Source organism: Oncorhynchus kisutch, linkage group LG5 (genome assembly GCF_002021735.2).
Source record: "Oncorhynchus kisutch isolate 150728-3 linkage group LG5, Okis_V2, whole genome shotgun sequence".
NCBI lineage: Eukaryota > Metazoa > Chordata > Actinopteri > Salmoniformes > Salmonidae > Oncorhynchus > Oncorhynchus kisutch.
The window spans coordinates 54,497,886-54,604,202 of NC_034178.2; the positions used below are offsets into that span (position 1 = coordinate 54,497,886).

General features: G+C 42.4%; 5 protein-coding genes across 14 annotated transcripts; 3 read left to right on the forward strand and 2 right to left on the reverse strand.

The window, feature by feature from the left end:
* Positions 1-1,047: 1,047 nt before the first annotated feature.
* sfi1 (SFI1 centrin binding protein) lies at positions 1,048-18,063 on the reverse strand. Of its 3 annotated transcripts, none has more exons than XM_020483670.2 (29): positions 17,597-18,063; positions 16,630-16,701; positions 16,152-16,262; positions 12,979-13,073; positions 12,725-12,842; positions 12,403-12,505; positions 11,457-11,613; positions 11,049-11,210; positions 10,820-10,890; positions 10,410-10,502; positions 10,174-10,271; positions 9,962-10,028; positions 9,748-9,878; positions 6,841-6,922; positions 6,546-6,724; positions 5,964-6,039; positions 5,756-5,851; positions 5,478-5,554; positions 5,261-5,363; positions 5,055-5,151; positions 4,737-4,897; positions 4,548-4,622; positions 4,191-4,265; positions 3,594-3,770; positions 3,251-3,477; positions 2,733-3,033; positions 2,440-2,645; positions 2,248-2,350; positions 1,048-1,643 (listed from the first exon to the last, which is right to left on the reverse strand). In XM_020483670.2, the coding sequence occupies exons 1-29, from the start codon at positions 17,728-17,730 to the stop codon at positions 1,458-1,460; spliced, it is 3,633 nt and encodes a 1,210-aa protein (XP_020339259.1). In that variant the 5' UTR covers positions 17,731-18,063; the 3' UTR covers positions 1,048-1,457. The 3 variants fall into 3 exon arrangements, with proteins under 3 accessions (XP_020339259.1, XP_020339260.1, XP_020339261.1); XM_020483671.2 differs by having other exon boundaries at positions 9,748-9,827; positions 17,597-18,052; XM_020483672.2 differs by having other exon boundaries at positions 2,440-2,567; positions 17,597-18,052.
* A 2,428-nt stretch (positions 18,064-20,491) lies between these two features.
* On the forward strand, positions 20,492-40,238 carry eif4enif1 (eukaryotic translation initiation factor 4E nuclear import factor 1). 5 transcript variants are annotated; one of them, XM_020483674.2, is made up of 19 exons: positions 20,492-20,782; positions 21,764-21,915; positions 22,005-22,078; positions 22,200-22,327; positions 22,550-22,815; positions 23,084-23,276; positions 23,567-23,733; positions 24,299-24,437; positions 24,814-24,993; positions 25,196-25,521; positions 28,468-28,548; positions 28,709-28,904; positions 29,077-29,183; positions 36,761-36,900; positions 37,079-37,160; positions 37,479-37,605; positions 37,873-38,214; positions 38,653-38,829; positions 39,028-40,238. In XM_020483674.2, the coding sequence occupies exons 2-19, from the start codon at positions 21,823-21,825 to the stop codon at positions 39,255-39,257; spliced, it is 3,048 nt and encodes a 1,015-aa protein (XP_020339263.1). In that variant the 5' UTR covers positions 20,492-20,782; positions 21,764-21,822; the 3' UTR covers positions 39,258-40,238. The 5 variants fall into 5 exon arrangements, with proteins under 5 accessions (XP_020339263.1, XP_020339266.1, XP_020339265.1 ...); XM_020483677.2 differs by having other exon boundaries at positions 25,196-25,470; positions 39,028-40,229; XM_020483676.2 differs by having other exon boundaries at positions 23,570-23,733; positions 39,028-40,229.
* Positions 40,239-41,069: 831 nt separating this feature from the next.
* patz1 (POZ/BTB and AT hook containing zinc finger 1) lies at positions 41,070-54,405 on the forward strand. Of its 2 annotated transcripts, none has more exons than XM_031825424.1 (4): positions 41,070-42,705; positions 42,864-42,927; positions 43,169-43,340; positions 45,598-47,503. In XM_031825424.1, exons 1-4 carry the CDS (start codon positions 41,462-41,464, stop codon positions 45,933-45,935), a joined length of 1,818 nt encoding a protein of 605 aa, XP_031681284.1. In that variant the 5' UTR covers positions 41,070-41,461; the 3' UTR covers positions 45,936-47,503. The 2 variants fall into 2 exon arrangements, with proteins under 2 accessions (XP_031681284.1, XP_020339268.2); XM_020483679.2 differs by lacking the exon at positions 45,598-47,503 and adding an exon at positions 49,182-54,405 and having other exon boundaries at positions 41,076-42,705.
* A 69-nt stretch (positions 54,406-54,474) lies between these two features.
* On the reverse strand, positions 54,475-68,222 carry LOC109890255 (solute carrier family 2, facilitated glucose transporter member 11). 3 transcript variants are annotated; one of them, XM_020482243.2, is made up of 12 exons: positions 67,897-68,222; positions 67,486-67,584; positions 61,259-61,419; positions 60,956-61,080; positions 60,542-60,671; positions 57,027-57,175; positions 56,597-56,784; positions 56,224-56,334; positions 56,003-56,104; positions 55,858-55,933; positions 55,595-55,722; positions 54,475-55,441 (listed from the first exon to the last, which is right to left on the reverse strand). In XM_020482243.2, the coding sequence occupies exons 1-12, from the start codon at positions 67,918-67,920 to the stop codon at positions 55,247-55,249; spliced, it is 1,488 nt and encodes a 495-aa protein (XP_020337832.1). In that variant the 5' UTR covers positions 67,921-68,222; the 3' UTR covers positions 54,475-55,246. The 3 variants fall into 3 exon arrangements, with proteins under 3 accessions (XP_020337832.1, XP_020337831.1, XP_020337833.1); XM_020482242.2 differs by having other exon boundaries at positions 55,143-55,441; positions 60,500-60,671; positions 67,897-68,215; XM_020482244.2 differs by having other exon boundaries at positions 55,325-55,441; positions 55,858-55,863; positions 60,500-60,671; positions 67,897-68,217.
* Positions 68,223-88,909: 20,687 nt separating this feature from the next.
* Positions 88,910-99,028, forward strand: LOC109891268 (protransforming growth factor alpha). The gene is made up of 6 exons (XM_020483680.2): positions 88,910-89,407; positions 91,592-91,756; positions 93,553-93,667; positions 96,630-96,779; positions 97,156-97,265; positions 98,449-99,028. Exons 1-6 carry the CDS (start codon positions 89,365-89,367, stop codon positions 98,454-98,456), a joined length of 591 nt encoding a protein of 196 aa, XP_020339269.1. The 5' UTR covers positions 88,910-89,364; the 3' UTR covers positions 98,457-99,028.
* The last annotated feature ends 7,289 nt before the right edge of the window (positions 99,029-106,317 follow it).

Sequence of the window (106,317 nt, forward strand, 5' to 3'; positions counted from 1 at the left end):
CTTCTGAACTCAGTTGCCGGAGAGGAAGAAAACTGCTCAGGGAATTCACCGTGAGACGAATGGTGACTTTAAAATAATTCCAGAGTTTAATGGTTGTGATAGGGGAAAACTGAGGATGGATCAACATTGTAGTTACTCCGCAATACTAGCCTAATTGATAGAGTGAAAAGGAAGCTTGAACAGAATAAAAAAATATTCCAAAACATGCATCCTGTTTGCATCAAGGCACTAAAGTAATACTACAAAAAATGTGAAAAAGCAATTCACTTTTTGTCCTGAATACAAAGTGTTATGTTTAAGTCTATGCTAGGTAAAGCTCCGCCTTACCTCAGCTCAGTGGTCACAATAACAACACCCACCCGTAGCACGTGCTCCAGCAGGTATATCTCACTGGTCATCCCCAAAGCCAACACCTCCTTCGGCCACCTTTCCTTCCAGTTCTCTGCTGCCAATGACTGGAACGAATTGCAAAAATCGCTGAAGCTGGAGATTTATATTTGCCTCACTAACTTTAAACATTAGCTATCTGAGCAGCTAACTAATCGCTGCAGCTGTACATAGCCCATCTGTAAAAAGACCACCCAATCTACCTACCTCATCCCATACTGTTTTTATTTATTTTTCTGCTCTTTTGCACACCAGTATTTCTACTTGCACATCATCATCTGCTCATCTATCACTCCAGTGTTAATTTGCTAAATTGTAATTACTTCGCTACTATGACCTATTTATTGCCTTACCTCCTCACGCCATTTGCACACACTGTGTATAGACTTTCTTTTGTTTCTATTGTGTTATTGACTGTACACTTGTTCATTTCACGTGCAACTCTGTTGTTGTTTGTGTCGCACTGCTTTGCTTTATCTTGGCCAGGTTGCAGTTGTAAATGAGAACTTGTTCTCAACTAGCCTACCTGGTTAAATAAAGGTGAAAGAAAATGTTAAAATCATGGGAAGATGTTAGAGACGTACCCAGAAAGACTCACAGCTGTAATCGCTGCAAAAATCCCACTTTGTAACGCAACAAAATGTGGAAAAAGTCAAGGGGTGTGAATACTTTCTGAAGGCAGTATTTTATTAAATAATCTAAAAACACACTAACATATGATGTAATTTACAGTATACAGTCAAATAAAGGCAATTACAACATAGTCAAGTCAAACATAAATCTTACACAGCTGTCTTGCCATGCCATTCTTTCTGTTTTAGTCAAACCGATTTTCACCAAGATTAGGATAATAAATTCAAAAGCTACAATTGAAGAATTTCCATAAATCTTAAATCTATTTAGAATAATTCTGTTCTTATGGTTTTATACTATAAAAACAACCAGTAGAGAATGACATGTCAAAAATATGGACAGGTATAGTCTCATCAGAAGTCCTTGTGCTCCTTTATATAGGTCTATGGTTCTCCTCCTCCTGACCCATGGCACTGGGACGGCCCTGGTCCTGTCACCTAGTGTGGAGTGATGAGCAGTAGCTCTGGAGGCCTACTGAGAATGGCCTGTTCTAGACCCTGTCCTGTGGCTGTGCTGCTTTGGAGGAGAACACTCTCTATCCTGTGGATCCTGGCAGCGTGGAGGATCATCACAGGCTTCTGCTCTGCCAGCTCAGCTGACAGTCTGCCAATACGCTCCTCCAGCTGTAAATGACAACACAAAGAGCATGAAATTAATCTGGAATGACTACAAAATAACAGGAAGAATTGATGCATGACATGGCATGGTTATTATGTGCTTGACCTGTTGTAACTTTTGAATGTTATTGTTTTCATAGCTGAAGATTTATGGCTCAAATGAAATGATACCTCCAGAGGAATGCGTGCTAAATCAAAGCCATCCATTTAGTTATTCATCAAAAAGTGGATAGGAAACATGTTAATAAAATATTGCTTCTTGTTTTCTTCAAGGACTGGTGAACAGCCAGTAAAACGACAATTATTTTTGTTTATAAATCCTTATTTGCTCTGCCATTGTGGACTGGTCATCACTAGTTACCACAGCCACAAAGTAATGAACCCAGCCTATTTCTAAAATGTATCTTCTTAAAATGTGATTTTAAACCTAACCTTAATACCACTGCTAACCATATGACTAACCTTAAGTTAAGACCAAAAAGCACATTTTTTTAAATGATTTTTTACAATATAGCCAATTTTTACATTGTGGCTGTGGTAACTAGTGGAAAACTTGTGGCCCTTGCATATACTGTACCAATGACCGCAGCGTCTTCCCTTCAAGTCTTACCTGCTCCAACTCTTTGCAGATAGTGTTACTCTCCTCAGTTTCTCCCTCACTTCCACTCGTCTGCAGCCAGCTTCTCAACACTTCTTCAAGTCTTCGCCACGTCCTACACATACACACACACACACATAAATCCATCAGAATGTATAAATGAGATCTATCAGAAATGTTCATCACAGAGCTGGGAGTCCTTACTGAAGTAGCTTGCGGTCCTGTTGGAAGCGCTGCATGTCCAGACGGATGTTGAGCAGCTCTCTGGTCCAGGCTAAAGTGGGATCCACATTCTCCTCCTCAGTTAACACATCTTCTCCATCAGACTCTGGCTGTTGATGGAGGGTGGAGAACTCATTGGGGGGCAGTAGTGAGGAGTCACTTTCCCATGAGCCACTAGGCTGCCTCACCTAAAAAACAGATATTCTATAAAGAAATCTCATTGAAAACACACAGTAAAATAACTTTACATGTGTTTTTGGAATACAGTAACTTACCTTAGTTTGAGTGTGGGTGGCCATGAATGAGGAAGGGGGCAGGAGTAAGTCCTGGCCTAGTGATCCATGATGTGGGGCCATTGGGAAACTGAGATGGGGAGCTGGGTGTGCGCGTATGGGAGAGATGGGGAGGGAGGCTGTAGTAGGGTAAAGGTTCGCTGTCACTGGGACCTTGGTTTGATGTGGAAGAGGACTGGGTTTTTTATGTAGAGGAGCTGTAGTTGGGAGCAGCTCTTTGACCGGGGAGTCAAGCAGATCTCTAGGCCGCCGTGGCTGCAGTCTAGAAGCACGCACCACCACCCTGCACACAGTTATAGAGCTGCTGTAAGACTGAGCATAAGAATTAGAGACATAGTTTCCCAGGCACACATTAAGCCTTGTTCTGGACAAAAAAAAGTGATTCGTATGGGGATTCTCCATTGAGCATTCTTTTTAGTCCAGGACTCTTAATTGGTATCTGGAAAACCCTCCCATAATGTTTAGGGCCTGGTGTTTGCATAGTAACTGTGCCCACTTACAGGTGGTTGAGGATGCCGTCTCCTGCTCTCTGCTCCACTATGTCACTCTGGGTCTGTGTACGGCTGTGAGTGCGGCACACTGGGTCAGGGCTGGGTAAACAGAAGGTCACACTCTTGGGGGGCACTGCTATCGCTCTAGGCGGTCTCGCCCTGTGTGGTCCACTCAGGGCCCGCTGTTTCCACTGCATGGCACAACGCAGCACCACCCTCTGGAGACGCCGCAGGCTCTGTAGGTCGCAGACAAGACGGGCTTGATCCAGTGCCACACAGAGACACACAGACATTCAGGCAGGCAGGCAGACATACGATCAGATAATCAAACACAGCAAGTGCTCACACACACCTGCTCCTGGCTGTGCAGTGCTATGTTGGTGCTGAAGCTGCCCATGTGAGCCGCGTGTGTGAGGACGTGGGCCACTCCTTCCCTCAGCAGCTGATCTCTATAGAACTGGGCAGCCTGGGCCAGCCTTTCCTGCTTTCTGTCCTGCTCTGTGACCCACAGCCTCCAGGCCTCCAGCACCTAGATCAGAACACACCAAGGGATCAGACGTCTCATTCAGTATGTCTGATGAGTCTTCACTCTTCTATATGTTTCCACTATTCACCGGGGGGTGTCTCATTCATTATGCCTATAGAGTCTACTGTATGTTTTCACTTCAATTTCCTTTATTCTAGCTGTGGTCTGGATATCATCAATGAGGACTTTACACGCGCCAGCCTGGTCACAGATCTGATTGTGCGGTCTTGCTAACTCCAATGGTCATTGGCAAGACAGCACAAAAAGATCGGGACCCAGGCTATACATCCACAGGGTCAACAGTAGTCATGCAGGAGACAGAATTCCTCCACTACAGACAAACAGAGAGAGGGATAATATCTCCTGTGTTTTAAGTTGGGCTGAAGGCCAGCTGCCAGTGAAGTATGTGTGTCCAGGTATTACCTTGGCCTGCAGACTGAGGGACCAATGCCAGAGGGCCAGTTCTGTCTGCTCAGCCTCTGTCCTTCTGTGCTGCAGCTGTGCAGGCCAGGACCAGAGGAGAACAGCACACTTAGATAACAGCCAGGAGTTCACCAAGACAATCAGAGGCTTACAGACCTACCATTGAATGTTTATATAATATAATAATCTGGCCTTTCTTTAAGACAGTAAACATCAGAAAATACTTTTTTTCAATTCCATCAATGTATTTAAAAGTGACTTGAACAAAAGTTCATGCAAATCTTGTCAAGGAGGCCTTTAATATTTGAAATAAGCATGTTAAAACAGGAATTCATGTTAAAACAGCAATAAGTTCACCACAATTTTCCAGTGTGCAAAGAAGAGCTGGCATGTCTTCTGTCTCAGCAGCAAGTGGCCTCTCCCTTTCATCACCTAGAGAAGGACCACATAAACAACACAATACTAACACAAACCTACCTAGGATCAGAATGTATCAAATAGCACACTGCAGACTCAAACACAGGACCAAATGCAGTATCCATCTACCTTGTAGCTCTGCTGATGCTGCTGGTACATAGTCCATGATCTGAATGTTCTGCAGAGAAGCAAGTGGTGGTGGAGCCTTATGGCTTTCTCCATGCCTATACTGTCCTCCACAACCTCTCTGCTTCGCTCCCTCCATCTCCTGAAAGTCGCCTCCTGCCGCACTGAGACATAAAAAATGATGGCAATAGACTTCACATGTCAACGGAGGCTTTATTCAATGTGCCGGGAGAGTGATCTAACAGAAAATAGCATTAAATAAGGAACAATGTCTCCATCTGCTTCACTAAGAATTGGAGCCATAGCAAAGTATTTCTCTACCTTTATCCATGTGAGTCTGAGCCTTGCTCACTGCCTCTCTCTGCTGGTGACGGTTTGACACTGCACAAGATGTGGCTTTCCTCCATCCCAACAGCATCTGTAGGAAAATAAATTAGGCACATTTGTGGGTGAGCAGTAGTTATAGCCACGGAATCAGTCTTGGTAACATATGAAGCAGTAGATAGGTCTTACAGCAGCTCCAATACCTTAACCTGAACGCAGTGCTGGTAGTGGTTCTCTGCTCTCTTCTCTCTGCTGCTGGCTGCTGCCAACAGGGCTACATTCTCCTTCCACACACGCAGAATCCTCCTGGGAACACATAATACAAGTGTCAGTTAGAAATATTGCAAAATCAAAATTACAAGTAAGAGATCGTGGATAAAGAGGTATAGATAGAGACTGTGACTCTATTTAGGTTGATACCTGAGGAAGTGTTTCTGATGTTGACTGTAGCGCTCCTCTACATGCTCATAGACCTGCTGTCTTCGGAGGTGATGCTCCTACGGGTGATAGGCAAAGAGATTACAGCACGTACCACAGGACACACACAAACCAACAAAGTGGAGCCCATTCCGTGTGCACCAAGCAGGTCAGAAGATGCATGATGACCAAATTAAATGTTGCTGTGCCAGTTTACAAAGCACACCAATATAAGTGTAGACTTGTGTAATTTATTACAGTTAATGTGAGGTCTGGTGTACCTTCCAGGTCTGTAAAGTGTGTTTGAGAAGTCTGTGTTCATAGTATCTGTCCATCTGATCCAGCCTGCTGTTCTTCTCTGTTCTGTGCTGGACATACTGACACATCAGACAGACAGAGACAGACAGACACAATGTGGGATAATTACTCTGGACAAACCAAACATTACAGCATGGAAAATGGTAGATTATGTATGGCAAAATACTGTACCTCACTCCAGCCACTCAGGGCGCGTCTCACACAACGCACATCACCATGTCGACCTGCCTGCGCCTCTCGTTTTTGCCTTATGAGATGCATACGAAAAAACACAAATATACAAACCAAACACACATATACATGAAGGATTAAGGCAAAATCTCAAAGGGTATTCATTTGTCAATCAAATCCAGTTAAGAATAATCTCCTGTTAAGAATCTGTAATAGTTAGGACTGAAAACATCCTATATCATGTATACCGTATATGTCGGAGTACCTTTAATTGTGTATATCAAACGATATTTCTGTAGTGTAATTCTGTGTATAAAAGTACCATGCATGTAAAATATATGAATAATGTATATGTAAAAAAAAAGAGCTGTAAAAAAAAAAAAAAGACCGTTGTCCTCCGGAGAGGGGGGTGGGGGATGGGCCCACAAAAAAAAGAAAAAAGAAGAATAACCTCACACTTCTTTCTGAACAGGTTGGTCCCAAACAGTCAGCATCAGGTCATTAAAGTAAAATACAATAAAAGTTGTAAGATATCATCGTGATCCTCACTGATATTTCAGTGAACTGCCAGTGGTATAGTACCTGTCCCGGATCACAGTGACATTGTCCTTCCACTGGCTGAGTGTGTTGTGGACTAGAGTACGGCGGTACAGTGTGTCAGAAGCTCTCTGCTTCTCCCTCTCCTCCTGTTGTTGCCCCGCCCTCCGCTGCCAGTGGTCCCAGGCTCTCATCAAACACGACCTCTCCTCATGCAGCAAGGCCTAAAGGGCAAGACAGGTGGGCCCTCTTCGGTTATTTGTCTGTACCATGACGGTGTGTTGTATGTATATCTTTTAGTGGTATTTTTGTGTGCGTGTATTGTGACTGTGTATTTTACCATCCTCTCAGCCAGTCTCTGCTCCTTCCGCTCCTCTGAACGTCCCCACCAGGTATAGAAGGCCCAAGTGTACTGGTGCTGCCTACAGAGGGTTAGAGTGGGTCACACACTAACACAAACGTCATCCTCACAAGGCTAACTGTATGTTGTTCATAATTATAAACTGGGTGGTTCGAGCCCTGAACGCTGATTGGCTGACAGACCGTATACCATGGGTATGACAAAACATGTATTTTTACTGCTCTAATTACATTGGTAACCAGTTTATAATAGCAATAAGGCACATTGGGGGTGTGGTACTCCAGGCACTCCGCTTTGCATCGTGCATTAGGACAGCCCTTACCCGTGGTATATTGGCCATATACCACACCCCCTCAGGCCTTATTGCTTAAATGTAGCCCAGGGACCTTAGTCACATTGGAGGAATTCAGACCTGAGTTACACTTAATTCTCTCTACAAGTATTCTGACCTTAGAAAGCGCTGTCCATTTATTTTTGTTAGGCTTTGAAACAATATCCCCCACAACCATGTTTTACACTGTTTCAACCTGCTGTTGAACTTCTTTCTTCAATTTGATCATCACAGTGAGGTGAGTTTTAAAAGTACTATAGGCCTACTGTTCTGATGTGTTTGATGTGATTTCCAAAGGCATTGATGTCAGAGTGGTTAGAGGGACAATAGAGCCATGAGTACCAGTCCATTAGAACCTGATGTAGGGACAATAGAGCCCTGAGTATCAGGCCATTAGGACCTGGTGGAGCGATAATAGAACCCTGAGTACCAGGCCATTAGGACCTGATGGAGGGACAATAGAGCCCTGAGTACCAGTCCATTAGGACCTGATGGAGGGACAATAGAGCCCTGAGTATCAGGCCATTAGGACCTGATGGAGCGATAATAGAACCCTGAGTAGCAGGCCATTAGGACCTGATGGAGGGACAATAGAGCCCTGAGTACCAGGCCATTAGGACCTGATGGAGGGACAATAGAGCCCTGAGTACCAGGCCATTAGGACCTGATGGAGGGACAATAGAGCCCTGAGTACCAGGCCATTAGGACCTCGTGGTAGTTAGCAAGTTGGGTACTACCAAAGCATGTCCAGAGTGCATTAAAGGAGATTACTGTGACACAGTGGTCACATGGAATTTTACTGCGGCCATGACTCACTGCCTGTGTGGTGGTAATATGGTCACCGCAACAGCCCCTTGTCGAGCGAACCTGTCGGTTCCAAGTGGAAAAACATCTAGGCCTACATTCCTTTGTCAGATAGAAATAACAGAATTCTCCATGCACTGTAATTTATGAATTAATAAGAGCTATTGATACGTAGGTGCCCATAGAATATGTATGCCTATTTTCACAATTCTATATGTATTGTGATTTGATACTGCAATTTTATTGCGAGTTGATGCTCCAAACATATTGCTCTGTATGTTTCTGCAGAGGCACAAGAGAGAGCATAAAAAAATGAGTTATCATCAGTCATGGGAATAAAGGTGCTGAAAACATGTTGGCTCAATATTTAAAAAGAAGATGGAGAACAAGCTATTGGATGGAAAATACCAGAGTTTTAGAGCTGGTACAGCTAATTAGCACTAGCTACAGCAACCACCAACAAAAAAATGAATATATATCAAGATATATAACTGTTTAAATTTTTTCCCCCATCACTATTGATAAGAGCTAGGTAAATTAGTAATATGTTTGGGAAGGGGATTGTATGTACAAATAGCAATTGTTTAAGGATTTTTCCTTCTGATAGCTGGAGACTAATGTGAAACCAGTCATGGAAGCAAACTGAAAAGTATAATAACATGACAGGCATTTCCGCCCCTTTCCCACAGTGAAGTATAAAATGCTGTGACTTTATGCACAATTTCAATAGTATGGCCTAAGCATTGCACAATGACAGTCGCACTCTCTAATGTTTTAATTATATGCCCCAACGTTCTATTTCCTACTGTTCTATCATGTTAAATATTAGCCACTATCAGTATCGACCGTCAGTTGGCCACACATATTGAACTGCCGATTTACTGTTAGTTCCCTTCAGTTGGTACAGTTTGTATCATTACATTTCATTACATTGTTTCATTTACCTTATTTGCTTCCTCTGTAAACACTGCCACGTCCGTGTGGTTGTTGCTGACGAACACTAATAATAGTTGATCATATTTAAAGTAAAAAAAATGTTGGCTAATTAAATCATTATGGAGCACAGACCAAGCCATAACAGTTTGAACCTGACGCATGGTGCAATGCTTGGCCGTGTCATCACACAGTTCCATGGTCAGCGCGGGCAACAGGCCAGGGTATACTACTACTGTACACTGTTCTCCCTATTATAATTCTATGTACATTCATCTTCCAACATTACCATGGGTTGAAGAACTGAATGTGGCATTTTTTTCTTTCGTGCCTGAAGGCTTTCCAAACCCTATTTTTCCATTAAGTAGCCTAGAAACCTCCTTAATCATACATATTGTGTCCTAAAACTGAGATAAATATGCACATGTTCTTATAACTATCTTTCATTGATCTCCCTTCTGAATGCATCCTAATGTTGTGCCAATCAAATTCAAATGAAAGTTACCAGCATAAAAAGGGATTGCTTTAGAGAAATGAACAGAAAAACCAATTGAAGAAACACTCCCTAATCAAATTGGTATGCCACCCAGTGTGAGTTTAGGGTTGATTTAAATGTATTTAATGCGTGCCAGAGAGCAACACCCACAAACCTTGTAACACATGTGCATAAGTATGAATACCAAAATGTGTAAAAAGGCATACATTTCCTAAGTCTAAATCGTCCACAAAGCATCTTATAGTAGTAGTGCTGATCTAGGATCAGACAAGTGACACCTTATCCTAGATCACCACTAGGTCAGAAACAGGATGGAACTCACTTATTATGGAGTTGTGCAATCTCTGTCCTCTCCCTATGCTGTCTCCTCTGGCAGGTAAACTCAACCCATGAGTCAAGACACTGTGGAAAGATGTGGTCAGCAAACCAGGCCTCAGCACGACGCTCCAGCCCCTAAAACCACACACAGTCCACACAATGCCAATGAGTGGAATGTAAGAGTGTGTGTGTGTGCACATGTTTACGGGTGGGTGTACCTGCATGTGTCTGTGTTCAACAAGCTGCTCTCTCCAGTGGCACAAGCAATTGCTCTGCAGTGAAGTGCTGTCAAAAGATGGCATTAATGAGATCAGAAAAACATGTATCATAGAAATAGCATTACTAATATGAGAAAGTGTATCATCAATTCATAAACGTGTGTATGTGTGTGTGTGTGTATGTATGTCTGTGTGTATGTGTGTCTGTGTACCTGTGGTGGGTCAGTGCCATCTGCATCTGCATCTGAAGTCCCTGATCTTCAGCTTCCTCAAGACGTTGCTGCCAGAGTCTCCAATATCTGCATGTTACCTACAGAAAACACACGCAGAAATGTTGTTTGAAAAACATGAATTGGGTGTCATACTTACTCTGTACTGTTAGAACAATTGTAATGATACTAATGCTGGGTGGCTTCATGGATATTAGCTACAGTATAATAACAGTTACAGTGTGATGATGATGCTGGACAGCAATGTTCTTGTTGAGACGATAAGTTTTGCTCCGAGTGACATTGAGGGTCAGACTTCTCAATCCAGTGTCCTGTAGTAGACAGAACAAGTTGGAGTGAGAGAATTAAGGAATACTCTATGGCAGTGGTTCCCAACTCCAGTTCTCAAGTACCCCCAACAGTACATCTTTTTATTGTAGCCCTGGACATGCACATCTGATTCAACTTGTCAACTAATCATCAAGCCCTCAATGAGTTGAACGAGGTGTGTTTGTATAGGGCTACAATGAAACTGTGTACTGTTGGGAGTACTGGAGGACCAGGGTTGGGAAACACTGCTTTATGGTACAGTAACCAGTCTCTATGGATGTCCATAAACATTAATCAGATCAGTGCTCCTCCATCTTACCAGTAGATGGCGGTGTTGGTGTTGACTTGCAGCCTGGTCTCTTTCAGACTCCTGCATGCACATCCTCCTGTCTGCACAGGAGCTCAGGAAATGTTCAAATAAATTCAGAGAAGTATGATGTTGCAGTAGATGAGAAAAGTTGAGAATTGCCTTATGCTGTTCTTGCAGTAGTGTGTGACTCCACACTAGGCCCTGGTGTTTTACAATGAGTGTGTGTGTAGTAGGATACAGTGTCTCCAGTGCTCCAGCGCCCTGCGCTGTGTGCTGCGTTGTGCCAGTCTATAAGAAGCCTGCCCTCTGTCCACCTCTCTCTGTCTGCTCTGTAGTCCACTTTTCCACACAAACCAATACCTCCTGACCAACTGGAGTTGCCAGGCTCGCACCGCAACATCTGAAACACAGGAGGTAAACAATTATATAAGAAGGATAATGACAACAGAAGTAGTGTTTTTCACTGGAAGTTCTAGAGGATTTGCGAGTTTGGTGTTTGTTTTTGAGACCATCTAAAATGATCAAAAATTGTCAATATACAGTATGTTTCTGAAAAAATTTGAGTTTAATCCTAGACCAAAATGTCCAATGATTGTGACAGAAGACCAACAGTACATATGATAAACAGATTAACAGAAGATGGGACCTTGTGGTTTCCTCTTAGTTTGGCGGAGGTGAACATAGCTGATCCAGCCACAGAGCGCCTTTCTTTGCATCCCATGTATGTAGTGCAGTGAAGCCTTGGACTCCCTCTCTCTCCAACTACAGGCGAGCATGTACACTTCTCTCCACTGAAGCCATGCCTAAGACACAACAAACATACATGTTCAAATCCTTAAGTCTGTTGACGCACCCATGCGTCAATCTAAGTAATTTAATTGAAAAAATCCCCATCAAAATCCGTCAGTTTAAACTAGAGATGTACGTTTTTTTGCATGGGCTGCATCTCAATCCTCAAGGCCTCTGTCGGCCTTCCGCATCTGTGTTGGAAGGTGGCCGAGCTACGGCGGTGTTTGTCAGACCATGAGACATCCTGAAAATCGGTCTTCTCACGAAAATAGTTTGGCCAAGAAACTAATTGGACCACTCTATGGAAAGCAGAGACTCTAACGATGGCGTTCTCCATTTTGCTCTACGACCTCCATGTGACTTGTCTGAAGGTAACCCATACAAATGAGTTTTGTGCCAACAAAAATAAATGGTTAAATATGTATAAAAAAAAACAAATATTGCCTTAGCTTTCTTATATCGCCTAGATATAGGATGGACACTTCAAAACCTTGTTTCTTATTATTTAATTTTTGACTGTCTTTGCCAATTATCAATGTGTTATTCAATGCGTTTCTATGGGCTATAGTTATAAAGGCCAAATTTGATCTTTTATCAAATAATTTAACATATTCTTTTGATACCTAAAGGGGTCCTACAATTCCAAATGAAATAGCTAAACGATCTATGGTATGACCATCTTAAAATAATTCCCCCCCACCCCCGGCTTAGATGTTAGTCCAATAAAATGTAACATTTTAATTCACCAACACCTAGGGAATGGTACGGATATGTGTGGGATGTACAAGATGTGCTCTACTCACTCTGCCCTGTAGCGTCAGAGCCCAGTGCTGCAATGCTTGGTCCTCCATAACACAGGCATCATATCTCCTCTGCAGCCCAGTCTGCCACACAGTCCACATCCAACTGTATTGGGGGAAATACACATAAGCATTAACACAGGTTGCCCCCTCCCCTTTCACTTACATTTAATCAAATGGTCAATCATATATAAATCAGTCACGCAATGACTGTGTATGCCGGAAGTTCACTAACCTCCGAGTGACTTAGTCAGTGTATTGTTCTTGATTCAAAGTAATCCAAAATAAATAAACAAAATTGCATTTATCAGTCATAATGCCTCACCGTAGAGCTGTGAGTTTCCGGAACTGAAGAGCAGATTCTTGCATCCTGTGTTTCATCCTCCTCATCTCGATGTACACTTCCCAGCTGTCCCAGGCCACACGCTGACACCACCTCTCAGCTGGCATACAGGAGAAACTCTAATTACTGCTGTGACTCCTAACATGCCCTGCCAGCCACTACTGCTGGGGTCCATCATTTTCCAGAGGGAGACATTCACCTAGATTAATACCAAAACCACACAAGCCAGTCCATACCAAAACATGTTGCTTTTTGGAATATCCTCCTTTCCTCCTTCTGTAAAGACACAAACCTCTGCCAGCCATGGAACACCTGGTTATACAGATAATACCTACAACACAGGAAAGACAGCATCATCAGTTTCCACATTGGCCAAACTATTGTTGGCTGCCATACAGCGCCTTCGGAAAGTAGTCATACCCCTTGACTAGGGAGGTTGCAGTCCCACACAGGCAGTCATGACATCAGTAAAATTCCATGTGACTATTGAGTCAAGGTAAGCTCTTTTTATGTACTCTGGACTTGCTTTGGTACTACCCAACTTGCTAACGACCATCAGGTCCTATTGGCCTGGTACTCAGGGCTCTATTGTCCCTCTAACAAAAATCACATCAAACACTTCTCATCAAAACAGTAGACCTATCATACTTTTAAAACTCACCACACTATGATGATCAATTTGAAGAAAGAAATTCAACAACAGGTTGAAACAGTGTAAAACATGGTTGTTTTGGATGTTGTTTCAAAGCCTAACAAAAAGAAATGGACCGTGCTTTCTAAGGTAATGATTAATTCAAAACACCCATAGGCATATCAGAGCTTTTGCATATGCATAGGCTTATGTGCCCGAAAAAAAACGGAATAAAAATTATGATTGTTTCATTATACAATACATAGCCTACCACATATTACACATGGCAGAAAAACATAAAACAAAACTGATTTAAGATGTCTTTGGTACATAATTGGTCTAGCCTTTGAGTGTGGACTATATTATTATGCATACTGGATGGACTGGTTACCTTATGCTACGCTCCAACATTTCTATCCATGAGTCTGGGAGAGAACGTATAGCCCTAGGCAATGCTGTTGGGTCATTGATTGTGCAGGGCGACTTACAGTTAGCCTACAATTAGTGAATTTGTATTTTGAATAGCCTAATAATAGGGTTTTTATTATATTTTCATAATTAATTGGGTGACACATTACCTTTAGCTATACAGAATATAGAATCCTCTCTCCTTTATTCCTTTCTCGAGCGTAGAGACAGGATGTCAACAGTTTAGTGAAATATGTTTTGTTGCATAAACATGTTACTAATGATGTTCCCAAACAGATTTCACTTGGTTTCCCAAATTAAGCACTGAGTAGCTGCAGGAACAAGGTTGAAGAGCCCATGGCAAACAGAGTTTGGGCGGAGTATCACCTGTGAGGCAGCGAGAGCATGCTCCTCAAACAGTGGTTGATACATGGAGTGAAATAAGTGTTCTTATATTTCTCAGCTGCTCATATTAAGCACATGCTCCCGCTATTAAACCGAAGTAGCCTACAAAACGGACAGGTGGGAAAGCGCGCGGCTTCCACTCGCTATTCGAGTGCATTCCAATTATATACATTTTTTCCCTGCCCCTTTGATAATGGGCAATTCTAAATCAGAACAAATTTCATGACTGCCACAGCCCTACCCTTTTCCACATTGTGTCATGTTACAGCCTGAATTCAAATGGATAAAAAAAACTCACCCATACACACACAATTCCCCATAATGACCAAGTGAAAACATGTTTATAGAAATGTTTGCTAATTTATTGAAAATTAAATACAGAAATGTCTCATTTACATAAGTATTCACACCCCTTTTCTATGACATACCAAATTGAGCTCAGTGCATCCAATTTCCTTTGATCATCCTTGAGATATACGGGTGAAGGAGTCAACCTGTGGCCAATTCAATTGTTTGGACATGATTTAGAAAGAAACACACATGTACTATATAAGGTACCACAGTTGTCAGAACAGAAACTATACCATGAAGTCCAAGGAACTGTCCATAGATCTCAGAGAAAGAATTGTGATGAGGCATATCTGGTGACAGGTATAAAACATTTTGAGTGTTGAAAGTTTACAATCGCACAGTGGTTTCCATCGTTAGGGAATTTAAAAAAATATGGAACTACCTAGACTCTGCCTAGAGCTGGCTGTAAAACCAAACTGAGCAACCGGGCAAGAAGGACCTTGGACAGGGAGGTGACTAAGAACCCAATGACATAACTACAGAGTTCCTTGGCTGAGATGGGAGAACCTGCCAGAAGGACAACAGCCTCTACAGCACTTCACCAATCTGGGCTTTATGGGAGCGTGGCCAGACGGGAGCCACTCCTGAGGAAAAGGGAAGGGCTTGCCCGCCTGTAGTTTGCAAAAAGGCATGTGAAAGACTCAGATCATAAGGCAAAATATTCTGTGGTCTGATGAGACAAAAATTGAACTATTTGGCCTGAATGCAAAGTGGTATGTCTGGAGAAAACCAGCTACAGCCCATCACCCGTCTAACATCATTCCTACTGTTAAGCACGGTGGTGGCAGCATCATGCTATGGGGATACTTTTCAGTGGCAGGGACTGTGAGACTAAATATAGAGGAAACAATGAATACCAAATACAGGCACATCCTTGATGAGAAACTGCTGAAGAGTACAAATGACCTTAGACTGGGGTAAAGATTTACATTTCAACAGGACAATGACCCCAAGCATGCAGCCAAAGCAACGCTGGAATGGCTTCACAACCAGAATGTTAAAGTCCCTGAGTGGCCCAGAATTGAATTGCATTGAAAATCTGTGGAAAGACATGACGATTGCTGTTCACCGCCGCACTCCATCTACCTTAACAGAACTTGAGAATCTGCAAGGAAGACTGGGATAAAATCCCCAAATCCAGATGTGCAAAGCTGACACATACCCAAGACGACTCAAAGCTGTAATCACTGCCAAAGGTGCTTCTACACAGTATTGACTTGTGGTGTGAATATTTATGTAAATGAGTTCAGAATTTAATTTTCAAAAAAAATTCTAAAAGCATATTTTTAAGGTTGTCATTATGAGGTATTGTGTGTAGATGTGTGAGAATTGTTTGTTTTTAAAAAATCCATTTTGAATTCTGTCTAGCGCAACAAAATGTGGAATAACTCAAGGGGTATGAATACTTTCCGAACACACGGTACATCCTAGCAGGCAAAGCTGGTTGCAATGACATCATTACAACCAAATTTTAAGGTTGTAATAATGTAATTTCAACCAACAGACTTTGTCCGTAAGTACTGATGGGCATGTATCGTCACCCCACAACTGAGCAGCAGCGGTTAGAAAATGTAAAAAATACAAAAAAAAGTAACAAACAGTATAGACACTGACCTGTAATGGCACTCTGCCCTCACTGTGAGACTCCACTCCCTCCTGGCTGTCCACCACTCATCCTTCCAGCCCCCCTGAGCCCGCTGTAGCACCACTCTGCGATGGTGAGACCTAGAGATTGGAGAAGGTAATAATCTTCCAGTTAGAGAACTCAGGCTACACACAGTGGATATATTCACAGCATCAGTACTTGACTTGGGCAGGAGCTCACCAGAGCTGAGTACCAACACCTTAAATGCTCTACTGCTTAAGATCCTCTTCCTCTTATAGAATATTAGCTAAAAAGTATTTTGGTGCTCCTGCACCAAACAGTACATCCACCCAAAATGAGTACCAACAACTATTTCAGTCCAAGTCAAGTACTGCATAGCATCAAGAGCTTTGCCAATTTTATTTTCCCACTATCTGACATTGTAATCCATTAATTTCAAGCAGTGATGTAATCTGGCTATTTCTCCACAGGACTGAGAAAGTGCACCTGGCTTTGTAAGGATGAACACGTCCAAAGGTCTTCTGCATCCATAGTTTGAGAAACTTCCGTGCAAGGTGCCTAGAAGACAAGAGTTTAATCTCAGGGATGGACAACTCGAGTCATGGAAGGGCGTTGTGTGTGCAGGCTTTTATTCCAGCCCAGCACTAAACATACCTTAAATATACTTTACAAAAATATAAACTTACGGTGCAAAAATGTCAACGATTTTAGTGAGTTACAGTTCATATAAGAAAATCAGTCAATTTAAATTAATTCTTTAGGCCCTAATTTATGGATTTCACATTTACGGGCAGGGGCACAACCATTGATGGGCCTGGGCGGGCATAGGCCCACCCACTTGGAGGCCAGGCCCAGTCAGACAGAAATACTCCTCAGTTTTATCAGCTGCCCAGGAGACTGGTCTCAGAAAATCCTGCAGGTGAAGACACCGGATGTGGAGGTCCTGAGCTGGTGTGGTTACACATGGTCTGCGATTGTGAGGCCGGTTGTTCGTGCAGTCAACATGCCAATTGCACGCTCTCTCAAAACATCTGTGGCATTGTGTTGTGTAACAAAACTGCACATTTTAGAGTGGCCTTTTATTGTCTCCAACACAAGGTGTGTAATGATCATGCCATTTTAACAGATTCCTGTCAGGTGGATGGATTATCTTGGCAAATGAAAAATATTCACTAAAAGGGATGTAAACAAACTTGTGCACAACATTTTTGAGAAATAAGCATTTTGTGTGTATGAAAAATTTCTGGAAACTTTTATTTCAGCTCATGAAACATGGGGCCAACCCTTTACATTTTGCGTTTATATTTTTGTTCAGTATAGTATAATCAGGTGTGTTAGTGCTGGGATTAAACAAAAGTCAACACAGACTAACGTTACAGCCTTCAAGTTCTAGTCATGGTCGATTGAATAATTACATCTGGCCAGTTGGTTTATTTGAGGGGCTACTTCTCACCTTATTCTCAACTCCTTGAGTCTTCCACCTCGGTTCCAGGTGTATCCGACTTTATAACAAGATATAACATTGCGTGAAGTAATTTTTGCACCAGTTATATTTGACTTTTGCGTTCCTCTACCTCTAGAAGTCATTGCCACAACAGTTGTTGAGTTAACCACCTGAGAAAGCTAGCTACTACCACTGACCGTCAATCAGAAGATTGGAAACTTCTTCAACTTCGTTAGCTGAACACACATTGCCGAACAGAAATCCCCCTAGCATTCTCTTCATTATGAATAACGTACCATGCATGACATTTTCTTCATTCCCTAACCAGTTTCAAGTCGACAACGCAAATTGAACCGTTACAACCGCCATAGAAAACGCAAACAGTGTTTTGTTCAGTCAGGTATATGAACGGTTTTGTTTGTTAAATCCAAATGTCGCGCATACATTTTACCGCTGTGAATAGGAAGAAAATAACTAAGTACTTCCGGGTAACGGATCTGTTAAAATCGTGCAGAATAGCAGTCGCGTCCTCTATACGTAGTAAATTAATAATTAGGTCACTTTTGCAAAATTATAGTTATCATACAAAGAATAATGAAAAGTATTTCTATAAGACATTATGTTGTTTTTAATGGTAAACTCTGTTTATTGTGTGCGTAGTCCTATCATTTATTGCACCGTACACAATTTTCTGTATGTTGTATCGCGGTAAAAGGCGGGCCCATTCTACTTAGGAGCACTTTTTATTATTATTATTTTTTATTAACAACAAATCAATACAGGAGGTACATGTGGGAACACAAGTATATATAAATGATATACAATGGACTATTGGGATAGGGAGTACAATATCACATTACACAATGACCTTAAGGGACATACATACACTCATTATTCTAACAGCTTTTTTGTTAGTATTAAATTGTCTTAAAATACAGTTCAATTTCTTTTTGTAAGGTAAGAAAATGTGTTTTTTTTGTTTGTAAATTTACATTTGTGACTATGAAATTTGCCCAAAATTGACTCAGGAGCACTTGAAGCTTCCAAATCCAAATATTTACACCCAGAGGAGCGTTACTGCACATGTTGCACCCCTTAGAAGTTAGCTTCTCACCTAATCACCTGCTAATAGTAGAAATGTGGCATTCCATTATAAGGCAAGCCAAGAGTTGGTGGTGAATCGTGCACATCATGCTTTGGGGATGTTTTCTCAGGGACTGAGAGACTAGTTAGGGTTGAGGGAAAGATGAACGGATCAAATTACAGAGAGATCCTTGATGAAGACTTGCTCCAGAGCACTCAGGACCTCAGAACGGGGTGAAGGTTCACCTTCCAACAGGACAATAACCCTACGCACATAGCCAAGACAATGCAGGAGTGGCTTCGGGACAAGTCTCTGAATGTCCCGCAGTGGCCCAGCCAGAGCCCGGACATCTCTGTAGAGACTTGAAAAAATGTACAGTGACGCTCCCCATCCAACCTGACAGAGTTTGAGAGGATCTGCAGAGAAGAATGGGAGAAACTCCCCAAATACAGGGGTGCCAAGCTTGTAGCGTCATACCCAAGAATACTAGAGGCTGTAATCAATGTCAAATGTGCTTCAACAATGTACGGAATAAAGGGTCGACATACTTATGTAAATGTGATATTTCAGTTTTAAATGTTTTATGCATTTGCAAAAATGTAAAAAAACAAAAACCGTTTTTGCTTTGTCATTATGGGTTATTGTGTGTAGATTGATGGGGTGAAACAATTTAATCCATTTAGAGTAAGGCTGTAACGTAACAAAATGTGGAAAAAGTGAAGAGCTCTGAATGCATTGTAATACCAATATGAAAAACACTATTGAATTAAGCTGATTGGCCACTTTAAGTACCGCAAAATGAGAAGCGACACTCATTGGGGTGTAAAACTGTGGATTTGGAAACTCGAAATGCTCCTGAGTGGAATGGACGCCCCGCCCCCCTTTACTGCGACACGACGTTCAGGCAATTATGTCTGTCCAAATGAAAGAACATACTTCATTCAAGCTAATTTACCCTTTTTTGATATTGTTAAAATTCTAAGTCTGCTAACATTTCCTAATAACATTTGACCATTTCTATTATTATTTTGTACCATATTCATTGCGAGACTTTTGTTTTGAAGGGGACTCAGAGGTGTATATTTTGCAATTGCACCATGCACACCATTTGATCAGTTGAGAGGCTCATTGTCCGTCCAATCATGAAGTTTCTTCTTCCTTAGAGGTGAAGTTGAAACCAGCGGGTTGAGCGAGTTTTACAGACATCATGTTGAAGTAGGCCAGCTTTGTGCGATCAAGTTATTTTATTTTTAACAAAACGTTTGGTGCTTCTGTCATACCCTTTAAAATAAATAAAGATACTGATCTTTATGGTGGCACTCTTGCTATTAAGTGACCGCGTGCTGTTTTACAAACTTACTCTGTGAGAACCAACAGACCACATACACAAAACACGTACATTCAGTTAAGGGTGCTTTAAAACACAGATAATCTTGCCCTAACATGACAGGGCACTGGTATAATTTACTAAGAAATAAAAATGTGGATGTGTTGAGTACCCTTTGGTTGGCCAGGCCTACATGTCAAATTAGCAATCAAGGAAAGGGCTAGTTGTTTTTTAAAGCATTGAAAGTGTGAAAATTATCAGCATTCATCGCTCTGCTTTGGAATGATAACAATTAGCTGACCATACAGAATGCCTGATATGAAATGACTCACTCATAAAAGACAAGCAGCCGTTTATATTTTATCTAAATACATATACATTATTTTCATAGCCAAAAGAGACATTGTCAAATACAGTAATGGTTTTAAGAAATTATTTATTATATTTCGAAATAGTTTAGCAAGGCATTAGTGATGGGCACTATATAATCAAGCCTACGAAGAACTCGTTCCGAACTAAGCGGTGATGAACGCAAATTCGCTGCTGCGACGAAACATATACAAGTCTACTTCGACAATATAAGACGCCAGTATAGTTTTGGATTTGTGTTCGTAGAAATATCACGGGCGTTGGCTCTTTGTTGAAAAAACGACCCTAGTTAATTGTAAGAAAAACGTGCACTTATTGGAAGGCTTTATCCCCAGCTAGCTAGCTGGCTAACTAGCCGTAGAGCTAGGTTAGCTAGCTAACATCTTTTGGCTTCAAACGTTTTCTGAACAGAATTGTAAGTGACTGGGTACCTTTTTACATATAAGTATCTGCAACTTTAAGAGTGATTTATGTTGGTGGGTTTGTTAACGTTACTTGACTGCTCGGCATTTATTAATTGCATTTGTGGCTAACGCGTTAGTTGGGTAACTTGGCTATCAAATTATCCCACAACAAGTCGGCGTCCAGGCTAGCTTGCTCAACTAAACAAAGTTTTGGCCTCTAAGTATGCTAACTAGTTGGCCAACTACATAACGTTAGTTAACTACCAAGTAAACCAAACACGACGCCAATGGTCGTAACTTCAAACTAGATAGGTAGATTGCTAATTGTTAGCCATTCATTGAATATTTGACGCCGGTTGTCTTAGTATCAGCGTATTCATGTCATCTGCCAGTACACCTTCTTTCAATTAGCTAGCTAACGGTAGTTACACATTTTATTGATTCAGCTTGACCCGTAGTAATTTAGATGGCTACTTCCAGTTGATTGACTGCGTGTCAGCTTTCAATTGTTTAGCTTGCTAACTAATGATCGCCAATTTCCTAGCATGCGAACGTTAGTTGGCTACCTAATTGCCATCATTAGCTAACTTGGTGACGTTAATCGCCACTTCGCTATGCCGCTCAGGTATGGATGGCTGACTTGTTGCCAGACCAGTTTAGTTTTTCAATTTCGTCTTGTCTGCTTTTAACTCCAGGCCACGTCGGAGACCTCGCGTTAATGTGCTAAGAAAGGCAATGTATTTCTCGGATGTAGCTAGTAGTGATATAGGCTTGATCTTTGCGTGTTGATATTTACTATTTTCTTGTAATTACTACGCAACCTTCTTTTAAAATAATGCCAGAATGATGTTTGAATATCCAGTCTTTATTCAACTTTTCAGTGTCTTCCTCACCAATGTAGAATACACTTTCAGGGTTTTGATTTTTTTACTTTTGGTAGATATAGTAGGCCTGTATGGGTTATTTCATAACAGTATGTCATTCTTTAACAGGTATACTACTAAGATCTTAAAACAGAAGTTATATATTGGTTTGGCCCCCTGACAGAGTCATGGAAAGGGATGCTTGTGTAGAGGTGCAGGAGAATGGTGACATCGAGGTGGTCAAGGAATCAACTGGACCATCCCCTTACAGATATACCAAGGTATTTTGGCGATGCATGGCTAATATAAATAGATGGCTGCGCACCTAGCAGCACAACTTTGTGGGTTAACATAATTTGTCTTCTTACAGGAGGAGCTTTTGGAGATAAAATATTTCCCAATCTCTAATGAAAGGCCAGACTGTCTTTTGGAAAAATTTGACAGGTGAGTGTCTTTTAGATTGTCACACTTTGGACTAATTTGACCCAAACACTTGTAGTTCTATGCCAACTCTTGAGTTGTTCCCTCTGGTTTAACTGTTGTTTTTTTGGGGTGGTGTGTCCAGTGATGGTGTGTGGGACCCTGAGAAGTGGCATGCTTCGCTGTACCCCACCTCGGAGTGCAGCTCTCCTGTGGATGGATATAAGAAGGACTTTGTGGATGATAGGATCCCTCTGAAACGTAGAATTGCAGGTAAATGAGTAATGTAGTATCATTTTCCTAGCTGATATTCAAATGACTGGCGGCATACACATTTAAAACATACTCCATAAGGTTGAGGGCTTTTGAGCTCAAATTTGTACAGCTGTCCTTAGACACGCCACCTTGCTTACTCTTACTATTCTTTGTAGAATAAGCTATGACGCATTAGTGTGAATGATGGATGTTAACTGTTTTTTGTGACACTGTTCTCAGATCCCCGTGAGCGACTAAAGGAGGATGACCTGGATGTGGTGCTCAGCCCACAGCGTCGTAGCTTCGGAGGGGGGTGCGTTGGCAATGCTTTGCCTGCACCCACCCGGCGTCCTGTCAGCCCCCTGGAGAATAAGGAGAATGAGAGTCTCCGGCTGGGTGTGGCGCGGCGCATCGGCAGTGGGCGCATCATGGCGGCCCGAGGGTTCGAAAGGGAGAGGGAACCCCGCGTGGAGAAGGAGCGAGACTTCAAGGATAAGAGGTTCAGGGTTAGTGTCTGTCTGCTGCTTCCTGAGCTGCATTCAATTCAAACAGAATGACCCTAAAGGGACAAATAGTTATCTGTATGTAACTACACACAAAATGGTTATTTTTTTGTGCCTCAATGGGAGGCCTACTTCCTGCAGTAATAAATCTAAATGACAATTGTTAGGAGCTGTGTACACATTCCTCTCTTTGCTCTCTTTATATATTTCCCATGGTATTTAGCAGCCTGTTAGATTTGGCGTATACCAGTTCTTCTTCCCTTTCCTGCAGCGTGACTTTGGGGACAAGCGTGTGTTCAGTGAGAGGAGAAGGAATGACCTGGAGGAAGAGCCGGAGTGGTTCTCAGGGGGCCCGACCAGCCAATCAGAGACCATTGAGCTCATTGGCTTTGATGACAAGATCCTGGAGGAGGACAAGCGCAGACCCAAACGCTCCAGGAAGAGGACAGACTCTGTGAGAGAAGGCAAGTCATGCTGCATCATATCACCATTGGAGATCATGGGAGTTCCCCAAAAAGGTTGTCTGGTGGCTGGGTCCAATCTGGTGTGTGCGTGGTTTGAGTAAAAAATAATACTTTAAAATGAGTCCCGGTGGTGACGGTATCTGATGCAACGTCAGATTCAATATTGTAGCTTCCATCAATGTAATTGTCTAACTTCAGTAGCCATTCAGCGATCAGTTTATCTTAAACCAGCAAGCTACCCCGATGGTCTGTTATGTGTTTATTTATTGTCGTGTTTGCATTGTGTTCAGCAGTGGAATGTAACGGTGGGCTAGCAGAGGAGCGTGTAGTGAGAGATTCTCACTCTACAGCAGACCAGGAGGTCCCTCACCCAGAGGTCCTACCAGAGCAGACATCCGGAGACTTTGACTTCAATGAATTCTTCAACCTGGAGAAGACCATGCCAGGACTGGCCTCTGTAAGTCCTGGGCAGCACTGCATGTTTACGGTGTGTGTTTGGGGGCTATAAGGTGTGCACTGTGTTATACATAAACTTTAAATATACCATGCATTGGTCTGTAGTTGGCTACACATGGTATTCTCATACACTGGAGGTTAGTTTCATAGTGTTATCACTTGGGACTTTTCTTTGTCTATTTGGATGAATAAGGTGGTATTGTCACCCTGTCAAGGACATTGTACTTTCTAAAATATTTAGAATATTTAGAAACCGGACCCAACCGGTTTCTCCTCCAGTGTGGTGGTTTTGTTAGTGTTCAGTCTAATGCAAATGTATGCCCATTGTGTTCCAGTTTATTACCTCACTTATTAGAATACCTTGCAAATTATTAGCAAAGGAAGCTCATTTCCCTATTTTATAGACATGGGATAGGGAAATAAAGCACAGATTCAATGAATGAAGGGTACACTACTGACAAAAAGCCTGAGTGTGCACATGGACAGAGCCCTAAATGTAAGTGTCACACCCACCCTTTAGCAGTCTACCAGCTTACCTCTGACCGGCCTCTGTCCCTATGTTGCAGATGATAGAGGATGTTCTGGGTGAGGGCCCTGTGTCGGCCAGCCGTTTCAGCCGGTGGTTCTCCAGTAACCTGAGTCCTTCAGGCAGCCGCTCCTCCAGCCTGCGCTCCACCCCCCACGAGGAGCTGGAGAGACTGGCCGGTAAGGAAGGGGCACACTTCTAGCCTGGTCCCAGATCTGTTTGCGGTCTTGCCAACTCCTGTGGTCATTAGCATGACAATGACATAGGAGTTGGCAAGACTGCACAAACTGCTGGGACCAGGCTAGAATTCTTGAATTCATCCCTGGGGAGGTGGGGGACTTCATGGCCTCCTTAGTTATGCCTTCTGTTTAATTTTATTATAGAAGCATAATTGAATAACAACATGAAATGCAATGCTTTTTTTACATTGAGGACTAACACATTTGTTATGGCTACAGATTAAGCCTAATCCTGAAATAAACACAAACTTGTCTAGGCAACTGCACCCTATTGTCTAAATTTGGGAAATGATTGGTTTACCCCTCCCTCCCTCAGGGCTGGACCCCCGCTGTACGTCCCCTAGCCAAGGGGGCCCTGTCCCCTACTTCACCCCCATCCAGTCAGTGGAGTGTAGGGATAAGGTGGACATCCTGGAGCTGTTACACAAGGCCAAGATAGACTTGAAACCCCTCCTCTCCAGCCTCAATGTTAACAAGCAACGGCTACAGCAGAGCAGTGAGTCATCCTTTACATAACCAGTACCTAAATTCCACCATGTCAACTACATCAGCTGCAAGACTACTACAACATTTGTCTTGTATAAAAATGGTTAGGTCTTGTGGCTAGTTCAGCATTTAAGACTAGAGTAATGGTTCGTAGGTTTTGGTGCATTGGTATGATGTGCATGTTTACATTGCCCTTCTGCCTTGTCCCCCAGCTCACTCGGGCGTAGTTCTCTCTTTGGAGGAGGTAGAGGGGGGCCTGAAGGAGCTGAAAGTGGGCTCGGAACTGCACCATCAGATGCCACGAAAGGCCTACCAGCAGCAGCGAAGCATCGGTGGCGGAGGCAGCACCAGCAGTGGCACACCCTTCATGGCTGAGCACCTGGAGCGGGCTCTAACAGGCGGTGTAGGCCCCAGTGCAGGGCCCCCGTGTTCACGGGCCAGAGACCCTGACATGTCAGCCTTTAACAAGTTGGTCAGCAGCATGAAGGCAAGTGGAACACTGCCCAGCCACCCCAAAGAAAACCAAGTGAACAGCAACGTAAGTGTGCCGCTCTCGGCTAATCTTTAAAAAGCACTGACTGTCCTGTTGGTATGCTTCCTCTCGGGTCCAGCTGGATGTTTAAGCCGTAACTGCTTTGAGCTGCTTCAGGTAACCTAGAGTCTGGTAAACTGACCCACATATATTTTGCTGTGAGTGTGGCAAATGATGCATGAAAGCTAACATCCTAACCATTAAATCAAAACACCAAAGTCAGTACGTCTGGAAAAGTGATAGGTATAAATTTGTAAAGGAAAGTTCGAAGACTTCCTCTTTCGAGGAGTGTTCTGGATTCACCTGAACCTCGATGCAGTAACATGACAATCAAAGGATTGCATACAGATTTTCTTTACATTAACCCTTAACATTATACTTCATATCAAATTCTACTGGATTATCACTGTCCTGTTAGTTTTGTACCCTGGCGAATGTCTGTCACTTTGATCTATGGACATGGCGGTATATCTACATTCAGGACTTTCATTGCCTCTGGCTGAGACAAACTTTGCTCTTCTCCATCCCAGTGGGAAAATGTTCAGATCGGACGATCAATTGTTGCTTTTTGTAACAAATTGGTCACGACAGATTAACCTATCTTAGCATTGTTATGTCAAATGTTATAGGGTGGGTTGCACCAACATGGAATATCTATTAAACTGGGTTAAAACAAGTTTTAGCTATTCATCTTGTTGCACCATATTTTAAATTAAATCATTCCTATAATCTAAGTTTAATTTTCACTTTAAACGTATACATTTTAGGCCTGTTGGTCAATGAATAAAAAAAAAAATATCTCTTAGATTGGAGATTATTTCTCAACTGCCACTTGGTGGTTTAACTGATAAAATGGCAGCATATCTACTGTGGAGAGACTAAAATGAGTTCCTCAGAGAATAGACCAGTTAAATCCCGTTGCGTTTTAGGATAATTAACTAATTATTCAGTGGGCTATTTACGTGCCCATTTTGTACAATTGGGCTTTATGATATTCCCAGCCTTGGTACGAATGATGTTATGCAACATGCTGTAACGGGCCTGATAACGCTAACATATTAGTGAAGTAGCATTAACGTTAGTTTTAATGTGCGTTATTTATGCTTACTAAATATTGGGTCAAATTGTCCATCATAGGTGTTATGGCGGCAGGTTAGCCTAGTGGTTAGAGCATTGGACTAGTAACCGGAAGGCTGCAAGTTCAAACCCCCGAGCTGACAAGGTACAAATCTGTTGTTCTGCCCCTGAACAGGCTGTTAACCCACTGTTCCTAGGCAGTCATTGAAAATAAGAATTTGTTCTTAACTGACTTGCCTAGTTAAACGAAGGTTTAAAAAAAAAAAAATGGAGGGGGGGTGGTGCAACACATCTCTAATCATAAACCTAGATTAGTTCTAATCCTAGATGAATTTTAACCATGTTGGTGCAACCCACCCATAATGTCTTATACGTAACAATCTATGTTTTCCATTGGATGACCTCAGTCATTTCTAGTATTTTGATGTTAAAATGGGATGTGTAACACAAACTAACCAAAGCATATGTTGTCTTCTCAAATGAGTGCCTCGCCTGGTTCACCAACTACTTCTCAGAGTTCAGTGTGTCAAATCGGAGGCCCTGTTGTCCGGACCTCTGGCAGTCTCTATGGGGGTGCCACAGGGTTCAATTCTCGGACCAACTTTCTTCTCTGTATATATCAACAATGTCTCTTGCTGCTGGTGTTTCTCTGATCCACATCTATGCAGACGACACCATTCTGTATACATCTGGCCCCTCTTTGGACACTGTTAACCAAGCTTCAAAGCCATAACACTCCTTGCGTCTCCTCCAAGTGAAACTAAATGCATGCTCTTCACCTGATCGCTGCCCGCACCCTCCCTCACAGCATCACTACTCTGGATGGTTCTGACTTAGAATATGTGGAAATCTATAAATACCTAGTTGTCTGGCTAGACTGTAAACGCTCCTTCCAGACTCACATTAAGCATCTCCAATCCAAAATTAAATCTAGAATCGGATTTCTGTTTCGCAACAAAGCCTCCTTCACTCATGCTGCCTAACAAACCCTCGTAAAACTGACTCTCCTACCGATCCTTGACTTCAGCGACGTCATTTACAAAATAGCCTCCAACTACTCAGACTGCATCCAATTTGTTATCACAGTGCCATCAGTTTTGCCACCAAAGCCCCATATACTACCCACCACTGCGACCTGTGTGCTCTCGTTGGCTGGCCCTCACTACATATCCGTCACCAAACCCACTGGCTCCAGTTCATCTATAAGTCTTTGCTAAGTAAAGCCCTGCCTTATCTCAGCTCACTGGTCACCATAGCAGCACCCACCTGTAGCATGCGTTCCAGCAGGTATATTGCACTGGTCATCCCCAAAGCCAACACTTCCTCTGCCTTTCCTTCCAGTTCTCTGCTGCCAATGACAAACAAATCACTGAAGCTGGAGACTGATTTCTCCCTCTAACTTTAAGCATCAGCTGTCAGAGCAGCTTAGATCACTCTACCTGTACACAGCCAATTTGTAAATTGCACACCTGACTACCTCATCCCCATATTATTACTTAAGCTCTTGCTCTTTTGCACCCCAGTATCTACTTGCACATCTATCACTCCAGTATTAATGCTATATTGTAGTGCCTCTAGTGCCAACTTCTTGCAGACCTCTACTCTTCTACATTTGCACACAATGTACATAGAATAATCTATTTTTATTTTCTTTTGTGTTATTGACTATTGTTTGTTTAACTGTTTTTGTCACTTTGATTTATCTTGGCCAGGTCAATTGTAAATGACAACTTGTTCTGAACTGTCCTACCTGGTTAAATAAAGGTCAAATAAATACAATAAAAGTATGCATCAGAAAATGCCCAGTGGGATGGATTAAGTGTGTCCACTACCAAGACGGCTGTCTGATTACACCACCTTCCACCCCATTTACAGCTCAATCAGCCCTCGAACCCTGCTGTAGTGCCCCTGCCTGAAGCCACAGTGCCTGCCCAACAGCACAAGAACATATTCCAGGTGTGTGGTTTGGGACTAGCTTGCATGTGGGATTTTGATAGTAAGCTGTAGCATGAAAGGATGGGATTATTTTGTTTGTTTAGGAATGGAGGACTCCCTGATTAGTGCTTATTTTATGTCTGTGTTGGTCCTGTCTGAGCATTGTGTAAAATTGTTACAGGAGCTTCTGGGTGCACAGGGACCTCCCTGTAGAGGCTCCCCTTCACTCCTCCACAGCCTGCTGGGCAGCCCCAATGCCCCTCCACACCCTGGTCCTCAACACAGCCTGCTACAGCACAGGGGGCCCTCGCCTCCACTCTTCACACAGAGGGCTCCCTCTCCTGACTACTTCCATGGACGCATGCATCCTCCCGCCGGTAGAGATTACTCTGTGGAAGCTAAGACTAGGTTGTGTTCATTAGGGCACACCGTAGAAAACAAATGTTCAGAGTCTCTATCCTGCCCCTGTTTCAGGGCAATTTTCTTCCATTTGGTGCCTAATAACTACAGTGTAATTGAGTGACTGCTTTTGTCTTGTGACCTTTTCAGGTTACCCTGTTGGTCCACAGCCCATGATTGGGGAGCAGTTCCCAGAGATCCATAGATCCTTCAGCCCTGGTCCTGGACATGGACCCACCCTACAACAGCAACAACAGGTCAGAGATACTCTTGTCTATCAAATTGCCCAATGATGGGTCGGGCCAGGACGATACCAGTATCTCGAAACGCGGTTTGATACTAATGAGTTAACTTCTTTAGGAAAACAACCCTAATATTTGTAACACTATCATCCATTTTATTTTCAAAGCTATAGGACACTATTTTACATACAACAGGTTTTAAAGGACCTGCTTTGTGTTTTCCTTTTTGTCATGGAAAAATTGTGACACTGGTATCATCCCGGCCCTAATTTTGGGACAGTAACACTTTTCTGAAGTAGGGCTGGGCGACATATCGATTTGTTTTAGTGAAAATTCCAAATGCCTGTATCGCAAGAATCAAAGTTGTTATGAAAGTTTATGTCCACTTGTTCTCATGGCTTGTCTCCTTGTGTACTGTGTCCCTTTCCACACATACACTAAGCCCCTCTCTGCCACTCACAACAACAAATATTAAAGATTACTACTTCCTCACTGACAACAAGTAGTTTCAACTTGCAATATGAGGTTTGGTCAAACAGACTTATAGACACCGAAACAACATTGAGCCATTTATTTTACTGTAATCTATATTTTTATGTCTCAACTGAGAGCATACCCTACTAAAACTGGAGTATTAATGAAAAGGGTTTCTAGAAAATTAATGCTGTAACTATTCACCGCTACGCATCGGATCCCGATGCCAATGTTTAAGATTGGACTGCATCGGTGCGCATACTCCAAACTGATCTAAATGTAGCAAGCATCGATCAGAAAATCCGTTCAAACATTGGGAATCGCCAATTCACTTTTTTTTTTCAAAAAAAAAAAAGTTGCTCAAATTACTTTTTCTATCTGAAAGTGATAGTGTTGTGGCTAGCTTAGGGGCCTACAGTACAGACTGCTCCTCCAGCTCATGAGCACCAGCAGCAGATTTTTATATAGAAAATGAAATTAACGTGTTTATGCAACATCTTAGTATATTGAAACCTATCACTTCGATTTGTTCTCGAATCGCACTGAATCCTTTCAGACTAAAATGTACCGTTCCTGTATCGGAGCCCTTGTATCTAGATCAGCGGAGGCTGGTGGGTGGAGTTGTAGGAGGATGAGCTCTTTGTAATGAATGGAATCAAATGTGGCTTCTGTATGTTTGACACAGTTCCATTAGAATGAGCCTGTCCTATCTCCTCCCACCAGCCTTTCCTGCTCTAGATGCATATCGAAAAATGGAAAGATTCACATCCCTATCAGTTTGACTCGAGCAGCATTTTCCACGTACTGTTACGTGCTAGCTGTAGTCTGTTTTTATAAATGTGCATTGAGTAGGGCTGGTGACCGTATTATCGGCAGTCATGAGTCGGGACCGCAGTAAAATTCTACGTGACCATTGAGTCACAGTAATCTCTTATGCACTCTGGACATACATTGGTAGTTCCCAACTCTCTAATGACCTGCTACTCGGGGCTGTATAGACCATCTGACATGTATACAATTGAAAACCGCATGAAACCCTTATCAAAGCAATATGTATGTTTAGAACGCCCCTCATTGTGATCAATTTGAACAAAGAAATTTAACAGCAGGTTGAAACTTTGGAAAACATGGTCGTTGGATGTTTCGAAGCCTAACATTACGAAATGGACCGTGCGTTCTATGATTCATTCTAAACAATCATAAGCGTACTAGTTTATGCACATGCGTAGGCCTGTGAGCCCAAGCCCCACCAAAAAGACTGAATTAAAGTGATTGTGCCATTATACAATAGCCTACCGCAAATTACACATGGCAGAAAAACATAAAATGTATTTTTAAGATTTCATTGTTACATTGGTCTAGCATATATCCTAATTTGTTCAATATGCGTTTTCTCCTTTGACTGCTTACTGGATGGACTGCTTACCTAATGCTACGCTCTGAACTTTCTATCCATGAGTCTAGAGAACTTCTTGGCCTAGGCGATGCTGTTGGTTCATTTCTTGTTCAGGGCAGCTAAGCCTACAATTAGAGTGAATTTATACTCTCAATTAATAGGCTGACTAACTTTTGCTATAGAATATTTAACAACTGTGCCTTTTAGGGATGCATGATATATCGGTAAGCATATCGGAATTGGCCGATATTGGCTAAAAATGCTGGCCTCAGCCCGATGTCTAGTTTAACGCCGCCGTGCAGAACTGATGTCAAAGCTGCCGTGCGTACCTACAGTGGAAGTCGGATGTTTACATAGACCTTAGCCAAATACATTTCAACTCAGTTTTTCACAATTCCTGACATTTAATCCTAGTAAAATTTTCCTGTCTTTGATCAGTTAGGGTCAACACTTTATTTTAAGAATGTGAAATGTCAGAATAATAGTGATTTCTTTCTTTCATCACATTCTCAGTGAGTAAGAAGTTTACATACACTCACTTGGTAGCATTGCCTTTTTTAAATTGTCTAATTTGGGTCAAATGTTTTGGGTAGCCTTCCACAAGCTTCCCACAATAAGTTGGGTGAATTTTGGCCCATTCCTCCTGACAGAGCTGGTGTAACTGAATAAGGTTTGTAGGCCTCCTTGATGGCACAACTTTGGAAGTATGCTTGGGGTCATTGTCCATTTGGAAGACACACTTCCTGACTGATGTCTTGATGTTGCTTCAATAGATCCACATTTTCCATCATGATGCCATCTATTTTGTGAAGTGCAGCAGAGCACCCCTACAACATGATGCTGCCACCCCCGTGCTTCACGTTTGGGATGGTGTTGTTCGACTTGCAAACTTCCCTTTTTCTGCCAAACATAATGGTCATTATGGCCAGACAGTTCTATTTTTGTTTCATCAGACCAGAGGACATTTCTCCAAAAAGTACGATATTTGTCCCCATGTGCAGTTGCAAACCGTAGTCTGGCTTTTCTATGACTGTTTTGGAGCAGTGGCTTCTTCCTTGCTGTGCAGACTTTCTGGTTATGTCGAAATAGGACTCATTTTACTGTGGATAGATACTTTAACCATTTTCCTCCATCTTCACAAGGTCTTTTGTTGATTTGCACTTTGCACCAAAGTACTTTAATCTCTAGGAAACAGAACACGTCTCCTTCCTGCGCGGTATGACTGCTCCGTGGTGTTTATACTTGCGTACTATTGTTTGTACAGATGAATGTGGTACCTTCAGGCGTTTGCTCCCAAGAATGAACCAGACTTCTGGAGGTATATACTTTCTTTTTCTGAGGTCTTGGCTGATTTCTTTAGATTTTTCCATGATGTCAAGCAAAGAGTTTGAAGTTAGGCCTTGAAATACATCTACAGGTACACCTCCAATAGGCTAATTGACATCATTTGAGTCAATCAGAAGCTTCTAAAGCCATTACATTTTCTGGAATTTTCCAATCTGTTTAAAGGCACAGTCAACTTACTGTATGTAAACTTCTGACCAACTGGAATTGATACAGTGAAATAATCTGTAAACAATTGTTGGAAAAATGACTTGTCATGCACCAAGTACATGTCCTAACCGACTTGCCAAAACTATAGTTAACAAGACATTTGTGGAGTGGTTGAAAAACGAGTTTCAATGACACACTTCGGTTGAATGTGAACTGCCGACTTCAACTGTATATAACGTAGGTAGATGACAATGACGGCACAAAAATATAGCGATACATGTGCAACACAGCATTCCTAACCTAGCCCACAATGTCTGCTGTGTGGATCGAGTGGTCATTTGAAGGAGTAAAAGCATTTCAGTGAGATGGCGAAATCTATTAATGCAGAGATAATGGAGTTCCTTGCCCTTGACAAGCAAACCGCCTGTCGTGGTTGACGTTCGCTTTCGTTGACTGGTCGCGCACGGGTAGATGCTATTTTTCAAATGTTGCCCTACCGGAGATGCATAGTATTGTTGAAACGCACATCCATGAGCTACTTGCTATGGGCGTCACTGCTATTAGCTTCACGACTGGCATTAGGACCAGCGATGTCTGCCCCATGAGCATGCCGAGTCCGACAGCACAGTGGGTCGACAAGGATTTGGTAGTGAAGAAAGCCGTATTGCTTTCTCAATGTGCTGGTTCTCTTGCTGCTGAGGATGTTTGAAACATGAATGCGCTCCATTCAAACAATTGACTCGCGAAATTAATTAATTAAACTGCGTCTGCTGCAGACGTAATGGCATTAACGCTGGCTCAACAAAACCTGACCGTCTGTGTTGGCATAACTTGGAAAGGTTCTCGCTGAGCCGCTGTGTCGCCACCATGCTCAACGCTAGGTACAAGAACCACTACTTCGATGCAGACAAACAGGGTTTACATGAAAAATTAGATGCAGGTGGAAATGGACAGTGCGCACAGAGAGAGAGGCCACGGATAGACTGAGCTGAAACTTCACTGCTTGATATGTATGATGAAATCCTGGTTGAGACTGAACAAATTAACCATGAAACAGCACAGCAAGTGAAATGTTTTACTGGTAATGGGGACATGCGTAAATGCTTACAAAATAGCTTGTTGGTGTGTCAACTATTTAACTACTAGAATGCTTAAGGCTGCAAAAAAAAAAATTGGCAAGGATTATTGCTTACGGTCAAATTTCATATCGGTGCATCTCCATCTTTCTTTCCTTCCTCCAGCACGCAGAGAGGGGGCCTGTCAACAGTTTAATCAAATGTTTTGTTGTGAGAACCATGTTACTATCAATGTTCGCAAACAGATTTCACATGGTTTCCCAAATTAAGCACTAGGTAAATGCAGGAACCAGGTTGGAGATCCAATGGCATGCAGAATATCACCTGTAGCGCAGCGAGAGTCTGCATGCGCCTCAAACGGTTGATGCTGTGGAGTGAAATAACCAGAGTAGCCTGAAACTAACCCGCAGGAAAGCGGCTTCCATTTATTATTGGAGTGCGTGTTTATTTAAAGAGTTTTCCCTATTCCTTCCCACTTTATAATGGGCCATTCTAAATCTAAACTTATTTTAGTAAATACAAGATTAACATTTAGAATGGTGAAAATGTTTACTTGATGAAACAGCTGTGCAGTCTGAGGCAAAGCTTTTTTTTGCTACTTTCTCAAATCTATAGCCTATCATGCAGCCTAAAGATTCTTATACATTCTAAGTATTGTGTTTTAAATTTTTATGTCACAACTAAAGTAGCCAACTAACTCTAAATCTAGCTTATAGGCCCTGTTTCAAATGATCACTTTTACACTCAACCTAGCCACTTCATATGCACACGTGCTGGAAGGGGGGGAAATGTATCCTTCATATTTTATTCAGGTAGGTTGAATTATATTTTCCTTTGTATTAAATAATGGCATGAGACTTGTGTGTATCTTGTCTGCTAAATGAACAAGCATATGGCATATAACATTCTGTTCTTCTGAAATTAATGTTCGTGTTTCTTTAGACATGCCTAAAATAAATAATGGATTTATTCTGACTGTGTATATGAAATCGATTTTTAAAGTAATATTCCCAAGGCGCGCATCAGGGCTTCTATGCATGGCGGCCTGGAGATGCTAAGTGTGTTTAATAATGGTCAATTTCGGTGAGACGGGCAGTCTTTTGTATGACAATACCCGGCTGACAATTTCATGACAGCCCTAGCAATGAGCATAAAAATAACCATTTGTATAAGGAATTGCCAACTAATTTTGAGAAACAAGCATCTTTTCCAGGTAGGTTACTTGATTTCAATATCTAAAAGTGGACAGGCTAGCATGCTGTTCAGTTGGAAACGTACAGGACACTTTAAACGGTACTACCTAGGGATGTTAACGGTTTGTCGCTGAAAATTGTGCATTTAGTGTTCAGACCCCTTGATTTTTCCACATTTTGTTATTTCTTTATTCTAAAATGGATTCAATTATTTTTGTCAAGTCTACACACAATACCCCATAATAACAGAGCAAAAACATTTTTTATTTGTTTGTATATTAAACTCGTAATTGCGCTCCGGTGCGTCCTGTTTCCATTGAACATCCTTGATGTTTCTACAACTTTATTGGCATCCACCTGTGGTATATTCAATTGATTGGACATGATTTGGAAAGGCACATGTCTATATACGGTCCCACAGTTGACAGTGCATGTCAGAGCAAAAGCCAAGTCATGAAGTCGCAGGAATTGTCTGTTGCTCTGACAGGATTATGTTGAGGCCCAGATCTGGGGAATGGTACCAAAACATTTCTGCAGCATTGAAGGTCCCCAAGAACACAGTGGCCTCCATAATTCTTAAATAGAAGTTTAGATCCTCCTAGAGCTGGTCGCACGTCCAAACTGAGCAATCGGGGGCGAAGGGCCTTGGTCAGGGAGGTGCCCAAGAACCTGATGGTCAAACTGACAGAGCTCCAGAGTTCTTCTGTGACGATGGGAGAACCTTTCAGAAGGACAACCATCTCTGCAGCACTCCACCAATCAGGCCTTTATGGTGGAGTTGCCAGACAGAGTCCAGTCCTCAGAAGGCACATGACAGCCTGCATCAAGATTCTCAGGTCTGATGAAACCAAGATTGAAATATTTGTTTGCCTGAATGCAAAGTGTCCTCTCTAGAGGAAACCTGGCACCATCCCTATGGTGAAGTGTAGTGGCAGCATCATGCTGTGGGGATGTTTTTCAGTGGCAGGCACTGGGAGAAGTTGCTTCGTGGCAGTTTGGAGCTCTTTAGTGAGCATTGCAGCCAAGGACAGACAACTTTTACACGCTTCAGCACTCGGTGGTCCCGTTCTGTGAGCCGTTATTGCTCCTAGATATTTCTACTTCACAATAACAGCACTTACAGTTGACCGAGGCAGCTTGAGCAGGCCAGAGATTTGACGAACGGACTAGTTGTAAAGGTGGTATCCTATGACTGCCACTTTGATAGTCACTAAGCTCTTCAGTAAGGCTGTTCTATTGCCAGTGTTTGTCTATGGAGATTGCATGGCTGTGCTCGATTTTATATTTATTTATTTTTTACACCCAACAGCGAGTGGCTGAATCCACTCATTTGAAGGGGTGTCCACTTGTGTACGTATTTGGATTTACATGTGTGGTTCTCCCACTATGACTCGGGAAAACATGGAGTTTATTAGGCTACAGATTTAAATGTTTTGATGAACCTCACAAGTTGGTGAAAGTGCACAGTGAGTGATGATCCTTCGTGATAAGTGTTGAGGGTCTTATTCTGGTGACATGATTGATCCATGGCTGCCGTTTAGACAAATGATTGCACCTACACAAACTCATGTAGGCTAGTCTACCTGCACTAGATCTGCAAGCTGTTGGGTGGCGTGTACATGCCAAGACCAGAGTGGGCACATTTGCTATTTAACGCAAAAAAAAAATTGTGCCCACTATCGGGAGTTGAAAATGCGATGGAAACATATTGAACTTACTTGTTAAGTACCTTTTTTTGGGGGGGGGGGGCACTGTCATCACGCATGGCTTTTTATCCACAAGTCAGTATGGTGGAACCACTGGTGGGGAAAAATGTTTGTTTTACAGATTTCATAATTTTCATATCTGTCACAAATTGTATGGAAACCTAGCTATTGTCAATGACGATATGCCAACTGCAACCTTTTTAGATGAGTGTAAAAACTGATGGTAGATGAATGCTTTCTTCTCTGGCTCCAGATGAGGGTGCTGTCCATGGCTGTTGACCAGGCTGACCGTCAGGCGCTGATCATCCAGCAAGACCTGGCTCTCCATGCCCACCATGCCTTCCAGACAGGTTACAACAAACCACCTCCGAACAAGGCCTACCAACACAACAGGTGACTTTCACTTGTAGCTTTTAAGCAGGGATTGAATTATACAATGACTTGGTGCCCAACATTCATCTTTTGTAATTATGGGGGGGGCCTTTTATTTTTATTTTATAGGGGTTTCGATCCCTCCTGTAATTCCAAACTTGGTTTCAGGTATCAATTGTGTACTGTGTGTGTTCTCCAGACAAACCAGGATGAACCGATCCCCTGGTCCAGGCCCTCATCCTGCAGGCAGAAACTCCCCTGGCAACACTGTCACCAGCATGGTATGTTGAAAGGTTGTCTGGGTCATATTCATTAGGCACAAAACAGACGGGTAGGGGACTACCTCTGTGCTAATGAATGTGACCCTGTTCAATCACTCTGCTGAATCAAACGACATAGTGGTTTCAGGAAATAAGTGCTTTTTTTGTTGAACTGTCCAACTCTTCCCTTCCTATGCACAGTATATTAAATATATAACTTGAAGTATTGTAACTACAACTACATTTTTGACCAACTGTCTGGTTTGTTGCGTGTTAACTTTTTTAATGCCCTCATATAACTCAAAGTAATGTAACTACTGGTTCTTGTCTGTTGTACAGCTTTCGCCATCTTTCGTGCCCACGTCTGTGATCCGTAAGATGTACGAGACAAAAGAGAAGAGTCGAGATGAGCCAGGTAGTCGTCCAGACAGCAAGGAGGGTCACTTCCAAGGCCACTCTCAAGAGGGTATGTTCACATACTGCTGTTTCATGTATGTTTTTAAAATGTTTTGTCAATTTAGGTTTGCATGTCCGTAATGACATTGTTTGGAGAAGGTGTTCTCGGTTAACTAGTCTCGTGTATTTTGGCCTTGTCATTTTTGCACAATAAATCAAATTAGAAAACACGTGGTAGTGAACTAGTACTCTAGTCAGGTGGATGAATACCCTTGTTGCCGCACTTAACTTGTCTGTTCCTGTCTTGTCAAATGTAGTGTTTGTTCCTGTTTTACAGACAGTAGCTCTCCCAGCTCCTTCCTGGATGGGATGAATGGTAGTGGTTCTCAGTCTGGAGGGGTAAAGGTCTGCTCCACCCCCCTGTCCTCCCACTCCCAGGCTCGCCAGCACGCCCAGGAGCGTCCTAGGCCAGGCTCCGCTGGGCACCACACCCCCACCCTGGTGTCCCCCAGGTCTGTCTCTCCCTTCCCCCGTCCAATCTACCCAGTACCGCTGCTATCCCATGGACATGTGCCCATGGTGCGCCCTGCTCTGCCCCAGCTCCACCCCAGCGTGCTGCAGAGGATGCTGGCCCAGGGCATCCAGCCACAGCAGCTTGGCCCGGCTCTGATGCAGGCAGGTTAGTACAAGTCCACTCTTGATTACATTGTATTTGTTTCAAACTGATCTACAAATCACAGTTCGAGATTAGTAATTATGTGCGCAAACACGCTAATTGCCTTTGTTAAGCCAGGGGTTCTCGGTGTGGTCCTACCGGGGTTTTGTGGACAGATCTCCAAAATACAATTTAAAGTGTTTTATTAAAATTGTATGAATAAATTATTAAACAAATTGGCTAAGGGATCTGAGAAATAAATTGAGGGGGTAATACAATTTCAGATTAGTAATCTATATTTTATGTTCTTAACCCTAGGCAACATGGGTCTGGGAAGGTCACATATTGGTATCCACAGTACTCAAGCGATTATACATTTTTCAACCTATTACTACTTGTACTCTGAAGTGGATGGAAATGACTGATTGCTGAGGTGCTCATTGAAATCTTTCTTCATCCTAGGCATATTTCCACAACATGTTGACCTCTCACAGCTTCAGGGGTTGCCCTCTACCCTACTCGGACAACCCCTCTACCCCCTAGGAGCAACGGGACATCCCCTCTTACTTCCCAGAGCCAGCAATCCCATGCAACTAGCGCTCATGCAGCAGCAACTCCAGCAGCAACAACAGAGACAGAGTGAGTGGCATTTTCAGTTCAGTCTGTCATTGTTATTATTCAACAAGTTCAACAACCCCATCTTTAACCTATTTTGCATATGTTGTACTAATGTTCATGCAGTCTAAAAGATGCAGGGACATGAGGGTACTTAATGGATCTAGCTTTATGACATGGGTCTGCCAATGTTCCTCACTGACAAATTTTGTTTTCTCTCAGTGCATCCAACAGTCCCAGGCCACCAGTCACAGAACCACGGCCCTCATCGGACAAACCACTCCCAGCAACGTGTGGGTAGCCCTCCTGGTGTGGGGGGAGCTGGCCTAGCCAAGTGGTTTGGCTCAGACGTGCTGCAGCAGCCCCTTCCTTCCATGCCTGCTAAAGTCATAAGTGTAGACGAACTCGAGTTTGGGCCCTCAGGCGTTTCATACAACCAGAATTCTGGATAAAGCAAGACTTAAATTTCCCCCTCCCTTCACCTCCCTGTTAGTGAAAATGTGGTCTTTAATTTCTAAGACTAACAGATCCTGGAGAACGAACAATACGTGTCCATGTTTTGTCTTAAACCTTGAAGTCACTGGTAGAGTATCGAGGACTAAACTCAAAGAAAGGGAAGGATGAGTTGTGGAAGATTTCTTTTCTGCAGCTTATTTGTTTTTGGTTATTTTTTTGCAATAAAGATGAAGTAACATGAGCCCAAAACTGTACAGACTGTGGGAATAGATATTCTTCTTCCTGTACATATTTTTTTTCTTGTTAAGGGGAAGGTTGTATCCTGCTGTTTTTAAGTGAAAACTGCCACAGATGGAGTAGCTACCAAGCGAAGCAAGGATTGTCATATCCTGGTAGTTTTATTTCTCCCACCTTCCCCATGGATTTGAACTGCACTGAGAAAGGGGCTAATGCAAGTTCAATACCCATGTTTGATTGTGGCGTTGATCTTGAGTGTTCCCTTCAAAAGATGTCCTCCCTATGGCTGGGTCAGTCGGTGTCCCTGCCTGCCCTCTGTCTGGAGAGGTGGCTGGCGCTTACAGGAAGCCCCCAGGGGGAGCAGCAAGTGCTGGTTGTGCCTTTCGCTCTCTGATTCTCAGTTGTTCTTTCTGTGATTCCTTGCATCCTATCCAGTTGCTCGTCTAAGATCCCTCTCCTCTGACATTCTTCTCCAATGTGCTTTGAAAAGGTAGAGGATCTAAGGAAAGATGTCTAAAAGAGCCCCCAGCCTATTTGTTTTTTTTACTGCAACCCTCTTGACCCCCCCCCCCCCCCCCCTTTCAGTCACTGGAAATGAACCACTGCTCTGAATCATGATATATATATATTTTTTTTTTTCTTTGTGGGGTTGGTAAGGATTCAGTTTATGGTAATGTGCTATTAAGTTAAAAGCACAAATAGAATGAATAAATAATGTTCAATAAAGAATTCATAACTTGCTTTGTTTATTTGTAAGAATTTAACTAAGAGTGACTACTTAACCTGTGCCTTTTTGAAAATGGAAGATAATGTGCTGTGTATTTGGAATAATGAGTTGCAAAGACTGGGTATCTTGGCGGGTCCGCTTTAACAAATCAGGCACAACTAAAGACTGGTATTTTCCCCAGTCTTAATGAATGTCCTTCATGGTTTGTTTACATTTTTGTATTTGGGCTGATCTACAAATCACAGTTCGAGATTAATGAACATGGATTTTTAGATCTTACCAAATTGGCTTTCGGTTCTCACTTTCTTTCCCTTACTCAGAACATGACACGGCTATTATTTGCATATGCAGATGGTTGTGCAATTCTCCAAAGGCATCTGAACTTTGCACAGTAGGCTTCCATTTTTCTTTTTTGGTCCACTAAAATGGAATGGGTTATAAAAATAATTCAACTGTGGTTGGGTTCAACCGCTACAAAGCATGTTTTGCCATTTATTCTAACACATGTACTGTTCTGCACGCAGGACACTCGGTAGCCTTTGGTGCCAGACATTGCATGCCTCACCCAATGGTTGCGCGTAAAGTCATTGACTGACCGCTTACTAAAACACTGGTCGTCAACAGATGCTGGCTCAAGGGTGTTTTAATTTTTTCACGGTTTAGTCAAACCTTTCAGGGGTTCCCACACACAAGTCATGCTCGCGTCTCAATGTAATCAAGGTGTGAAATTATGCATCTTCAAATACAATATTTGTGTGGTCAATTTGCAGCGTAAAAATTATAATCGGACGCGCGGTTGAATCTGCCACTATCCAGGCGTTGAAAGATCTGTCATGCCTGGGCAGAGGAACGAACCCCATCTCTACCTTGCCTGTGGCTGGGGGAGGGGGCTTGTGTGGGAGAAACCAGGAAGAGAAATGGTATGAATGTATTTGACAACTTCAACCTCATGTAGCCTGAATAGCTAGTGTCTATTTGACGAATACATTTTACTCGACACAACGGAGACCCACTTGCTTTATGTAAAAGTGAAATACAAATTTAGATAACCCCAGCTTTGAAACGAAAAAGGTTAAAGTTCACAGGAAGCTGGGGGGCTACCATTTTTCACTGCTGCTTACATTTTAGATGCTAGAGAGGGAGGGGTGGTCGTCGTGGTTTTATTTAATTTCTCCAGACTATTGAGCTGTACACGTTTTTTTTGTTTGTTTCGCCACCCCTACTCACTAACAATTGATGTTGAATGAATTCGGCATGGAGAGAATAGCGGAGCAGTCGTGGAATTCTTCATACACCTATCAGGTGAGCAAGCATAGCGCGGAGATGCTACACAACCTCAACATTCAGAGGAAAGATGGAGGCAAGTTTTGCGATGTGATCTTGCGCGTCGGCGAAGAGAGCTTTCCTGCCCACAAGGCGGTACTGGCGGCGTGCAGCGAGTATTTCGAGTCCGTTTTTGGTTGTCAAACGGAGGGCGACGGGGAGGCAAAAGAGCTCGAGATGCATACGATAAGTCCCAAAGTTTTTAAAGATATTTTGGACTTTGCCTACACCTCTAGGATTGTGGTACGATTGGAATGTTTCCCCGAGTTGATGACGGCTGCTAAATTTCTGCTAATGCGTTCTGTCATCGAGATATGCCAAGAAGTAATCAAACAGTCCAATGTAAAAATTCTTGTTCCACCCTCAAGAAGAGGCGACGTCAGTTTATTCCGTGCCACGGGGGGCTCTGAATTTAGTTTCACATTGGCTGTAGACAACTTGTCAAATGGGAATGGCTTGTTTACCAACAATGGGCAGACGCATAATGTGGATGGAAATCGGGCCAATGATACAGTCATGTCGGATGGCAGCCCCCAGTCCTCTATGCCAGTCCTGCAGCCCGTGTCTCCATCAGAGATGACGGGCAACCCGTTCCAAGAAGAGGGCTCTTCGGGTTCCAAGAGAGGCAGGGGGCGACCAAAGAAGGGGACAGTCATGGAACCTATTCATTACAACATCAGCACCTCTGATGTTAAAGAAGACATTGAGCAGATATTTCCTTGTGGAATATGTGGCAAGGCATTTACAGAGGCTGTGCGGTTGAGAAACCACGAAGCGCAGCATGGAGCGTCCAGCCATGGCGCGAGTAGCGGCGACGGCTTGTCTGGCGAGGGAGGCCCTACCTCGATATCGCACTCTGGTCAGCCCGGTCTGTTGGAGAATGGCATGCCATTGCATGGAGGAGTAGGCATAGAAAACAGCCGTAAGCGCGAGAGGACGAGACGTCACGTTGGCTGTGACATTTGTGGGAAGGTGTTCCGGGATGTTTACCACCTGAACCGACACAAGTTGTCTCATTCTGGGGAAAAGCCATATGCTTGCCATGTCTGTGGCCTGCGGTTCAAGCGCAAGGACAGGATGTCATACCATGTCAGGTCACATGATGGATCTGTGGGTAAACCCTACCTCTGTCAAAGCTGTGGAAAGGGGTTTTCCAGGTGAGCTATGGGCAATTATTGTATACTAAAACCACTAGGTTCCAGGTGCATTGCCTATTCTATTCTGAAGCATTCTATGATCTGGAGGGAAAATGAATTCATAATCAGTCGTCTACTGCTTGCATCTGTCTCAACATGCCTATGTTTGATTTATTCAGGCCAGACCATCTGAATGGACACATCAAGCAGGTTCACACAACAGAGAGACCCCATAAGTGCCAGGTGAGACAATCGCAACAACTGGATCCTCTTAGAAGAGTGGATGTGGATTCTATATTTGTCACAATGAATGAACACCACACTTCAAATCTGTCATTTTGGTATTTGCTTGTTTTAAAAGATTTAGTTGTCATTCTTGTTGATTAGAATATGGTTGAAAGGTTGATGGTAAATGAATAGTGTTTCTGTACGGAACATGTATGAAGGCATATTATTTTACCTGTATTTTCCACCTGTTCTTCAGATTTGTAATGCTTCCTTTGCTACAAGAGATCGCCTGCGGTCCCACCTAGCTTGTCACGAGGACAAGATCCCCTGCCAGATGTGTGGGAAGTACCTCCGAGCTGCGTACATGACCGACCATCTCAAGAAACACAGTGAAGGACCTCACAACTACTGTGGTATATGCAACAAAGGTAACCTTAGGCCTAGGGTGCAGCATCATCACCACATATCTGTCAGGAGAACCAGGGCGGGAACTTCCAATCTATGACTGTGCTATCTTCTTATGTCTTAGATTTTTGTGTTTTTCTTGTTAACCTGCCTCTCTTCCAGCATGGTATTGCCATCTTGCAACAAGGATGATCTACCAAAATGTTTACTATTCAATTCTAACACTGTAGTAACCATCAACTACCTCAGCTGGTGCAAAGCATTTGGGTTGCTTTCTACAGAAGAGCTTGTGAACTGCAATCATGGGCTATTTGCAGATCATAGTTGTAGTGTCTGCATGTGTTGTGCAGTGTTTTTCCCTTTTCTTCTTTTTTGTTGGCCTCTGAATGTTCTCCTGCTGCCATTCTAATTGACTCTCTTGTACGCTAATGCGTGTAGTCTCATTAATGTAAAATGTTTTTATCTGGTTAATGAATTATCCAAAATAGAGCTGTACCTATCAGATACTTGCCAGCTAGGCTTCCATCTAATTGGTGACATATTTCATTCAATATTTTATTTTACCTTTATTTAACCAGGCAAGTCAGTTAAGAACAAATTCTTATTTTCAATGACGGCCTAGGAACCGTGGGTTAACTGCCTGTTCAGGGGCAGAACGACAGATTTGTACCATGTCACCTCTGGGGTTTGAACTTGCATACTTCCGGTTACAAGTCCAGCGCTCTAACCACTAGGCTACCCTGCCGAATAGTCCAGAATCTGCATAAATATAAAATGCAAATTTTCCCACCAGTGGTGTGTTTCCACTTGTTGTGTTTAAAAATCAGTGGGTGATGACATAGTGCACAGAAAATGTACTTTTAACGCTAAAGTTTTCATATACCGAATAAAAATCTAAAGTTCAATGTGTTTCCATATCATTAAATAGCAAATGTGCCTAACGTTGCTCTGGTCTTGGCACATTAACTCTAGCCAACAGCGCAGGTAGGCTGAATGATGAGATTATTATGGATAAGTAAGTAGCAGCTTGTGCAAGCCAGAACGGCTCATAGGACAGGAGCCTATCTCCTGCTTCTGTAGAGTGAGGCAGCTTGATGTACAAGTACACCCCCTGAACAGGATGCTTGTCTATCACCGCAGGACCTCACCCCCAATCTAGCTCATTAATGCTGAGTGCCAAGCAGTGATGCATCAGATCCCATGTTTACGGCCTTTGGTTTGATTTGGCCGGGGATTGAACTCACAGCCTTCCAATCTCAGGGCGGACACTAACCACAAGGCAACTGATGGATAAGAGCAAGAATATTTTATTCGTTAAACGGCAGTCATCCATCAATCATCATGTCACCAGAATAAAACCCTCAATATTTATTGGAACGGAGCATCAAGGTCACAGCTCACTTTCACCACCCTGTGAAGTTCATCAAAACTCGTTTAATCTGTAGCCTAATAAACTGCATGGTTTCCTAAGTCGTAGTGGGAGGACTACACCATAAAGGCGTTTCCACCACCATTTCTCGATTAATTAATTTTACAGACACAAAAAGATCCCACCATGTCGAACGAACATATTAACTGTCAGCATTTTTTAAATGTAACCAAACTTCCTGTTTCCATCACAGCTGTCATTACTTTTTCTTTTATATAGGTATGACTTACATAAAAACTTTGGATGGAAACATGGTTAGTGCTGATGTTTTATTTTTTTAGAAAGGCTTGATTTTGTATGTTAAGGTTTAATAATTGTGTCTTACCTTAATGTGTGTACTACTGTGGATTATTTCAAGCCCCATGTGCAGTTTGTCTCTTGGTCAGAAATTTTGCCCCAAGTCAAGATAATGTATTGGGTTGACTTGCTTATTTTGCCCTGATTTACCTGTCTGGACATGGTGTCATTCTTGTGGTAGGCCTAGATAATGGAGAACAGTGGTTGCGTATTGTTCACTCTTGCTTGTGGTTAGCCTACCTCTTGTTGGTTCATATTCTTCTTTGCCTTTGAAGTTAGATGTGCTTCAGTTTTGCTTTTGAGGGTTGTTACAACATCCAACAGCTCAGCTTAGTTCAACAAAATCATATTACTATCCTTTGTTACCATCTCATATATATCATTGTCTGGATGAAGATATAAAACAGAATTACACAGCGAAAGGCAGATTTGGGAAAGAGGTGTTTTTTGTCCCACTGTCATCTTTGGGTACATAACAACAGAGCGCATCCATTCTCTCCCTGCTGGGTGTGTAGTGCCACTGCCCTTTGTTGTGTTCTTCTCTGGGTCTCCAGGTTTCTCCACTGCATCCTACCTTAAGGTGCACGTAAAATCGCACCATGGCTCACCATTGCTCCCCCGTACTGCCCAAGCACACGGTGCCTACCCTGCGCTGCACGGGGAGCTGCAGATGCACAGCGGCGCCCCCTACCACACGGGACGCCAGTGCACAGTGGAAGGCAAGCAGCTGCCCACCCTGTTCCGCTCCACCCTGCCTCCAAGCATAGGCTATGTCTCTTCTTGCTTTGTGTTGATCATCATCTGCTCTGCTGCTTGTTGGGAAAACCTTCTGCATCTGTTTTTAAAGCCTGGCAAAAACACAAACATACACATATCCACACAAAGCATATAGGCATTCCTGCCTGCGCAGTGATGCTAACGCTAAAGGATCCATCCCCTCTGTGCCTCCATCAGCTAACAGTAGGGACACTGTCTTCAGAAGCATCATATGTACAGCAGGCTGATATGGTTGTCCTGGCTGATATTGTGTGTATATAAAGAGATTGTTAGGCCCATGGCAGCAGACTTCTTTCTAAATCAGCATGCATGTGTAGTTGTCTGCTCTTCTGCTTGGTTTATATCGTGAAGAGAGAAGAAAACTGAGAGGAAGTTGATTAGGGAACTTCACTTTTTGCATTTTACTAGGCAGAGATGTGAATTAAGTTATCAATAAGGATAACTTTTACTCAATGGGTTAGAATATGTGTAGGCCTATTTCTTGAAATAAAAACATGACTTCATCAAGGTAAAAGACACATTTGCAATTGCAGCATTTGGCATTTTCTCTAATGGGGCACTGCCCCCCAGTGGTCAGTTTTGTGATACTGCAGGTTGTCAGGGACTCAGTCAGCTCATAAAAAGCTACAACAAAGAAGTGCATGTATGCCTCCCCATGTTCCCATGGCCTTGTTGCTCTTCAGTCAGGGCTCAGACATACACAGAGACTGTGTTTAGCCTTAATAGCCTTAGTGCCATGCTATTCTGTCTGTGTTCAGCATGGCAATGTGAATGCTTTCTGAAAACGCTTTTTGTTGCTTGCTGTCATCTCCATCAACTTGTGGCCGTTGGCCAAATGATGCACTATAATGTTGCATGTCTATTGAATCATACATTACTGTGCAGTGTTCCTCTGGATTCAATGGAGCTTTTTTCAACTATTATTGCCATGGCAACTAGCAGCAGCCTATGGATTCGGCTGCACAGTACTTCACTCTGGCAGAGAGCGAGAAGGAGTCAAAGCAGTGTGGAGAGTAGGCTTGGGCGTTATACCGTATACCGGGGTATTTAGACATACCAACAGTACTTGGATTAATTTTTTTAGCTGGAGGAGTGGCCCCCACCTCGGCCACCTCGCCTCGAGCTCCAGTTATGCATTTGGTTTATTAACTTGCTAGCTAAGTGGCTAGATGGCAAGATCATGCTTCTTGTTTACAGCAGAGACAATCAATCCCCTCTTGGATCAAGATTCATGTTCCCCAAATTGGTTTGTGCGACCCTTATGTGCCCTTCCGGTAATGACGTATACCCTGGTATGGTACAGAAACGGTATAAATGTATGAAAATCTGAATATCGCCCAAACCTAGTGGGGAGAGGTTTAGATTCTAGGCTAAAACCTTGAACTCAATTCAGTTTTTTAGCTGTAGAAATGGACTTCCTCGTGATTACCTATCTCAGATCTAAAATCGTTGCAATGTGGTGGCATGCCAGAATTCTAAATCTATTGGTGGCATGCCAGAATTCTAAATCTATTGGCAAACTGCTTTTATTTAGAATAAATCAAGTTGGCTGGCTTGGCAAGTAATACAGGAAAAAGTTTCATTCACTGTTTACAGTTTTGTCTATTATAATCACTGGACAAAGTAAAGCTACTAAATTAGACTTAGTAAGGTCTGGGTAATATCCTGACTACATTGACGTATGTATGGTTTCCGCTGGCCTTGTCTGTTGTCTCTGCTGCCCCCTCTCTACTCTCTGTCTGGTGTAGACCTGTGCACCAGTCACCGGCTGCTGGTCACCTTCCCAGAGGCAGATGGTCACTGCTTTCTCCCTCAGGCCGGCCCTCCCTCCCTGGGTCTGCAGCCCGAGCTGCTCCTGGGGAAACCAGGGCCTGGGGGGGCTCCATATTTCTGGGAGTGCCACTCTGCCGGGCCGCCTGGGTTTCACCCCCTCCACGGGCCTCTGCCAGGTCAGTATGGGCCAGCAGTAGGGTGGGGTTTGGGGCTTAGGGCACTAAACAAGGCCTGCTGATTAGACGAGTAACGAGTTCCACTGTAAAGAGTTGTTTAGACGAGACGATAACAACCTCTTGGGGATGCATGTGCATAAAGAGTCAAGGAAATTTGGTTGACGGGATGCATGAGCAAAAGGTTTCCTGGAAATAATCCGCTTAGTTTATGTCGACACGTAAGTAGTTCTGATGTGGTTTTGGTATCATGATTAAAACATGACACCGGTTGTTTTTATTTTTTTATTATGATTTTTTTAGTCAAAATGTGGATGATACAATAGCCTTTTTCATATCAGATATTATGGGCCGATATTGTACATTGTTCAATCTGAGCTAAAATAATCTGCCGCATAGTGCTACCAATAAACACCTATGTCCAGGTTGAACATTTTTAAGTGTAAAGAAATTATGACAAAGTGGGTGGTCCTGTGGAATTGTCTTTTTTGCCCCAAACTCATGAGGAAGAAAGACCTTGCTTTCAATGAAAAGTGTATAACTATTAGGTAAATGAATGCATATTATATCATTTGAACAAATGTGCCCTCTGTTCCTATAATATAAATGAATACCATGTATTTTAAGAATTGCAGAACAATTCTACTTAACAGTACTATACTCTTTTTTTGTTCTTAACCAATGGGTTTCATGGGAGCAGGTGCTTAGTACACACAGCAGTAAACTGTCCCCTGTTCATGTTGCAGGTGGTGGCGGCAGCTAACCGGAGAGCAGTGCTACCTGTTGGTCTAAATAGACACATTTTGTGTTGCGTGTGCATGGCCTAATTTGAGGTTTTCTCTCCCCTTAAACTTCCTCTGCTTTCTGACTCTCCCTGTGTCCTTTCCCTTTACCCAACCCCCACCCTATCAACTCTCCCTCGCCTCCCCCCTGTCCTCCACCCCTCCATATCCTCCCCCACCCTATCAACTCTCCCTCTCCTCCCCCCTGTCCTCCACCCCTCCATATCCTCCCCTCCATATCAACTCTCCCTCTCCTCCCCCCTGTCCTCCACCCCTCCATATCCTCCCCCACCCTATCAACTCTCCTTCTCCTCCCCCCTGTCCTCCACCCCTCCATATCCTCCCCACCCTATCAACTCTCCCTCTCCTCCCCCTGTCCTCCACCCCTCCATATCCTCCCCCACCCTATCAACTCTCCCTCTCCTCCCCCTGTCCTCCACCCCTCCATATCCTCCCTACCCTATCAACTCTCCCTCTCCTCCCCTCTGTCCTCCACCCCTCCATATCCTCCCCCACCCATCAACTCTCCCTCTCCTCCCCTCCATATCCTCCCCACCCTATCAACTCTCCCTCTCCTCCCCCCTGTCCTCCACCCCTCCATATCCTCCCCCACCCCCTCTGTATTTACCTCAGACGGACAGGAGAATGCTGGAAAATGCCCCCATCAAGGAGAATCTGAGGGAGATGAGCCGTTGTTCGGGGATCTGTCCAACGGCGACGAAATTAAGTCTACGCACAAGTCTGAGGAAGAGGAGCTTGGGATGCCGTTTGACTGCAACGGAGCCTCTACCGATGCTGTGGGAGGGTCGCCACCAGGTGACGTTAAAGCCAAGACCAGCCAGGACTCTCCAGTGAAGAAGTTCCCTTGCAGCGAGTGCACCCAGACCTTCCGCACCAAGTCTTACCTCAATAAGCACGTCAACAGAGTGCACCATCATGGGGTCCAGAAGAGTCTAGTGGTGAGTGTAGGGTCGGGGTCAGGTCTGGGGGATCTGGGTCCTTCCCTGGGCTCACCCTTCTCCCCTCAACAGAACATGTCTCTGCTGGAGTCATTTGGCTTCCAGATCGTCCAGTCTGCCTTTGCCTCGTCGCTGGTGGACTCTGAGGCAGGACATAGTGGGATGGAGCTGGGGGGGAAGTGACCTGTAGCTCAGTGGGGGGGAAGTGACCAATAGGTTAATGTGGGGGAAAGTGAACCTAGATTTGTGTGGGAAATTTGCCCTAGTTAGGTCTGTTCAGCCTATCAGATGTAAGGGAATGGCATTGTCTATAGACTGCTCTTGACGTTGTCTATAGACTGCTCTTGACGTTGTCTATAGACTGCTCTTGACGTTGTCTATAGACTGCTCTTGACGTTGTCTATACACTGCTCTTGACGTTGTCTATACACTGCTCTTGACGTTGTCTATACACTGCTCTTGACGTTGTCTATAGACTGCTCTTGACATTGTCTTTTGACTGCTCTTGGCATTGTCTATAGACTGCTCTTGACGTTGTCTTTTGACTGCTCTTGGCATTGTCTATAGACTGCTCACGACGTTGTCTTTTGACTGCTCTTGGCGTTGTCTATAGACTGCTCTTGGCATTGTCTATAGGCTGCTCTTGACGTTGTCTATAGACTGTTCTTGACGTTGTCTATAGACTGCTCTTGGCATTGTCTGTAGACTGCTCTTGACGTTGTCTATAGACTGCTCTTGACGTTGTCTATAGACTGCTCTTGGCGTTGTCTATAGACTGCTCTTGGCGTTGTCTATAGACTGCTCTTGGCGTTGTCTATAGACTGCTCTTGGCGTTGTCTATAGACTGCTCTTTGCGTTGTCTATAGACTGCTCTTGGCGTCGTCTATAGACTGTTCTTGACGTTGTCTATAGACTGCTCTTGGCATTGTCTGTAGACTGCTCTTGACGTTGTCTATAGACTGCTCTTGACGTTGTCTATAGACTGCTCTTGACGTTGTCTATAGACTGCTCTTGGCGTTGTCTGTAGACTGCTCTTGGCGTTGTCTATAGACTGCTCTTGGCGTTGTCTATAGACTGCTCTTGGCGTTGTCTATAGACTGCTCTTGGCGTTGTCTATAGACTGCTCTTGGCGTTGTCTATAGACTGCTCTTGGCGTTGTCTATAGACTGCTCTTGGCATTGTCTATATACTGCTCTGCTGTTCATGGCATCATCGCTCACTGTTGTTTTATTACATTCTGTGTCATGGAGCTCGCTATTACTATCTATATACAGCATTTCTTTATGAAGACCATTTCAGAGCAGAATATAAAATGTACATTAACATGAATTATTTTAACATTAAGAAACTTAGACAGCAGATTTTAGGAAGCTGTTATCTTCCTTTTTGATTGTATTTGTATTGTTGTTTATGACATAACCATGCCCTTAAGATCCGTTACCATACACATGCACATATAAGAAAAATATATTAGTAAATGCTGTTATTATCATGTCAGGTAATGGAAATACAGAGTGTGGTTTGTAACCAATGGGTTAGTACATGCGTTCACTGGGTCATTTTGAATTGCTTTTTTATTATCAATATGCTGTTCACAGCTGCGGTGAAACCGTCAAACCCAAGCATCCCCTTACTTCAGACAGAGCTCCTGAAGGGGAGAGGCTGCAAATGGAACTCTGGTCCAACTCTGAATAGAATCATAGTCAATTCTATCAGTTTCTGCAGGGCAAGGATAAAACCCTATGGCTGTTCCATTTGAGAATGTTCTATTCTCTTATTACAGATTTTTAGAGAACAGATGTATTTGTTAGTCACGTGAAATCAATTCTAGATATTCAACAGGGACCAAGTTCAGGTTTGACTATTAGAAATCGTGAGAAATGTAGAATATATTTTATTAATTTATTGATTTGCCCTGTATGCTTTGTGGACAAAGTTTTTTTAAATGAGTTTATGTTTGAGATGTCGATGTGTTGTACTGATTTTAGTCTATAAGTTATGCTAGATACAGGCGGCCAACTAGGGAGCAACAGTGAGTATGTATGCTGAAATATCTGGATGTGTTTGGTGCTCTCTGATATGTGCTTTTGTCCTCCGAATCTAATCAACAAGAAGGCTTTTAGTCTAATTGTTTGTCAGATAATTTTGCTTTATTACTTTCAGTACATTCCTGCTTTTATTTATCATTATATTGCGATTGTAACGAGTGTATATAACATTCATTCATATACAGTGAATTCAGAAAGTATTCAGACCGCCTGCATTTTTTCACATTCTGTTACGTTACAAACTTATTCTGAAATTGATTTAATTGTTTTTTTCCTTCATCAATCTACACACAATACCCCATAATGAAAATGTAACATTTACATAAGTATTCAGACCGTTGACGTACCTTTGGCAGCGATTACAGCCTTGAGTCTTCTTGGGTATGACGTTACAAGCTTAGCACACCTGTGTTTGGGGAGTTTCTCTCATTCTCTCTGTAGATCCTCTCAAGCTCTGTCAGGTTGGATGGGGAGCGTTGCTGCACAGGTATTTTCAGATCTCTCCAGAGATGTTCGATCGGGTTCAAATCTGGGCTCTGGATCTGGGCCACTCAAGGACATTCAAAGACTTGTCCCAAAGCCACTCATGCGTGTCTTGGCTGTGTGTTAGGGTGGTTGTCCTGTTGGAAGATGAACCTTCGCCCCAGTCTGAGGTTCTGAGTGCTCTGGAGCAGGTTCTCATCAAAGATCTCTCTACTTTGCTCTGTTCATCTTTCTCCCCATCCTGACTAGTCTCCCAGTATCTGCCGCTGAAAACAATTCCCGCAGCATGATGCTGCCACCACCATGCTTTACCATAGGGATGGTGCCAGTTTTCCTCCAGACATGACGCTTGGCATTCAGGCCAAAGAGTTCAATATTGGTTTCATCAGACCAGAGAATCTTGTTTCTGATGGTCTGAGAGTCTTTACGTGCCTTTTGGCAAACTCCAAGCGGGCTGTTGTGCCTTTTACTGAGGAGTGGCTACTGTCTGGCCACTCTACCATAAAGGCCTGATTGGTGGAATGCTGCAGAAATAGTTGTCCTTCTGGAAGGTTCTCCCATCTCCACAGAGGAACTCTGGAGCTCTGTCAGAGTGACCATCGGGTTCTTGGCCACCTCCCTGACCAAGGCCCTTCTTCCTCGATTGCTCAGTTTGGCCAGGCGGCCAGCTCTAGGAAGAGTCTTGGTGGTTCCAAACTTCTTCCATTTAAGAATGATGGAAGCCACTGTGTTCTTGGGGACCTTGAATGCTGCATACATTTTTTGGTACCCTTCCCCAGATTTGTGCCTCAACACGATCCTGTCTCGGAGCTCTATAGACAATTCCTTTGACCTCATGGCTTGGTTTTTGCTCTGACATGCACTGTCAACTGTGGGACCTTATATTGACAGTTGTGTGCCTTTCCAAATCATGTCCAATCCATTGAATTTACCACAGGTGGACTCCAAGCTGTAGAAATATCTCAAGGATGATCAAAGGGAAACAGGATGCACCTGAGTTCAGTTACGAGTCTCATAAGCAAAAGGTCTGAATACTTATGTAAATAAGGTATTTTTAAATTTATTTTTTAATACATTTGCAACAATTTCTAAACCTGTTTTCGCTTTGTCATTATGGGGTATTGTGGAACATTTTGTATTTAATTAATTTTAGAATAAGGCTGTAACGTAACAAAATTGGGCAAAAGTCAAGGGTCTGAATACTTTCCGAATGCATGGCATATAAAAAAAAAAGAGATATATATATATATCTAATGATTGAGTTCATCTTTAGTCGATGAATGGGGATTTTATATATATATAATATAAAACATTTTTTTCCTTCCTTGCCAAGTTTTGGTGGTGGTTGTTCGGTTTTCCGCACTGTGAGTGCCCATGATCTGCTGTGTACTGTTCTGGATGTAAATGTTTGTTGGGATGAGGTTGTTCACTGGATGGTGACAGAAGTATCCCTGTTCACTGTAGACCTGGGTTCAAAAAGTACTTGAAAGCATTCGCTCGAGTCTGGCTGGAATGACAGATGGGTGGATTTTGCACTTGTGGGACTCTTCTATTGTGCCAGGTAAGCTAAATCAAATACTATTTGAATCCAGGTCTGGTTCTCTGTGCTGTTACCTTGTTTTGGTAGTGTATACTCTACCAGTTTAGTTCTGCCACCCATGGCTTTGATCAATCAGTCTGTTTAGGCCATATTATTCAATTTAATTTGTTTTAATATCCCCACTGAATAGTGATGCTTTTCACACGGGATGGAGTAAAAATCAATTTAAAATTTCTTTGTGTTATTTATTGGATAAGTAAGAGACAATGCTGTTTTTAGAAATATGCTCATATGATATGCAACACTGGTGATCGCCCATACATGCTATTCAATTCATCTGGTGGTATTGGTTGTTTGTTTATCTCACCTGTTATGGTAGTTCAATTTATAGGATGTTTTTATTGATTGATTGCTTAGATACTTACCTGTGTTGTTTTCTTGTATTGTTATGTTGGTCTGTTGCAAAGTGCCTTCCCAATACTGATTGTGCACAGCAGTAGATTTGAAATGCGAGATGAAAAAGGACCTATTTCTCTAAATGGTCAATCATGCGCAGAGTGAATTGCAATGACACTTTTGTACACATAACATGCACACAAAGAAGATGTACATTTGTATATGTATGTTGGTATTTTATCATTGTACTTGTCAAGATTCTTCAACTTTAAACATTTTTAAGTTACATGTTTTATTAAAACCTTTGGACGTATTTCAATATAAGCATACTTTTCTATAGACGTCTGTTTTTGTACACTGTCTTTCAGTCTGTCATCTCTGTCTGATTGATACAGAGTTGGGGATGAAATAAATATGTATTTGAAACTGTTCCTGAGTGTGTTATTGTGCCATAGTTTTGGATGAGTTGACTTTGATTTACTTTTCATGACACATCATGGTTCACTTATTTAGCCATGTCTCTTTATTTTTACTCCCACAGTCAAACTGCACAGACATCTTGCTATATACTGGTGGTGACATTCAGATGTTGGAAAGGACAGACAGATATGTCATTCTTTCCCAGGAACATTGTTTTGTTTTCAGTGTCATGTCATTGGGGTTGATGTCATTGCAGGTTTCAATAAGTTAATAAATACCACACTGACATCAGAAATGGTATTGATCTAATAGGTTTACAGTCAAATGAAATAGAGGGCCCTAATCTAGTGTCTTGTATAATCAATGATAATATACCATATTGAATCGACATGTTATATCAAGTAGTCCTTACCTAAACATATTTTTCACTTGCATTTCCAGACACAGATTAAGCATAGCATGTATTTTTTTTAGTCCAGGACTAGGCTTCATCTGTTTCCAGGAAACTGGTCCATTGTTTTAAGCTGTGCTAACATACTTGCAAAAGGGTTTTCGAATGATCGATTAGCCTTTTAAAATGATAAACTTGGATTAGCAAACACAACGCGAACACAACGTGCTAATGGAACACAGGAGTGATGGTTGCTGATAATGGGCCTCTGTACTCCTATGTAGATATTCCATTAAGAATCTGCCATTTCCAGCTACAATAGTCATTTACAACATTATCATTGTATTTCTGATCAATTTGATGTTATTTTAATGGACACATTTTTTTTTTTCAAAAACAAGGACATTTCTAAGTGACCCCAAACTTTTGAACGGTAGTGTATACTGTATATACAAATGTTCTCAAAATGTTGTTTCCAAAACAAAGTCAGCCTTTTCGGTGTCTGTCCCACTATTCTTGTAGTTGAGTTTGTTAAAGTCCTCCATGATCTCCACCATGCTCTTGCCTTTGGTCTCTGGGATGAAGTAGAGCATGAATGCTGAGCTGAACATGCAGTATGCCACAAAGACCAGGAAGCAGAACTGGCGTAGAGCATCCTACATGGGCAAATTAATAATGTTAAATATCAACAGATAACTCACTGACCAGACAGACAGTAGGATCTCAGAGATATAAAACCGTCAGGGAATGGTAGTTGTTCGGATCACTGATATTAAGTGTGTTTATGTTGACTTGGAGCAGTATCTTACCACTATGTAGGGAAAGAACATCCCGATGAGGAACAGGCCTAGCCAGTTGACGGAGCCGCTGATGACGTAAGCGGACGGTCTCCAGGCTTGCAGGAAGAGATCTGCAGGGAGGGCCATGGACACCCCGGCTAGAAAGATACGAGTACTGTGACAACCAGCTCAGCCTGGCATTAGCTCACTCAGTTCCAAATACTCCGAACTGGAATCGTACACACCAAAATGTGACATAATACAAAAGACATTTATAAGCATAGAGTACTCACAAGGTCCTAGTCCATAAACACAGATGACAGAGAAGATGAGGGCGATGTTAACATAAGGGAACCATGAAAACAGGTCCTGTTGAGAGAGAAAGGACTGTGTTAGTTCTCATGTCAGCTGACACAGAAACCCTAAGTGTTGGATTACCTTGATGGACAGCATAACAACAAGGATGGACATGATGACTCCCATCAACAGGTAGCCATAGCCCATCAGCATCTTCCTGCCCGCACGGTCTATCAACAGAGACTGGGATACAACAAGGACAGGAGGTCAATATGGCCACTAAAACAAATGTTATTGTATTGTTCAGTTACAGACAGTGATGTTATTCTCCACTATGACCTCCAGTATGTTATGGTACTCACACAGAGACTGATGGAGATGAGTTCTGTTGCTCCGATGCCAATGGACAGGTAGTGCATATTGTCCTCTGCTACTCCAGATTCACGGAAGATGTCAAAAGCGTAAAAATAAATCTATAGAACAAATTCTGGGTCAATGTGGAGAAGATGAGATGAAAGGAGAATGACAAGATAATATAGAGAATGAGAGGGCTCCCACTTGCAACAGTTACAAGCATTTCTTCTGAAAAAGGAAGGGAATGGATCACCTCTTCACTTCTACATAGAATGCAGAATAACCTCATCAGGGAAATACAACCTACTGACATTGAACTCGTGACTTAAGGTAGATTCAGTAATGTTGCAGTAAAGGTAGATAGAGTAAAAACAGACTCACTGCGTTAATACCACTAAACTGAACACAGGCACAGGGGATGACCAGAGCCAGCACTTGCCACCTGACACAGCGAGAAGTCAGCACTTCCCACACTGTCTTAGACTTCTGGCCCTGCATGCTCTCCCTCTCCTTCTCCATGTCATCCATCTCCATCTTCAGGTCATCCTCCTGCCACAGCCACTGCAGGGCTATGACAACAACATACACACAAATCACCTTATTCAACAGCAACATCATATACACACCTCTTCTCGCCATCTCTGATGATATGATGTGTACGGATGTGTTATATTATATGTGTACTGTTATGTTGTACATTATGAAGTGTATTTTGTGTTTGATTATTGTATGGTTTAGATTTGATCCAGGGACATTCTTCCCCCAAAGCCAGCATAACAGATCAAATAAAAATGTCTCACATTATGCATACCTTTTTTTGAGCCCTCTGTGTCGCCTTTGTCGATGTACAGGTAGCGAGGTGCTTCTGGGAAAAAGAGCAGGGTCACAAACTGGATGATGGCAGGGAGGCCACCAAGGGCCATCAGCCAGGGCCACATGTCATCTGTACCCATCACCTCCCTACAGAGAGACAGGGAGGGAAAGGGAGAGAGCGAGAGAGACAGAGACGGAGATGGGGGGAAGGGGGGGGGGGCAGAAAGACAGAGGGAGAGACTTGGTAAGAAATTATTAATTTCAACCATACTGTGTCTTTCTTCCATCCTCATTCCATCGTTGATACTTGAACATCAATATTGCTCAAATATTGTTCCTTATTAGAATACATTATTTGTGTTTCACATCATTTTTCTATCCAGCTTCTGTCAAAATGTTTTTTTTTTGTCATAGAGAGCTTTGCCATACACTTGTATGTTGTGCTCCAAAATTATTCAATTTCTGGTAATTTGTCAGATGAGCTGTTCAGAGTATGTACTTCTGCCCAGCCGGACCGGGACAGGGGAATCCAGTGCATATGACAATGAGGCTGGTCCGAGGTTCAGCGTGGGTCAACTGGAACATTCAAATCAAATCAAATCACATTTTATTGGTAACATACACGTGTTTAGCAGATGTTATTGCAGGTGTAGCGAAATGCTTGTGTTTCTAGCTCCAACAGTGCAGTAATATCTAACAAGTAACATCTAACAATTTCACAATACACACAAATCTACTAAGTAAATGAATGGAATTAAGAATATATAAATATATGGACGGGCAATGTCAGAGCGGCATAGACTAAGATACAGTAGAATAGAATTGAATAGAATATAGTATATACATATGAGATGAGTAATGTAAAATATGTAAACATTATTAAAGTGACTAGTAATCCATTATTAAAGTGGCCAGTGATTTCAAGTCTATGTACAGTGCCTTGCGAAAGTATTCGGCCCCCTTGAACTTTGCGACCTTTTGCCACATTTCAGGCTTCAAACATAAAGATATAAAACTGTATTTTTTTGTGAAGAATCAACAACAAGTGGGACACAATCATGAAGTGGAACGACATTTATTGGATATTTCAAACTTTTTTAACAAATCAAAAACTGAAAAATTGGGCGTGCAAAATTATTCAGCCCCTTTACTTTCAGTGCAGCAAACTCTCTCCAGAAGTTCAGTGAGGATCTCTGAATGATCCAATGTTGACCTAAATGACTAATGATGATAAATACAATCCACCTGTGTGTAATCAAGTCTCCGTATAAATGCACCTGCACTGTGATAGTCTCAGAGGTCCGTTAAAAGCGCAGAGAGCATCATGAAGAACAAGGAACACACCAGGCAGGTCCGAGATACTGTTGTGAAGAAGTTTAAAGCCGGATTTGGATACAAAAAGATTTCCCAAGCTTTAAACATCCCAAGGAGCACTGTGCAAGCGATAATATTGAAATGGAAGGAGTATCAGACCACTGCAAATCTACCAAGACCTGGCCGTCCCTCTAAACTTTCTGCTCATACAAGGAGAAGACTGATCAGAGATGCAGCCAAGAGGCCCATGATCACTCTGGATGAACTGCAGAGATCTACAGCTGAGGTGGGAGACTCTGTCCATAGGACAACAATCAGTCGTATATTGCACAAATCTGGCCTTTATGGAAGAGTGGCAAGAAGAAAGCCATTTCTTAAAGATATCCATAAAAAGTGTTGTTTAAAGTTTGCCACAAGCCACCTGGGAGACACACCAAACATGTGGAAGAAGGTGCTCTGGTCAGATGAAACCAAAATTGAACTTTTTGGCAACAATGCAAAATGTTATGTTTGGCGTAAAAGCAACACAGCTCATCACCCTGAACACACCATCCCCACTGTCAAACATGGTGGTGGCAGCATCATGGTTTGGGCCTGCTTTTCTTCAGCAGGGACAGGGAAGATGGTTCAAATTGATGGGAAGATGGATGGAGCCAAATACAGGACCATTCTGGAAGAAAACCTGATGGAGTCTGCAAAAAACCTGAGACTGGGACGGAGATTTGTCTTCCAACAACACAGTGATCCAAAACATAAAGCAAAATCTACAATGGAATGGTTCAAAAATAAACATATCCAGGTGTTAGAATGGCCAAGTCAAAGTCCAGACCTGAATCCAATCAAGAATTTGTGGAAAGAACTGAAAACTGCTGTTCACAAATGCTCTCCATCCAACCTCACTGAGCTCGAGCTGTTTTGCAAGGAGGAATGGGAAAAAATGTCAGTCTCTCGATGTGCAAAACTGATAGAGACATACCCCAAGCGACTTACAGCTGTAATCGCAGCAAAAGGTGGCGCTACAAAGTATTAACTTAAGGGGGCTGAATAATTTTGCACGCCCAATTTTTCAGTTTTTGATTTGTTAAAAAAGTTTGAAATATCCAATAAATGTCGTTCCACTTCATGATTGTGTCCCACTTGTTATTGATTCTTCACAAAAAAATACAGTTTTATATCTTTATGTTTGAAGCCTGAAATGTGGCAAAAGGTCGCAAAGTTCAAGGGGGCCGAATACTTTCGCAAGGCACTGTATATAGGCAGCAGCCTCTATAATGTGCTAGTGATGGCTATTTAACAGTCTGAAGAACTTGAGATAGAAGCTGTTTTTCAGTCTCTCGGTCCCAGCATTGATGCACCTGTACTAGCCTTCTGGATGATAGTGGGGTGAACAGGAAGTGGCTTGGGTGGTTGTTGTCCTTGATTATATTTTTGGCCTTCCTGTGACATCGGGTGCTGTAGGTGTCCTGGAGGGCAAGTAGTTTGTCGCTGGCGATGCATTGGGCAGACCGCACCACCCTCTGGAGAGCCCTGCGGTTGCGGGCGGTGCAGTTGCCTAACCAGGAGGTGATATAGCCCAACAGGATGTGCCTTCTTCACCACACTGTCTGTGTGGGTGGTCCAGTTCAGTTTGTCAGTGATGTGTACGCCAAGGAACTTGAAGCTTTCCACCTTCTCCACTGCTGTCCCGTCAATGTGGATAGGTGGGTGCTCCCCCTGCTGTTTCCTGAAGTCTACGATAATTTCCTTTGTTTTGTTGATGTTGAGTGAGAGTTTATTTTCCTGGCACCACAGTCCCAGAGCCCTCATCTCCTCCCTGTAGGCTGTCTCATCATTGTTGGTAATCAAGCCTACTACTGTTGTGTCGTCTGCAAACTTGATGATTGAGTTGGAGGCGTGCGTGGCCACACAGTCATGGGTGAATAGGGAGTACAGGAGGGGGATGAGCATGGAGGGGATTTCACTGAACAGTGTGAACTCTGGAAGGGTGGATGTCATCTATGTAACTGTGCTGTGACTGTGGGTTCTGAGGATGTGTGTTAAGGTGTTATGAACATGAACCAATGCAGCCTGGTCAACCATGCTGACCGCTGAGCACAACACAGAGGTCAAAATGTTTGACCAGGCTAGAACAACTGATAATTAAGAGGGTAAACTAACCTGAGAACAAGGGTTAGGGGGTTAAGTAACAAGGGTACTGACTTGATGCCAACAATCTGACCCATGACCTTCCCTAAGCCAATAAAGATGGAGCTAGTGAGGGTCAGGAATCCTCTCAGCTTCTTAGGTGAACTCTCGCCCAGGTACATCAGGTGCACACTCAGCCCCATGCCTGAGAGAGAGGAGGACGAGAGAGAGAAGGGAGAGGTGTAAGGCAGGAGATATAGAGAAAGAGTGAAATAAAGATAGAGAGAGAAAGAAAGAAAGAAAGAAAGAAAGAAAGAAAGAAAGAAAGAAAGAAAGAAAGAAAGAAAGAAAGAAAGAGAGGGGGAGAGATGGAGGGAAGAGAGTTACAAGAGAAGTAAAAATGTAAATAATACTGCAGGATGCTCCCATGTTCCCACATAGAGTAGACTATACACACAGAGAGGAAAAAACAAAGCACAAAACACATACCAACATTATATCCATAGAGAAATCTGCCCAGCAGGATCATCTCAAAGGACTTGGCCATGAGACTGAATACCATCAGTAGAGCAGCTACAAGGGCCACTATGTTGTTGAACAGCAGGGCTTTCTTCCTGCAAAACAGAAGAGTGTGAGTGTGTGTGTGTGTGTGTGTGTGTGTGTGTGTGTGTGTGTGTGTGTGTGTGTGTGTGTGTGTGTGTGTGTGTGTGTGTGTGTGTGTGTGTGTGTGTGTGTGTGTGTGTGTGTGTGTGTGTGTGTGTGTGTGTGTGTGCGTGGCCCTAAGTGTCTTACCGGCCGTAGGTGACAGGGAGACTGCCACTGTGGATAGCCCCGACCCATCCTCCTAGACTAAACACAGATACGATGAAAGACCAGATGAGCATGTTGGTGGAATCGTCTACTGGAACCTCATACCTCCCCAGCCAGGTCTGGTTCACAAAGCTCTGTATGTGCTACATACAGACAGGGAGAGAGAGAATGGATTTCACCTGTCCAGTTTAGTTAATGTCAGTGCAGATGGACGAAGCCACTATAGAGTATTGAGATTGACCCTGAGTTTTGGCAAGTAAGCTCACTTATAAATCAGGGTTGGGTGGATTACTTGAGAAATGTAATCAGTTACTGTTTATAGATTACATGACAATAATAGTAATTCGTAATGTAATTCATTGGATTACTCAAAATAAATAACATTATCTAATTTCTTTGGGATTACTTCCTTCATTAACCAGCATCTGCCTCTTAAATTTATGCTGCAGACCGATCAATTTCCTCTAACTCTGCCCACCCAACTCCCCAGCATCTTTGGGTAAGTGCTGGCTCAGCTGCCTGCTGCCTCTTCTTGATAACATGGCATTAGTGCTAAAAGGTCAGCTTCACTGTCAAATAGATTGTGGTCAGTAAAAGAGTAAATGGTCGTTTGAATATCTTAGACCCCCTTAACATAAAAGGCTGGTATGATAAAGACTCCAATAGACAGATGTAACAGATCCAAGAGAAAACAGATTATTTCATGAGTTGGATGACTTAAGTCTGTCGTTCTGAATTAAAGTGCTCCAAATTTCTTGTTGTTTTGGGTCAGTCGGTAGTCGGTGAAATTTAAGCCACAAAATTGCCTGCCCTGGAAGCCTGTGTTTCAGACATAAGTAAGTGGATGGTGGCAAATGTTTTACTTTTAAACAGAGATGCCTGTTCTAGGTCCCAAGAAACAAAGAGATCAATAGATCTGATCTGACAATTAGTCTTGACGGTTGTACAGTCGTCTCAAATAAAACTGGGAAGAACCTCAGTATTACTCTGGATCCTGATCTCTCTTTTGACGAAAATATCAAGAATATTTCAAGGACAGCTTTTTTCCATCTTCGTAACGTTGCAAAAACTGGACACTTTTAGTCCAAAAATGATGCAGAAAAGCTAATCCATGCTTTTGTCCCTTCTAGACTAGACTACTGCAATGCTCGGATAAAACATTAAATAAACTTCAGTTAATGCTAAATATGTCTTTTAGAATCTTGACTAGAACCCCAACATTTGATCGTATTACTCCAGTGTTATCCTCTCTACACTGGCTTACTGTTATGGCTTGGGGTGATTTCAAGGTTTTACTGCTAACCTACAAAGCATTACATGGACTTGCTTCTAACTATCTCTCCGATTTGGTCCTGCCGTACATACTTACACGTACGCTACATTCACAAGACGCAGGCCTCCTTATTATCCCTAGAATGTATTAGAAAACAGCAGGAGGCTTAAGCTTTCTCATACAGAGATCAATTTTTATGGAATGGTCTGCCTATCCATGTGAAAGACACAGACTCGGTGTCGACATTTAAGTCTTTACTGAAGACTCATCTCTTCATTAGGTCCTATGATTGAGTGTAGCCTGGTCCAAGGGTGCTAAGGTGAAAAGCAAGGCACTGGAATGATGAACCGCCATTACTGTTTCTGCCTGGCCGGCTCCCCTCTCTCCACTGGGATTCCCTGCCTCTGACCCTATTAAGGAGGCCGAGTCACTGGCTTTACATGCCGTCCCTAGGAGGGGTGCGTCATGTCATGCCAGGCTTTTTTGCACTATACTCGACTTGAGTTGAGTCACTGATGTGATCTGCCTGTATGGTCTTGCGCCCCCTCGGCTCGTGCAGTGGAGGAGATTGTCGTGGGCTATAGTCAGCCTCGTCTCAGGGTAGTAAGTTAGTGGTCTGTTGATATCCCTCTAGTGGTGTGGGGGCTGTGCTTTGGCAAAGTGGGTGGGGTTATATCATGCCTGGTTAGTCCTGTCCGGGGGTGTCGTCGGACGGGGCCACAGTGTCCCCCGATCCCCCGTCTCAGCCTCCAGTATCTATGCTGCAATAGTCTATGTGCCGGGGGGCTATGGTCAGTCTGTTATATCTGGTGTAATTCTCCTGTCTTATCTGGTGTCCTGTGTGAATCGAAGTATGCTCCCTCTAATTCTCTTTCTCCCTCCCCTCCCGGAGGACGTGAGCCCTAGGACCATGCCTCAGGACTATCTGGCCTGATGACTCCTGGCTGTCCCCAGTCCACCTGGTCGTGCTTCTGCTCCAGTTTCAACTGTTCTGCCTGAGGCTATGAAAACCTGACCTGTTCAGTAGATGTGTAACCTTGTCCCAGACCTGCTGTTTTAGACTCCCTCTCTTTCTCTGTCTTGATCCCTTTCACTCTCTTTCTCTCTCTTTCTCTCTCTACAGCACCTGCTGATGTGACATCTGAATGCTCGGCTATGAAAAGCCAAATTACATTTACTCCTGATTATTATTTGACCCTGCTGGTCATCTATGACCGTTTGAACATTTTGAAGAACAATCTGGCCTTAATGGCAATGTACTCTTATAATCTTCACCCGGAACAGCCAGAAGAGGACTGGCCACCCATCAGAGCCTAATTCCTCTCCAGGTTTCTTCCTATGTTTCTGCCTTTCTATGGAGTTTTTCCTAGCCACTGTGCTTCTACATCTGCATGGCTTGCTGTTTGAGGTTTTAGCCTGGGATTCTCTGTAAGCACTGGGTGACATCTGCTGATGTAAAAGGGCTTTATAAATACATTTCATTGATTGATTTGATTGATGTTTGGGGCAAATCCGACACAACACATCAATGAGTACAACTCTTCATATTGGTGGTTGCTGCATCATGTTATGGGTATGCGTGTCATCTGCAAGGACTAGGGAGTCTTTTTATGATACCAAGAAATGGAATAGAGCTAACAACAGACAAAATCCTAGAGGAAAACCTGGTTCAGTCTACTTTCCAACAGACACTGGGAGACAAATTTACCTTTCAGCAGGACAATAACCTAAACCACAAAGCAAAATATACACTGGAGTTTCTTACCAAGACAACATTGAATGTTCCTGGGTGGCCTAGTTACAGTTTAGACTTAAATCGGTTTGAAAATCTACAGCAAGACTTGAAAATGTCTGTCTAGCAATGATCAACAACCAACTTTACAGAGCTTGAAGAATTAAAACAAATAAAATGAGCAAATATTGCACAATCTAGATGTGCAAAGCTCTTACAGACTTACCCAGAAAGACTCACAGCTGTAATTACTGCCAAAGATGATTCTAACATGCATTGACTCAGGGGGTTGAATACTTATCTAATCAAGATAAATTAGAGTTTTATTTTTCATACTCTTTTACTTTGACATTACAGAGTATTTTGTGTAGATCATTGACAAAAAAATACAATGAAATCCATTGTAATCCCACTTTGTGACACAACAAAATGTGGAAAAAGTATAATTTACCTCGTACCTCTGCACATCGACTCGGTACTGGTACCCTGTGTACTCTCTCTTAGCCAAGATATCGCTACTCATTGTGTATTTATTATTAATTTTATCATTACATGTTATTACTTCTCAATTTAATTTTCTTCCTCTCATTGTTGGGAATGGCCCATAACTTAGTATTTCACTGTGAATGACGTAAATATTCATTTCCACAAAGTTTGCTGCTTCAGTGTCTTTCGATATTTTTGTCAGATGTAACTATGGAATACTGAAGTATAATTACAAGCATTTCATAAGTGTCAAAGTCTTGTATTGACAATTACATGAAGTTCATGCAAAGAGTCAAAATTTGCAGTGTTGACCCTTCTTTTTCAAGACCTCTGCAATCCGCTCTGGCATGCTGTCAATTAACTTCTGAGCCACATCCTGACTGATGGCAGCCCATTCTTGCATAATCAATGCTTGGAGTTTGTCAGAATTTGTGGGTTTTGGTTTGTCCATCCGCCTCTTGAGGATTGACCACAAGTTCTCAATGGGATTAAGGTCTGGGGAGTTTCCTGGCCAAAATATCAATGTTTTGTTCCCCGAGCCACTTAGTTATCACTTTTGCCTTATGGCAAGTTGCTCTATCATGCTGGAAAAGGCATTGTTAGTCACCAAACTGTTCCTGGATGGTTGGGAGAAGTTGCTCTCTGAGGATGTGTTGGTACCATTCTTTATTCATGGCTGTGTTCTTAGGCAAAATTGTGAGTGAGCCCACTCCCTTGGCTGAGAAGCAACCCCACACATTAATGGTCTCAGGATGCTTTACTGTTGGCATGACACAGGACTGATGGTAGTGCTCACCTTGTCTTCTCCAGCCAAGCTTTTTCCCGGATGCCCCAATCAATCGGAAAGGGGATTCATCGGAGAAAATGACTTTACCCCAGTCCTCAGCAGTCCAATCCCTGTACCTTTTGCAGAATATCAGTTTGTCCCTGATGTTATTCCTGGAGAGAAGTGGCTTCTTTGCTGCCCTTCTTGACACCAGAACATCCTCCAAAAGTATTCGCCTCACTGTGCGTGCAGATGCACTCACACCTGCCTGCTGCCATTCCTGAGCAAGCTCTGTACTGTTGGTGCCCCGATCCCGCAGCTGAATCAACTTTAGGAGATGGTCCTGGCGCTTGCTGGACTTTCTTGGGCGCCCTAAAGCCTTCTTCACAACAATTGAACCACTCTCCTTGATGCCCTTGATGATCCGATAAATGGTTGATTTAGGTGCAATCTTACTGGCAGCAATATCCTTGCCTGTGAAACCCGTTTTGTGCAAAGCAACGATGACGGCACGTGTTTCCTTGCAGGTAACAATGGTTGACAGTGGAAGAACAATGATTCCAAGCACCACCCTCCTTTTGAAGCTTCTAATCTGTTATTCGAACTCAATCAGCATGACAGAGTGATCTCCAGCCTTGTCCTCGTCAACACTCACACCTGTGTTAACGAGAGAATCACTGACATGATGTCAACTGGTCCTTTTGTGGCAGGGCTGAAATGCAGTGGAAATGTTTTTTGGCGATTCAGATCATCTGCATGGCAAATAGGGACTTTGCAATTAATTGCAATTCATCTGATCACTCTTCATAACATTTTGGAGTATATGCAAATTGCCATCATACAAACTGAGGCAGCAGACTTTGTGAAAATGTATATTTGTGTCATTCTCAGAACTTTTGGCCATGACTGTACATAGTCATTGAACACTGGTCACTTTAATGTTTACATACTGTTTAATCCACTATATGTATATACTGTAAACTCTTAGAAAGAAGCGGAAGAACCCTTTTAGGTTCTAGATAGCATATTTCTTTCTGAGAGTGTAGTCACCTCTTATCCTGTATAACTACTGCTGTACACACCTATTCATGTACTTTCTATTCATGTACTGTCCATACTGTATAGAGACATATAGACACACCATACTATGGACTCTAACATTGCTCGTTCTGATATTTCTTAATTAGACTTTTTTAATTTTTGACTTTTAAAAATTAATTGCGTATTGTTTTGTTTTTCTAGGTATTATTACTACACTGCCAGAGCTAGGAACACAAGCATTTAGCTGCACCTGCGATAACATCTGCAAATCTGTGTACGCGACCAATAAACTTTGGTTTGATTTGACCCTGCTTATGATGTCTAAAGCAACATGGTATACTTCAAATACTCCAACAGCAGTCCTGTAACCTCAACCCCTCCATGTTTCTTTCTGTCTGCTCACATGATATGACAATACACAGTCGGGTCTGTATAAATTGGATTGGAGAAAAAGCTGCTGCTGATGAACTGTTGATCATAGTGCTATCCATTAGGATTAGGTCACTCCCTCCTCTGGCTGGGAAGTGATACGATATCTCCCTGTTCTCCTGGGAAACACGACACTGTTTACTCTCTCACACTTTGTATGCACCCTGCTGTTTGCACCTTTTGATATACACTCAATTGAAAAATTGCAATACTGTAATACTGTAGTGTAATTGTGACATATCAACGTAATAACAATAATAATAAGTGCATTTTCTTACTTTAAAGCTCATTTGTGCTCCTATGTGTCTCAGGTCATATATGTTTTTCTTTGTGATATCTTTACAGGCTCAGTCACATGCCAACGGGCAAGGAGGTATCAATCTTAAATCAGATTACGTCTTCACTTTTATCCCTCAATGCTATTCCTCATTATCAAGTTTATATTCAACTCCTTAGAGCTGACCATCAGACAGCTTTCTTACCTCTGCTGGAGAAGACATGATGGAAACTTGCATCCCATATTGAAATGATCCCCCAATTCCCAATACCAATGTCAACAGGTAAAGCCTCCAGTACTGCATCTAGAGTATAAACAAGGATGTTTTACTGTAATCAAGAATTCTAAACTGAGTTACGTCTCAATGAAACATAGAGCAATATTACAGACATGATACAAGTTTGAGAGATTACAGTCAACAGTCAAATAAAGTGTGCAAAGTTTTTAACTCAACAATTGTGTTTACATTTTTTTGTTGTAATTGTAGGATCTCTCAGTATGAACAACATAGGAGTAGAAATGGCAGAGTGCAGAGTCTCTTTTTTTAAACTATTTATTGAATAATTTCAGTATGAGCCTCATCATCAGTTATATGAGTGATGTGTTGTTGTCTTACCAGATCATTGAGTGCTTTTCCCATCTTTCCGTCTGAGGCTCACCTGGATGCTGTCTGGAACAGCAGAACAGGTGGACAGTTGGTTGATCGCCTGCTGCTGCTGAGGGAGATGGAGGGACACAGACACCAAGGAACATTTATCCCCACCGATACCAAAGTCCTGTCCCCGAAACTGTTGTTAATCACATCGTCTGGGTTGTAGTGGAAGAAAACCTTGTTGGAGAGGAGGAGGAGAGAAAGAGAAGGATGGGGGGTAGAGAGAGCGCAGATTAGTGATCACTGAACAGTGAGAGGAACAGGACTGACCAGGAACATCTTACTGGTCCAAACTGGATCTCACCAGATTCCTTCCCACTGATAACAAGCCCTGGCCTTGTGACTCCATCATGTTTGTTTTTACTCCGGTTTGGTATTAGGTTTAATTTTCATAAGAGATGGATGGTTAGGAAGGTGTCTTGATAAAACAGGAATAACTTACTTATTGTTCCGTGAGTCACTGACTGAACACATCAATGTGGAAGCTGAACAGGACAGGTGCTGCCCAGTTCCAGTTTAACATTGAGCACTTTGTAAGGAATAAAGAAAACAGTAATTTCCAAATCTTCTGGTTGATACTGTATGTTTTGTATTGTAGAAATATTGTGCATTGTTTTTAAGTTGCCTTTCGATTGTTTGTGTTGTTTTGATTACTGAGTATCAAGCAGTACATTGTCCTGTACTGGTGATTGTTATTGGCAACATTGTCCCGTACTGGTGATTGTTATTGGCCACATTGTCCTGTAGTGGTGATTGTTATTGGCAATAAACTAAAAGAGAATTGATCATTAAAAAGATAAAAGAAACAGGCTAAGGCTTATCTCCAATTATGTACAGTACTTCTGACCTGATATACTAACACGAGATGAGAACAAAACATATACTTTATCATTCAATCATTTTCATGTGGATATGACAAATATAGTATATCTAGCAGTTGATTTTCATAACTATTATCTAGCGAATGCGATAAAAAAGAACATTGAAAATATGTTTGTTATTATTGCTGTATGTACTGATAGCTATTTACTGATCCAAATTAGATCTTTTGATATTCTAATTGTTGGCATATGAATGCACTATTTATTATTTACAAAAACCTGTGTGATGCTAATTTAGTTGATGATAAAAAAGCCAATGTAAGCCGATAGTAAAATTTCCTGCCATAATAAAGAACATGGGTGTCTCCCTTTATGTCCAGTGTTTATCATACTGTGTAATCAGTTAGTTTATATCTAGACCGATACCTTGCATGGTCTTGTTGATTTGGACAAATCTGTGGTCATCATGTTCTTGCCATAACACATGTGTTGATTGAGTTGTCTAAAGGATATCTATGGAATGGTAGACCACTTGTGACCAAAGAAGAAAGCCTGTAAACACTTATTAACTTACAAGATCATTTATTTTCCAACGTAACAGAATGATATTAAAGTACAACAACAAGAAGATAAATCCAACACATAATTTATTATCACAATCTATTCCAAACAATGAAATAGAACACACCATTTCCAAAACAGACAGTTGGATCATTTGATAATAACAATTTGTGAAATTATATATATATATACACAGTATAATATTTATCTGAACATACAGTAGCTTTGTATAGAATTGTTTCACCTTGTTAAAATATCATCCACCATATCCTTATGATAACCCTATGATACATGGGGCAGCAGCAGTTGAACTCCACATTTACCTGAACATAATTTTTCCACCATTCCAAATGTTATAACAATATAATTTCTGACTGATACAACTTTTAAAAATCCTCTCAAGACACATAGGACCCCCGACTAGAATATAGTGACAGGGTTATGACTGATTTCACTTTCTTTTTTTTGTATCTTCATTAACAAAAACTGGTCACAGTAGAAATCAAGAACAGCATTTCATACTAGGCTGCTGAAAAGCCACATGGTTCAAATTGACAAGTAAACAGAGTACATGTCACGACTTCCACCGAAGGTGGTTCCTCTCCCTGTTCGGCGTTGGCGTCGCTGGTCTACCAGCCATCACCGATCCATGTTTCCTTTTCCGTTTGTTTTGTCTTTGGTTCATTCACACCTGGTTTTCATTTGCTTTAATTTCTGTGTGTATATTTACCCCTGTTTCCCTGCTTAGGTTTGTGCGGGATTATTTTTCTTGTTGCTTGTGGAGGCTTTCCTCAGTGTATTTCGCGTGTGGTTAATATAGTAAGGTGCGTTGTGTTTTTGCGCCTTACGGGAGTACTTTTAGTTCCCATTGCCTTGGGCGTTGTTTTGGGGTATTGTACTGTACAGTGTTTTTGGACTTGCTCTGATTATAATATACGCTACACTGACATCTCTGCCTCTCTGCGTTTGACTCCTCACCTACCTTCAGTGCGTAAACGCAACAGTACATTACCGTGAAATGCTTACGTACAAGCCCTTAACCAACAATGCAGTTAAGAAAATAAGATTTAAGAGAATATTTACTGAATAAACTAAAGTTTTTTTTAAAAGTAACAGTAAAATAACAATAACGAGGCTATACTGTATACAGTACCGAGTCAATGTGCGGGTATACAGGTTAGTCAAGGTTATTGAGGCAATCTGTACATGTAGGTAGGGGTAAATTGACTATGCATAGATAAACAGATAGTAGCAGCAGCGTAAAAAAGGGGTCAATGCAAATAGTCTGGGTAGCCATTTGATTTACTGTTCAACACTCTTATGGCTTGGAGGTAGAAGCTGGTAAGGAGTCTTTTGGACCTAGACTTGGCGCTCCGGTACCGCTTGCCTGAGGTAGCAGAGAGAACAGTCTATGACTAATGTGGCTGGAGTCTTTGACAATTTTTAGGGCCTTCTTCTGACACCGCCTAGTATAGAGGTCCTGGATGTCAGGAAGCTTGGCCCCAGTGATGTACTGGACAGTAAGCAGTACCCTCTGTAGCACCTTGTGGTCGGATGCAGAGCAGTTGCCATACCAGGCGGTGATGTAACCAGTCAGGACGGTGCCGCTGTAGAACTTTGAGGATCTGGACGCAGGCAGGCTCGGGGTCAGGGCAGGCAGAGGTTTGTAATCAGGTCAGAATCAGGCAGACAGGCAAGTGTGGCCTGAGGGCACACACTTAATGTAACGTAATGTTTGTTTTTTAATGTATAATTCTTTTACGTCAGTCTTATTCTAAAATGGATTAAAACGTTTTTTTCCTCATCAATCTAACACACAATACCCCATAATGAAAATATCACATTTACATAAGTATTCAGACCCTTTACTCAGTACTTTGTTGAAGCTCCTTTGGCAGTGAATACAGCCTATAGTCTTCTTGGGTATGACGCTACAAGCTTGCCACAACTGTATTTGGGGAGTTTAGTGTATAGGGGATGTTGTTCCCACTATGACTATTAAAACCTACCCAAACCAAAAAATGTGGATAGATGGCAGCCTTCACACAAAACTGAAAGCGCGAACCACCGCATTTAACCATGGCAAGGTGACTGGGAATATGGTTGAATACAAACAGTGTAGCTATTCCCTTCGTTAGGCAATCAAACAGGCAAAAAGTTAGTACAGAGACAAAGTGGAGTTGCAATTCAATGGCTCAGACAGGAGACGTATGTGGCAGGGTCTACAGACATCACGGACTACATAGGGAAAACCAGGCTTGTCGCAGACACCGACATCTTGCTTCCGGACAAGCTAAACACCTTCTTCACCTGCTTTGAGAATAACACAGTGCCACCGACACGGCCCGCTCCCAAGGACTGTGGGCTATCGTTCTCCGTGGCCGACATGAGTAAGACATTTAAACTTGTTAACCCTCGCAAGGCTGCCAGCCTAGACGGCATCCCTAGCCGCGTCCTCAGAGCATGCGCAGACCAGCTGACTGGAGTGTTTAAGGACATATTCAATTTCTCCCTATCCAGTCTGCTTTCCCCACTTGCTTCAAGATGTCCACTATTGTTCCTGTACCCAAGAAAGCAAAGATAACTGAACTAAATGACTACTTCTGTCAGCATGAAGTGCTTTGAGAGGCTAGTTAAGGATCATATCACCTCCACCTCACCTGACACCCTAGACCCACTTCAATTTGCATATATAGATCCCAATAGATCCACTGAGGATGCAATCGTCATCACACTGCACACTGCCCTATCCCATCTGGACAAGAGGAACACCTATGTAAGAATGCTGTTCATTGACTATAGCTCAGCCTTCAACACCATAGTACCATCCAAGATCATCATCAAGCTTGGGGCCCTGGGTCTGAACTACGCCCTGTGCAACTGGGTCCTGGACTTCCTGATGGGCCACCCCCAGGTGGTCTAGGTAGGAAACAACATCTCCACTTCGCTGATCTTCAAACACTGGGGCCCCATAAGGGTACGTGCTCAGTCCTCTCCTGTACACCCATGACTGTGTGGCCATGCACACCTCTAACTCAATAATCAAGTTTGCAGACAACACAACAGTAGTAGGCTTGATTACCAACGATTACGAGACGGCCTACAGGGAGGAGGTGAGGCACCTGGGAGTGTGGTGCCTGGAAAACAACTTCTCACTCAACGTCAACAAAACAATGGAGATGATTGTGGACTTCAGGAAACAGCAGAGGGTGCACCCCCCTATCTACATCAACGGGACCTCAGTGGAGAAGGTGGAAAGCTTCAAGTTCCTTGGCATACACATCACTGACAAACTGAACTGGACCACCCACACAGACAGTGTGGTGAAGAAAGTGCAACAGAGCCTCAACCTCAGGAGGCTAAAGAAATTGGGCTTGTCACCTAAAACCCTCAAACTTTTACAGATGCACAATTGAGAGCATCCTGTTGGGCTGTATCACCACCTGGTACGGCAACTGCACCACCCACAACCGCAAGGCTCACCAGAGGGTGGTGCAGTCTGCCCAACGCAATTCCGGGGGGAAACTACCCGCCCTCCAGGACACTTACAGCACCCGATGTCACAGGAAGGCCAAAAAGATCATCAAGGACATAAACCACCCGAGCCACTGCCTGTTCACCCCATTATCTTCCAGAAGGCGAGGTCAGTACAGGTGCATCAAAGCTGGGACCGAGAGACTGAAAAACAGCGTCTATCTCAAGGCCATCAGACTGTTAAACAGCCATCATTAGAGGCTGCTACCTACAGGCATAGACTAGGAATCACTGGCCACTTTAAGGAACACTAGTCACTTTAATAATGTTTACATATCTGGCATTACTCATCTCATATGTGTATACCCTGTTCTAAGGTCTCTTAATGTTTACATATGTCATTACTCATCTCATGTGTGTATAATGTTTTCTATGGTATCTCATTTACTTAATAATGTTAACTTATCTTACATTACTAATTTCATATGTATATACTGTTTTCTATACTATTCTACTGTATCTTAGTCCGTTACGCTCTGACGTCGCTCGTCCATATGTATATAGTCTTAATTCATTCCTACTTAGATGTGTGTATATGTTGTCATTTGTTAGATTTTACTGCACTGTCGGAGCTAGAAGAACCAGCATTTCGCTACACCCGCAATAACATCTGCTAATCACATGTATGTGACAAATACAATTTTAAGGATCTGCCTCTTTTTAAAAATGTTCGCCTGAAATGACTCAAATCTAACTGCCTGTAGCTCAGGCCCTGAAGCAAGGATATGCATATTCTTTGTACCATTTGAAAGGAAACACTTTGAAGTTTGTGGAAATGCGAAATGAATGTAGGAGAATATAACACAATAGGTCTGGTAAAATATAATACAAAGAAAAAAAAACTGTTCTTGTGTATTTTATTGGACCATCATCTTTGAAATGCAAGAGAAAGGCCATAATGTATTATTTCAGCCCAGGTGCAATATATTTTGCCCACTGGATGACTGATCCAATGAACCATTGCATTTCTGTAAAAAAATGTTGTATCAAGACTGCCCAAATATGCCTAATTTGTTTATTAATAACTTTTTATGTTCAAAATTGTGCACTCTCCTCAAACAATAGCATGTTATTCTTTCAATGTAAGAGTTAATATAAATTGGACAGTGCAGTTAGATTAACAATAATTTAAGCCAATATCAGATATGGCTATGTCCTGGGAAATTCTCTTGTGACTTACAACCTCATGCTAATCGCATTAGCCTACGTTAGCTCAACTGTCCCGTGGAAGGGACAGCGATCCTGAAGAAGTTTACCAAATCTGCAGCACCAGTGAAATGGCATGGTCTTGGACTGACTACACCTCTTCATTAAACCCTGAAATACAAACAACCCTTTATGTTCTCCTCCCTAACTCCCGCAAGCATTACAAATGTAAAGTACAACCGTATGTCATCATCACCAGAATGCATTTTTAACAAGGTACCGTACGATGAAATGTAAGCCCGTCTACTCGCACTATGAAATTGGTAGCGGATCTCACATTTCTAAGCAAGTCTTGTGAGGGAGGGGTAGGAACAGGCTCTGTCCAGAAGTTCATCTGAGCTGGGTTTTGCTGTCAGAACAATGGTGTACTTCAGAGGTAGTTAACTTTGATCCCAGATAGAGAGCTCTGTCAGAAACCCCCTACCATAACCCTGCTGACTCTGAGAAACAATGAATGTGGGGAGAAACCAAGATTCAATAACAAGAGGAGTCTGCTGCTTACATTGTTTGTAAGAAAGCGGCTAAAAGGACAATTCATCATTCACCAGATATACTTTTGTGTATATATAGTGTATGGACACCACTTCAAAATGTGTGGATTTGGCTATTTCAGCCACACCCGTTGCTGACAGGTGTTTAAACTCGAACATACAGTAAGGCAATCTCCATAGACAAACATTGGCAGTATAATGGACTTACTGAAGAACTCAGTAACTTTCAATGTGGCAGCATCATAGGATGCCACCTTTCCAACAAGTCAGTTTGTAAAATTATGCCCTGCCAGAGCCACACAAGCTCACAGAACGGGGCCGCAGAGTGTTGAAGCGCATAGCGTGTAAAAATCATCTGTCCTCGGTTGCAACACTCACTACCGAGTTCCAAACTGCCTCTGGAAGCAAATGTCAGCACAATAACTGACAATTGGGAGCTTCATGAAATGGGTTTCCATGGCCGAGCAGCCGCACACAAGCCTAAGATCACCATGTGCAATGCCAAACGTTGGCTGGAGTGGTGTAAAGCTCGCTGCCATTGGACTCTGGAGTAGTGGAAACGCGTTCTCTGGCGTGATGAATCACGCTTCTTCATCTGACGGTCCATCAGACGAATCTGGGTTTGGCGGATGCCAGAAGAACACTACCTTCCCCAATGCATGATGTCATCTATAAAGGAATAAGGGTATGGGGCTGTTTTTCATGGTTCGGGCTAGGCCCCTTAGTTCAAGTAAAGGGAAATGTTAACACTACAGCACACAACGACATTCTAGATGATTCTCTGCTTCCAACTTTGTGGCAACATTTTGGGGAAGGCCCTTTCCTGTTTCAGCATGACAATACCCCCATGCACAAATGAGGTCCATACAGAAATGATTTTTTGAGATCAGTGTGGAAGAACTTGACTGGCCTGCACAGAGCCCTGACCTGAACCCCATCAAACACCTTTGGGATGAATTGGAACGCAGACTGCGAGCCAGGCCTAATCGCCCAACATCAGTGCCCGACCTCACCAATGCTCTTTTGGCTGAATGGAAGCAAGTCCCCGCAGCAAGTGGAGGCTGTTATAGCAGCAAAGGGTGGACAAACTCCATATTAATGCCCATGATTTTGGAATGAGATGTCTGGTGAGCAGGTGTCCACATACTTTTTGTCATGTAGTGTAGTATTTGTGATTTTATGTGACACATGTAGCCTACATAATGTTTTGCAAATTAGGAACAAATGAATTTCCCTGTTGAAAAATAAAGATCTTATAAGTTCTAGGATCCGAGTTCTGAGTTCCGAGTTCTAATGTTTTTGCAGAATCGAGTCATTGCCACAGAGTTGCATGGTGCTACTGATGGAGATCACCTGCCAGTGGACGTTACGGTCAGCCAACAACTCCCAGGGTCTGCTGGGCCTCAGGACTTTAACCTCAGCCTGCTCCTGGAGGATCTCATCCAACTCTGACCACTGGATCTCACAGCCACGCAGACGCCACAAGGCTAACATACATGAACACACAATGCATTATGTAAATACAAACAAATGATTAAAAAAAGTACACAGATGCATGCAATTGATACAAAGGCTGCCCATCCCTGCTGATGCAGAATGAATAACAGCAGCAGAACTTGCTCATGTTTTTACTGTATATATCGCTCACACTAACTCGCATACAAGAGGAACAGAGCCATGTGGCTCGGACAAGAAAGTACTGCACACAGCCACAGACTAACACAGGTCATGGTCTGGCTCTCCTCCTACCTACCATTGATACAGGCCTCCTTTTCCCCTGGTCTATGAGGAGGTATTGAGAGCTTTCTGGGAATCAGGGGAGAGTGAGGAGCTGGATGAGGCCTGGGATGGCATTACTGCCCAGTAGGTATTGCCATCAAGATCTCCCTGGAAACACATGACCACCATCAAATTAAATACTGACTTAATTAAACAAAGTTTCAAACTGCAATTATTTCCCCAAACAAATCACACAATCTTTTGTAGGTGCTAGATTGATGTGTAACACTAAACTGCAAGCTGATTTCGTAGCCTCCGAATGCTACAACCTGTCCTAACACCACTCCAAGCGATATGAAGATGGCTGACGACAGGGAAGCAGCCCCTTGCAGGTGCTTGGGAGCACTCTCTCCAAAATACATGGGTTGTACATTCATACTGATCCCTGTGAAAGGAGTGGATAATTTCTCTACTGTCGGTGGTTTCATTTTCCAACATCAAACATAATACTGTAATTGTACAGCTGTTTGTCTCATTTGTCTTATTATGTATAAATACACTGTTTATGCCATTGACATTTAAAGACCTAAGAAAGCAACAAACATACTACAAGTATTGTTGTTTCTCTATTGTAAAACCCCAAAACCGTAATGCAGTCAGTGGCACAATGAGCATGGTTTGATGACATAAGAACCCCCATCTAAGAACCCTCTTTTTGAATATACAGTACATACCATATACAGTACATACCATATACAGTACATACCAGCATTGATTCCAACCAGGACCCTGGAGATGATGATCATTTCAAAAGACTTGGCAGCTCTGCTGGTCATCGCTAGCAGTGAACTCAGCATCAAGAAGATATTATTCAACAGCATAGTCTTCTTCCTGTGAGAGCAACACAGTGGGTTTAAAGTAGAGTAGAGTACAGGAGAATAGAATAGAGTGGAGACAAGTAGAGTTAAGTAAATCCTGAATATCAAGGAATTAATTACATTAATGGAAATAGTACTCATATAGATATCGTATACTGCTCTGGCACCACCCTGCAAGGTTCAGAGATCTCTATCAGCCTTGAGAAACAAACACCTCCACATTTTTAATGACTGACTCCACTGTGAGGAAACATAAAATAAAGGTAGCCTTGCTGTCTTCATAATAATAATTCAGTGTGTGCTTATATTTGTTTCACAAGTCTGTATTATACACGTGTGAAATGGAAATGTGTTTTTTTTGCCTATTCCAACTCACCTTGAGACACCCTCGGAGAGTGGGGTCACGGCCAGGGTCAGCCATTATCAACGGCAACCCTGGAGCAATTAAATGCCTTGCTCTGGGATTCAAACTAGCGACCTTTCAGCTACTGGCCCAACACTAACTGCTAGGCTACCTGCCACACCCAGTATTCAGTATTCAGAGAACACAATTTATGTGTTGGGGGCTAGGTTCAGTCTGTTATCTCTGGAGTATTTCTCCTGTCTTATCAGGTGTCCTGTGTGAATTTAAGTATTTTTTTCTTACTGCCTCGGAACATGCCTCAGGACTACCTGGCCTGATGACTCCTTGTTGTCCCCAGTCCACCTGGTCGTGCTGCTGCTCCAGTTTCAACTGTTCTGCCTGCAGCTATGGAACCCTGACCTGTTCACCGGACGTGCTACCTTGTCCCAGACCTGCTGTTTTCAACTCTCTAGAGACAGCAGGACCGGTAGAGATACTCTGAATGATCGGCTATGAAAAGCCAACTGACATTTACTCCTGAGGTGCTGACCTGTTGCATCCTCTACAACCACTGTGATTATTATTATTTGACCCTGCTGGTCATCTATGAACATCTTGGCTATGTTCTGTTACAATCTCCACCCGGCACAGCCAGAAGAGGACTGGCCACCCATCATAGCCTGGTTCCTCTCTAGGTTTCTTCCTCGGTTCCGGCCTTTCCAGGGAGTTTTTCCCTAGACACCGTGCTTCTACACCTGCATTGCTTGCTGTTTGGGGTTTTAGGCTGGGTGTCACGTTTGTCATATTGATGAGACCAAGGCGCAGCGTGATAGGCGTACATACTACATTAATAAAGAGAGAACACTGAACAAAACAAAACGAACCGTGAAGCTATATGACTAGTGCAAACAAGCAACTAAACATAGAATAACAACCCACAAACTGTCCAAGGAATATGGCTACCTAAATATGTTCCCCAATCAGAGAACGATAAACAGCTGCCTCTGATTGAGAACTAATCTAGGCAATCATAGACATAAACATCTCGACTAGAAAAACCCCATAAACATACAAAAAACCCTAGACAATACAAAAACTATACAAACCACCCTTGTCACACCCTGACCTAACCAAATAATAAACAAAGATAACTAAGGTCAGGGTGTGACAGTACCCCCCCCCCCAAAGGTGCGGACTCCCGGCCGCAAACCTAAACCTATATGGGAGGGTCTGGGTGGGCATCTAACCTTGGTGGCGGCTTTGGTTCTGGATGCCGCCCCCCTTCTTTACTCCGAGTCCGCTTTTGTATCACTGACCTGTGGGTCATCGTCGGAGGCTCTGGACTGTGGATCCTCGCCGTAGGCCCCGGGCTGGGGACCCTCGCCGGAGACCCTAGACTGGGGACCGTCGCCGGAGGTTCCGGTCTGTGGCCCGTCGTTGGAGTTTCCGGTCTGTGGCCCGTCGTTGGAGGTTCCGGTCTGTGGCCCGTCGTTGGAGGTTCCGGTCTGTGAACTGTCGCCGGACGCTGGGGACACGCACCTCAGGGCGAGTGCGGGGAGCAGGAACAGGGCGTACTGGACCCTGGAGGCGCACTGGAGGCCTGGTGCCGGAACTGGTGGTACTGGGCTGAGGACACGCACCTCAGGGCGAGTGCGGGGAGCAGGAATAGGGCGTACTGGACCCTGGAGGCGCACTGGAGGCCTAGTGCGTGGTGCCGGAACTGGTGGTACTGGGCTGAGGACACGCACCTCAGGGCGAGTGCAGGGAGGAGGAACAGGGTGGACTGGAGGTCTGGAGTGTAGAGCTGACACAACCCTTCCTGGCTGGATGTTTATTTTCACCCTGTAAATGCAGGGCGCTGGCACAGGACGTACTGGGCTGTGTAGACTTACCGGAGACACAGTACGCAAAGCCGGCGCAGGATATTCTGGTCCAAGGAGGTACACTGGAGACCAGGAGCGCTGAGCCGGCATCCTCCTTCCTGGCTGGATGCCCATTCTAGCCCGGCCAATGCAAGGAGCTGGAATAGAGCGCACAGGGCTAGAATAGCGCACTGGAGACACCGTGCGCAGTCTCTGACCTGACTCATGCAATCTCCTCGTGTGCTCCCCCCCAAATCTTGGGGCTGCCTCTCGGCCTTCCGTGCCAGCCGTGTACCCTCATACCGACGCCGTTCCTCCTGTGCAAACATGCATCTAAACATAGAATAATAACCCACAAACTATCCAAGGAATATGGCTACTTAAATATGGTCCCCAATCAGAGACAACGATAAACAGCTGCCTCTGATTGAGAACCAATCTAGGCAACCATAGATATATAAACACCTAGACTAGAGAACCCCATAAACATACCAAAAACCCTATAAAATAAAAACTACACAAACCACCCTTGTCACACCCTGACCTAACCAAATAATAAAGAAAACAAAGATTACTAAGGTCAGGGCGTGACACTGGGTTTCTGTACAGCACTTTGTGACATCAGCTGATGTAAGAAGGGTTTAATAGATACATTTGATTGATTGATTGATAAAATTGACAACGTTCAAAAATACAATGTACAAATAAAACGTAATAAGCTTCTCAGTGAGGACAACATACCAAGGTTACCAGACATCCTTGTGTAAAAAGCTGATATTGATATTAATAACATTGCCTTCCAAAGTAGGCCAAAATGTATTAATCAAATAAGTCAAATTATCCTCCAAAGGTTACGCTCATGGGTCCAGCTATAAGAGCTCCGGCAGCCTTCCCAGGGAGTAGATGGACATGATGCAAATCCAGAACAGGGTGACCTGTTGAACAGCTGAACATCCCAATGCTCCCGAAACATCTTGTTCACAAGCTTCTGAATAAACTGAAAGGAAAGGTAGAGGGAGCATACTGTATGTACACACATGGGCACATAGACACACACACACACACACGGTTTACTTTCAGAAGAATTTTACTATGATGGGTGCATTCATTATTATTCATTATTACAAATGTTAGATTGGTTAGGTTCGATTATATTTTCTATTTTCAAGCAAAATTGTACCAGTGGAACTATTCGGTCATCCATAAAGTCATTGTGAAGTGCTTGAATCATACAGGTTAGCCAGGACGCAGAGCACAGACCCCCAAAACATCTCTTCTTACTATAAGTACAGCAAATTTCCAATTGACATCCATGTGTGACATTTTGAAGTTTGTGTAGCCTGTAGGTCACCAAGTTGAATTGAGGCACATACACCAAGTTGAATTGAGGCACATACAGTATTATAGGCTACTACCAACATCATTGGCTAATACTGATCAGCCTCTTCAAATGTTGCAGTCCAACCAGCAGATGGTGCTGCATTGAAGGCTTATGAGTAATTGCATTTGATGAGTTTTCAATACAATACTTTAAAGTAAAAACAGTTGTAAAATATCAGGGTGGGTTGCAGCAACATGAATGAACACTTAAATTAAGGTTGATATATGAATCATGTTGTATAAAACGTTAAACCTAGTATGGAATTAGTCCTAGTTACATTTAACCCTTCATCTAATCTAAATGCTCACTTTGAACCAGGATCAAATCTACTCTTGTTTCAAAATCAAATTTAAACTTAGATTAGGGTTTAATTATAAACTGCCCCTGGAGGTGGTTTAAGTGATCAAATTACATTGCATGTGCTGTATTTTTGGTATGACTACCAATTTAACTATTGTGGCTTATCATGTTTCTATAAGTCAACTAGCCAGATATCTAGTTTATTAATCTAATAATTTAGTCAGCAGTGACAAATCAGGGTGGGTTGCACCAACATAGATAAAGACTGCCAAAAATTGCTCTGTGTGACCACAGGAAAAGGTTAAACTGGGTTAAATCAAGACTGATTCATTAATCATGCTTAACAAAACTTCCTGGTTAAATTCAACCCTTTATCTAATTTTAAGTTAAATTTGCACTATTACTGTTGTCACTTTTGGATATTACTACAATGTACTATTTATTTTTGAACCCATTGAACAAAAAACTTTTTTTAGCTGCTGGGGCGTAGCCTAGTGGTTAGAGCATTGGACTAGTAACCGGAAGGTTACAAGTTCAAACCCCTGAGCTGACAAGGTACAAAATCTGTCGTTCTGCCCCTGAACAGGCAGTTAACCCACTGTTCCTAGACAGTCATTGAAAATAAGAATTTGTTCTTAACTGACTTGCCTAGTTAAAAACACTTCTGTGAGCAGGCCTTTCTAATTGACCTGGCCCGGGTATCCTGGAAGGACATTGACCTCATCCCGTCAGTTGAGGATGCCTGGTCATTCTTTAAAAGTAACTTCCTCACCATTTTAGATAAGCATGCTCCGTTCAAAAAATGCAGAACTAAGAACAGATACAGCCCTTGGTTCACCCCAGACCTGACTGCCCTCGACCAGCACAAAAACATCCTGTGGCGGACTGCAATAGCATCGAATAGTCCCCGTGATATGCAACTGTTCAGGGAAGTCCGGAACCAATACACGCAGTCAGTCAGGAAAGCTAAGGCCAGGTTCTTCAGGCAGAAGTTTGCATCCTGTAGCTCCAACTCCAAAAAGTTCTGGGACACCGTGAAGTCCATGGAGAACAAGAGCACCTCCTCCCAGCTGCCCACTGCACTGAGGCTAGGTAACACGGTCACCACTGATAAATCCATGATTATCGAAAACTTCAATAAGCATTTCTCAACGGCTGGCCATGCCTTCCGCCTGGCTACTTCAACCTCGGCCAACAGCTCCGCCCCCCCCGCAGCTCCTCGCCCAAGCCTCTCCAGGTTCTCCTTTAACCAAATACAGATAGCAGATGTTCTGAAAGAGCTGCAAAACCTGGACCCGTACAAATCAGCTGGGCTTGACAATCTGGACCCTCTATTTCTGAAACTATCTGCCACCATTGTCGCAACCCCTATTACCAGCCTGTTCAACCTCTCTTTCATATCGTCTGAGATCCCCAAGGATTGGAAAGCTGCCGCAGTCATCCCCCTCTTCAAAGGGGGAGACACCCTGGACCCAAGCTGTTACAGACCTATATCCATCCTGCCCTGCCTATCTAAGGTCTTCGAAAGCCAAGTCAACAAACAGGTCACTGACCATCTCGAATCCCACCGTACCTTCTCCGCTGTGCAATCTGGTTTCCGAACCGGTCATGGGTGCACCTCAGCCACACTCAAGGTACTCAACGATATCATAACCGCCATCGATAAAAGACAGTACTGTGCAGCAGTCTTCATCGACCTTGCCAAGACTTTCGACTCTGTCAATCACCATATTCTTATCGGCAGACTCAGGAGCCTCGGTTTTTCGGATGACTGCCTTGCCTGGTTCACCAATTACTTTGCAGACAGAGTTCAGTGCGTCAAATCGGAGGGCATGCTGTCTGGTCCTCTGGCAGTCTCTATGGGGGTGCCACAGGGTTCAATTCTCGGGCCGACTCTTTTCTCTGTGTATATCAATGATGTTGCTCTTGCTGCGGGCGATTCCCTGATCCACCTCTACGCAGACGACACCATTCTATATACTTTCGGCCCGTCTTTGGACACTGTGCTATCTAACCTCCAAACAAGCTTCAATGCCATACAACACTCCTTCCGTGGCCTCCAACTGCTCTTAAACGCTAGTAAAACCAAATGCATGCTTTTCAACCTTTTCACCACCCTGGATGGTTCCGACCTAGAATATGTGGACGTCTATAAGTACCTAGGTGTCTGGCTAGACTGCAAACTCTCCTTCCAGACTCATATCAAACATCTCCAATCGAAAATCAAATCAAGAGTCGGCTTTCTATTCCGCAACAAAGCCTCCTTCACTCACGCCGCCAAGCTTACCCTAGTAAAACTGACTATCCTACCGATCCTCGACTTCGGCGATGTCATCTACAAAATGGCTTCCAACACTCTACTCAGCAAACTGGATGCAGTTTATCACAGTGCCATCCGTTTTGTCACTAAAACACCTTATACCACCCACCACTGCGACTTGTATGCTCTAGTCGGCTGGCCCTCGCTACATATTCGTCGCCAGACCCACTGGCTCCAGGTCATCTACAAGTCCATGCTAGGTAAAGCTCCGCCTTATCTCAGCTCACTGGTCACGATGGCAACACCCATCCGTAGCACGCGCTCCAGCAGGTGTATCTCACTGATCATCCCTAAAGCCAACACCTCATTCGGCCGCCTTTCGTTCCAGTACTCTGCTGCCTGTGACTGGAACGAATTGCAAAAATCGCTGAAGTTGGGGACTTTTATCTCCCTCACCAACTTCAAACATCAGCTATCTGAGCAGCTAACCGATCGCTGCAGCTGTACATAGTCTATTGGTAAATAGCCCACCCTTCTTCACCTACCTCATCCCCATACTGTTTTTATTTATTTACTCTTCTGCTCTTTTGCACACCAATATCTCTACCTGTACATGACCATCTGATCATTCATCACTCCAGTGTTAATCTGCAAAATTGTAATTATTTGCCTACCTCCTCATGCCTTTTGCACACATTGTATATAGACCCCCCCTTTGTTTTCTACTGTGTTATTGACTTGTTAATTGTTTACTCCTTGTGTAACTCTGTGTTGTCTGTTCACACTGCTTTGCTTTATCTTGGCCAGGTCGCAGTTGCAAATGAGAACTTGTTCTCAACTAGCCTACCTGGTTAAATAAAGGTGTTCTCAACTAGCCTACCTGGTTAAATAAAGGTGTTCTCAACTAGCCTACCTGGTTAAATAAAGGTGTTCTCAACTAGCCTACCTGGTTAAATAAAGATGTTCTCAACTAGCCTACCTGGTTAAATAAAGGTGTTCTCAACTAGCCTACCTGGTTAAATAAAGGTGTTCTCAACTAGCCTACCTGGTTAAATAAAGGTGAAATAAAAATAAATTAAAAAATAAAAAAGGTTAAAAAAAAAACTTTCTGGTGGTAAATTAGTGTATCTCCCTATAACTCATCTCCAAACAGACACTTCTCTCTGACATGTGTCAATATTATGCTTCCCAACAGACCCCTGTAGATCCAGACCCCTAAGACAACTGGCAAACTGCAGAAAGTAAGTGGTATCGAATATAGTTTTGTAGTGGAGTAAACATTTACATTATGGGTCAAACACTTGGTGTCATGGGGCGACGTGTTCACACATTATAATGCAATTACAGGACCGAGCACAGTGAAGCATGATGACAATTCTGGTGACCCACTACCAATCTTCCCTTTAAAAAAATTAGTCTGCTGAGCCTAAACTTGAACATTTACTGTGAACACTGAGGCTGCACTCGCTTTAAGTTACAGACAATGATCAAGTAGGCTTCTGAGGCTATTTGATCATAAAGTAGGTCTACCAGAGTGGCCTACCATCAAAAACAATGGAAAAAATGTATCCAATAACATTGTAACATGGAAATAGCTGTTCTATCATTCAGCCTACAGTAGTGGTGGTGTTCAGCAGCCAATGTGTGATGTTCAATGTAGGCCTACATTTCATGAGCATTTTGAAAAAAAACATGTTGGGATTGACATTAACCTGTTTATCCACTTGTCCTTCAGACATGGAGGTGACTGAAAATGTTGTTGTTTGATGCAAGAAACCACTTTACAAAATAAAATGCATTATTATTCCTATACCATTATAACAGAGAATCAGACAAATGATGCAACCCTCTGCTTATTGGCTTTTAGCTTATTCAAGCCTGTCTCAAAATACAATACTGCCCCTTTAAGACAACAAAAAGCTCTTTATCTGACTTGCTTTTCAAAAAGGTCTAGAAATGTACACACTTTGTGCTTTGTAGAAAGCAATCACTCCCCCATTGCTGACTATAAATGATCTACAACTAGGCTAATAACTCACTAACTAGTAAAGGATATGAACAAATGTCCACACATGGCTTCAGTACATGCAGCTTTGAACTCAAAACAAGCACATCTACTCACCACCACTCATGCTGTAAACACAGTCAGGTTCAAAGTGAATGGCACAGATCCATATATGGCAATGGTCTATTTGCATATAGGCCTAATGCAACTCTGATTGGTTATGCCACACCAGTCTTTTTAGAGTACTGGCTGAGTCATGTGTGTCAATGCAATAGAATCCTACTCCAAAGCGTTCTGCATAGTTTGTTTTGTTTCGGTATGTTGCATTGAACGCTAATATTGTGTTGATTCGATCACAATTTCCACAGTAAAGGGAAACTTTGATAATGTTAACTAAATGGGAACAGGGCCGGTCCTTACATTTTTGCCACCCTAGGAAAGACAAAAAAATTCAGCCTGGGATGTAGCCTACCACGTTGGACAGCAATGGAATTTGATGAATGCCCATCCATGTGGTAGGCCCACCATTTGTAAAACAGGCCATTGCATTGGCTTTATTTGTCACACCCTGATCTGTTTCACCTTTCTTGTGCTTGTCTTCACTGCCCTGGATTACTGACCCCTCCCTGCCCTGACCCTGCCGTTTTGTACTTTACAGACTCTGACCTGGATTACTGACCTCTGCCTGCCCTTGACCTGTTGATTGCCTGCTCCCTGTTTTGTAAATAAACGTTTGTTATTTTGAACTGTCTGCATCTGTATCTTATCTTGAGGTCTGATATTATTAGTCTTGATTCTTGTGACTAATCAATTTGGCTATTTAAGCTCTGAATATCAGCTAACCAACTTTATCAGACGTTATCGTGAGCCTATTTGCAATGTGTTTACACAGCAGGAAATGCAGAAGTATTTTTTTCTGTTTTGCTATGATAAGCTGGTCAAAAATGTACAGAAACAAACTTGAAACCACTGATCATGACAATTGGGTGAAACTCCTGGACAACAGTTGTGATTGTCCATTCCATATTCATTTTTCCTGTACCTGTCCGGTTTTAGGATATGTTGTTTGTTAAGCAGACAGCACATGTTTTATTTGATTGGGCGCCATTTTAGGTTAGGGTATTTGATCAGAGAAACCTGCATGATGTTAAGTGTCTGTTCAATACATTGCCATACATTTTATCTCCAGCCTGTAACTACAGAAAAGGCTACATACTCTTCTACCATATCCTGTATCTGCTACATGATTCATGTTAGATATTTATTTTTTGACGGAATGTTGGTGGAGCGTCACAGCAATGCGTCTTTCCAACAGCACCCTGGAGAGGCGCGCATTGGCAATGGACAAGCAAAATATTTTGCGCACCTGCCTTTGACAAAGTGGGCATTGGTTATCACAGGGCGGCATCAGCGCTCAACTAAAAAGCCCATTATGCCACTGGTTGAGAGAAATTGGCATTTTTTTTGGGTAGAATTACGTGAGATTTTATGTGTTGTTGTTGGAGGGGCATCTTGGACACCTAATCCTGCCTAATGAGTGGGCCAGCGGTGAGGGGGAAAACTCAATCTCGTGCTTCTCTGCACAGGCTGATATTTCTTCTGAGTGGCAGTCCCCGCACATTTGTGCAGTTTAAATGGAACATTGCCCACTACATAACCTCAAGTGTCAAATAAATGCAGTGTATCAGGGGAATACCATTGTTTAGTGACAAATAGGTTATATTAATTTAACGCTTGTAGGCTATCCATTATCCTGCAGATGGATATGAATGAAAGATTTTGATGTTTACTATTTCAAGACCAACATCCTTTTAATTTGGTTTGGAAATGTAAAAGAACATGCTCTGTATCTGGAGTTTTCTGAGTTTCAAGGTGCCTGGGTGTTGTTGGATCAACATAAAGGGAATGTGCTCATTAACCTTTATCAGTTTTATGCTGATTTGTGAGTGTATTAAGTGGAGTGGAGCCAACTGTTATTGCTCTATGGAAGCATAAGTATGCAGTATGCAGACATTGATTCTGTAAAATCTGTAGGCACATATGGGTGCACTAGATGTAGGCTACATACACTGAATAAAAATATAAACGCAACATTCTACAATTTCAATGATTTTACGGAGTTACAGATCATATAAGGAAATCAAAATAAATTGAAAAGGCCCTAATCTATAGATTTCACATGACTGGGAATATAGATATGCATCAGTTGGTCAAACATACCTTAAAAAAAAGGTAGGGGCGTGGATCAGAAAACCAGTCAGTATCTGGTGTGAGCACCATTTGCCTCATGCAGCGTGACATCTCCTTCGCATAGAGTTGATCACACTGTTGATTGTGGCCTGTTGAATGTTATCCAACTCCTCTTCAATGGCTGTGTGAAGTTTCTGGATCTTGGCGGGTACTGGAACACGCTGTCATACACGTCGATCCAGAGTATCTCAAACATGCTCAATGGGTGATATGTCTGGTGAGTATGCTGAAGAACTGGAAAATGTTCAGCTTCCAGGAATTGTGTACAGATCCTTGCAAAATGTGGCCATGCATTATCATGCTGAAGTGATGGACGAGGATGAATGGTATGACAATGGGCCTCACGATCGCATCACGGTATCTCTGTGCATTCAAATTGCCATCAATAAAACGCAATTGTGTTTGTTGTACGTAGCTTATGCCTGCCCATACTACAGTATAACCCCACCACTACCATGGGACTCTCTGTTCAAAATGTTGACCGCTTGCCCACACAAAGCCATACACGTGGTCTGCGGTTGTGAAGCCAGTTGGACGTACTGCCAAATTCTCTAAAATGACATTGGAGGTGGCTTATGGTAGAGAAATTAACATTCAATTATCTGGCAACAGCTCTGGTGGACATTCCTGCAGTCAACATGCAAATTGAACGCTCACTCAAACTTGAGACATCTGTGGCATTGTGTTGTGTTACAAAACGGCACATTTTAGAGTGTCCTTTTATTGGCCCCAGCACAAGGTGCACCTGTGTACTGATCATGCTATTTAATCATCTTCTTGATATGCCACACCTGTCAGGTGGATGGATTATCTTGGCAAAGGAGAAATGCTCACTAACAAGGATGCAAACAATTATGTGCACAAAATTTGAGGGAAATACGCTTTCTCTCTGGGATCTTTTATTTCAGCTCATGAAACATGGGGTCAACACTTTACATGTTGCATTTATATTTTTGTTCAGTATAACTGCCCATATAAAAGCCACCACCAAATTGAAATATGAAAGCCAGTCATTTGAAGATTGAGTTATCATTACAAGATTATTGTGATAAGTTTAATTTTACTCTAAAACATTCTCTAAAAACAACCTATTTTAGGTAACTGGAAGTGGGGCCGACAGAGAGAGCAAAGACAGAATGATATTGAATAATCACTCGCTCTTTCTCAATTCAATTCAAAAGTGAAATAAACAATTAACAGTAAACATTACTCACAAAAGTTTCAAAGGAATAGATACATTTCAAAGATTAAATTATGGCTATGTACAGTGTTGTAACAATGTGCAAGTAGTAGAGTACGAAAGAGAAAATAAATAAACATAAATATTTATCACTTTCTCACGCCGCTCTCTCTCTCTCCAATTACATGTGTCCCATGATAGAGCTCCTCAAGGGACGCTACTGACAAGATTACGTGTGCCGTGCGTGAAAGGGTTTATTTCGACAGGAGAAGAGTGGAATTGTTTAGGGCATGGACTTAACGTCTCCGTTTAAATGTAATAAATATGAATCGAAACGAAGTATTTGAAGACTTGTTGGTTGATACACTTTAATGATGACATATCAGGCACGTCAACTCAGTTTGCACATGGCATTGGACAATAATGAAGTTGCTGAATAGCGACGCACTTGCATTGTTTGAGAAATTTCTGAAGAACGTCAGTAGTAGCCTATAGTGGAGAAGCAGAAAGGTTTTTTATTTTAGACGAATACATTTATCTCGCCTGCTGACGGATGCGTGCGTAGGCCTACAAAAATATTTATGGAATTGAGCAGAGAACATTCGAATTTCGGAGGATTACCTTGATATACAACCTTCATCATGATGAATCGGGCTTTCTGGGATGCGATATTTCTCATTACTGGTGAGTTCAATGAAGAAAAAAAAAACTGTTTAAAATATTTTAATGTGTAAAATGTTAAATAAAAAATGGATTTGAGTACATTTGAATTTGCTATACCATAAGGGAAAAGGTCCTTATTATTTCCTAATAAACTAGCTTTGCTTCTGTAGACCATTTTCCTTACAAATACAATTCCTTACAAATAAAACCTCAACCAGAGGTCCCTGAAAAAGCAGGGAGAAACGACAATTGTAAATACAAAATATTAACAGTAACCTCTATCTCAATATTTTCGTGGGCATCAGAAAGGACAAAGTTGATACTCCAGGCCTATATAGCCTAACCTAGCCTACTCATACCCTGGGAATTTGGTTTCCAGGTTTCATTGAATATGGCTCCAATTTGTGAATTCTAACCATTTTTGTGGCTATCCCACAGGGTCAGTGACATTTCACCTTTTCTATGAGAAAAAAGATGGTTGGCCGACCAATGAGCCACTGTTGATGTTTCATGTAGCATGCGTTAACTGTCAGTTCAGACCTATTCATAGCTTTCTAATGGCCTCGTCCTTTTAGTAGGGAGGGAATACTTGACCCTGCTACTGTTATTGGTTGTTCAGTTACACTGGCTTGTGTACAAAATATAGCCCTATTCCCTACACAGTGTACTAATTTTGACCAGGGGTCTTAGGGCTTGGGTTAAAAGTAGTGCACTATGTAGGGAATAGGGTGCCATTGGGGACAATCGCTGCCTTGACACAGCATTCATTTGCCCTCTCTATTTCTGGACTTTGTACCTTGTTACGCGCACAGAGTCCTTAGCAAGATCACAGGGATGTCACCCATTTAACTGACGCTCAGTATTTAAAATGGTTTTATTTTTAACCATCATTTGAAATCTCAGAAAGGGAAGAGCTTGCAAGAAAATGGCCCTTCCTGAAACCCTTATGACAGACTGCAACCATCTCTTATCTATTTGAGCAGTATGGTGATGGCTAATTTGATACTCAGCATTTTTATTGTCTGAGTGGCGCAGCGGTCTAAGGCACTGCATCTCAGTGCTAGAGGCGTCACTACAGACCATGGTTTGATTTCAGGCTGTATCACAACCGGCCGTGATTGACAACAAGATGGCGCCGAAGAACATGGCTGACGTTTTACATTCTCCCAACCAATTGTGCTATTTTGTTATTTTTTTTGCGTTTTAATTTTTTAAAACTCATTGTGTACATAATGTTGCTCTTATGACTGAAAATAACTTATTCTTGAACTGCACTGTTGGTTAAGGGCTTGTAAGTAAGCATTTCACGGTAAAGTCTACACTTGTTGTATTTGGCGCATGTGACAAATAAAGTTTGATTTTGATTGGGAGTCCCATAGAGCGGCGCACAATTTGCTCAGCGTCGTTAGGGTTTAGCTGGGGTAGGCCGTCATTCTAAATAAGAATTTGTTCTTAACTGACTTGCCTAGTTAAATAAATGTTCAATAAAAAAAATGCCTTTCTCCATATCACTGAATAACAGTGAATACTTACAGTATTCTAATTGTGTGATCTCTCTCCCAAGACCTGTCTATATTAAGACTATCCCAGCTTAGACCTATTATAGACCCATTGTAGTGTGTTCATCCTATTGCCACTCTTGGACTACTCAACTGGTAAGAGGAGCTCCAAACATAATGATAAATGTGAGCGGTATGAGTACAGAACATGCCTCAGCATGCAATCCACAATGAGCCCAGTGCAATATAAAAAAGAGAAGTGGTTAATTAGGATCAAGTAATAGAAATAAGATAATATAATACGATTGCAGTGCAAAGATCTCCTGGCAAAAGCCAAGACATTGAACAGAAGAGGGAGGTGGAAAGCAATCATGGCTACGTTTACACAGGCTGCCCAATTCTGATATTTGTTTCACTAATTGGTCTTTTGATAAGCTCTGAAAAAGTGATGATGTGGCTGCGCAGCCCATTTCCGTCAGTTTCACCTCAGTGAATAGTACTCAGGATGATAAATGGGGATCTAATTAATGCCACCTTGTCTTGTGTTCCAAGTGGGAGATTAGTTATACTTTAAGTCACAAGTCACCTGTTTCCTGATTGTCAACTATTAAAGCCAACTGGAATTTTGTTAGTTTTTCACTGATCACTCTTGACATTATTACTGATGTATGTACTTTATCATTTCATAATCTGTTTCTTCCAATAGGTTCCCTCTTTACATATGGAACAGGCCAGGATAATTCCACTATTGCTACTAATTCTACAATGACCACCACACCTCCTGTAACTACCACCACTACCACTGTAAATGTTACTACCTCTTCTACTACCACCACCAGTATCACCACTACAACCACCATTCCAGTGAAAAGTATGTATTTGTGTGTGTGTTTTGTCTCTGTGTGTGTGGATGTGCAGGTGACTGCACACACACACATTTTATAAATGCCTTTATAAAACATCTCTACAGGGTGCTCCAGAGAATTGTTCACCTCTTCAGACTCATTAACTGGTGCCAATGGTAATTCAAGGCTTTTCTAGTGAAGAGTCAGATGGAAACAGAGAATGTATTTCAAAAGTGGACACATACTAAGCTACACATGAATTAATTGGTTTATTTTTTTCATAAATCTAGTTTCTCAGCCTGGATAGAATGTAGCAAAAAAAATGATCAAGTAGCCTAAATCCCAGGTTACCAACTATCACATTTCCGTCATTATCTGCGAGGCACCATTTAAAATCCAGAAATGCCTAATGACTAATTTCCGTTCCTCCTAAATGTTATCCTCGACTGACTGCCAAAATCACATGAAGAGAGAGATGGATCTGTATCCCAAATAGTGCACTATGTAGGGAATAGGGTTCCATGTTTGACCAGAGCCCTATGGTCCCTGGTCAAAAATAGTGCACTATAGTGAATAGGGTACAATTTGGGACTCTGCTAGAGAGGGGCTGAGGGGTAGCTGGGGCAGATGCCTCAGGGAATAACAGAGAGCTTTATACAGACTCTGAAAGAGAGAGGGGAGAAAGGACAATGCATGTAGGCTGGAATCCAACCAGCCATTTACTAATGGAATGGAGTGTGTTACGGTCGGCTGTACTGCAGCAGTCTGTCTGTTCATCCTCTCTCTCTTTCTCACTTACTCCCTCTCTGAATGCCACATTGTGACATCTGTTTTGGCTGCCCGAGAAAAGATACTCAGACTTTTGTTTGGGCCAGTCAGGTTGGAATTTGAAACCCTGACTGTATAGTTGATGAGTAAGAAATTTGTCCAGACACAAAAATGTGGTTACTGTGTTCTTCCTGAGTTCTGACCTCTTCAGCTCATCCCAATGTTAATTTATTTCAGAAGATGAATTTTGTTATTCTAGCCATAATAAATCAAGTTTGATTGGATGTAAAGGGTAGAGAGGCTGTGTCTGAAAAGCTTACTAGCTGTCAAATCCTTGTCTCCTCTGTCCTTGTTTCCTGAATTCCTCTCAAAGCTCAATAGAGTAGAGCTCGGAAGGAGGGACCTTTTGATCCACTCCATAAGGAGGAAGCAAGGACATGATGGCCAGTAATCTTTTCAGACACAACCATGGAGTGAAAAGGGTGAGCGTTTTACTTCCTGGCTTCAGGGATGTGCTTTCTCCAGACCTCTAATGGGTTTGATGATGGACAGATGTTTTGTTTGCTGTGTCGTGGCACTGGGGATTTGACATGGGGTTAGACTTGTCCCTTGGAGGGCCCTGTCCCTGACATAAGCCATGACAACCCCAGTCACTCAGCGATGTAACAAAAGGCTTAGAATAAGTCTCCTCTGCCTCAGGAACTTCCCCAACTGGAGGCATGGGATGGAGTCGTGGGAGTAGATTTTGACATTGTTGTCCAATAATTAAGTTATTTTAGATCTATGACACTGACTGACCTATGGAGTTTTGGTAAGGCGTATGGCCAGGTTATTGGGCTCTTTTACAGTGTAATCCTACAAAGTGAGAAACGGCATGTTGGAGGGGATCAGTTTGAGCAAAGCTAAGTGCAGAATTTCTAATCTTCATCACATATTGAGTAGTTATTTGGAATACAAGGTGATTTATAAATCATTGAGTACGTGCAATCTGACTGCAATCCAGTTGCACAATGTTTTAGAAATACCCTTAAATGTCATTCTTTCTCTCTGTCAGAGTTTGTTGCAGCAGCTGTTCGATCCCACTTCGATGACTGTCCTGACTCCCACAGCCACTTCTGTTTCCATGGCACCTGTCGTTTCTTGATTCTGGAGGAGACACCCGCATGTGTGTAAGTTCAACTTCTCTTTCTCTCTCGCTGATACACGCACCCACATAGTTGAAATAAGGCTACGTCCCACAGTAAGGCATTGTTGTCATTATTTCAAAATCAGGTGAATCATCATTGTTACTCAGTCTGTATGGGGAATTGTTCTTCGATAATGAACTTGTGCCCTGTCTTTGCTGGTGACCTGTCACAAGTAAACTGTAAAAGGTTAGCATATGTTGTAAGTATTTTATTTTGAGTGGTCACCAGTTAGTAGGATTTATGGAGAGTTTGTTGGGTAAGCCACCCAGTTTTAGGTCTGTCTGTGGCATCCAATTGCTTATCCCAGTTACTAATAATCATGTACCCATTAAGAAAATGACTAAAACTGTTACATCCCTGTGGATTGATAAGTAATTGAAAAATTGTATGGTTGAGAGGGATGAGGCAAAGGGAATGGCAATTTAAGTCTGGCTGCACAACTGCTTGGCAAACGTACTGCAAATTGAGAAATCATGTGACTAAACTGAATAAAAAGAAGAAGAAACTACACTATGAAACAAAGATAAATGACAAAAGAATGATAGTAAAAAGCTTTGGAGCACCTTAAATGAAATTGTGAAAAAACGCAAACTCAGCTCTTCCATTCATTGAATCAGATGGCTCATTCATTACAAAACCCACTGAAATTGCCAACTACTTTAATGTTTTTTTAATTGGCAAGATTAGCAAACTTGGGCATGATATGCCATCAACAAATGCTGACACTACACATCCAAGTCTATCTGACCAAATTATGGAAGACAAGAAATGTAATTTTGAAATCTATAAAGTGAGTGTGGAAGAGGGGGGAAAAAGTATTATCTATCAACGATGACAAGCCACCGGGGTCTGACAACTTGGATGGAAAATTACTGAGGAAAAGTGTGTGCCCTCAGGCCTAATAGTAAAGCCCCCTTTACTGGCTCAAATAGCTGACCAATCAGCCTGTTACCAACCCTTAGTAAAGTTTTGGAGAAAATGGTGTTTGACCAGATACATTGCTATTTTACAGTAAACAAATTGACAACAGTCTTTCAGCACGCTTATAGGGAAGGACATTTAACAAGCACAGAACTTACACAAATGACTGATTGGCTGAGTGAAATTGACGATAAAAAGATTGGGGGGCTGTTTTGTTCAGACTTCAGTGTGGCTTTTGAAATTATCGATCATAGTCTGCTGCTGGAAAAACATATGTGTTATTGCTTTACATCCCCTGCTATATTGTGTATAAAGAGTTACCTGTCTAACAGAACACAGAGGGCGTGGAAGCTTCTCCAACATAATCCAGGTAGAATCAGGAATTCCCCAGGGCAGCTGTCTAGGCCAATCTTTACTAACGACAGTGTGTCTATGTATGTGGTGTATGAGTAAAGCCAGTGTGTCTATGTATGCAGATGACTCAACACTATACACATCACCCACTACAGCAACTGAAATGACTGCAACACTTAACAAAGAGCTGCAGTTAGTTTCAGAATGGGTGGCAAGGAATAAGTTATTCCTAAATATTTAAAAAACTAAAAGCATTGTATTTGTGACTAATCATTCACTAAACTCTACTAAATCTTGTAATAAATAATGTGGAAATTGAGCAAGTTGAGGTGACTAAACTGTTTGGAGTAACCCTAGATTGTAAACTGTCATGGTCAAAACATATTGATACAACAGTAGCTAAGATGGGGATAAGTCTGTCCATAATAAAGTGCTGCTCTACCTTCTTAACAACACCATCAACAAGGCAGGTCCTACAGGTCCTAGTTATGTCACTCCTGGACTACTGTTCAGTCGTGTGGTCAGGTGCCACAGAGGGACTCAGGAAAATTGCAATTGGCTCAGAACATGAATAATATGCATGTCAAACTCTCCTGGCTCAAAGTAGAGGAGAGATTGACTTCATCACTACTTGTATTAGTGAGAGGTATTGACATGTTGAAAGCACCGAGCTGTCTGTTTAAACAACTAGCACACAGCTCAGACACCCATGTATACCCCACAAGACATGCCACCAGAGGTCTCTTCACAGTCCCCAAATTCAGAACAGACTGGGATGCACACAGTACCACAGAACCATGACTATATGGAACTCTATTCCACATCAGGTAACTGATGCAAGCAGTAGAATAAGATTTTTATAAAAATGAAAATTACACCTTATGGAACAGCGGGGACTGTGAAGCAACACACACATAGGCACAGACATATGCATCTATATACACACACGATAACATACACACACGTACACATTTTGTGTTGTAGATAGTGGAGTATCGACCTCAGGGCACACACTTAGTGTGTTGTGAATTATGTAATTAATGTATTGTCATGTTTTTCTAAAATTGTTTAACTGCCTTAATTTTGCTGGAGCCCAGAAAGAGTTAATTGGGGTCCATAATAAATACAAATGCATCCAAAGTGTGTTTAGCATCTGTTCTGTCAGTGCTATGTTTGTACACTGATTCGCTGCAGTTCGTAGAGCTGGTCTGATCATGATACGAATTTCACTGGCCTATGGAATTGGAGCGTGACAGTTCACTTCTCACTGAGTGAGATGAGCAGAAAAGGGAATTCTATCCAGGGTTAGGCTCTTTGACCTAAACCCTTTACTAAAATGCTCTTTAGTAGCGACTTCTTGAGACACTTTATGGCATGTTCATAATACAAAGGGTATTGTATGGGTAGCAATATGATGCAAAATAGTTTTGCAGACTGAACTATTCTTTCTGAAACGTAGGGCTAATAGTTCTACTTACCTGTTCTACTTCATTAATCTCTACCTCTATTAGTCTCTTCCATAGAGATACAATTTATTTATAATGTTATATTTAATGCTGTGGTCTCTCCATTGCAAATGGAGTCAGTGAGTTTGTCAAACAGCCTTGAAGGATCAAGTCCATGCTGCTGTATGAAGTTTTATGTCCTTTCTCCACTTCATGTTTGACAGGTGTCACCAAGGCTTTGTAGGGATGCGATGTGAGCACGCTGACCTGCTAGCTGTGGTGGCCACCAATCACAGGCAACAGACAGTTGCCACGGTGCTAGTTCTGTGTGTGATTGGTTGCGTCTTGACGATGCTGCTCTGCACCCTTTTACAGTAAGTACATGATGTCTGCTTAATAGGAAAATCTCTCCATGACTTATCCCATTTACTGAAATGGCATATCATAAAGACAACTACGTGGTTGATTAACCAACCACACTGTGCTTAACCAACCACACTGTGATTCTGCTCAATGTGCTGTCCACAAGAGAACAGCAATCTCCCTCTGACACTGCCCATTCACTGAGCCTACATACCTTGTGTAGACATCTGCATCATTACACTGTGATTAACCAAACATACTGCACATGCTACCATGATGAGTTTGTCCATAAAGTAAGATTAAAAACCCTCCACTGGTCCTTAGAAGGTCATTTGGTGTGTTGACCTGAAATCATTCGTCATGAAGAGTTTGTCCTCTCTCTCCCAGTTGCTGGTGGAGGCGGGACGGTTTGGGGCGGAGGCACAGACTCCACTGTGCCCCAGAGAAACAAGGCAGTATGCTGAAGGGCAGAGGGTCCTGCTGTCACTCTGAAAGTGGTACAGACTTCAACTTACTTTTCATTTTGTACTATACCTAGTTTTGTCTTTTGTCTGTTTCACATTCTCAACTGTTATCATGTTTGAAATGTGAAACTACAGGGTTTCTAATTATGGTAGTCGGTATGGGGTATTTTTGTAATCAACTGGAGAGGGTAGATGGCTATGAGCCTTAGAGGTCGGTTTAATGGCCTACTGTGTCCAATCTGCTGAAGCATACTGAACCTTTCTCTGTGCATATAGGACCCATCTGGTTTAATCATGACCGTATTAAAGGCTCACACGGTGTATGGGAACCATTGAGGTGTTGCTGACACTGCTGTAGCTAATGGACGTTTCCTGTCCTTTACATCCATAGACTTGTAGAACTCTCACTTGAGGTCTCTACTCTAGCTCCCACACAGGGTTATGAGAACACTATACTGAGAAAATTGTTATGCCCATATTAGAACAGGGTTCTCTATAGACTATGCTTACTACTGTACTCTGTCTCATGCTGTATGAACTTTGAATGTTCTTGACTCGTGTTTTGGGGGAAGTACACACTAACAACATTATCATCACACCCAGACCGCAATGTCAATCAAATTATAAACCACCTTCCTCCATAGATATACTGTACTGTAGTTAGATGCTTGAAAGACTCAGGTCTTCTCAGTGGCCTCTCTTACCCAGCAGTGGCATGCTATGGGTCTATCTGATGGTTATGCAAACCCAGGGCCAATATTTCCTTAACTTCTGCCCACTCATGTAAGTTTCCTATATCATGTAGAAATTTGACTTCATCTGAAACACAATTTTAGGTACTTTTCTGATATAATTGAATGACATGTTCTGTTTCTACTTTGTCCTCACATCCCTTATTCACAAGGTACCATTGGGATTGTGTTTTGTTGTTTTTAGGTGGCCTAGACTACAGACTTTATCTCTGTTTGGTGGGATAGTGTGTTTTTATTGTAGTCCAGATCAGGGGTTATACACACAATGGTTGGAAACTCATCTCTCATTTAAAACAGCGATCAGACAATTCTCATGGAATTGTCTTCAAACCTTAGTGCATAGAATAGACTGTAGTGACTTTGAGCGTGACTTCTGAGTCTCCATACCACATTGTCCTTTTTACAAAATGGGTTGATATGCCTATCTGATTTCCTTGTTTTTTTATCTTATAATTTCCCCTCAGTGGTGTAAGAGAAGAACTCCTGCTTGGAACGCCAGGGATTTTCATGATGGGCTGCCTTCTCTCTTCCTCTGTCTATTCAATCCTAAAGACTGCTGGGACATATGGATCATCCCTAAGATGGGCATCAGACACCTGGCTAATAACATCCTCATAAGACTGAGAGGGAGTAGAGACCCCCTCTATCTCTATTACCAGACCAAGGGAGGCCCATTTGATGTGAGAGTTTCATGTCGTTTCAGAACCTCCGCACACTTGGAATACTGTGATCTCACTACTGTTTTAATGCATGGAGGAGAAGAGATGGGAACTGACCGGTCAGAAATACCAAATTCTCCGGGAACAGCTCGCTGGAACTGGACTCCTGAACAGATACCCTCTAAATTGTGAGCGCTTAGTGTGACATCATCACTGTAAAGATGATGAAGTCAAGGACATGACCAGGAACATGCTGGACATAAGAGAAATACTTTTGACAACTTGGTGTCCTGTGGGTTTTTTGGCACATGAAAGCAACTATTTCAGATTTCGATTTGAGGTATAACTTTGTTTTATTCACTCAAACTCAGAGGAACTCAAAATGTTTGTCTTTTAAGAAGCTAAACACAAGCTAAAAACACAATGAACAATTGTTTCATCAAAACTTAAAGCGCACAGAGATTTAGGTGGGGCAAGAACATTTTAGTTTCTGTTTTAAGCAAGGGATATTGACATACCTCACCTGACAAAAATGGGAGATTGCTACTGGGACTCTTTAACCCCACTGTGGATTAAGGACCAATGGTGGGACTTAGACATAGATATGGGAGAAATTAAATGCATGCAAAAAAGTAGATATAAGAGGACTGTATAGTCTCCAAAAACATTGCCAACCTATAGTCCCTTAGTAACTTATCTCCCACCATGTATCATTATTCCTGATATGCCCGGCTTTCTATGAGTGTGCACATTGCATAGTACCTCAGATATTGTAGTGTTGGTTGTTTCTTTCCATTCCTGCACAAAACCTGCATTACATTTTCCTCTGCCTCAGAGGTTTGAGTGAGTGATGCACATACAGACGTTGTGTTCTAGCACTTGTTTTATGCACATATGTTACTGGGAACATTGTATGCATGAGATTCTTATCATGACCTATTCTAGATGTACACTTCATTGTATAGTAATGTTTTCTTGTGGTACACGTCATAGCAAGCTTGCTCACAATTGCATAGCACACTTCTGCACTTAGGTTTCTGTTACTTCACATGTGAGAGATGCCAAATGCACCTGAAGATCTTACATGTCTGATAGAGCACAGAAAGACTCATGCGACAAGCGTCAGTTCTGGGTAATAACACTGTAACAGAACGATTGAGACTCAGATATTTCACGTTAAAATATATGTAAAGGAAAAAACAATAATTGCAAAGTTAAACAAACCATAGTTATATGCACAGATCTACTTTGAACAACTTCCACAGAAAATGTAACAAAAACATAACAGAAGGATAGTTTGTGCTGTTTGTGCCATCATTCTTTTACCAAACTTTGTATATGCACTGTTCTTCAATGTATTTATTTGTATGTCAAAGTAGTCCTTGTGCATAGTTGTATGGTTTAACTTTGCAAACAGTTTTTTGTTTGACATACATTTAAAGTGAAACCTCTGTCCCAGCATCACTGTTACCATGGAATTGCCCTTCTATAGGGTGCATCCAGCCATGCATACACAGGACCCTGTTTCTATTTATGAAACATATTAGACAGCACAGTGTTTGTATTTATTGCACACCACAAATATGCACAAAACACAGCTTTTAGCTGGAATTACTTGTTTATTAACTGGAAATTGTGCAACACTTTTTATAGAGCATCATTTTTAGAAACTGTTAAAACCACACTTTACAGATATGGTACAATAGATGTCTGAATAAGAAAATATGGTGGAAGTAGAGCGCTGAAGCGTATGAATGGCAATTTTTGTACAGTTTTGGACAAAAATGAATTGCTGAAAAACAAATACTTGGGGAAAAGAAAGTTGGATGGAGACCTGCTTTATATTTATTTATAAATGTATATATTTAATTCAGACATTTTGTCTATGATTATTATAACCATAATCATAGACATAGAATCCTAAGGATCATAGACTATACAGTATGAACTTCAGACTTGACCTTGTCAATGATTAACCTCTTGGATATTCATCAACAGTACAACTGTACTGGATATTTTCGTTGGAACTAACCAGTTGTATGATGATGTAATGTCCTTGACTTATGTTTTTTTTCTTTTTCAATGAAGACTGAAATCTGTGAAGGTGGCTGTCTCCCTGCTGTTTTCTGTTGCACAGTAACATAGCAAGACGTCTACTCGCTAACAGAGGAGAAAGGGTCAATAATGAGAAGCTAGTGGATTGTTGGAACACAGTGTAGACTTACACCCGTCTATATGACACACTTTTTGATCCTCACTTGACTTTCTCTCTCCCTCCATACTCTATCCATTGCGTGCCGCTACTTTCACCTCTCCTCTTACGGCAGTTGCCCTCTTTATTCAGAGCTCTGTCCACTCCCCCTTCTACTGAATATTTTAAAAGGCAGAATAAATGAAAAAAAAAAACCTCACAATTGGGGAATAAAGAGCCTCGGTCCTGAGTGCTTTTTTTTATTTAGCTGAGGGAAAGAAAGGTTTTATTCTATTTACTTCCATGGCTATTTGTTTGCTTGTTCCTTGTTGAGTGAGAGTAGATGTCGCTACAAGAAAAAAATAAACTGTGCCTGTACTTGTTCAGTGCATGAGTATAGCCTGTGTGACGTTGACTCTCTATCTCCATTCATTTGGCTTTTTCAGTTGCAGATGTCTTTTGCTTGACCACCACCACCACTCGTATCCATCTTTTGCTCTACCCTTCCTGTTTCTCCCTCCACGTGCTTCGTTTCCCAATCCCATTATGTTAACAATTGGATTTGTGTGGAGTGCTTAAGAGCCGTTTGGCTGAGCTACTAAACCCAGCTTTGAATTAAGAAGCTCTTTTGGGGCATCCCTCCCTATGGATACCACTGGAGGCTGGTTGCTATTTAATTGGTGAGGATGGACTCATTCCAATCGCTGGAATGGAATGATATCAAACACATGGTTTCCACGTGGTTGATACCATTCCATTCACTCTCTTCCAGCCCTTATTATGAGCCGTCCTCCCCTCGGCAGCCTCCTGTGATAGATGCACAAAAGGCTTACTGTGTGATAGAGAGGAGGAATGGATAGAAAGAAGAGGATGATCAGATGGAGGAAAAGGGGAAAAACCAAAGGCAAAGCTCCAGTTCAGCTATTATGGCCCTATAATGGAGACAATGATTTTGCCTAAAGCTCTTTGGTGCCTCTCAGGGCCATCTTTTTATTTTGGTGTTGGTTTTGAACTTCTGACCATCCTCTCTGATCCTAACACAACATTCCCAGCATCTGCCTTGGTGCAGATGGCAAGGCTAGGCTAGGAATAACAGTATTAGGGTTAAGTGAGCAAGCTCCATCTCCCCCGCCTAGCTGTCTATCCTTCCAGCCCGATGTTCCTTCTCTCCCCCTCTGATATAATCGCTGATTGTGCTCATACACATCATCATGATCTCTGCACTCAACATGTATGTAAACGCAGGCACTCTTCAATGGGATATTTTTTTGTAAAAAGGGATCTATTGTTTCCGCAGTAATGGCCTAACTCTTCCGTTTCCGCATTCACTTATCTCTTCCATTGACGCAGTGCATGGTTATCTCGTGTCTTTGGCATCATTAAATTGAATACTTATTTTATCAAATAAATTCTCTATTATTACGTGATTAAACTAAGCATGTAAATGTAACTAACTAGGAAGTATGGGCACCAAAGAAAATCTTCAGATTACAATGTGATAATTTTCCTAATAACTGTTCAGATATTTTAATATCTGATCAATTAGTCTAATTAATGAATGATTCTTTACCTCATGTTAGTCTCATTCCAAATGTCGTAAATTGTTGGTTATCTGCATGAACCCAGCCTCTAATATGATTAATCCGTACATCAATTGTCTTAATAATGTATTTACTAACTAAATAAATAATCACAAATGCATAAACGAACAGATATGGTTACAAGGAAATGACAGGGGAGATTCCCTAGTGGGCTAAGCCGATATGACGGCTTGGTGGAGAAAGGGAAGTGTGTGTGGACTGAGAAGGGTGGGAAAGACAAATGAGTCGCTACACAGTTGATAATTATATTAATTGAAATGCTAATCCTCTGCACATGAACGCTCACTCATTTGGGAATAATTGCAATCAATATATATGTCATCTTGATCTCTGTTGGAATAATCCGTCTTTCTGTTGGAAAGTTCATCCAAGCGTCTCTCTGCTTCCCTGAAGTCTTTCGTGGTTAGAATAGATACTTCAGAGTACCATTCAGAAATGTTCTTATAGAATAGATGTTTCGGCAGTTGTCGGTCTTCGCATCCCAGGTTAACAATTTCTAGCTGCGGACTAGTAATTAGTATCTAAGATTTGCTCTTATTCTGTTTAACCATTTCCACCCATGTAGCCAATGCTCCACGTGGTATGTATGGTTAGGAATTCAACAACCATTACAACCTTAGCTTGTACTGAGGTTTTTGTGGTCTCTACTCAAACCTTTGCCCCCTCAGCTGACCTAGGTAAGCATGGTCTGAAGAGGAATTCTTCAGGTGGGGTTTTTATTCGTAACAGTAGAGAAGGGCTGTTCCATGACGCCAGATCCTGTCTGTGCTCATGGGGGCGGGCCAATGACTTAGTTAAACTTTAAAGGGAATACAATTCTCACACATTAACATCATTTCACAAATAGTTTAATCTTTACTCATCTCATTCATTTGATACAATAATTAGACGCGAACCTCATAATGGAGGAACCTGTATAAACAGAGATATGGTCATGTGGCTGTATTGTCTTTCATGAGGTCACAAACATGAAACAAAACGGACCAGGTCGTAGCTGGCTTCTCCACCGACTGTTTACCCATTCTCCAAAACATGGATAATTGTTCAGTTCTGTGATTGTAGAAGAAGTTCATTTATTCTACTGTGAAACTCTATCTCTATACTGCATGGCCAGGAGGAGTCTCTTCCAGGAATTTACGACCTGAGATAACAGAACCTGGGGGTAGGAGAGGGAGGGGTTTGCCACGCTCTATACCCAGAAACGGCCACGTCATGACAGTTGTATAGCAGATGTCAAACTCATTCCATGGAGGGCTGAATGTCTGCAGATTCTCTCCACCCTTGTACTTGATCGATGAATTAAGGTCACTAATAATTAAGGAACTCCCCTTTCCTGGTTGTCTAGGTCTTTAATTGAAAAGAAACTAAAAACCTTATGTTTTGTAGGATTTTGTCATCCCAATCATAATCATATTACAACTTTTTTTTCTTAATTGAACCCATTATATTTGAGTTCGTTGTCATTTGATCCAGTACAATACAACAACATGAATGTATCATTGATTAGACACCTTTTTCAACAAAACTTGAGTTATTTGATTCTTATTCATGCCACATCTTTGAATTAGACATTACAATACTAGAACAAGATTAGAGGGTTTCCCCCCCCCTTATATGCAAATAAAAGGGAAAAATGTGGTACAGTATCAAAGATATGAGCATTTATTTCATTTAGTATACAGTAGAATAGTCAGCATGCATACAAATAGAGAATGTACCCTTTACCCTCTGTTGGGATAGGGGGGGTCCCCCCCACCCACCCAAATCAACACCATTATCCCAGGAACCCTACCTAGACCCACTCCAATTTGCACACCGCCCCAACAGATCCACAATCTCTATTGCACTCCACACTACCCTTTCCCACCTGGACAAAAGGAACCCCCCACGTGAGAATGCTATTCATTGACTACAGCTCAGTGTTCAACACCATAGTGCCCTCAAAGCTCATCAATATGCTAAGGACCCTGGGACTAAACACCTCCCTCTGCAACTGGATTCTGGACTTCCTGATGGGCCTCCCCAAAGTGGTAAGGGTAGGTAACCCAGAGTCTCTGGTGGCACAGCTGGCGCTGCAGTACAGCGCCCTTAACCACTGCGCCACCCGGGAGGCCACCTAGGTTTATTTGAGTAAATACTTCAACTTATTTTTCTTAACTGCATTGTTGGTTAAGGGCTTTTAAGCATTTCACTAAGGTCTCCACCTGTTGTATTTGGCAGATGTGACAAATTTAAATTTGTTTTGACCTACAGTGCATTTGTGAAGTAATCAGGCCCCCTTGAATTGTTCCATTTTGTTGTTACAGCATTATTTTAAAATTGATTAAATTGAAGAAAAAAAAACAATATACATACAACACCCCATAATGACAAAGCAAAAACATGCTTAGACATTTTTGCAAAATGTATTAAAAATAAAAAGTATCACTTTCACATAAATATTCAGACCCTTTACTCAGTATTTTGAAGTCTTCTTGGGCATGACGCTACAAGCTTGGAAAACCTGAATTTACGGAGTTTCACCCATTCTCTGCAGATCCTCTCAAGCTCTGTCATGTTTGATGGGGAGCGTCGCTGCACAGCTATTTTCAGTTCTCTCCAGAGATGTTACATCGGATTTAAGTCCGGGCTCTGTCTGGGCCACTCAAAGACATTGTCCCGAAGCCACTCCTGCGTTGTCTTGGCTGTGTGCTTAGGGTCGTTGTCCTGTTGGAAGGTGAACCTTCACCCCAGTCTGAGGTCCTGAGCGCTCTGGAGCAGGTTTTTTAATCAAGGATCCTCTGTACTTTGCTCCGTTCATCTTTCCCTCAATCCTGACTAGTCTCCCAGTCCCTGCCACTGAAAAGCATCCCCCCAGCAGGATGCTGCCACCACCATGCTTCACCATAGGGATGGTGCCAGGTTTCCTCCAGACGTGACACTTGGCATTCAGCCCAAAGTGTTCAATCTTGGTTTCATCAGACCAGAGAATCTTGTTTCTCATGGTCAGAGTCCTTTAGGTGCCTTTTGGCAAACTCCAAGCTGGCTGTCATGTGCCTTTTACTGAGGAGTGGCTTCCATCTTGCCACACATAAAGGCCTGATTGGTAGAGTGCTGCAGAGACGGTTGTCCTTCTGGAAGGTTCTCCCATCTCCACAAAGGAACTCTATCAGAGTGAACATCGGGTTCTTGGTCACCTCCCTGACAAAGGCCATTCTCCCTCGATTGTCCAGTTTGGCCGGGCGGCCAGCTCTAGGAAGTCGTAGTGTTTCCAAACTTCTTCCATTTAAGAATGATGGAAGCCACTGTGCTCTTAGGGACCTTCAATGCTGCATAAATGTGTTGGTACCCTTCCCCAGATCTGTGCCTCAACACAATCCTGTCTCGGAACTCTACGGACAATTCGTTTGACTCCATGGCTTGATTTTTGCTCTGGCATGCACTGTCAACTGTGCAACCTTTTTATATAGACAGGTGTGTGTGCGCCTTTCAAACCATGTCCAATCAATCGAATTTACCAGAGTTGGACTCCAATCAAGTTGTAGAAACATCAAGGATGATCAATAGAAACAGGATGAACCTGAGCTCAATTATGAGACTCATAGCAAAGGGTCTGAATAATTATGTAAATCCTTAATTTTTATTTTGAATACATTTGCAAAAATGTCTAAACCTTTGTTCACTTTGTTATTATGATATTTATTTAATTCATTTTAGAATAAAGGCTTTAACGTAACAAAATGTGGGAAAAAAACTAGGTCTGAGTACTTTCCGAATGCACCGTATACAAACAGCTGACCTATAGACAAAGGAACTTGTATCTTACTCTATAATTATGTAGCATGCGTTATGACGTAAAAGTATTTACCACATGTAAAGACATTAATTTGGCTCCCTGACTTG

Coding starts and splice junctions, on each gene's coding strand:
- LOC109891268 (XM_020483680.2), top strand. CDS start 89,365: ATGATGAATCGGGCTTTCTGGGATGCGATATTTCTCATTACTG. Junction 91,757..93,552: donor AACCACCATTCCAGTGAAAA/GTATGTATTTGT, acceptor TCTCTCTGTCAG/AGTTTGTTGCAGCAGCTGTT. Junction 96,780..97,155: donor CTGCTCTGCACCCTTTTACA/GTAAGTACATGA, acceptor TCTCTCTCCCAG/TTGCTGGTGGAGGCGGGACG.
- patz1 (XM_020483679.2), top strand. CDS start 41,462: ATGTTGAATGAATTCGGCATGGAGAGAATAGCGGAGCAGTCGTGGAAT. Junction 42,928..43,168: donor AGAGACCCCATAAGTGCCAG/GTGAGACAATCG, acceptor CCTGTTCTTCAG/ATTTGTAATGCTTCCTTTGC. Junction 43,341..49,181: donor CTGTGGTATATGCAACAAAG/GTAACCTTAGGC, acceptor TATTTACCTCAG/ACGGACAGGAGAATGCTGGA.
- sfi1 (XM_020483670.2), bottom strand. CDS start 17,730: ATGACTTCTAGAGGTAGAGGAACGCAAAAGTCAAATATAACTGGTGCA. Junction 10,029..10,173: donor ATGGCACTGACCCACCACAG/GTACACAGACAC, acceptor ATCTTTTGACAG/CACTTCACTGCAGAGCAATT. Junction 6,040..6,545: donor GTCACTGTGATCCGGGACAG/GTACTATACCAC, acceptor GCATCTCATAAG/GCAAAAACGAGAGGCGCAGG.
- eif4enif1 (XM_020483674.2), top strand. CDS start 21,823: ATGGAAAGGGATGCTTGTGTAGAGGTGCAGGAGAATGGTGACATCGAG. Junction 23,277..23,566: donor GACAGACTCTGTGAGAGAAG/GCAAGTCATGCT, acceptor CATTGTGTTCAG/CAGTGGAATGTAACGGTGGG. Junction 36,901..37,078: donor AAGGCCTACCAACACAACAG/GTGACTTTCACT, acceptor TGTGTTCTCCAG/ACAAACCAGGATGAACCGAT.
- LOC109890255 (XM_020482242.2), bottom strand. CDS start 67,920: ATGGGAAAAGCACTCAATGATCTG. Junction 56,785..57,026: donor CACAGAGGGCTCAAAAAAAG/GTATGCATAATG, acceptor TTGTTGTCATAG/CCCTGCAGTGGCTGTGGCAG. Junction 55,723..55,857: donor TGTTTATGGACTAGGACCTT/GTGAGTACTCTA, acceptor GTATCTTTCTAG/CCGGGGTGTCCATGGCCCTC.